A 144,179-nucleotide genomic window follows, 5' to 3' on the forward strand; every position below is an offset into this window, starting at 1 on the left:
CCCAGTGTAAGATGTGAGCTCTCAGCTGCTGCTCCAGTCACTGTGCCTGCCTGCCTGTCGCTGTGCTTCCCGGCAGTGATGGTGATGAACGCCTATCCCTCTGGAACCATAAGCCCAAGCAAATGCTTCCTTCTTTCTGTAAGTTATCTTGGTCATGGTGTTTTGATTACCGCAATAGAAAAGTAACTCACACACTATCTTTTTCTTACACACACACACACACACTCACAAACATATGCACACGCACACACACACATCCACGCACACGCACATGCACATGGAGAGGGGCAGAAAGGGAGACAGACACAAAGCAGCACCATGTTCTTGCTCAGAGCCTCCTCTACAGTACAGAAGGCTGAACAGCAACTTAAGACGGCCTGCCTGCCGCTTGCATGAGTACCTAACAAAGGAGAAGCCAGTGGAAGGGGAAGTGTGCCAAGAACAGGAGTCTTTGGGCACATGCCCACCAGGGACTAGGCCCAGCAGCAGGAAATGAAAGAGCCCACTGGGGAATCATCACAGCACACAGGCTGCAAAAGCAGGGGACCCACAGAGTAAAGGAGGTAGTGGGGCGGCCAGGACAATGCATCGCCTTCCTGGAAAAAGCCAACAGGTTGCTCCCAACAAAGCAGAAGGTCCAGGGGGGAAATGGATCCCAGAGGGACACATGTGCTTAGGTGGGATAACTTGAAGCCTTTGAGCAGGAGTCAGAGGAACAAAGAGAGAAGAGCGCAGGGGCTTCTGATACAGGGGGAGGCAGCTGCATCCGGGGAGTCCCAGGCCACTGAGTGCCAAGAGCGGGGACTGCTTGTGTTGAATACTGCGTGACAAAGGAGCCTCTCCACATCAAGCTGCTATCAGTGGTAGCAGAGCAGAGGGACAGGAGGCGTGAGGCCCAGAGCACCAGGAGGAGAAGTTAGCATTCCTCACTCTGCAACCCGCTTCTTCTCCTTGGCCTGCTCTAAAGGGAGACTTCAGTGGATATGAAAGGAGAGGAGAAGAGCAGGTCTGGGGCCCACAGGGAAGTCTAGTGGTGCAGAGCAGGAGTGGAGAGGAGGTCGGGAGATGCAGAGGCGCTGGAAGGAGGACGCACAGCAGCTCAGCATCAGGGCCAGCCTGGGAGCCTGGTCTCTGGACTCTTAGTCTGGTTTTTCCTCTGCGAGCATATCTATTCCTACTTTTCTCTGCCGACAAATCCCTAAGCTCAACTGGGTTTTCTGGTTCATGTGGCACCAAGGTGTGCTGGGCAGATCCCCAGCCTCTAATTCCATACACAGAAGCCAGAGAGAGTCTAGGACTGTGGTGGATTCCTCATCAGTGGCCTCTCTCTCTCTCTCTCCATTCACTTCCTGGCCCTTTGCGGCCTTCCCTGATTCATAGGCTTATCTAAATTGGGAGAAACAGAGTACTCTGGTATCTTCAAGGATAGCTTCTAGAACTCCTGCATTCCTGTAGAAACGGTGTGGTCTTTGCATAGAATCTGCTTGCCTCCACTATATTTTATATGTGGTGTGTGTGTGTGTGTGTGTGTGTGTGTGTGTGTGTGCGTGTGTGGCACAAATACAGGTGTGCACATGCCATAGCTTACATATGGAGGTCAGAGGACAACCTCAGGTGTCACACCCCCCCCTTTTATCGTGTTTGAGACAGGGTCTCTCGTTTGCAGAAGAGAATGCCAGGCTAGCTGGCCCAGGAACTTTCAGGAATTTCTCTGTTTCTGCCTCCTATCTCACCACAGGAGTCCTGAGCTTACAGATGGGTACACTACTGAGTGGCTTTTTCACGAATTCTAAAGATCTGCCTATCATTTATCTATCGTCTATTCGCCTACCTATCTACCTTCAAACCTCTATTTGTCATATGACTTCCTATCATTGTTCTACCTACCATCTATCGTTTATCTGTCTCTGTCATTGGTTCTTCACGATTGTGCATGTGAGGGGATGGGTAGCAAGCTTGGCGACATCTCCCAAAGTCCCTGGAGTTCACTCCCCCCTGACTATGGCTCCCGCACTTGTGGGGTGAACCTACCATGAGTAAAAGTCATTTGGAAATAATGCAGCTAGTAAAGAATTTGTTCAGATTTTTTCTTGTCACTATACCCATTTACACAGCATTCTTATTTCATTAGGTACAATAGGCAATGCAGAGATGATTAACCACTGAGCCACCTTCCTGGCTCCTCTTCCAGGTACTTGTGACATCACTGAGAGGTAGACTTACACAGCAGTGGAGGCGGGCCCTGGCCAGGCCTCTGCTGTTCATGTAAGATATACCTTCCATCACAGCCCTTAGGAGCAGGCGTACATGCCCTTCTCCACCTCCCCCCAAGAAAAGCACTACCGACTCTCCACCCTTGCCTCATGTCCAGCCCTGCTCCCAGGAGGCCTGTGACCACCAGCAGAGGGACATGATGTCTCCATGAATCAGCCCTTTGGTCCCTGCCTCCCCAGGCCTCTGCTACTGCTGTGGCTGCTGCAGTCATAACAAAGATAAGGCCAGAGGAGGAGCCTTGCTGTTAGACTGCTGAGTGCCGCTTCCAAGGCGGTTTCTAAACATCATCTCATGTGGCCAACACTTCAAAACCCCCAGCCCTCCCCCAATCACTCCAGCCCTTGATCCTGGTTTAAATGAGCCTTCTGGTGCCAAGACCTTGTTAGACATCTGGTTTCACTTGGCTTGGGTGGGGGGAGTTGGGGGCTAGGAAGGGTGGGAATGAAACTACCTCAACTCAAACCAAACCCTCCAACTCAGAAACACACATCAAATCCGACCCCATGCAAGTGTGTTTCAAAACAGTAGGCTAAAAGCAGACAACGGAGATGGAGAGAGTCACCAGGGGGACCATCAGTAGAGAGCTGGGCCTCTTCCTCCTGCCCAGCAGGTGGCCCTGCGCCTGCCTTCCTTCCAACCACCCACCTGCTGCACCCAGAGGTGGCCGGGCCTGAAACTTGAAGTCACCAGTACCACTCACTATCAGTCTCTCTTGGTTCTTTATTTCCCTGGTCATCAGTCACGGGGTTCCTGGTTCTTCCTCATACATGTCAATTGCATGAACTTTTCCTGGGGAGATACGAACAAAGGACTAGTCACTCTAGATAAGGCACCGAGAAAATCAACCAAAGTAACAATTCTACTGAAGTACAACTTGGTGGTCCAATTAGTTTTTGGGGGGAGGGGTCACTTTAAGGGGGTGTAAGTGAAGGGTTACTTACAGGAGCATGTGTAAGCTCAAAACAGTTACATCACCACAAAGTACTACCCCGTTATGGATAATGACCTCAAAGAAGCTGCTCCAGGGGGTCCCCCATTCAGCTAACCTTCCACCTCCTATATACACTAGCATCTCCCAAGATCACTTGCAGCTAGGTGAGGAAGCAACAGGACTCATGGCTGCAATCCCAGAGTCCTTTAGCCTTCCTCTGTTCTACCTACTAAAGAGTGTTAAGGGTTCCACTACCATCTCCATAGGCCAGGCTATCACTGGGGTGTTCTGCTCAATTAGCAGTCATGGCTACCAGGCCACAGTAATCTCTGATTGAAGATGGCAATTGAATGAACATGTTATCCCTGGAGGAAAAACAGTATTCTATAATAACAGCTCTCTAATCCATCCCATCCACCATGTCCATCACCTCCAGCTCACCCAAGTTGTTCTTATCTCCCTCCCTCTGGGCTCACAAAGAGCCTTCCTGATAGATCCTCCCATGCTAACACTTCTCTCTTCTAAGAAGCTCACAACACAACACTCTGGGCTCTTGGAAACATACATGTGTTTAAAACCACACAATGAGGTCAAGATAGAGCCCCAAGGCACCAGTGGATCCTTCAATACTCATCTCTCTGTCCCTTGTCTACAGCTCCAGCTTCAGCATCTATGATCATCCCCCGCCAGTCTCTGGGCCTCTGCTCATATAGGGCAGTCTGTGTGCTGCCCTTCACCTGGTACCCTCACCTAGCTTCAGTGTGAGCTCATCTCTGCTGTTACCCTTCATCCTGGTGGGAGCCTCACTCCTACACACACACACACACACACACACACAAAAAAAAAAAAAAAAAAAAAAAAAAAAAAAAAAAAAAAAAAAAAAAAGCTCCATACTCCCTTCTCTGCACCCTCCTCCCCTGGCTAGCAGACCTCGTTGTTTCAAGCCCCAGTAGATCTGTAGGCCTCTCTGACCAACACTCGCCTCTCTAGCTACTGTGGGGCAATCTCCGTGTGATGCTTACCTTGTGAGAGCAAGGGTCGTGGCTCGCTGCTCTGCCTGGATAAAAGGTAAAAACGGAATGAGGCTTCTCACTGGCACCTGCTGGGTCCCCGTGTTGGCTCTGAAGATGTGAATGATGACTGAATGTCCATCTTATATAATATTCAGATGGTTGGATTGCCTGTCTAGGAACGTGAATGCTAGGCTTATACATTTAGCAGGCTTGGGATGCTGCCATTTTCTTGTTGTTTTTTATTTTCTGCGGGACTTTGATGTGGGGAGAAAAGAGAAGCGGGGAGTGGTGGGGAGGGAGAGGAGGAGATCCGGGGGACATGCTGCCAGCTGGCCTTGCATTTGGCCATACCTGGTAGAGCATGTCCCTTGCTCTTCCACAGCATCTGCCAGGTCCTACAGGCATTTCCCCATCTGTGACTCCAGCCCTAGATGAGCCGCTAACTCCAGAAGTCTGGCAAGAAAGTTCTAGAAAACGTTTTGTGTTGACAACATGGTAGTTGGAGTGGGAGGCACTCCCATCTGTCACAGCTCCTCTTGTTTACCTTCTACCTGTTAATAAGTCTACTTATGTGGCCATTTTCCATCCTCCTCTGCAGCAAGTCCTCTAGACTCAAACACCCACGATTTCTGACCCAGGATTCTCTGTGACCCAGGATGGCTGGTCTTCACAAGTCAGGGTCTCACCTACCTGTTCACCACACCTAACATTTCACAGTGGAAGTTTGTCTGGAGTTATGTCCTGAATTTCTCTTCCTCAAACTTTCTGGGTTCCTGAGCCTGTCCCTCGTCTGATGGAATGAAAGTCTGGCTTGCAGACCACAAGTGGAGATATGCCTTGGTTCCTGTGGCTTTATCAGCTGTCCCACCCCCACCCCTTCCCTGGCTCCAGTGTCTCAGCAGTCTTTGGGACCCAGGCCTCTGCAGCTCAGCCATGGAGACATTATGCCTAAACATTTTGCTGCTGCATGAAAGAGGGAAGGCTGGCCTGTGTATAAAGGCACATAATTACATCTCTTCTCTGTGTACCCACCAATGGCAAAAATGCCTATTCCCAGCTTGTGGCTCTACAAATGTCTTCCAGCATCAAGTTCAGCCTCCTGGAAAGAGCCTGTCCTGAATCAGCCCTCTTCCTAATCTAGTGAGTGACAAATACCCTCTTGGGGAAGGGGGACACCATCTTATTATTAAATCCTCTTGGATTCTGAAGAGTCACCTAGGAGACAAGCTTCTGTCGATGTCTATATGGGAGTTTCCAGACTAAGTTAATTGATATAAGAGGCCCATCCTGAATGTGGATAGCATCATTCTACAGGCTGGGAACTTAACTGAATGAAAAGGAGAAAGCAAGCTGCTCAGAAAAGCTTAATATGGGGGCCCAAGTCAGACATCTCAGGGCCAAAGCACCACTTAGTTCTGAGGCTCATAGGAACACAGGGGGTAACCATAGAGAGGGGTGCTTGCAGGTAATGTGGAACCCTGAGATCTTGGACTCACTCTAGAAATACAATCTTTCCACAGGCAAACTAAAGGAAAAGCAAGAAAATGGAAACACAGCCCCAGTCTATTCAGTGGACAAGTATGAGCATCTCCATGGCAGGCCACGGCAGGCTCCTGCACCACTACATGGAAAGACCAGCAGGGCCTTGGTAATGTGGCTTTGTGGGCAACTGAGGAAGGCAACGTCACATTGCTGTCTGCTGAGGTAGAAGCAAAGAAGAGAAAGATTATGATTGTTTGCATTATTTTATCTTAATTATATGTATGTGTGTGGGAATGTACATGTGAGTGCACAAGCTCTCAGAGCCCAGAAGAGGGCATCAGATCTCCTGGAGATGGAGTTACAGGCAGTTGTGGCCACCCATCGCAAGTGTTGGGAACTGAATTCAAGTCCTTTGCAAGAACAACAAGTGCTCTCCACCACTGGACCTCCTCTCCAATCATGATATTAGATGTTCCAAGACCCTTTCTCTCCAGTGAAGGCCTGGCCTGGATCTAGCCTGCAAGGGAAGTGCCCTTTAAGGGAACTGTGGGGTCGCAGCCCCTTCCCTGTACCCTTTTGCTCCTGGCTATGAGGTGTTGCGGAACAAATTTCTCCATATTGAGACAGTCCATCTAGGAGGACAGTCCAAGGTTCAGGAAACAAACAAAGGTCACATGTCAGAGAAAGCTGAATTTAGAAGGATCTCGAGGCCCCTCCCCAAAGATACAGAAGCAGTTAACAAGTCCAGGACAGGAGACCTAAGCAGCAGAGTTGCTGTGAGATCACGTGACTGTGGAACAGCCTCCAAGGTGTGCAGAGAACTCCAGGGATGTAGCTCTCCTGAGTCATCACTTCTGTTGGGGTAGACTTTTCAGTGATGTAGCCCCTCCAAGTCATCCCTGATGCTATAAGCATCCCTAATAAACTCGTTGGTTCATGTTGAACTTTGGTTTTGTTCTTTTGGTTTTGTTACTTTGGTCTGTTGTGGATTCCCTGTCTGGGGTGAATAGTTTTGTGTACGTTTATGGTCCAAATTCTCAGTTTTTTGAGACTAAGAACCTGGATAAATAAAAACAGTGAAAATGTACCTGTCTAGCCCTCACCAATGCTGTGCACGTGTGTGTGTGTGTGTGTGTGTGTGTGTGTGTGTGTGTGTGTGTCTGCACTTACACACACCACCAAGAGAAAATATCTTCTCTCCCATGGCACATTGACAAAGTAGAGTATTTGGTCAAAAATACCTTTCCACCAGGGAACAGATTCCCATGTCTAGGAACCCGTATGATTACCTGAGTAACATTGCAGGTATTAAACTTTATAGCTGACCATGGATAGGCAGACCCATGAGTAACAAATGGCACCACTTATTGAAGCTAGCAATTGTGAGACTCTCACATCTTCCTGGTTAAGGCATTAGGAAAGTTTTAAAAAGGAAAACGAAAGTATTGGGCTAGAGAAATAAATGAGTGTTTGCTGTGCCAGCAAGAAGACCTGAATTCATCCCTTGGAGCCCATGTAAGAAATGGAAAATCAAGAAAGAGGGTGTGTACTTATAATCCCAGAATTAGGGAGATGGCTACAGTGGATCACTGATGCTCACTGACCAGCCAGCCTATCTAACCTACTTAGTGAGTTCCAGGCCAGTGAGAGACCCCGTCTCAAAAACCAAGACAAACAAAAACCAAGATGAATAGCAACTGAGGAATAAAGACACCTGAGGTTGACCTCTAGCCTCTACACATGTGCACACATACAAGTGTGTGTGCACTCACACATGCACACTATAAAATGAAGACTTCGAGAAGGTCAGCTCGTGAGATAGCTCAGGGAGCAAGAGCACTTGCCGCCAAACCTGACCCCCTGCAGTTGCTTCATGGAACCCACATGATGGAAAGAGAGAATCCGGTCCTGCAAATTGTCCTCTGATCTCCACATGCGCCACCCTCCACACACAAATAAATAAACAAACAAGTAAAATGTAACTAAGATTAAGGCTTGGACACCCTCCTTCCATGGAGCAAAATGGAATCCCTCCGTCCCATTAGATTTCCCAAGAGTCTGCCACTCTCGGGTACAGATTCTACAGCCCCGGCGGGCAGGAGGAGAATGTCCGTTCGTAGTCCTGTTGCTCCTCAGATCGACTGTGTGGAAGACTGGGCCTTCGTGAGTTCCAGACCCAGAACATTCATGAATCTTCCCTCCTGAGTGTCGGGTTGTCTTCTCTCCTGAATTCAGAAGGAGAGAATCCCTGTAAGATAAATAGATGCTCCCCCCTCTGCACAATATTTTCTACAGGTACATGGTTTGGAAAATTAGGTCAAAGGAGGGAGGGAAAATGGTGATTCATTACCAGGGCTCAGAGGCAGGATTACCTCATCAGATATTCAAAGGTAATCAGTTTCTTCCCAATTGTCATGGTAATGAATCACCATTGTTAATAAATTGGGAAGTCAGTTACACCTTTGAGTAGCTGGATAAACCTGGGCTGCCTGGCATCTGTCTTCATTAGAAAGAAGCCTATGGCGTGGCCGGCGGAGACTTGGGTGCAGGACAGTGAGCCGACTCCTTCACCTGGAGATGAGGGAATGAGGGAATTCCATCTTTTGTTTGACTTGATCCTCAAAGCCATCCAAGCCAGAGAACCCAAGTGTGACTTTAAACGGAGTTAGCTGTCAGAAACCTGTCCGTGTTCCCCAGGGAGGAATCAAAGACAGCAGTAATTTGTCTATTGACAGCAGCAATGATGGTTCGGAATAATCTCTGAACATCACTTGGCTCAGGAGAGGTCTTCATTAGAACAGATTTTTCTTCTCCCTAAACAAATAGAAACGAGGAGTGGAGAATGAGTCAATCATGCCCCCCCCCCACCACTACCTCTCAGAATCTCCAGTGTTTGACCAAAGAGATTCTCACATCAGAAAATTGAGGCCCCCTAAACTGAGTGTAGTGGTCCACCAGAAATCCCATCATACAGGCGGTGGAGCCAGAACGATCCGAAATACAAGGTCAACCTCAGCTACAGAGTAAGATTGAGGACAGCCTGAAGCACGCGAGACCTGGTCTCTGCAGAGGCTGGGGCATGGCTCAGTCAGTAAAACCCTTGCCATAGAACTATGAGAACCTGAGTTCAGAGACCCAGAACCCACATGGGGCTGGATGGAGTGGCACACACCTCTAACCCCAGCTATCCTACACGATCAGAGGCAGAGGCAGGAGATTGCTGGAAGCCTAGTGCGCTAGCCTGGTATACACAGTGGTAAATAACAAGTAACCCTGCCTCAAAAAAGGCAACCCAAGATTGTGCTCTGATCACCACATGCAATCATACATGAACACTCACACACACACACACACACACACACACACACACACACACACACACAGGCATGCATATACACACACATCACTTATCAACTACACAAACATACATCACACACATGCATTATACACACATACACATCACACACACAAACACACATCTTACACATACATTCATTATACACACAAACACACACACATCAATTACGAACATCATACACACACATATACACATATTTTTAAATAGTATTTTACAGGAAAGAAAACTGGTGCACAATGGCTGGAACACAGTGATCAGAGCCAGAACCCACTGTGGCAGTTTATGACTCAATGAGCAGCCGTCAGGCCTCAAGCTCCAGGGGATAAATCAGCTCAAACTCCATCCGCCTTCAGGACAGACAAATCTTTGGTCATGGAACCGTCAACGATCCAAAGATAACTTGGAATGCAGTTATAACTCTTTATTACTTTTAGGACCACCAAAAAAAAAGTGAAAAAAAAAAAAAAACCTGAGACGAATTCTGATCTGTGTGATATGGTAATGACATCTGACAAGTTCCTATTTATTCAAGGGTGGGGGATAAAAAAAAACTGTGTCTGATCATTGTGTCAGAATCCTGCAAGTCATTTTCGTTTCTCTCTCTTGGGCGAGATTTAAAAGCAAATCCCCGTGTGCTGTGTCATGTGATCCTGGTGCTGAGCGTGGAGACATTCAACAGTAATTTAATACAGAGGCTTGAGGGGCGTGTGTGAGAGAGAGACAGAGACAGATGAGGGTAAGTGAAAGGAGAGAAGAGAGGAAAGAATTAGACAGAGAGAGTGGGAGAGAGAGGAAAGTAAGAGAGATACAAGAGGAGAAACGGAATTCATGAAGAGGAGATCATCTTCGAGAAAGTACAGAGTTAGAGAAGAGAGAAAGAGAGAGGGAGAAAGAAAAGGGAGAGAGAAAAGAATTTGAAAGAAAGTCAGAGACGAGAGCCACAGAAAAGGGTGGGGGAGGAGAGGAGGGAGAATCAGAGAACCAGACAGAGATGCAGAGAAATGAGAGGAGAAAATTAGACAATCAGGGATGGGAGACGAGAGCAGGAAAGAGGAAATGAGAAATAGAGATGAGCAGGAAGGTGAAGAGGTGGAGAATTAGAGAGAGAGAGACAGAGAGAGAGAGGAGAGGGGAAAGACAAGCAGAAGAGAGGAGAGAGTAAAAAGATGCACAGAGAGATGAGAACAAGAGAAAATTAGAAAGACAGACAGAAAGGAAAGGAGAGAGAGAGAGAGAGAGAGAGAGAGAGAGAGAGAGAGAGAGAGAGAGAGAGAGAGAGAGGAGAGAGAGAGAGAGGAGGCAGAGAAACGGGAAGGAGGGAGGGAGACAGGAGACAGATGACTAGCAAGTCTGTTACTGCTCAGTATCTCATTTCCCTCAGGAGAGCTGTGTCTGATATCTTCCACAGCCTCCTGGGGAAACCCCTGGGCAGATGAGAGGAGGCCCGCCCCACGATGGAATGAAGGGCCTGTGTGCTGCTGTCCCCACCACACACTGCACAGATGGGCCCTTACCCAGCAACTCTGCTGAGATGTTCAAGACAGGATCATCACTTAGGCAAATGTCAACCCTCAGCCAGCCAGAGAGCAGCAAATTCAGATCTCCCTGGTCGCTTCAGTTCTAACCCTCACCTCTAACCTATCCTGTACAAAGAGGTGCATGCACACACATACATATGCACACATGCATGCACACACACACACACACACACACACACACACACACACACACACACAAGAATCAGCCACCTTTTAACTATTTCCCACCATTCTTCACATCTAAAATTGCACCATTTGGGGATAGGGCTCAACAGTTAAAGGGCTTTCTGTACGAACAGCAAGTGGGAGAGCAGGAGTTCCAATTCCCAGAAGCCAAGTAAACGCAGGGTAGGCATGGCGACCTGCCTGTAATTCTAGAGCTCAGAAGGCAAAGACGGAGTATCCCCAGAGCAAGTTGTCTGGCAAGACCAGTTAGTACTGGCAAGCTCTGGGTTCAATGAATAAGACAGAGAGAAATCCAGGAAGACGCCCAACTTCAGCCTTGAGCCTCTACACACATGCACACACAAGTATATACACACACCTGTGCGCGCATGTGTGCACACACACACACACACACAACACAGGTCCCCACATATATGCAAACACACATACACATGTACATACACATCGCACACACATACACATGAAAACAATATTAAATGAACAAATAAATGTATATTTTGCCATTACCTAACCTAACTCACCTTTCCATTTACCCTTATTTTGCCTCTGGTGAAAAGACATGACCCTACATTTTTCAAAAAAGTATTAGGTGATTGCCAGTTATTTTGACCTATAGGATGCTCTGGGAAAAAATACTGGGTCTCACTGCTAGAGGGCAGGCTCAGGGCCCTGGCACCCTGTATATGACAAGGGTCACCTTTTCCTTCCCTCAGTTCTTCTTTTGCTTGTTGTTGTTATTGTTGTTGTTGTTGTTTGAGCTAGTGTTGTGCCCAGATCGTGACCCCCAGAGACCACCAAAGACGAGCATGCCGGAATGCAAAAGCAAGGTTTAATTCTGGATATCCAAAAGCAATACAAGCCTAGGCAGGGACTTCGTCCAATACATCCAACGCAGTGGAGGCTGGAGGAAGCGCCCACCTGTCTGCAAGCTCAGTTTTTAAAGGGAAAAGTCACAAGGTTACATCATTTAGGGGTGCTAGTACAGGTACAATTCTGATTGGCTCGCTTCTAGGGACTTCTAGAAATTACTTCTAAGGGAGTGGTTGCCCACGACCATTTCTCATTGGCTGCCCTCAGGTGGGGCATTTCTGTGGCCAGTTACCCTGGAAACCAGGGAGAGGACATTCCATAGTCTGGCAGGCATTACCTCATGACTATCTTGTGACTCTGTACTTTTACACTTCCTGGTTTCTGGAATCTGAACTGACTGGTTTCAGTAACTAAAGGCCTATTCCCAAAAGGAGAAATCTTAGGCCTTAGTTTTAGGGTGAAAGCATTTTGGTCTTATTTCTAAGATGGCTCATTTTGGTCTCACATTTCCCCCTTCTCATGTGCCTAATGGAACCCAATCATGGGTTTTGGACAGTTAGCTCCTAAGTATCCCTCTCTAATAATGGCCATGTATAGTTAGCCATCTTGTCTCTATGCCAGGGAGTTTCATTTTGACCCAGCATTTCAGCCTTTTCTGAACAGGGAATATGGGTGATGTATTCTCTTCTGGAACTGCTTCGAGCTGGCATTGGGCGCCGATATCAGGGGCCCCAAAAGGCTGAAAAGCTAGTCAAAGACTGGGCAAGGGGGCATTTTTCAGAAGCATGTAGCTGCCTGACCCCATAGGGACAGGGAAGAACCATGTTAGCTGGGCTGGTCCACGTCAGCTTTTAGCAAGTCTGGAGCTCATAGTTGTCTGGAGCAGTGGAGTCAGCAACTGAAACCTGGAGGTGACTGCCAGTCAAATGGAAATCTGTTGAGACAAATTTAAACTAGGAACAGAAGTTAAAATTTATGAACTTATTTGGAACCCTTAGGTCCATACCCTTACTAATGGGAAAATCAGTAGCCTCAAGACCAGGAGAGAGGAAAAATACCATCTTTAGGAATACTTATCTGGGGTCCTTTCAACCTCTGTGAAGTGGGTCTAGGTTTTTATGGCTCTTTTGATCCTTTGAGGCCTACTTACAAAATGACATAAAGGTTTTAGATACATTAGTATTACCAATCTGTACTGAAATCCATATTGTAGACAAAGCAGGTAATGGGTATCTTGTAAAACCCAGAAGTGGACTCATACCTTTGAGTCCCAACAAGTTACATTTAAATATGACATCTAAAACAAATCCAAAATATTGAGCTTGTGACTGAACAGTAAGTAGTCATTGCTCTACCAGCTCATCAGGACTCCTAAATGTTAAGCTCTGAACCATAGAACAGGAGAGTAATCTGAAACTTATCTCATTTTGGACTCATATCTGAACCTCTATGACTTACTTAAACTTTTATATCTTAGAACATTTTTCTAAAAGTAAGCTAACAAGAAAGCTATAGCCTTGCATGAGGATCTGGTTGATGCTGCCATGCTGACAAAGTTAGAGCTAGCCTGGCCATCAGTACTGTCAGAGATCTGAGAAGGATAAACTATATCTGAGTGCAGACCAAGAAGCTTCCAATCCTATAAATTACAGGGACCAAACCCTACCCAGGTCTCCACAGCGTTGGAGGCACCAGTCAGAACAGCATCAATCTTCTTCCGCCATCAGGTCCATAAGGCAGAGTATTTTTCCTGTGGAATAGGGACATGGAAGACTGACCTTGGTCATGCAAAAGGGTGCAATCAATTCCAGTGTCCTACTGCTTGTCCACAGTCTGGGCTGGGTCCTGGCGGCAGGCGTTGCACTGGGGCATCTTGCCCTGTGGTCAGCGTTGTCATATTTCAGGCAGAGACGTTGTGGTGCCTCGTACGTAATCTTCTTTGGAGACCTTGGGTCACTGCTAGGATCTGGAAGCCTGTCTGATATAGTAAGCTTTTAGATCAACATTTAAATGCCATATTCTGCAGATCTCTGAAGTATGAGGGCTGTCCAGGTATATCTGAATAGACAAACTTTGTTTCTAATTACTTGTTTCAAGCTCAATCCCAAAAACATATGCAAGAGACTGAGTAAATGAGTAAACTTACATCAGTACTTACTTACCCTGACTACAATTAAAAAACTTGATTACTTATGACTGACTATTTATGTTCTCTAACAGTCTACAAAAGTAGCCTAAAAACAATGCTTTTAAGTTGAAGCTCTTCTAGCAACAAATACAGGTTCAGTAAAGAAACCAAAACAAAATATCATTATACAACATTCTTAAGCCTGAATGTACCTTGGGTAAGAAGAAACATTTTTTTAAGCCATTGGTTTTTAACTATAAAAACTGTTCTTAAAAGACTGAGATCTCTCAAATGTCTTCCACCACTGCAACTAGACTCTTTTTGGAACTCTAGTCCTGCCATACATTTGCAAACCTCAGCTGTTTCCTATGATTCCTTTATGTTGCAAAGTTTGGCTACCAGAGCAAGGTATATTCCTGTGAATAAAAGCATTGATGTGCAGCTTTAATATTAATCAAATACCTTATTTATTAAACATATGTTGCCATCTATTTAAATTCTCTAGAAACTTGCTGTTGAACACTTGGTAAAGACATAAGTATTAGGTGTTAACCCGAGTAGATCTTTATAACCTTAGTAAAAGATGGCTGCCAGCCACATGGCTGCCCATGAGATCACCAGCCAAGATGGAGGGAGCCACGTGGTTGCTATTTAAAGCTCGTTTTTCTAAACAGTAATTACTTGCACACATACATACAGTTGGATCCAAGTTACATACATACATACATACATACAGTTAAAGCTTGCTTACATTTTCAAGTCACATACCTGTATACATACACACATAAGCAGTTTGCAGAATCATTAGCCATTTTAAGATGAAAACCAACAAGAATTAACTTTCAAATTCAGTATTTGCAGGTATAAGAAACTATAACAAACAGTTTACATCACATCCCCTCTGACCTTCTACAACCTTCCATGTACCCTCAGTCCGTTCCCATTCCTTTGATCCCTCAGACATTTACTCCAGACAGATTCCGCTTTTTTTTCCTTTAAAACAGAAACTCTTACCAAAGTCTTTCTTGTGATTTCCCTCAGTACTCTAGAATATATTGTAAAGTTACAATATCTTAAACAAGAACAGAAATACACGCATATACCATAACAAGAATAACTCGCAATTTGCATCAGCACTGTACCGCAGACAAGAAACTGTTGGTGACATTCCATTCTTGGAGCCAGACCTTGATCAAGTTTTAGCCCCAGGGCAGGTCTTGGGAGCCCACCCAACAGCATGGAAGAGAACGGGAAGGCGGGGGGAAAAGCATGCACCATGGAGACAAAAGATGACTCCACGCCCTGGCTGGGCCCACAGACCTGTAGGCCACTCCTCAGCTGTGACCCTGGAGGGGCAGTTAGTTCTCCACCAGGCCCCACACTGAGCTCCTTGAGGCTCCTGCTGGCTCCCGCCAGCTCTGCCCCATGTCCACACAGGAGCCCAGCCAGAACCTGCCGGCCATATCTGGGCCCCACAGTGCTCACAGCCCACTCTAGCACAAAGCCATGCCTAGTTCCCATGCAGCCAAGCCTCTACTCCACAGCTTTTTGAGCGAGCTGGGGCCCGAACCCGCTGCATCTAGGCCCCGTGATGCTCACGGGCCGCCTAGCCCTCTCAGCGGCCCCTGGGTCCCCGAAGTAGCAGCTGTGCAGCCGCAAGCTTTCTGCTGCCTGCTGCCTGTGCTCTGGTCAGAGAGAGCAAGGAAGCAATGTTAGGTTAGTCTGTGCCAGTTCAACCACCGAAGGGGCCTCCATCCCTTCGGCTGGCAATCGGCCCACAAGTCCCAATGCATACACAAGCTCAGGCATAAAACACTCACACATGTGGCCACAGTTCTCACACATTTATACATTTATGAAGGTATAACAAATAACACTGACGAACAAGATAGGCAGACAAAAAGGAAGAACAAGGGCCCTACAGATGGTCCAGGCAGACAGACGAGAGTCCGGAGAGGGAGCCTCGATAATGCCAAAGACCTACAGATGGGACAGGGACAACAGAGTCTCCCGATCCCCAGATGGATCCAAACAGACGGACCCCTCATGGGCATCTCCCGATCCCCAGACGGATCCAAACAGACGGACCCCTCACGGGCATCCTAACAGACGGACCCCTCTCGGGCGTCCTATGACGGGGGGACCCGTGGGGACCCCCGCGTCCTGATGAGGGGTTGGAACGTCTTCCAACTCCTCCAGCGTCACCTTACAGGCGCGTCCGCCAAGGTGAGCCTGTCAGATTCAACCGCCGGCTTCAGATAAGAAAAGAAAAGCAAAGACAAGAAAACGGAGCGCTCTTACCAATCGGTTGCAGATGGACCTCCGGAGCTCTTAGGGGTCCCGGCGGGGGGTCTCTGGGGATCCCGGACGGGCCCCCAAATGTTGTGGCCAGATCGTGACCCCCAGAGAGACCACCAAAGACGAGCATGCCGGAATGCAAAAGCAAGGTTTAATTCTGGATATCCAAAAGCAATACAAGCCTAGGCAGGGACTTCGTCCAATACATCCAACGCAGTGGAGGCTGGAGGAAGCGCCCACCTGTCTGCAAGCTCAGTTTTTAAAGGGAAAAGTCACAAGGTTACATCATTTAGGGGTGCTAGTACAGGTACAATTCTGATTGGCTCGCTTCTAGGGACTTCTAGAAATTACTTCTAAGGGAGTGGTTGCCCACGACCATTTCTCATTGGCTGCCCTCAGGTGGGGGCATTTCTGTGGCCAGTTACCCTGGAAACCAGGGAGAGGACATTCCATAGTCTGGCAGGCATTACCTCATGACTATCTTGTGACTCTGTACTTTTACACTTCCTGGTTTCTGGAATCTGAACTGACTGGTTTCAGTAACTAAAGGCCTATTCCCAAAAGGAGAAATCTTAGGCCTTAGTTTTAGGGTGAAAGCATTTTGGTCTTATTTCTAAGATGGCTCATTTTGGTCTCACACTAGAACCTCATGTACCCCAGTCTGGCCTCCAACTCCATATGTCACTGAGGATTGACCCTGACACCCTTCCTGCCTCCACCTCCCACACAGCGAGATTACAGGTGTGTATCACCACACCTGGCATATGTGGTGCTGGGGTGACCTCCAGGTCTTTGTGCATGCCAGGCAAGTTCTCTATCAGTTGAGCCCATCCTGGCCCCCATTTTCTTTTCTCTGAGTTCCTCCGATATTGAACAGCACAGTTTGTTTGGGGACTGTGTTGGACTCTCCCATATACATTCCTTAAGGGTTCCCCCACTTTTCTCAGGGATCATCCTTCACGGGATGCCAGTTTGGAATCGTGAGCATCCAAGAAAGGAACACAGGAGCAGCACATAAGTGGATGGATGTCCTCCTTGGCTGTGATGACTGATGCAGCCACTGAGGGGGAAGTCCAGAAAAGGTAAGGGCAGGACACTCAGGTGAGAGTCAACAAGCTCAGTTGAATTTCCAGAAACAGAGGTCATTTGACTCAGAGGGTCAGTCTTCTAAGATTCCAACCTGAACACACTTCCTGGGTCTCTGATGTCTGCTGCCCTAAAGAGGCTCCCTGAGAGACTAAGGATAGAGCTCAGTGGGGTAGAGTTCTTGCTTAGCATGCATAAAGCCCCGGGTTCCATCACTAGCACCACACAACTGGGTGTGGTACTGCCTGTGACCCATCCCTCGGGGGCTGGAGACAAAAGAATGAGAAGCTCAAGGTCATTCTTAACTACATAGCAAGTTCCCTGAGCTGGTCCAGGAAGTGTTGCTGCCTTCCAGAGCTCCCAGCACACCTGACTCCTGCGCCCCATCTGCCCTGCAGATAGTGAGATGTCCTCATTCTCCCTATATTCCCCTTGTCTGGAATGATCCCCCAACAGTTTCATAAGCCCATTAAACACTCTATATTAGTAAGATGCCCAAAGTAAGAAAGTAGTAGGGACTGCAAGGCCAAGGGATCTTGGCCAGATTTTGTAAAAATTTGGCAGAGTAATCTGTTGATAACTAAGGATAACTCTGTAGTAACTTAGCAGTCACTTTAGGTTGAAGTCTAGTGTGTCCATACAGCAACAGAGCCAACACTTTCCATGAAAGTCTTGGCAGAAAGTCGAAGTGGTGAAAATCATCTTGTTCCTTTTGTTTTCTGCAAATGAAACCAAGAATAGTTGTTACTGGATGTGAGTGTTTCAACGCCTTGGTTAAACTTGGGAAAACTCAGGATTCTGCAGATGCATGGTCGTGAAACCCCAGCCTAGAATACAATGAGAGATCAACAGACCACCAAAATATAAATATTACAGAAGATGAAAATTTAAGTGAGAAAGGAAAATCTCAGAATGATGTACATACAATTTAGCACAACATTCATGGGGCAAATAATCCACTTAGCATCAGGCTTTTCATTAATCTGTTTACACTTCCTGGTGCTCCTATTCTCCTCCAAATTTTTTTCCCTTACTCAACTTGCTCCTTTTCATTATAGATCTGCATAAGACCAGCCACTAATAACCACTTAACACAGTCAATGCTAGGTTGTTTGGAAATGTCCTCTGACAAAGCTATTAATCTATAACTCTTCACTTTAGTCTCAGGCAGATTTGGACAAGGGCAAAAAGCAGCCACGTTATTCACCAAAATGTCACAAGAATGATCTCTAGGCCACATATTACTATTCTTCTCCTCAGAAACATCTTGAGCTGACCTCCACAGTTCAAGTCACCCTCACCACTACTGTCATCCACGAAGCGACTATCATGGTGCACAAAGGCCCACTTAAGTGTCCGATTGTTTTTCTAGTCCAAAGTCCCGAAGTGTTATATATATTCCTCTGAACAAACACATGATTAGGCCTATCACGGTGGTACCCCACTCCTGGTACCAATTTCTGCCTTATTTAGAGTTTCTATTATTGTGAAGAGATACTATGACCATGGCAACTCTTATAAAGAAAAACATTTAACTGGGGATGGCTTACAGTTCAGAGGTTTAGTCCATTGTCATCACCAAGGGAAGCATGTCAGCAGGCAGACATGGTGCTGGAGAGGTAGCTGAGAGTTCTACATCTGGATCAGCAGACAGCAGGAAGAGAGAGTGACACTGGGCCTGGCTTGAGCTTCTGGAACCTCAAGGACCAACCTCAGTGACACACTTCCTCTAACAAGGCCACACCTACTCCAACAAGGCCACTTGCCCAATGCCACTCCCTGTGAGCCTACAAGGGCCATTTTCCTTGAGACTACCTCAGGGTCCAAGCGCTGCCAGTGAGCTACCAGGGAGTCACTGCCTCATCAGCACTGAAGTACAAGCACTGACTGCCATGCCCAGCCCTTTTGTGTGGGTTCTGGGGATCTAATTCAGTTCCCAGTTCATTGTTCTTGCACAACAAGCAATTTACTGACTGAGGCATTAGCTCTTGGGTCCTCTCTTTCTCTGGTGTTGAGGAAAGCCCAGTGGCAGCCTACCCTACCTCACCCAGACAGATGAAAAGGACAGAAGGGGCCTATGCTAAGTGGGTTGTGAGCAGATACTCTGAGTGAGACGACTGCAATGTCACCTTGGTAGGGAGCAAATACATTCAGAGAAAAACCTTCAGAATGCATAGTCCTTTGGCCCAAGTGGACCTAAGTTTGTCTGCCTGCCCTGTGGCTCGGGCCTGAGAGAAGAGACAGACTAGAGAGGAAGTTCTGATGATCAGGGCCTGGATAACTGGGAGTGCAGATGGATGTGAAGTTGACTTTCGCTGAAGGAATCCAATAATACCATCCTTGGGAATGTCCATGGAGCTCCAGTTGCTGTCTTTTGGTTTAGATTAAACCCTAAACTAGCTTGCCAAGTCTGAAACCCACCCGACCCTCACTCGGTGTATGTTCTGAGCTCAACTTGAACTTTATGAGGTGCAAGTTAATTTGCATTTGGCAAAATGCAATTTCCTGTTTCTAAGAAAAAGGGACTTTAAAGATTTATTTAAGAGACTCAAATGGCTTCCTGGACATCAAATAGCTCTTACAAAGCAATATTTTAATACGTTAAGTGTAAATGAATTGAAAACACATGAATCTGATTTCCCTTGAACTGCAGATGGGTTTTTACAAATAGAGAGGTGGGGGGTGGCTTGGCACTGGGGTTGGGGGATTTTCTCTTTCCAAAAAGTTTAAGAAAGTAGATCAAGATGTTAGACAAGCCCCTCCACACTCCAGGGTTCCCTAGCTCGGATTGTGTATCTCGAAGACTCTTGTTCGTAAACAAAGGGAGGGTTCCAAACCCACTCTTACCCACTCGGCTTTCTGCCTCTTCTGTGCCAAGTCGTCTTCCCCCTCCTTCTCTCAGAAATTCCAAGGCTCCAGTTTCCTTGTGCCTTCCTCACAGCTTCCAGCTTGGGCACCATTGCTCACACATACACACACACACACACACACACACACACACACACACACACACACACACACGATGGCAGACCCAGTGGTAGGTCTTTCTCCAGGCTCAGCCTCCTTCCCAGGACCTCACCCCAATCTCACAAACCAAAAGGACTCCTGCCCATCGCCCTCCACTGGTACCTGCAATTCTGCCCTCTTGCTCCTTTACTGAAGGCCTGAAGCTGACTACCGGGATAAACACACACACACACACACACACACACACACACACACACACACACACACACCCCACCTTTCTCTATTGGATGGGTGTGCTTAAGACAGCATGGATGGCTGCAGCGGATATGACACTGTGCTCTGTAAGCTGGGAATGCCGAGAAAGGCTATTTGGGGGAAATGGCATCTACTCACTGTGAAGGACTGGGAGCTGAACATTGGAAATGTCTTGTTAATTTGACTTAAATGCTTTTAAACATTCACACTTTTGGACCCAGTGAGTCCAGGCTGGAGAATTTTAATTACAGCTTCACCTGAAATTCAGGGACAGAAGTATTATAGACAAAGATTTACATCTAGATAGCTATACACACATATGAACAGATGTGGGTGCGTCTATGAGGAGAGCAGCATGAAGAGAAAGCTTCAGGGAAAGCAAAGATCTGGAGGTTTTGATTGTTTGGTTTGGGGGGTTTTGTTGTTTTGTGGCTTCTTTGTTTTGTTTTTTGTTTTCGTTTGGTGGTGGTGGTGGTGATGGTGGTGGTAGTGGTGGTGGTGGATTTCTTGTTTTGGGGGGCATTTCTTTAAATTGTTTCAATTGGGTCCAAGAAAAGCACTTGCTGTGCAAGTGTGAGGACCTGAGTTCAAGTCCTCAGAACCCACATAAAAGCCAGATGCAGTGGTTCACATCTGTAATCTCAGCACTCACACAGTAAGATGGCAAACAGAGACAGGAGAACCCCTGGAAACTCTTAGGCCAGCTCACCTGGAGTGTGCAACAGCAAAGCAACAAGGAGACTCTGTCAGACAAGGCAGGAGGTGAGGACCCACAACCAAGGCTGTCCTCTGACCCCACAATGTGCACACCTGCAACAAGGAGGCTCTGTCAGACAAGGCAGGAGGTGAGGACCCACAACCAAGGTTGTCCTCTGACCCCACTGCTGCAGGATGTTCTGTATGTTAAATGTGTTGCTCTGATTGGTTAATAAATAAAACACTGATTGGCCAGTAGCCAAGCAGGAAGTATAGGCAGGACAAGGAGAGAAGAGAATTCTGGGAAGCAGAAGGCTGAGGCAGAAAGACACTGCCAGCCGCCGCCATGACAAGCAAGATGCAAGGTACTGGTAAGCCACGAGCCACATGGCAACTTATAGACCAGTAGATATGGGTTAAGATAGAAGATCTAGATAACAAGAAGCCTGCCATGGCCATACAGTTTGTAAGAAATATAAGTCTCTGTGTGTTTACTTGGTTGGGTCTGGGTAGCTGCAGGACTGGCGGGTGAGAGAGATTTGTCCTGACCGTGGGCCAGGCAGGAAAACTCTAGCTACACCCCACACATATGAATGCCTGCATTCACACACATGAACATATAGGGGAGAAAGAAAGATTGCTTGGGAGGTGGAAAGATAGCTCAGTGGTTAAGAAGTCTTACTTCTCTTGCAGAGGACCTGCATTTGGTTCCTAGCACCCATAGGGTGGCTGACAATCACCTGTAATTCCAGTTCCAGGGGATCTGCTGCCCTCTTCTGGCCTCCATGGGCTCCTTCATACATATGGTGCACACAAACTCAAGGCTCACAACATCCACATAAATAAATGGATGCTTTGTGTTTAGAAATACACAGCATGAAATTTACCACTCCAACCATTTGAAATGTATGGCTCGTTGCTAATAGATATATTTACATTGCTGTACAACTATCCCTACTGTCCATTTCCAGAACTTTCTCTCAAACTAGTAGAGCCCATCCGTGTGTGACTGGCCTTCTAACATCACAACACACTACTGTCATCTACAAAGTTCACATTCCAAACCACAAAACTCTCATGATAGTTTAAGTAAGTTGATAACTTGTGTGGGGTGGGCTGCATTCATGGCTATTCTGGGCCATGCATGGCCTATGGGCTGCAGGTTGAACACATTGCATCATGTTCCCAACCTTTCCTCCCCTCCCAGCACCTGGAAAACACCAGTGTATGTTTTTGTTCCCATGAATGTGTTGGCTAGTGATGCCTTATCACTGTGGAGTCACACATTAGCTGCCCTGTCTTGTGACTGGTTATGTCCATAGCATGGATCTCCTCAGGCTCCTGTGCTGTCACACATGTCAGATTTCTCCTCCTTTCTACGGTGTGTCTGTGCCACACTTTCTTTACCCATTCATCTATCTGTGAACAACTGGGTTGTTTTCATGTGTTTGGTTATTATAAATAAACTGCCAAGAACGTGGATTACAAAGGTCTGTTCAGCCCTCTGCTTTGGATTCTTTTGGATACACTCTCAAAGATGAAATTGTTGAATCATGTTAGCGTTATTTAGATTTTTCCACTTTCAAGGTATTGCAGTATGCATGTGTGTGTGTGTGTGCATTTCTGCGTGTGTGTGAAGGCACATATGGAAGAGTTGTGAATATGGATACATGTACATGTGAAGACTGAGGCTGATGTCGGGAGTCATCCTCAACAGCACTTTCACCCCATTCATTGAGGCAGGGTCTCTCAATCAAACCCGGAGCTCATGATATGGCAAGTCTTGCTATCAGCTTGATCTGGATAGTCCCTTTCTCTGCCTTCTGAGGCTAGAATTACAGGCAGGCTGCCATACCCCCTGGGCATTAATGAGAATTTCTAGAGATCTACACTCAGGTCCTTGTCGTTATGTGGTGAACACTTTAACAGTTTGCCCGTCTCCCCAACCACTATTTTAATTTTTAAATGAACCACCACTGTTTTCTACAGCAGTTACACCATATTCTGTTTCTACCAGCCATGCATGAGCATTCCAATTCTTCCACATCTGTAAACATCAGTTGTTTTCTGTTTTTGTTTGTTCATTTTGTTTTTGTTTTTGTTTATTTGTTTGTTTTAATGACAGCCATCCTGATGAGTGTGACGCTGTATCTCTCAGTAGGTTGAATTCGAATGCCCCTGTTGACCAGTGAGATCTTTCATGTGCTTGCTGGCCATGGAGCTGTATATCCAGTTTGAAGACTCTATGGCAGTAGTAGACTACCCTAACAAAAAGCACCTTTCCAAAGAAGGGGTTTGTTTTAGTTTACAGTCCAAAGGGATAGAGACCGCCGTGGTGGGAAAGACACGGATGGCTGAAGGATCACAAGGTCAGCCTAGCAGTCAGGAAGCAGAGAGGTCACATTTCTCCCACCCACTGGAGGAGAACAGGAAGTGGAAGCCCTGAAACCCACTCCCAGTGACCGTACTTCCTCCAGCTCAGCTCTGCCTCCTAAAGGTCCCATTACCTTCCTAAACAGCACAAGGCTGGTACCAAGTGTTGAGACACAAGAGCCTATGGGGGACATTTCACATCTCTCTCCCTCTGTGTGTGTGTGTGTGTGTGTGTGTGTGTGTGTGTGTGTGTGTGTGTGCCTATGTGTCTGTGTGTCTGTGTGTCTGTCTGTGTCTATGTCTTTCCTTTCTTCTGTGTATGCATATGTACACAGAAGGCCAGGGGCCAACGTCAAGTGTCTTCCTTAGCTGCTCTGCCCCTTCTTCTGAGACAGGTTCAAACACCAACTCAACTCTACACTGGCTGACCAGTGAGCCCCGGGGCCTGCCTGCACCTGCCTCCCCAGAGCTGAGATCAGCAGTGTGTGCCAGCATGCCAGGCTTTTTCTCCATGGTTCTAAGAGATCAAACTTAGGACCTCATGCCAGCACAGCAGGCCCTTTACGGGCTGAGCCATCTCCCCCGCTCCCGTTGCCCATCCTTTGATTGGATTGTCTGTTTCCTATTACTGTTGACGGCAGACACTTAACATTTTCTAGATATCCATCCTTTATCCAAGAGCTGATTTTTGAATCTGTTTTGTCATCTTGTATCTTGCCTGTTCATTCTGCTTAGTGTCCTTTGGTGTCTCATAACTGTGTGCATGCCAAAGTTCTCACAACAAATGTGCACACTAGCCATCACCAACTCACAGTGATTCTCTCTCACCTAGCACTTTTTAACACACTTTCATTGTCCAGATTGAAGTTCACAGTTAGATTTCTAAAGCTCACAAGGATTGAAAACTGCTACTCAGTCCTTTGCGTAAAATAATGTGTATAGGCTGGAGACATGGCTTAGCCACTAGGAACATGCACAGTGCTTGCAAAGGATCAGAGTTCAGATCCTCGTGTTGGGTAGCCCACAACTCCGGTTCCAAGGAATCCAGTGCTCTACACACACACACACACACACACACACACACACACACACACACACACACGAGCGCGCACGCACACGCACGCACGCACACGCATATGCACACACACCTAAATAAAAGCAAAATAAAAACATTTTTTGTGTGTTTTTGAAACAGTGGGGTTTTTTTGTTTGTTTGTTTGTTTTCTGTGTAACACTGGCTGTCCTGAAACTGGCTCTGTAGATCAGACTGGCCTTGAACTCAGAGATCCACCTGCCTCTTCCTCCTGAGTGCTGGCCCAGCAAATACACACACACACACACACACACACACACACATGAATTCTTAAAAGAATTTGTAGATAAGGCACGTTCTCTTTAATGAATACTTACATTAGTTTATCTCAGTCCGGTGACTCAGTTGCTATGCTGGGAGCTCCGCTATAACTCATTCTTCTCAAGAACAATAAACAGATCTGCCCTCTCCACTCCATTCTCCCTCCTAGGCAGCTCTATGCTGCCCGTGTCTTCATAGCCAAGACCGACACAGTGCTCCACGTGCTGGGAGATTATTTCCGGACTCATTCCCAGGTTCTGGACTGGATTTGATGCCTAAGCTGTAAGCCTCCTGGAGAAGCATTGTTTTAAAGGCAGGGTCTCGTGTAGCCCAGGCTGGCCCCAGACTTCTATGCAGCAGAGAATGACTTTGAGCTTCTGGTCCTCCCGCATCTAGCTACCAAGTACTAGGATTACAGATAGAGTCGGGTGTTCGTGCACAAAGCTAGCGTTCCACCAACCAAGCTGTATTCACAGCCTGGAGCACTAGTTTTAAAACTGGAAGGAAGGATTACAGTTCTGAGGCTGTGCCACCACCTGGCCCTGTGGTTCTGAGAAAGTCGTTTCAATTATCTGAGGCTGAAATTTCAGAGAAGAGTCCAGGAACGCCAGTTTGTCCTTCCCTTAAGAGCCAAACAGTGTTTCTCACAGTGGCCAGTCTGCCCTGCACCAAAGCAGCCCTTTTCTGTTTCCCATTTCTGGACCATTCCACGGCTCTTCACAGTACCCACTGATTCCTGGACATATCAGTCACTTTACTCCTTGTGACAAGATGCCCAGCAAAAGCAGCTCGGAGAAGCAAGGGGTTATTCTGGCTCACAGTTCGAGGGTGCGCAGTCCATCACAGTGGGGAGTCACGGCAGCAGCAGTGTAGGCAGCTTGCTCACAATGTTCCCGCTGTCAGGAAGCAGAGAGAGGGCCGCTGGTGCTCAGCTCTGTCCCTTATTATTCAGTCCAAGACCCCAGCCCACAAAGTGGTGCTGCCCACACTTAGGGTAAGTTTTCCCACCTCAATTAAACCAACCTAGGAAACCTCTAATCTACATGCCCCAAGGCTTGTCTCTTTGGTGATGCTAGACCCGTCAAGTTGACAGTCAAGATTAACCATCATGCTCATTGGAAACCACCTAGTTACTATTGGCTTAGTTATTCTGTTCTGTACCCCTGCCTAAAACATAATTTCAATATTGACAGGACTTTGTTTCTTATATGCTTCCCAGAGTGCCTGGACCATGAAAGGTATTCCATCAGCAGTTTGCATGGATGAATGAATTGATCAGTCATTCAACAGAGCAGTCAGTGCAGTGACTCCCCCATAAAGTTTGACTGAGGATAATGATTCGGACATGGAGTTCTCAAACAATCCAGCTACACCTTATGTTGAGGATTATACAAGGCTGCTGGACGGACTAGAACTTCTACGATCATGAAGAGCCAGAACAATGCAGGTCCAGAGCCAAATCACACCCAGCTATCCTAGACTCCATAACAGCCATTCCATGCCCATGATAGCCATCCATGGCCATTCGTAGTGTGACCTAACATCCTTGTAACTATTAGGTAAATCCTATTGCAGCGTACTAACAAGATTACTACCCTCCACCAACCTAAACGTGGAGAATGCCGTCAGATAACTACTGAGACCTGCAATAGATTTCTCTGCTTTCTTGGGACCGCCTACCTAACATCCACATCTCTTCATTTAAAAAAAAAATTAACTTATTATTTTCTCTGTTCTGTTACTATTACAATTTAATTTTTAAATCTATTTGTCTATGTGGGTGCCTGTATGAGTGAAGGTACCCATGGAGGCCAGCAGAGGGGTTTGGATTTCCTGGAGCTGGACTTACAGGTTATTGTAATTTCCCCAATAGGGCTAGCTGGTAACCAAACCTAGGTCTTCCACAAGAACAGTAATCAGAACCCTCGACTGCTGAGCTATCTCTCCAGCCCCTGTTCCATTTTTATTAATACATACATACATACATATAACAAAGAACCCTCCATGAAACTGTTACCATGTTAGAACAGAATTAATTGAGAATAACCCAGATCTAGGTTCTTAGGTCATGGTCACTCATGTTTGAATCCAGAATAAACTCCTCCCTCTTGTTCCTTTTGAGATCAGAGCCGAGTTTTACTAACATGAGTTTATTTTTGCAACCTTTAAAGTTCTATATGGCTTTTAATTATTGATTTTGTATCACTCATTGTCTAACTCACATATACAGTTGGTGCTTAATAAGTTGGGTGACCCATAACGTAGCTAGAGTCCCTCGGCTCCCGATCATCTATCTTAGTAAGTGGGAAGTGGGCAACAGATAATTAGAAGCAGAATCTAGTCTATAAACACCCACCGTTGGCTGGGACACATCCTGTGCGTTCATAGCTTCATTCAAACCACCGCCATGGCAGGTGACAAGCCCGCAGCTGCTCAGGTGAGGTTGGCATTTGCTGGCACACCCCTCGGACACTTTGAATCCCCTCAGCTGTGTGGCCCAACAAATGCATTGATTCCCTGCTGTCCTCTGAATCGTGGCCTTCCTTGACTGCCTCCATTCTCTCCCTGCAGCTCTGATTCACAGGGCTTCTTCTGAGGGCCCCAGCATCCACCAGTGGCCAGAGCCAGGCTTAGGCTACAAGCATCACATCACCCTGCTGGAAAAGAGGGACCACACAGAAGGAGATGGGAGGCTGAGCCTAGCATAGCAAGATGGTGGCATTTCCCCAGAACCTCCAAGGCCTCTTGCCAGCCAGATGGCCTGAAACCCTTCCTTGCTTCCTTCTGTAATTTGTTGTGAGATAGACCCCTATTATTTATTTTAAAAGATATCGTGTGTGTGGACACATGTGTGGTGTGTGTGCACATGCGGGTATGTTTATATACAGAGGTCAGAGGTCACCCTCGGTGTCATTCTTCAGACACCATCTACCTTCTTTTTTGAAACAGGGTCTCCCTGGCCTGGTGTTCACTGACTTGGATAGATTGGCTGGCCAGCCCCAGGAATTTACTTGTCTTGGTCTCCCCAGCACTGCGATTACAAGTATATCCCTCCACCAAGTGAGTTCAGGTGATTGAACTCAGACCCTCAAACTTGCAAGGCAAGCACTTAATCAGAGGCCATTTCCCTGGCCCGCTAGACCCGGAAATCTTGAGGGTTTAAAACACTAATCTTTAAGTCATCTCTGTCAGGTGCTACAGTCACGACAATGCAAAAATAACTCAAGCTGTGCTCTTGTAGGAAGAGGAGGGGACAGAAATCTTTCTGCACAGAGTCACACATACCAAGCAGTTGGCCATGTAACAGCATAGCCAAGAAGCCGCTACCTGTCAACCAAGAAAATAAAACAAGAGTCCTCTGTCTCCAGGACTCAACCACACAGATACCCCAGTCTCAAACTTGAATTGCGGCATCCAGAGCTGTGAGGAAATGTTTCTGCTGTTTAAATCATCCAGACCACGACATTCTGTGACAGTGATCCACGCACACCAAGAAAATCTGTCTCTTGAACCAGTGCACACTTGGTTTCTTGCGTTTAAAAACATACTGATATGGGAATCCACAGATTCACCCTGTTCCCAGGGAGTCCCAGAGCACACCAAGTTTGATAATGCATCTCATGGAATCTTTTGGATCATGATAATAACAAAGAGATGGTTCAGCAGGTAACAATACTGGCCCCTCTAGATGGAAGACCTGAGTTCAATCTCCAGGACCCGCATCCTGGAGAAGAGAACTGAGTCCTGTGGGTCAGTCTCTGGCCTCCACACATCCTCAGTGAGGGGTGCTGGTACTCAGCTCGACGTCTCTCTTGTATCAAGGTCTATGGAACAGTGCTGCTGCTCACAGTCAGGGTGGGTCTTCCCACATCAGTGGGTCCAATCCAGAAGCTCCCTCACAGGCATTCCTAGACCTTTGTCTCTTTGGTGATTCTAGTCTTGTTGAGATTCAGTATTAACCAACCATCACACCAAGGGCCAGAGCCTACCGAGACTGCCAGGTGACCAGAGTGCACCTGGGGACGGAGGTGGCGGCTTAGCAGAACAGGTGGGGACTCACTTTTATAGTCGGCAGCCTTTCATCTCTAAAACATTTTCAAAAGCTACTAGTGAGTCTAGCCAACATAAATGAAACAGCAGAATTAGCAGTAATTAATCTCAATTAACTCCAGACAGAGGATCCGGGCACACCCAACATTATAGCTGGCTGAAATGGGTCAAGGGAGGAAGGCCTCTGAAGGTTACATTTATGTATATCCTAATCTTCCATGATGTGAAGAGTTGTCCCCACACTTTCCTGCTACAATGAACTCAGCTGTCCCCATGTGCCTTCTCTGGCATGCATGATGAACTAACACACACACACACACACACACACACACACACACACACACACCTCCCTTCCTGAAGCTCACAGTTGCCTGAGGTCTTCCCTTCCTGAGATCAGACTGTCAAACCAATTCTACCAGAATACACACACTGAGCTATGCAAGTTGGGGAGTCAAAGACAGAATTCTGGAGGCATATACCTCGCTGACTGCTTCCCTCCAGCCAGAGGACATTAAGGAAGTAAACATCAAAAGCATTGGTAGACACAGGGACTAAGGACATGTCACCTCCTCGTCCTTGAGGAGAGACATTTGAGAGCCTCCTTCTGGCAAAGGGAATTACTAATGTACACCACTATGCTGAGGATCGAACCCAGGACTTCTGGTGTACTAAGCAAGCACTCTACCAACTGAGCTACACCCCTGGCCCTTGAAAGTGTTCTTAAGGAAAAAAAATTAACTCTGCACACATTGAGTTGCAGACTATCCTTTGACTTTGAAAGCGTGGCTGAGGACGCAGGTCAGTAGGTAGAGCACTTGCCTGGCACACGAGACATCAGGCACCAGCACCGGCAGGATGCTCAGCAGGTGAAGTGAAATACCTTTGCTTGCATGACAAGGCTGATGACGTGAGTTCGATACCTAGGACCCGACTCCGCTTTGCCCTCTGACCTCCACGTGCACACATGGACATGCATGCCTGCACACATATTTTTTTTTCCCTTTCTCTTAAAGGGATTCTTGAGAATTTATTTAGAACAGATGGAACATTCTTCGGTGTATGACAATTCCGAGATAAGATGTAGAAGTAAATATTCTTCATTCATTATATTCATTCCCATCTCAACTAAGTCCCATGAAAGGATCAAGGTGAATCTAGTATATAATTGTCTTATTTTTTTAAATTCTGTCTAGACAATCTGATACCAGTATCAATGTATCTATTCACTAGTAAATAAAAGCCCAGGTGACTTGGGTAGCCATGATATTTATAGCCAAGTAAGTTTTAATGACCAAACCCTCCAAAGTTTGTGTTTATGAATCTTATTAATATGAAAGTTCACCTTGGACATTATATCATATAGATTATGAGTAATAGTTACTAGGACAAATACTCACCTAATGAGTACCTTTTCATCTAGGTGTTTTCAGACATCAGTCTCACACTGATTAGTACACGGCTGTTGCGCCTCTCAGCAGTCACAGTCTGCAGGGGAGTGGAAGATGATGGTGCAGGAATTGGAAGGGAAGAGACTCTTCAGGGGATGTTTGCTGAGCACTGAGACCTCAGAGTGGCCTTGTAGAACACAAACACCCTGAGCTTTGCCTCCCTGTCTCGGCTCCAAGTCCTTACTGGGCTTTTCTTATCTTTTTTTTCCTTTTCTTTTTTAATAAAATTTATTTATTCTATGTGTTTTTCACATCATGTATCTTGATCCCGTTTATTCCCCATCCCTTCGTATCCACCCTCCACCCCTGCGTCCCCCCTCAAATAAAACAAATTCAAGAGAAGAAAATAAAAAAAAATGAGAGAAATGAAAAAAAGGAAAGAATTTTAAAAATCTTGTCATGGAAGCTTCAGTGCAACCCAACAAGTCACGTCATATACCCGTTGTCCACACATCTCTACTTGTTAGTGTTCGTTGCAGAGTCATTGGTCTGATTCAAGGCCCCTGGTCCCCAATATGCATTCAATCCTGGGCTCCCACTGGGACTCTTCCCGGACATCCGGCTTTGGGTCTGTGGATCAGGCCCCTTCACGTGCTCCAGCAGATCAAAGGTGGGGTGGATGTTGAGGCAGGCCAAGTCATAACCCTGGGTCTGAGCCTGGGCAGCTGTAGGGTTGGTCCGCCAGATGGGAAATGGGGACAGCTGTCTCATGCTCATGATTTTGGGGCTGGCTCACTCACACCTGGGCTAACAGAGTTAGCTCTATTGTGCCTATCTGTCGAGGTGCAGGGCCTACTCTCCCAGGCCACACACATACTTCATATGCACACATCCAATGATAGATAGATAGATAGATAGATAGATAGATAGATAGATAGATAGATAGATAGATAGATAGATTTAAGGCAGAAAATAGCCTTACATGTTCCTCCCATTCCCCTCAGCCCTGTGTCTCCTGCCTAAACTTTGGATATTGAGCATGAAGAATCTCTCATTCAGAAAAACGCTGTCATAATTATTCCCCCTCTTTTTAAAGGTGTGTGTGTGTGTGTGTGTGTGCCTTCATGAGTTTAAGTGTGCAGGTACCCAGAGAGGCCAACAGAGGATGTTAGATCCTCTTTTGGAAATGAAGTAACAGGAGATTGTGAGCTAGCTGACATGGGTGCTGGGAACCCTGGCTGTCTGCAAGAGCAGCATGCACCTGGAACGTCTGAGTCATCCCCATCCAGTGTCACAACTGGAGTCAGACTTACCAAGACACATTGAGATTTGGAGAAGGGTGTCCAAAGGCCCACGTGTGGAGGAATGGTTGCCAGACTGTGACACTACTGGAGCGTGGAGGTAGAACCATTAGGAGCTAGAGCCTAGTGGGAAGAGCCTAATTCAGATGTGCAGCTGCATGAATACTGAAGGAAGGAGGAGATAAGTCCTTGTGAGTGCGGTCTTGCCTGCCTAGATTCAGGACTGAAAGCCGGTCATCAAGGGACATCTGCATATCTTGTTATCTTCCTCTGAAGACAACTGAGATAGAACAGGAAACTTAGGACAGATACACACAGTTGGAAACGACATGCTGAGACCCTACTATTGCAGAGTAGAAACATTAACAGCAGCACAGAAAGAAAGTGGTTTTAAGATTCACCTCTTCTCCTTCCTGCTTCTCCAGATGAACTTTCCAAGGAAAAAGGGAAGTCTCCCTGCAAAGTAGCTGTGGCTTTATCTACAGAAAAGGAAAGAGACCTTGTGCATACTCTCAGGACTGTGCAGTGAAAGGGATGGATCAGGTAAGCAACTAGCACAATGGCTAGACAATGAGCTTCAGTGTCTACACGGTCAGGAGTTACAGAACTGGGATGGTTAAGCTTGATGTCAATTTGACAGAATCTAGAATCACATAGAAGATTCTGTAAGAGATTTTCAGACTAGGTTCATCACCATGAATATGGGTGATGTTATGCCATGTACTGGGCTCCTGGACTAAATAAAAAGGAGTAAATGAGCTGAGGACCAGTATTCATCTCCTGCTTCCTGACTGTGGATGCCCTGTGACCTGCTGCCTCGTGCTCCCGCCACTATGCCTTTCCGCCATGATGAACTGTGTGATGGTCAATTTTAATTGTCAGCCTGACATGATCCAGATACATCTGAGAAGAGAGTGTCAATGAGGAACTGTCTAGATCAGGTTGACCTGTGAGCATGTCTGTGAGGGATTGTTTAGATGTGCAAAGACTGTCTGTAATTTGGGGCCACCATTCTTTGGTTATGGGACCTGGGCTGTACAAGAGTTGAGAAAGCTAAGAACTAGCTTGCATGCATTCGCTTCTCTCTGCTCTTGACTGTGGATGTGCTGTGACTGACTGCTTCAAGTCCCAGCCGTCTTGACTTCCCTGCTGTGATGGACCATAGCCTGGAAGTGTGAGCTGAAATGAGCATTCTCTTCCCTGAGTTGCTTTTGTTGGGTTAGTGAATCACAGCAGCAGAAATAAGACTGTGCCCTCAAGCTGTGAGCCAAACAACCCTCTGCATCCTTAAGCCTCTTGGGTTGTGTGTTTTGTCATAGCAAGGAGTGACACTAAGTCAGAACCAGGAGGGAATGAACAAAGAGGCAGACACATTCATTCTCAGGTAGCTTGTGAAGCCCCCTTCAGAACATGCCCTTTTTTTTGGGGGGGGGTGTTTCGAGACAGGGTTTCCTCTGTGTAGCTTTGCGCCTTTCCTGGAACTCACTTGGTAGCCCAGGCTGGCCTCGAACTCACAGAGATCCACCTGGCTCTGCCTCCCGAGTGCTGGGATTAAAGGCGTGTGCCACCACCGCCCGGCAGAACATGCCCTTCTTAATTGCACAAAGCTGAGTTCATCTTATTATTTTTCTAGTTAACTGGGGAAAAAAAAATCCAATTTAAGCAAACTCTCCTTCAGCCACATGCTGCATCCTGTGCAAACGTTTCCTTAATTAAAAGATTTTAATCACAGCGCAGCGTCTCCCGCAGAGCCTTCCAAAAGGAGGCAGGATCTGCCTGCAAGCATCCAAGTGAGAGAGGCCCCCGTGTCTGCAGGTGCCTGGCCAAGGAGACTGACTGAGCATCCTCCTCTTGGTTGAAACCCCCCCCCTCGCCAGAACCGTCCTCTTCCCAACCACTGTGACTTTGAGACGAGTTGCCCTTTCTTGGTCCTTGTCCTGACACTCAGAATGTGGCATCTGTAATTCCTTTGATATTTTTTCATGTGTCTGTGTATGTGTCATGCATCCATACATGTATGCGTGTTTATGTGTGTGTGCGCCTGTGTGATCACGCCTATGGAGGCCCAATCTTGATGTTGGGAATCTTTCTCAATTGCTCTTTCTATTATTCACTGAGGCACTTTCCGTCAAACCCAGAGCTTGTCAGCATGGCTGCTTTTTAGCCAGTTTACCCCGAGATCCCATCTCCTCCTTCTGAGCCTGGTGTTACAAGTGAATCAACACACCCACCAGTGTTTTTACACAGGTCCCGGGGATCCGAACTCCTCACGCTTATGCAGCAAACGCTTCAACTGCTAAGTGGTTTCCCCGGCTAGGGGGTTGTGGTCCTAATCCTAAACCATCCACACTTCTGTGCTTCCCTCATCTCTTACTCTTCCAGTAGATTCCATGTGAGGCTAGTAACAGATTCTGCTTCCTCTGTGTTTGGAGTCAGTGACTTTGAAGTTCCCTTGACAAAGCAACCAACTACTTGGCTGGTATATGAATTCCTTTTCCCATTGCAGTGACAAAATACCTGACATGATTTGACTTAAAGAAAGGTTTCTTGTGTCTCATGGTTTTAAGGCGTGGCCCTTCAGAGTGGGAAGGCAGGGTGGCTGGAGTGGGAGGCAGCTCTTCCAGAAAGTTCTGTTCTCAGAATCTATGTTGCACAGTTCACAACCACCTGTAACTCTGGCTCCAGGGCATCCAACGGCTTCTTCTGTCCCCCACAAGACCTTGCACACATAGGACATACATTCACACCCACACCCACACATACAAATAATTAAATGAAAAATAAAATCTTCAAGAGAGAGTTGCTTTTCACAGGGCTGCATTTGAACACAATTTTTAGTACAACTCCATGTGACACACTTTGGGTTCAAAACCTGGCCTGATCACAGCTTCCAAAGGATGTCCAAGGATGCATGGATGGAGCAACTACCTGGGGGAGTCTGAGGCCAGCACCAAGGATACAGTCAGAAAGCTGGCTGTGGGGCTCTGCAGGTAGGAGAATCCTGGACCACCTCTGGAAGGCCGGTTAGTCTTCAGACCCCTCTGCTGGACTGCTGTGGATGCTGGATGGGCCTCCAGGGAGCATGGACCTGACAGAGTTTGGGAGAGGAAGACAATGTTCTGAACTTGAAAAGGACTACCAAAAAGATGTCCTTCTCCAGTATCTTCATGGATTTTTTTTTTTTTTTTTGAGCCACAGAATCTACTTCAAACAAAATATTAGGCTAAAACTCCAGGCTGTTATCTAATTTAATTCAGCCTTAAATACAAAGAGACATTGCCTAACTTATATAAATCATTACTGTTTGCCTAGCTTATGTAAATCATTATTGTGTTGGTCAAGAATCAGAGAATGCTGGCAGCTGCATGTAGTTGAAGCAAAGAGAAATGCTTCAAGACATGTTTCTGTCCCTTTTCCTTAGCATGGGAGGTTTGTCACTGCTCTTATGTTAAATCTAAGGACAAATGTTCCTGATAGAACATTCCAGATGTGTAGCAGATTCAGTCCCTATCTTTGCATGAGCAAGCCAACTTCCGGCTTTGCCTGCAGGGTGTTTTTCAGGTCATTATGAGAACTCAACAGAAGGATAGAACTCAGAGGCTCTGGAAGGAACAGCAACAGATGCTCTGAGAATCCTCATTCTCCCAGAGATAAACAGGAGAAAGGTATGTTCATGTACATGTGATTTTTTTCTTCCATATGGAATCATTTTCAAAAGGTGCATTCTGTGCACATGAATGCTTATAACCCTGGGAGTGTCTCTCCATATACAAAGATGAAAGGAAGACTAGTCATGTGACTCGGTTGATAGGGTGTTTGCCTAGCATGCAAAGCCCTGGGTTCCATCCTCAGCACTGCATGAACTGCGCGTGCTGGCTTGCACCTGTAATCTCAGCACTTGGAAGGTGGAGGCAGGAAGGATCAAGAGACCAAGGTCATCCTTGGCTACACAGTGAGTTGAGGCCAGCCTGGGCTACATGAGTCCAGGTTCAAAATTTAAATTTAATAAAGAAGTTGATTAAGTAGTTAATTAAGAAGATGAGAGAGAAAGGTCATGAGCACATGTGTCTAGTCACCAGGGAATTCAGAGTCTTAGCTTGAGGCAGCTGGATCTAGGAGCTCCGAGACTGTGCCCAGGACACACTCACTGGCCTGCTCTGCACTACTGTGCTGTGTTTCAACTGAAATGCTTTTCAGAAAAGTTATTAGAGTGTAAGTGTCCCCTTAAGTCCCCAGGCCCACATTATCCCTGCAAATGGCAACTTCAGAATAATGGCCGATTGATCGAATAAATAATCCAGGAGAGCTGTGGAGATGACTCAGACAGTAAAGAACTTACCTCACAAGCATGAGTGTCTGAGTCCCAGAATCCACAGGAAAAGCCAAAGCAAGGTAGCATGTGCTTGTTATCCCAGTGCTTAGGATCTGGAGGGAGACAGATCCTTAGGGCTCCTGACCACTAACCTACCCTACTTGGCACACACACACACACACACACACACACACACACACACACACACACACACCATGCAAGGTCCAGCTGGATTCATATGACAGGCTCTAAACTAATCTTCTCTGTGGTCAAGACTGGCCATAGGCCCACGTCAGGCAGGAAGGAAGGATGTGTACCTAAGAATTGCAGGTGGGTCTCTCAGGGTAAACGTGCTGAGGCCAAAGTCTGTGTCTGCTACAGTTTGGGCAGAAACTGAAATAGTTTACTAGTTGGTACCCTATGGGCAAACTTACCCTATAGTCACATTTTGTGGGGCTCACACGGAAGGGTCAAGACAGATAGTAACTAACCAGGTCTAACATTGCTGTGGGGACGTCAATTATCACTAAAAGGCAGCATGACAATATCACAATTAGAAATGTTAGGACTGTCACCCAGGGATTCCCCTTCCAGGAATTTTTCCTACAAATATCCTCACCCACGTGGAATTCTGGGAAGTGACTGGAGAGTCAGTTATTTGCTGGAGCACAGTTTGCAAGAGCCAAAGACTGGAAACCATCTAAATGTCCATCCTAGAGGTCAAGTTCTAGAAAGCATAGTCCACTGGTGGTTAAAAAGAGTTCTAGATTCAATAAAAAAGAAAATAAATAAATCCTAATGAACCAGTAGGGAGAAATTTTACAAAACAGTTTTGTGTAACAAAATGGTTGAATTTTTTAAAGAAAGAAAGAAAAAACGGTAGAATGTAACATAGGGCACACGCCATGACCTTGTTTGTCTGCCCTGGGTAAATCCCTGTGACGGCACACTGGTGTCTCTGTGTCTAGGTGAAACTAATCACTGGTCATCGATGGGGCAGAACACAGGGAGGGTATCTCTGGAGTCTCCAATGGAGGGTGGGCTTCCACTGAATTCTATATTGGACCAGTTTCTTTTTGCTTTCTATTTTGAGCTATGAAAATAAATTATCTGTTTAAAAATAAAAACAGAGCTGGGGAAATGGCTTAATAGGGAAAGCACGTGCCGTGAAAGCATGATGGCTTGAGTCCAGAATACCAGCATCCCTGTAAACACTGAATAGCAGCTCATCTGTAAATCTCGCAGTCAGAAGACACAGACAGGGGATCCCAGAACAAGCTTGCTAGCTAGACTACGTGAATCAGCTCTGAGTTTTCAGGTATGAGACTGTGCCTCAACATAAATGTGGACAGCAGTCTAGGAAGACACTTGCCATCAACCCCTGGGCCTCCACAGATACATACAAACCTGCACATACAGGAGTATGTATACATCCAAGCAAGCACACACCACATACACATACATACACCCAAATAGACATGGCAATCCATACTTGTGAAGCCAGCTCTGAGGGGTGGAGACAGGAGGATCCTTGGACAGCCTAGACAAATCAGTGAGTTCATGTAAAAGTGAGAGACCCTGTCTCAAAACAAGGCAAACAACAGTTGAAGAAGACACTTGAGGTTGACTTTCTGGCCTCTGCACACAGGGGAACATACATGCATGTTCACTCAAGCACACACATGTGACTACAGGCACACACACATGCAAAATTTATGATAGAAATATTATTTTAAGCATAGGCTCACAATTAGAAGAAATGAGATTTTATTTGAGGTATCATACACAATTTGGAAAAAATGTATTGGCACATTTATTGCTTAGCTCTTCCTTGTCCATGCTAATTCTAAGTGGCTTTGGGAGAGGTTGGAGAGACAGACTGGGAGGGTGGGCCAGGCTGCAGGCCAGCTGAGGTCAGGTCACAGAGCATGCAGCTCAGACGTCGCCTCATAAGGAGGACCGATAGGTTGGCTGGTTTTGAGTTTGGCAGCATTGGGATGCTGCGTTCAGAACAGGTTTTAGGAAGCCTAGCCAAACCACAGCCCAGAGTCTAATGACAAGGCTCGACACCTGGGGCCCCAAGACGCCCTCTTTTTTTGGTGGCTTTATCTCCAGCCAGCCAGGGTTTGTGGCCATCTAGTTATAGCCTTCTGCCTCAAAAAGGAAACTGTCCTGAGGAAGAAGCCAATTACCCTGCCTCTCTGGGTAATTTACCCTCCTCCTTCCACGTCCTGGTCTGCAGTGGGCAGGAGCTGGTACCACCCCACCTCAGGCAGGAGCCAGGCCCGCCCTCTGCCCTTTGTGGTTTCCCGCAATTGTGTGGCCAACCTGGGAAGAGGCCAGGTCCGCTGGAAGAAGTCCCCAGGCCACCTCGGGCTCAGTCGTGGCTCGGGGTCTCCTGCACAGCCTTGCAGGCCTCTTTGCTCCTAGTGGCTCTGTTTTCCCAGACCCATTAGGAATTGCTGGGACCACAAGTGTAGCAACAAGCAGTGTGCCTCACAGGGACTGTGTCTCCCCGACATAATGCCTGGGCGGAGCAGAGAGTTCCTTCCCCTGTAGGCCGGAAGTGGACGTCCCTCCAAGTAGAAGTGGTCGCACTGGAAGTCCCTCTGAACTCTAAGTTTCTGGGCACGCCAGGCTTATCAAAAAATGGCATAGGCATGCTGGGTTTGGTGGCGCACGCCTTTAATCCCAGCACTTGGGCGTCAGAGATAGGTGGATCGCTGTGAGTGTGAGGCGAGTCTCGTCTACAAAGTGAGTTCCAGGACAGGCAAGGCTAAACAGAAACCCTGTCTCAAAACAGCAACAAAAAGGCATAAGCCACACTGGGTAGCATCACATGACTGTCCAGCCTAAGAAAACGGAGGGGTCTAGGGAACAGTGCCCGTGGAAAGAATGGCTAGCACTTGGTGTTCTATTCCCAGCTTAATAATAATAATAATAATAATAATAATAATAATAATAATAATAATAAAATAAAAATAAGGACCTCAAGACCCATGAAGTCTCTACCTCACACTGCTTTTGTGGGGATTTTTGTTGTTCTTCAGACTCGATTGAAAAAGAGCACTTTATAAAACATATTAATGCCTTTTCACTTTGATTATATAGCACAGGATGACCTCGAACTTTTGATATCCCTGCCTCCACCTGCTGGAATCACAGGTGTGTACCATCATACCCAGTTCACACCATGCTGAGAATGGAGCCCAGGCCCCCATGCAGGCTAGACAATTGACTCACATTCCCAGCCCTGATTACCTTTTCTCAAAGATCTATTTTTTTTATTTGTTTTCTTTGTATTTACTTGTGTGTGTGAAGTGTGTGAGAGAGGATGTGAGTGTGTGTGTGTGTGTGTGTGTGAATGTGTGTGTGGTGTGAGTGTGTAGTATGAGTGTGTGAGAAACACTGTACCTGTATATATGTATGTATATATGACTGTGTGGTGTGTGTATGAAAGAGAACGTGAGGGTGTGACTTTATGTGTGTGAGAGTATATGAGTGTGTGAGTGTGTGTGTGTGTGTGTTACATATATGCAGGTGCCCTCAGAGGCCAGAAAAGGGCATTGGATCTCCTGAAGCTAGGGTTATAAGCAGTTGTACTAGGATCTAAGCTAAACTCAGGTCCTCTGTAAGAGCAGCCAGTGCACTTTACCACTTTTTAAAAACTTATAAGTAATCTATATCAACTATCTCTTTAAAATCAGAATAGAGAAATAAGCAAAAGAGAAAGAATATATAATAACACTTAATTTGGGTATCCTAAAGTAATTTTTTTTCTTTTTACTTAATTTGTGTGTGTGTTGCTTGTTTGTTTGGGGTGTGTGTGTGTGTGTGTGTGTGTGTGTGTGTGTGCTCAAAAGTGCTAGTGTCAGAGGACAATTTAAATGAGTTGGCTTTCTCCTTCCACCATGGGAATCCAGGTATTGAACCCACTTCCCACGGCTTGGCGACAAGTACTTTTACTGGCTGAGCCATCTCCCTGGGGTGTTTATTATGTTAGCCGTGTGGTGGTCTGAATGGGAAATGTCCCCACAGTCACAGGTATTTTAACATTCATTTGGTCTGCAGTTGCTATCTCTGGCTGTCGTGGGATGTTTAGGCGCTGCAGCCTTCCTGGAGGAAGTACCTCCCAGACTGAGGACTTTCAGATGGCAAAGCCTCTTCCACCCCCGGCTGGCATTCTCTGCTTAGGCTTCAGGACGTGACCTGTTGGCTCGCTGCTCCTGCAGCCATGCCTGCGGCTTGCTGCTGTACCTCTGTCCCACCATCATGGACTCTTAACCCATGGGAGCTAGAAGCCAAAATAAATGTTCCCTTAAGTTGCCTTTGGTCATGGTGTTTTATCACAGCAACAGAAAAGTGGCTAATACAGTAAACATTCCTGAGTCGCTCCCCACCCCCCATCTTTCCACAACATTAGGTGATCTGCTAACATCACCTTCAAGGCACAGACAGGATGCCACAATTTAGATATACCACACAGTGACCAAACAGTGGTCCCCTCACTCTCTATTTTTCACTCACTCCAAGTCTCTACTCTGCGTACAGTACTCCTGGGAACATCCTTACATGCACAAGTGTTTTTACGCTTGCCCAGATACTCTCTCTCTCTCTCTCTCTCTCTCTCTCTCTCTCTCTGTGTGTGTGTGTGTGTGTGTATACATGTATGTGTGCTCAGATGCACATATAAATGCATGTGGAGGCCAGAGGCTGGTGCTGGCTGTCTTCTTCAATTGTTCTTTACACTTTTTTTGGCAGGGTCTCGGTGTACCTGGAGTTCATCCATTTGGCTAGACTGGCTGACTACTGAGCTCCAGGGATCCTACTGCCTCCTCCTCCCCAACTCTAGAACTATAGGCACATGACACCATGCCCAGCGTCTTATGTGGTTTCGAAGAATCCAAGCTAATGTCTTCATACTTATCCAGCAAGTGCTTTACCTGGTGAGCATCTCCCAAGCCCCAGTTATTTTCTTTCTGAGAAACTTCTAGAAGAAAACTGATTTAAAAGGATGTGCTATAGTAGGCATCCATTGTTCTGCCAGATGCTGAAAAACAGATACTATTTTCCCACAGAATTTAACTTCATCCTACTTTCTTGGCAAACGTGTGGCTGACTCCCCAGCAGTGACTTCACTTATCCTGGAAGTGAAACAAATAAAACCAGGGTCCCTGTACCAGCCAAGGAGTCTCTGGGATGGAATGAACATGACCTAGCTTCAAGGGAATGCAGAGAACTCAAGGTGTCCAGGAGTAAGTGGCCGGGCACTCTTACTTGGATCAACCCATTGTGTGGTAGCAAGTGGTGGCTTTACTTGTTACCGCTATGACCGTGCGTTACAACATTGACTCCCTTGGCACTGTAGCCCAGTTGGTAGGGTACTTGCCTAGCATGCACACAGCCCTGGGTTCCATTCCCAGTACCGTATAAACCAAGAGTGCTGGCATGTGTCTGTAATCCTGGCCCTCTGGAAGTGGAGGCAGGAAGGGCAGAAGTTCAAAGTCATTCTCAGCTACACATATGAGGGTACAGGAGACCAAGTCTCAAGAAAAGAAAGTGGTGAAGTGAAATTTAAAACATCACCCTCAGTTCTCACAGTAAACCCCTGCTGGGGTTTAGATTTGAAATGCAGCTCCCCTCTGCCCAGCTCGTGCGTGGAAAGCTTAGTCCCCCGTACAGCCATGTTCAGAGGAGGGGCCTGTTGGAAGTGTCTGACTCGTGAGAACTCTGACCTCATCTGTGCCTTGTGGGCTTAACAGGCTACTGGGAAGCTGCATATATTTTAGGAGGTGGGACCTGATTGGAAGAAATGGGTCACTGAATACATGCCCATGAGGGGGTATTTTATCCTCAATGTCAGTCTCTCTCTGTCTCTCTCTGTCTCTCTCTCTCTGACTCTGTCTCTCTCTCTCCCTTTTGCCTCTTCTCTCTCTCCTGCCTCTCCCTGCTTCCTTCTCTCTGATCACCTCTCTCACTTTCCCTCTCTCCTCCACCTCTCTCTTCCTCCAGTCACTTGCCCTCCCTCTCTTTCCCCTTTCTCTGCTTCCTGGCCACCATGGGGTGAGCAACTTTGTTCCACCACACTCTCCCTGCTGTGACATTTTTGCCTCACCACAGCCCAGAAATGATAGAGCTTTGTAAATCTTTAGAGAGACCTCTGAAACCATGAGCCAAGATCAATCCTCCTTTCGTTTTCTCAGGGATTTTTGTCACGGCAACAGGAAGCTAACTAACACGGTCCTTGTGAAGGTTGCATCTCTGTGTCCTAGCGAGGAAAGCAGAGCTCCTGATAGGTTAGGATTCTTGCACAGACAGGGAAGGAGATAGTTCCAAACAGAACCATTTAAGAACCTCCTCATTTTCTATCTGATCCTGTGGTAAACACCTTGACCAAAATCAACCTGAGGAGGAAAGGGTTTATTTGGCTTGCATGTCCTAATCACAGTGGACCTTTAAGAGGGGTCAGAGCAGGGATCAAGCTGAAGCTGAGGCAGAAAACATGAGGAAATGCTGCCTGCTGGCTTGCTTCCAGATTCATGAACAGCTACTCTTCTTCTACCTCCCAGGACCACCTACCTGCCCAGGGCTGGCACTGCCCACACTGCCTTATACATCAATAGACACTCAAGAAAAATGCCAAACAGATATGTCTACAGGGCAATCTGATGGAAGGATTTCCTTGATTGAAGTTCTCTCCTCCCAGATGACTCTAATTTGTGTCAAGTGGATGACACTAACCAGCACAGGCTCGAAGACTAATCCCCATCCCGCCCAACACCACCTCTACAGAAGAGGTGAGTACAGACGTTGGTCCATCTCGGGTTCTTTGAAGAGCACTGGATCAGGTCCCTCCTTGTCCCTCCCTGATACTTCTTCCCAAGCAACTATTCTAAATACAGGTCACTCCCATGCAAGGACAAGAGTAGAGGCAACGTTATTTAGCCTGCTTCTCTGGGGAAAGTCGGTTTGAAATACTTGAATTCAGATCCAAACCATCTCCTTGCAGTTGGAGTGGGAGAAGGTGCTAACATCAGGGACATGTGTGTCCTGAGTGTCTGTTATACACTAAGGACGTGTTTTGGAAAGTGGATAGATGGCTAAGCAGTTAAGAACACCTGTCCTTGCAGAAGATCCCAGTCCCCTGCACTCACATGGTAGCTTACAACCATCCATAGCTACAGCCCTAGGAAATCTGATACCTTCTTCTGACCTTCACGGGTACCAACATGCACATGGTACACATACATGAATGTAGGGAAAACACTCATAAAATACGGCAAATATTTTTAATGTAAAAAGAGAATGTGACTTGGTTCAAACAAGAGAACAGAGGAAGACCCTCCAGGCTGAAGGAACTTCCAGGCAGAAGCTTCCAGCAAGCACTAGAAGACCTGGAGCTCTGTGTGCTTTTTTTTTTTTTAACCACTTACACATGCATCCATGTTATGTTGGGCATGCTAAGAACCAACTAATAAAAACTAGTGAGTTTTGGAGATGACTCACAAGCCACTCAAGCAAGAGGACCTAGGTTTAGATCCTCAGAATCTGTGTAAAGTTCACAGTAGTTTGCATCTGTAATCCCAGCACTTCTATGGAGGTGGAGACAAGAGAATCCTCAGACATCCACAGACAAGCTAGAAATGAACAACAGGATAACCTGACTCAAACAAGATAGACGATAAGGACTGACACTTGATGCTGTCCTATGACCTCCACAGTTGAGTTATGGTACATATGTGTCTACACACACAGACACGCATACGTACACACGCAAGTCCGGGCATGTTTGATTTTTTTTAAACTGGCACATACACAGCCCAGCCAACCTTTCCCTGCTGCTCCGGTTCCCTTTCTGTTGTTTTGATAGGACATGCTGACCAAAAGCAACTTACTAGAGGAAAGGATTTATATGGCTCACACTTCCAGATCAGAGTTCATCACTGAGGAAAGTCGGGGCAGAAATTTGAAGCAAAAACCATGGAGGAAGGCTGCTTGGTGGCATGCTCACAGGATCATGCCTTATCTAGCATCCTTATATAGCCCAGGACCACCTGCCTGCCTGTGGAATGATGCTCTTCACAGTTGCCTGGGCCCATCTACATGAGCTAACAATCAAGACAACCCCCCACAGACAAACCTGATGGAGACAAATCCTCAATGGAGACTTTCTTTCCCCGTAATTTTAGACTGTCAAGTCGGCAGTCAATGTTAACCAGAATACCTGCCTTTCTCCTGCTTTGGAGTGCCTTGCAAAGCTGACCTCTATGTAGACACATATGTTCAATTATTGAGCAATCATTCCTCTGAGATGTAGCTTCCAAGCCAGTTCACACTGCAAGCCAAATGCGCACTTTGCCTGAGAAATATTCTTGTCACATAAGAGCCCCTATTAATCAAAAATCACATTATGGCTCCTGGAATGAAGTTTCCTTTACTACTTTTTCATAATAATCCCAGATAAGATAAAATTGGTAATTGCACGTTCTCTTCTGATGGGAGATAATACAAAAGTGGTATAGAAATTTGACTTAAAAGAGTATATTCACTTGGCTAATAGGGTTCCATTATGCAGCCTTTACTTATTCATTCAGTACAATTTTGCCACATATTGAAAAGTTTAATTAGAAGTTACATGTTACATTGTTCCTTGGTGTTAGCCACAGAGGAAAGTTTTCAACGGTCAAAGAAGGAAGGAGGCAGTGGAAGCCCAGGGCTTTAGACAGTGAAGGCTGCCTACATAGACTACCTATGCCAGCCTCCAGGAAGGCTGGCTCCCGGACAGGTCACCTTCAGATCACAGATTAAGGACCAATTTCATATCGACAAAGCTCACTTTTTACAGTGGCAAAAAAGGGTGATCTGTGGGTTCCAAGGAATATGTTAATGGTGTCATTTATTTTCTTTATAACTCACACTGCAAAGGGGCACTGACTCCCCAGAAGCAAGGGCACCCTTCCATCAATAGGCTAATAACAACGGGCCGGTTTTGTGAGATTTTTTTTACCCAGCTAACAGATAATACCTTAATTACGAGTCATCCATGCCTATTAATCAATTAAATAATAATTGCATTGCCGACATCAGCAAGCCAAGCCCAAGCAGCACTTCCACAATGGAATATTCCTGATCAAGACACAAAGCCCATAAATACCTACCTATCATGTCATTGGAGCAGAACCTTATAAGGCCATGATTCAGCTTCCTAGGGATTGAAGAGTCACACCAGCTGTGATGCGGGTCTAGGTATTTCACTAGGACCCTGCGTGGGGGAAGGCCTGAGGCCCAAGAAGGACAAAAAACATCTTTGTGGATTGTGCTCCTTCTGGGCCTTCCTCACACTGCAGTGCAGAGGCACCTGTGTAGTCTGAGTCCTAGGCTGAAGTGAGAACATATTCGTATACATTTGAAAAGTATGTGGTGGTTACTACTCCTTTCTGGAAACATCATCACAGACACACCCAGAGGTCTGTTTTACTAGTTTGTTAATGTAGCTAGTCAACTTCGTAACTAGTAACTAGTTACTAGTAACTTTACTAGTTACATTACAGTAGAGCTGCAGCTCTCCAAGACAGGTTAGCTGCAGGGTGTCATTATCACCATCACTATCACCCTATTGTCATCATTACCTCATCACTACCACCATCACCACCATCTTCATCATTGGTGTCTTCGTTAGGGGTTCTATTGCTGAGATGAAACACCATGACCAAAAAGCAAGTTGGGGAGGAAAGGGTTTATTTTGCTTACACTTCCATATTCTTGTTCATCACTAAAGAAAATCGGGACAGGAACTCAAACAGGGCAGGATCCCAGAAATAGGAGTTGATGCAGAGGCCATGAAGGAGTGTTGCTTATTGGCTTGCTTCCCCTGGCTTGGTCAGCCTGCTTTCTTATAGAACCCAGGACCACTAACCCAGGGATAGCAATACCCACCACGGCACAACTAACTGAGAAAATGCCTTACAGCTGGATCTTATAGAGTCATTCCCTCCACTGAGGCTCCTTCCTTTCTGATGACTCTAGCTTGGGTCAAGTTGACACACAATTGACACAGTTGGTACAATTACCATTATTACAGCCGTCATCTTCATCACCATCATCACTGTCCTCTCAGAGATACCACTGGGAAGAGTTAGTCCCTCCCCCAACCCCCCCCCATAGCCTGGCTCAGCTGGCCAGTCATCAATGGCACATGTCAGGAGCTTGGCATTCCAACTTCTCATTCTCTACAACATAGTTGCCAACTACCCCAAAAGGGATAGAGGTCCCTCCCCAGACAAGCAAGGAGCCCATATGGGGCAGAGCAGAAATTATTTATGAACCAACTCTATTAGTCAGGTTTTTGAGTCACTGCAACCAAACACCCATGGGGGGGAACCATTAAAGAAAGAAATGTTTGTTGTGTCTCATTGTTTCAATCTATCACAACAGGGAAGGGTCAGAAGAGGAGGGCTCACATCATGAAGGGGCAGGAAGCAGAGAAAAGGGGATACAGGAAATGGGCAAGACAAATACACCCTCCAAGGATAAGCGCCCAGTGACCTACTTCTTCCAAGCAGGCCCCACCTCTGACCTTTCACCACCTCCCAATAATGCCATCATATTATGAATCCATCAGGAGGTTAAGCCACTCATTAGCTCAGACTCCCCACGATCTGCTACTCATCACTGGAAACATCATCACAGACACACCCAGCGGTGTGCTTTACTAGTTCATTAATCCAATCTAGCTAACCATCACACCAACTACTTACTCTTGATTTAGCTTGTCCTTAGGCACAAAGTGTATTTATAGAGCTTGGATCTTCTTCAGAGAAGAGCCTTGTGAGAAAGCATTCCTCTGGCCCAGCTTGAATTCAAGCACTCCCTGCCTCATAGGGATGGGCAGAACTGGAGAGCAGCTGCCCCTGGGTAAACCAGGGTGGTTCAATTCCTTTCTCTCCTCCCACATCACTATCATGAGTGAATGGCACACACACCAATGGTAGTACCGAATCTTACTGGCTAGTGAGAGCTACATCGGAATAGAGACCACCTCCCACTGAGCATGCAGCACAATTCACAGGAATGTGTACTGAAGAACCTGGTTCAAAGCAGGTGAGGAAGGACACACTATGGAAGGAGAGGGAGGCCAACATGGCCCTGCAAGAACTCCTAGGACACTCAGGTCTCTGTCACTTATCCATTCGAAAAAGAGTATTGAACATGGCCCACATGTCAATCAAAGAAACCAGTGAGTGACCTGAAAGAAGTCATGGACCAGAGCCGAGGGTAGGTGGGGTGCTGTGTGACACTATTCCTTGGGATACATGAACAAACTTTTACTCACCCCAAATAGGGAACTAATAACAGACCAAAGTAACAATCCCAACAAAATACAACTTGGTGAATCAATGCTCTGGAGTCTTGTGAGAGCTGAAATTAGCCCAACCTAGGCAAGGAAAGGAATGAAGAAGGGCAGTGTGTGTCCATTTCCATGAGGTAAAAAGCAGAGAAGAAAAGGGATGGATGTGGGGATGGGAGCCTGGATAGAGAAAATTTCTGACATCCCTTTTCCCAGATCCTAGCTAGGCTGCAGGAATGGGATCCTTGCAGGGTGAGGCTGCTATTTGAGATGTATGTGTATTAGTCAGGCTTCTCCAAAGGAACAAACCAATAAAATGGATGCATATTAAAAGGGACTTTATTCAAATGGCTTACACAATAAAGGCCAAATAGTCCCACGATGCCTGTCTTCACACTGTAGAGAGTGAGAGCACATAGCTGCTCAGTCCATCAAGCTGCATGCCTCAGCCATCCCAACCTGGTACCAAAGGCATGGAGGATTCTTGTATACTCACTGGTCTTCAATCCAGGTTAGAAGTCCAAAGAAACTTTGTTCTGATGCCGGGGGAAGACAGTGGTGATGGCAACAGCCACAGCAGCACTCACCAGAATGAGACGAAGACAAGAAGGCAAAAAACAAAAGCTTTCCCCTGGGACTCTACCTCCAGAAAAGTGCCATGAAGACCTATTGTGGCTCTTCCCACTTTAACCAACCTAATCAAGAAAGCCCCTCCCAGGCAAGCCTGGAGACTAATCTAGATAAGCTCTCACTGTTGTACCCAGAGGCTCATGGGTGATTCTAGATGGTGCCAAGCTGAAAATTGAGATTAACCATCACCTTATGCATACACCATTTAAGGACAGGTTGTGGATGTTATGATACAGTACCCCAATCTAGTCACGTTTACCCACCTCAGTCTGTCTTGTCTTTTACCTGGATTTGCCTGCAGGTGGCAGAAAACTCACTGTTTATTAAGCACCTGCTTGGGTAGCAGGCATGAGCATTGAGTACCTGCTTGGGTAGCAGGCATGGATATTGAGCACCTGCTTGGGTAGCAGGCATGGATATTGAGCACCTGCTTGGGTAGCAGGCATGGGTATTGAGTACCTGCTTGGGTAGCAGGCATGGGTATTGAGCACCTGCTTGGGGAGCAGGCATAGAGCCAGTGCACTGTCTCCAGTGTTTTTTGATCATTTCAATCATCCTGTAAAATCCCCTGGTCTTTGACGATGAGGAAACTGAGGCTCAGGGAAAAAATTTCCAATCTGCACAGGAGGAGGGAAGCAGAGAGGCAATGATGGGACTGGTCAGTTACAGACACCAGAGCAGTTTCCCCGACACAACCCACCACTTTCACGAATACGGTAGGGAATCCCCACCCAGAGGAAAGAGGCAGAGCTCCAATGATGGAGCGCTTACCCGGCATGCACAAAGCCATGCAATCCGTCCACTGGATGAGCTGAGCACAGTGGTGGACCCCTCTTGTCCTGACACTTCAGAAGCAAAGGCATGAGCATCAGAAGTTCGCCTGTATAATGGGTTCAAAGTCAGTCTGGGCTGCATGAGACCCTGTCTCAAACAGAAATTGAGACATAACGGGAGGAATTGAAGACATAAAAGCAAAACCACAATGTGTACTACGACATAACCTTAAACCTTGAAGCAGGAGTCATGTGACTGTGGGAGCTTCCCAATGGGGTTTTATGTAAATATGGGGAAAAGAGGACAAAGATTCCAGGGGAACATTCCAGCTTGGATTTTTGTGGCTCCTTGCCAGCAAACCCAGGGTGAAGGTGAAAAGTAGAGGACCTTAGCTATGTTCAACACAAAAGCAGGCCAAATCCTGGAAAGTCCTATTTCCCATCCTTCTGCCTCTGAACACAGAGACGTGAATTTTTAAAGAGTATTTCACTGATTTATTTTGGGGTTTAGGGGCCCATGCCATGCATCATGTGTGGAGGTCAAAGGATGACTTTTCAGGAGTAGCTTTTCCTTCTGCTTTGTTTTTGAGGCAGGGTCTCTCTCTACTTCTGCCTCTGCACTGTGTATCCAGGCTATCTCTGATTCCATCTCACCCTGAGTGGGAGGCAGGGCTTCGAGATGCCAACCATTGGCTCCAGGTTCTAAGATGGAATCTGGGTCCTTGAGTTGTGCAGCAAGTACTTTTGTCCAGTGAATTAGCTCAGCCTGCCAGCAACACTGATTTGAAAAGCTACCTACTATCTTCCTGGCTCTCTCCTGAGGTCCATGTTGGCCCTTACATGCTGCCTTCTATCTAATTTATATCTTTCCTACTGTACTCCAGCATCCCTCTCCCACCTCTCATCCTCTAGAAAATAGCTTCAAGGATTTGCTTAATGGAAACATCCGGAACCCAAGGAATTTCCTCCCTTACTTGAAAACGAATGACTTCCTCCTCTTAGGCTGCTAGGAGAGGCTGGCACCTGAGTTGTGGTAACTTCAAAGGCTGCACACATTTCAGCTCCAGAGGCCAGAGATGGCTAGGGCTCCTCCTGCTGCCTCTGCCTGTGCTCAAACCCATCCCACAACTACCTGGGGGAAGGGCCCTGCGCACATGTTCTAATAAGCATAAGTATCTGAGTTCACAGCTGTCCACATTAGTTGTATCTAGGAATAAGCATGGATATCCAAAAGATACAATGCTTTCAGCTTCCTTAAGATTGGCCTCGGGCAGCCGGGCAGGGGTGGCACACACCTTTAATCCCAGCACTCGGGAAGCAGAGGCAGGTGGATCTCTGTGAGTCTGAGGCCAGCCTGGTTTACAGAGCTAGTTCCAGGACAGCCAAAGCCACACAAAGAAACCCTGTCTCAAAAATCAAAAGCAGAAAGATCGGCTTTGGGGTGGGGGAGTTGCTTGTTGCCAAGCCTGATGATCTGAGTATCATTCACAGAATCTGCACTGTGGAAGGAAACAACCAATTCCTTCAAGTTTTCTGTGACCTCACATATATGTGCACAGTGGCTTGTTCCTGCATGTGAACACACACAACATTATGTAAGTAATAATAAGTAAACAAATCAATGCCTTGGAAGGCGGAGTCAGGAAGGCAAATCTACATTCAGAGAAGGTCTTGTGTCCCTGGCTTTGGTTGGTAATAAACATTTATGACTGAGTAACAAGTCACCCCAAAAGTAGATTTTGCTAGAGCCCTGGCTACCCAACACTGTGCTGATCACAGGCCTCTGCTGGCCTTTCTAAGATAACCCTTATGTTCACATTTTAAACACTCTGTGGAGATTCTTTTCTTCCTTAAAAAAAAAAGAGAAGAAAAGGCCTGGAAGCAGCTGTTTTCTATATGCAGCTGGATTCTGCCACACAACTGTTTCACCTTTAGCGACTTTGTCAAGCTTAATTTGAGAGTAATCTGACTGCAGGTGTCAGGTAAGAATGGGACACTTCCAAGGATCAGGAACCCCACGGAGGGGTCAGTTCAGGTGTCCAGGATGGAAGAGAAGCCTTGGTCAGAACACAGGAAGCCAAAGGGCGACAGGCTGGCTGTGGAATACCAAGCTCATCCCACGATTCCAACACAGACTCTGGGAGATGATGCCTACGGGCAGAAGGGATGGGATTTTCATTGCCAGGTCCCCAGTAACATAAAATCTCAAAAACAACCTCTGTAAATCATGCCGTGACAGCTACCGGGCTTGTCCAACGCTAAACATAAGCGGACTCTTCTTTTAAGTGGAGCTGTAGTCGCAGGCGGCACCATCACCAGCCTTCCAACATCTGTAGTTCATCTTATCGTTTGAAGAAATATATGAGTTTCACTGTCTTTTTTTTTTCTTTTAAGCCTTTTGCAGCTTCTGCTCCTTGACTTGTTTGAACAGCATCTGCTATGTATAAAATTGGGGGTGGGGGACGCTACGGAAAAAGAACATTTGGGAGATCTGTGGGTCGAGAGAAAATGCGAGCGCTGGAACGTTTCTGCGGACATCAGAGGCCAGGCACTTGCCTTTCTCAGCACCAGCCCTTCATGGGTATTGAACTTGGGGTGCTGCCCTTGGCTTAGTCTAGAGCTCACTCTGGGTTTTGAGGGGTTTAATTATGTATTTATGGGTGCGTATGTATGTATGTGGTGTATCTATGTGGAGTGTGTATGTGTGGGTTATATGTATGCGGGTGTGTGAATGCAGGGGCCAGGGAAGGAAAACTATAGAGTGATCTGCTCTATACCCACCTTATGTCCCTGTGACAGAGAATCTCAAAAAACTTAGGCTGGCAGCCAGCCAGCCCCAGTGATCCCCACGTCTCTATCTGTCACAGATCTGAGGTTACAGGCACATGCGTAGCCACACCCAACTCTTCACATACATGCTGGGGATATGAACTCAGGTCCTCACGCTTGCACAGCTTGGGCTCTTACCCACTGAGCCATCCTGGAAGCCCCCTCATTCTGGTTCGGTCTTGTGCTGATTAATTCCCTGCTAAATAGGCTTTTGAGAGCCCTTAGTGACGGGTGATTCTGGGGGTCCTTCAAGACATGGAAGCCCACCTCGGGATTGATCAAACTCCTCCAAAATATCTGGAGAGGGGCTCGGGGCTAAAATGTGGCCCTTGGGAGCTAGCAGTACAGCAGGATGCTCACTTAACGTGAGGAAGGCTAGCAGAGGGAGCCTATGTCATAGCATAAAGTCACCACAGGGTGGTACAAGCTGCAGTGCACTCTCCCCTGGGCTTGTGTCTCCCAGTAGCTGAGGGACAGAAGCTGAGGGACAGAGCGCAGACAACTCAGCAGGAAATGAGGGCAGCATGGGGGCGGGGGGCGGGGGCGAAGGGGGGGCTCCTTGCTCTTTCTGCCTGAGCAAAGGTGTACAAACTGAAGCGCGCAGTATACAGGCGCCAGATGTTTAAACATTTGACCCCTAAATTAATCACCACCTCTTTGCACCCTTGGCCATGCCTGGCCCAGTCGCCTCAGCCCTAACATGGACCAGGCAACACACATAGCTCAGATTCCAGGAAGCCCCACTCTATTGGCCAGGAAATCAATTTAAATGATGTTTTTTAATGACCAGAGTGCCATTCTGGATGAGCTAAGCCAACAGTGAAGACAGATTTTTTTTTTTCATTTTTTATTTTTTTATTTTTTGCCACATGCAGCCTGTTGATCAAAGAACTAACTGTTCACAGAACTCAAGGATTCCCACGGCTAGTGTTAACGTTCCCACCAAAGGAAGGTCCAAACACTAAGAAAACCGATTAAAGGGTGGGGAAGCTGTCTTAACCAGTGAAGTGCTGGCCAAGCAGCCATTGAAGACTTGAGTTCTGCCCCTCAGAACCTGTGCAGAAAGGGGCTGGGCAGTGCCAGGGGCTTGTAATCTCAGCACACAGGAGGTGGAGGCAGGTGGGCAGGTGGGATCCCGGGGGCCAGCCAGCTTAACCTACCTGACTGAGCTCCAGGACTGAGATACTCCAGCTCAAAAAAACAAACAAAAAAAGCGGATACCCAAAAGTGTCTTCTGGACTCCACACAGATATACACATGTTCACATGTACCTACACACGTGAGGAAACACATAGGTGACACACACCAACTGCAGGACTAAGGGTACAGCCCAGTGGTAAAACACTTGCCTGACAGGGATAAGACTCTGAGCATTGCAAAAATGTTTGTAACTGACTAAAAATGCTCAGTAGTCTCATTAGCTTCAGCAGCATTCCTGGTTTTATTACCATAATTGACACAGAGGCTGTGTGACTCTCTGACTTCGTTCTTAGCGAGTTCTCTTCTTTTATTCCTTCCACTAGACTCCTGCAGAGAGCTGCATTAAAGGTTCAGGTGATGCCATGTGCCACGGTTCTCAGGTTTTTAATCTACTTTATGTTTAACTATGTGTATGGGTGTAGGTATGTACAAGTGAGTGTGGGCGCCTTCAGAGACTGAAAGAGGTTATCAGATCATGGGGAGCTAAAGTTACAGGCAGTTGCAAGCCATCCAGTGTGGGTGCTGGGAACTGAACTTGGGTTCCTGGCCTATGTCACCAGCTCCCTTGAGCTGCAGTTTTTAAAACATTTTAAGGAACAAAGCCCTGAAATGATACATAAAGAAACCACTAGATCTTGTGGGTTGGTTTGGTGATTGGGGATCTGATCCAGAACCCTGGGCATGCTAAGCAGTTAGTTGCTCTTCCACTGAGCTGCACACCAGCATACAGTGTTTGCTTTTTAATATGAGGCTGATTCGTCCAGGTTCCAGCTGTGCAGGGCACCCCACCTGAGTCTGACTTAACCATGAGGTTTTTGCCTACTCTGGGAACGCAAAGAGGAGCCACACTGGCCCCTTTCATGTTAACAAAGATCTGTCACTGTCACTGTCTCCCTCTCGTCGGTCCCAGCTTTCCTCCTATCAAACTTGGTGGAAGACTCTAGGCAGGTAGAGATCCTTTGAGTACAAATTTACCCAACCACGCCCATGCAATGGCTATATTTTGATGAGATAAAGAAATTTTATCCTGAAGGGCACAGGGGAGAGATCCTGTCTGCTGTGGGATGTTCTGTATGTCCTGTGGGAGCCCATTCTTGGGTTCCTCGTGGCTTTACCCAGCAGGTCCGCATAGAGGATGATTAGGACCATGGGCCTGAGTGCAGGTGTCTGAGATGGTCTGCACTTGGCTGTGCTGGGGGGATGGTCTGTATGTCAAGTTGCTCTGATTGGTCAATAAATAAAACCTGATTGGCCATGGCTAGGCAGGAAGTATAGGCGGGACTAACAGAGAGGAGAAATAAAAGAACAGGAAGGCAGAAGGAATCACTGCCAGCCACTGCCAGGACAAGCAGCATGTAAAGTGCCGGTAAGCCACGAGCCGCGTGGCAGGGTATAGATTTGTGGAAATGGATTAATTAAGCTATAAGAACAGTTAGCAAGAAGCCTGCCATGGCCATACAGTTTGAAGCAATATAAGTCTCTGTGTTTACTTGGTTGGGTCTGAGCGGTTGTGGGACTGGTGGGTAACAAAGATTTGTCCTGACTGTGGGCAAGGAAGGAAAACTCAAGTAACACATGTCAATCAAGTGTGTGTGTATGTGCGTGCGTGCGCGCGTGCTCAAGTGTGTATGCTGGTGTATGCAAACTTGGAGGCTAGAGGTCAACTGCAAATGTTCTTCTCTGGGCCTATCCATCTTATTTTTTGAGACAGGTCTCTCACTATCCTGGAACTTACCATTTTGGCTAGACTGGCTAGCCATTGAATCCCAGGGAATCCACCCATCTCTGCCTCCTCAATTGCTGGGATCACAAACATACTCCACCACTCCTCAATTTTTGTTTGTTTGTTTATAATGTGGGTTCTTAGGAATGAACTCAGGTTCACACTCACATGGCAAGCACTTAACTGGCTGGGCCATTTCTCCGGCTCTCAGTCGCTCTTAAACGTTGAGAAAATGAGCCAGGCGTGGTGCTGAAGGCACACACCTTTAATCCCAGAAGGCAGAAGCAGTCAAATCTCCGTGAGTTCAAGGCCAGAGTGGAATACATAGCAAGTTCCAGACCCATCAGGAAGAAGAACTGAGAGCTGAAGTTGCAGTTTTTGCTGCTCGGCAGAGAAAAACCCTTAGCAGAGCTCATTCCGTCTTAAGGGTGGAGGGGCACAGGCAGGTCACCGTGAGACCCCCTCTCCATAGGGACATCACTTTCCCCTGAGCTGCCCGTGAGCTGCTCCAGGGTGATGGTCAGGCTCTGCCTGTGAACTTTCATGCACAGGCTTCCACATCTGCTGAGCTCTGTGACACCGTGCCACCTCTCTGACGACTGCACATATCTGAGATGAACTACCTCCCGCCTGAGGAACGGTGTCACTAGGAGCCCCAGAAGGTGTTCTGAACACTGTTTAAGAAGACAACTGTCTTAAAGCAGTTTCAACGTCTCACTCGTCTATGTATAAGCCTTGCTGGATGGGTTTGGGGGATCTTGGGCTATTTTAAGGGGACCATTTTTACATCCATTTATTTTGTCTATGTATGTTGTGCATGAATGTGTGTGTCTGTGGAGGCCAGAGGCCCATGCTGGTGTCCTCTTTACCATTCTCCTCCACCGTTTGGGCAGGGGTGGGGTGGAGGCAGGGACTCTCACTGAAGCTAGGACTCTCATTGAAGCTAGCCATTCAGATAAACTAGCTGGATAGCAAGGCCCAGGGATCTTCCTGTCTCTGCCTCCCAGCACTGGTCCATGTAAGCACATCATGCCTCTCTGCCTCTCTCTCTCTCTCTCTCTCTCTCTCTCTCTCTCTCTCTCTCTCTCTCTCTCTCACACACACACACACACACACACACACACACAGTGAGAGAGAGAGAGAGAGAGAGAGAGTGTGTGTGTGTGTGTGTGTGTGTGTGTGTGTGTGTGCACGCGCTGGGAATCTGAACTCAGGTCCTCATGCTAGTGAGGGCAGGCACTTTCATTAACTGAACCGTCTCCCCAGCCTTACATTCATTTATTTTAACCACTGAAATCTCCCACCCTTGGTTTTTGTTCCCCTGCCTGAGCCGACCTGCCCAACCCACCTTCTAACACTTTGCTGTCTTTTCTAAATCAAGCACAGGGCAGAGGGGTCTGTAAGTCAAGGCTGGAGCAGCAAGGAAGGCAGGACTTACTCCGGGTCTTAGGTGCTTGGGTTAAGTCAAGGTTCATGGGTGAAGAGACAGTGGAGACTCCTGGGCCAGACTCCCTCGGATCTCGTAACTCACCACACTGTCAGCTTCTTCAACAGCAGTGCTCCTGGGTGCCTGCTGGGACTTTGGCAGGAGTCTGGGACTGTGGGTGAAAAGCTGGGCCCGAGACCACCCCTTGGAAGGCCATTCTCACCCAGCCTGGTGCAGACTAATGTTATTCTTGGGTCATTTAACTTCACTCTCAGGGAAAAATCAAGAATGGTGTTAAGTCGTAAATCACTCCCCTCTGGAATGGATTTGAGCCAGAACGATCGGTCTGAGCATTCCTGCCTTGCTTGACCATGGTAAAGAGATTATGGTATGTAAAATTCGGCTAAACATAGCTTGTTTCCCTTTCCTACTGTCCTGGTTGTCTGTCTCGCTATGAAAAGTTAAGACCTAGGAGGGGAAAGTCATCCTCGACATGGACTGACTCTCACCCCAGGACATCCTATTCAGAGGTCATCCTTATAAGGCCATTGTGGGAGACTCGTGGGCCCATCAGAGAGAGATTCATAAATTTGGCTTTTGGGTGGTTTCAATTGGCCCATCTGACAAAGCAGGAGAAAACAGAAGGTACTGAACAGCAGAAGCCTGCCTTTGTGGTCCCAGCCCAGAAAGCTCAGCTCCCTCATGCACTGGTTCACATGGTGGAAACTGACTTTCCTTTTTGCTGATGTTAACTGAGTACCTAATTGTACTGTAATTATCTTAGCAGGTCTACTTGCCCTACAGTAAACAGTTCCTGATATTCCTTATGGAAGGCTCCCCCAAGTTGTAGTTTCTTGAGATTCACTCTTATAGTCCAAATATTCAAGGTTAAGAAAATAAATAAAGTGTGGGGAGGAGAAATGACTCTGGAGTAAAGATGGCTGCCTCCAAGCCTACCAGATGGAGCTGGATTTCAGGGAGCTGCAAGCAGAGAACCAGTTCCTGCAAAATGGCCTCTGACCTCCACACATGCGTCCTGGCACGTGAGCTCTCTGCCCCCGATACACATGTACTCACATAAAATAAAAATACAGACATTTCTTGAAAGGGTTGGGCCAGCACGATCGATAAGCAGGTAAGGATACCTGCCTTCAAACCTGATCACGTGACTTCAACCCCCTCCCTAGACACAAATGGTGCAAGGAGAGAACTGACGACCCCAGGTTGTGCTTTGACCTCCACGTGTACATTGTGCCATGGGGGCACACACAAGCACTAAATAAATAAATAAATAAATAAATAAATAAATAAATAAATGTCGTTAAAACATTTCAAATACTGAGCTTCAGAGACAGCTCAGTCAAAAACAAAACAAAGAAAAAGCTGGGACCTGTGTTTGATCCCTAGAACTTACATGAAAAATCCAGATGCAGTGGTATGTGCATGTTCTCCCAGCATTAGAGAGGCAGAGACAAATGGATCCCTGGAAGTCACTTGCCAGCCAGCCTAGCCTACTTGGCCGGCTCCAGGCCAGTGAGAGACCCTGTCTCACAACACAAGTGGACAACACTTGAGAAATGATGCCCAAGGTTGTTCACACACATACACATAAACACATGAACATGAACACACAGGCACAGGCCTGTGCACACATATACACACAAGCACAAATACCTGCATTGGTCTTGCCCATTTGATCGCTTAAGTTCCCCAGACCATGGAAAGTAGTTGACTTGGAGAAGCACACAGTATCATCTCCATTGTCTTCAAGCCACTGGGACTTAGACTGCTTGCTGCAATGTAAGTCTGAAGCACACATAACGAAGCTGCTTCCCTGAACAGACACCATGGATGGGAGATGGTTCAGGGAACTAAATCAGCCAAAGTGCCGGACAGCGAGTCCTAAGCTCCACCCATGCACACAGGCAGATGGGGACTGCCATGGTCAATGTGAGCAAAAATGTCTGCAAATGACAAATCCCAGCTTCCAGGCCAGACCGTGCATTTGTCTTGTTGTGTGAGATAGAACCAGGAGGTAACCTTGATTAGTATTCAACTTAGCTGTTTATTATAGGAAATTGTACGACGGCAGTGGAAGCTGTGATTTTCACACAGCTATCCCTGGGAGAAAGGAGATTTCACATCAAGAAGTAGATGTATCAAGAGATGAGATCCCTGGTGCTTAGTCAGAGGATAAAGGGCCTTGGCAAAAGGTGTTTTATATTTTCAAGTTCAAGAAACAAACCATGGTCTGGGAAGGTGGCTCAGCTGGTAGACTGCTTGCTTAGCATGCACAAAGCCCTGGGTCCAATCCCCAGCACTGCACGGCAGTGCACGCCTGCAAACCCAGCATTCGGGGAGTGGAGGCAGAAGCAGAAGTTCGAGGTCATCCATAGCTACATAGTGACTTCCGGGTCAGCCTGGACTATAGGAAACCTGACTCAGACTATAAGAAAGGATGAAGGAACAGGGGAGGGAGGGAGGGAGGGAGGAAAACAGAGACAACCATCACTTGTCTTTTTTCTATAATAAATGGGTGTTCAGCCAGTTCCTCCTCTCAAAGGTGAACCCCTAATTAACATTCCCTTCATGTAAAAATGTAGAAGAAACACTTGAATTGGAAGGTTTACTAAGAGTTGTGGAATTGTTATTAAAAATTATTCTCCATAGTATTGTAAAATAAAAAAAAATTATTCTCCATAAAAACAGCAGATCAGGATCAAGATGAGTCTCCTGAATGTCATTTATAGAGACTTAGAAATAGGCACACAAACACATGTATACATATTTTGAAATTTAGCATGTATTTCATTTTCTTTTTTTTTTTTTTGTTTGTTTTGATTGGTTGTGAAACAGGGTTTCATGTAGCCCAGGCTAGCTTCACACTCTTTATGTAGCCAAGAATGACATTGAACTTCTGATCTTTATACCTTACCTCCTGAGTGCCAGGAATACTGGCCTGCATCACCAAGCCATTTTTATGTGGTACTGGGGATGGAACCAGGAACTCTACCAGCCAAGCTACATCCACAGCCCCAGACATTTCCTTTTCCTCCTCTGTTCACACTGTCATAGATACAGCATTCTCTCGGTGATTTGAGCAATGGTGTCTGCGTCTTTGTGAACTTCCTGGAAGCTGTAAAGAGGATAAGAAGTGTTCAAGCACGACCTCTTTAGGAAAGTAGTGCTCTGAGGGCTGGGGAGACAGCACCATCAATAAAGTGGTTGCTGTGCAAGCTTGAGGACCTGGGTTCAGATCCCCAGAACCCACATAAAAGGTCAGGCGTGGTGATGCACACTTGCAATCTTGTGCTGGGAAGGCAGAGACACGTGGGCTTACTGGCACCCAAAGTTGTTCTCTCACCTCCACGTTCATTCTGAACTTTACCTGAGCTGTGGCAAGCTGGCCTTTGCCCTCATTGGCCCTTTCTCTCTGGTCAGGAGGCAAGTCTGAAGGCCCACAACAAATCACAGGGCAGGGCAGGGTGAAAGCTTGGTCAGGTCCCGTCTCCAGAGCATCTTCTGAATTACACTGAGGCAGACCACCATGCAGCTGTCACAGGAGGAAATGCCTGCATAGAACCTACAAGGCAGAAAGCGAGTTGTTGTCAACCATTGTGGGAATACCAACTGACTGCCTAGAGAGACCTATTTTGGGTTTCCAGAACACCCTGCAGGCAGAAATTAAGACAGAGCACCCTATACTCTGCACACCTGGCTACAGCCTGAAAATTTCAGTATGTATGCCACCAAGTGGCATAATACTGCTAACTCCTTCACTATTTAAAAATATCTGCATCAGGCTGAGGAGATGGCTCAGTGGGTCACATATTTGTCACAAAACCCTGAGGACCAAAAGTCCAGCCTCAACTATGCACGTTTGTAATGTCAAAGCTGAGGAGATGGAGACAGGATTTCTGTGGCTCACAGGCAAGCCACTAGGCAAGCCTAGTTGGTGGGTTTTGCCTCAGTACCAGAAGGTGGAGGGCCAGAAAGATGGCCCCACAGCTGAAAGCACAGCCTACCAATGCCAATTTCATCCCTGAAACCCATGAGAAGGTGGACGGTAAGAGTCAACTCTACAAAATTATCCTCTGACCTTCACATGCTTGCACATATATCATGAACACAGATACACAGAATAATAATGATGATAGATAATTTAAAAAAAAACAAATTGGAGACACCTGAGGTTGACCTCTGATCTATACACACACACACACACACACACACACACACACACACACACACACACACACGAGACAGGGCACCCTGACAAAAAGCAACTCGGGGGAGAAAGGGTTTTTTCTGGCTGGCAGTTTCAGAGAACACACAGTCCATCACAGTGGAGAAGGCATAGAAGCAGGACCGTGACAGCCAGGAAGTAGACTGATCACATTCCATCCACACACAAGAATCACAGAGAAAGAACAGGAAGGGTGATCAAGCTAATAACCCCCAAAACCTGCCCCACAGTGATATCCTTTCTCCATCAAGATTCCACCTCCTAAAGGTTCTGTAATCTCCCAAAATCAGAACCCTCAGCCGAGTAACAAGTGTCCAAACACATGAGCCTACGGAGGACATTTAACTTCCTTTGCTATTTAATATCATGTAGATGGAATGTCCAGTATCACTGCACTTTGACACTGACTGAACATGTTAAAAACTCCTAAAGGACAAAACACAGTGCTGTAAAGATCTCTTTCCACATGTTCACCACTTCCAGCAGGAGAAACTGACCCTCTGTTTCAGCTGATCTGATGAGCAGAGTCCTCAATATCTTTATAGCCACAGCAACCTAGAGTCCTTTGGAAACTTTCAGAAGCATGTCATCTTCTCTGTTTTTCCCCTAGATTTTCCATCCAATGACATCAAACTTAGAACTCATCCCAGCCGGTGAGCCAGAGTTCCCTGCAGCGCTGGGCCCACAGTGGGCATTCTCTAAGTCCTGCATGAGGAATGAGGGAAATGAGTTTTTCGAAGGAGTAGCAGCTTTCAAAGCCCCGTGCTCTGGGCTTGATGTACCCTGTGTAGTTGGGGTTGGAGGCAGCTGCCTCCTTGAGCCTGGAGATTTCTCACTGGGAGATGAAATTCTATATGGATTCACCATCAGCTGCCTATGTCCTGACACATTTGCCTTCTAAATCTTGCCTCTTGTTTGGTATGGCTGTATGGGCCTTGCTTCAGCCCTGACCCAAAGGGAAGATGCTCTGCATTACACAGCCAAAGACATCTCTTTACTACACACATCTGCTAAGACTCTGCAGTGACTTCCCACTGCAGCCAGGATCAAGGTGAAGGGCCTGGGAAATGGCCCTTCAGTGAAGTGCCTTGCGAGGACCTGAGTTTGATCCCCAGAACCCACATTCAAACCCCAGCTGTGATACATGCCTATAATCACACCATGATGGTGGTGGAGACAAGGGGATCCTTGGGGTTTTCTGGCTTCAAGTCTAGCTTATTTGGCAAGTTCTAGGCCAGCGAGAGAGCTTGTCTTTATAAAAAAGGTAGATGGAGTCTCAGGAATGACACCCGCTATTACCCTGTGGCCTCCATACATGCACACCCACATACACAAGAATCACGATCAAGTTAAGCCTGGTGTCCTAAACATGTCACCATAACTGTTCGGGAGGATGAGATGGGAAAAGTCACATGTTCAAGTCTAGCCTGGGCTACTTAGTGAGACCCTCCCCAAAATGAGAAGTAGGACGAGCACTAGGTCGTAGCACTGTGCTTGATCCCCAAATGATACTGGGTTCAATTCTCAGTACTGGGGGTGAGGGAGCAAGGATAAACTTTACTGGAACCTTCTATGTCTCTTTGCTACTTTGGATGGAAACCTTGTTCTTGCATTAGCTTGGAGCCTTCACATATCCTGTCTCCATTCCTCAGGCATACACCCTTCTCCACACCCCACCTGCACACTCACCTGGTGGGCTATGCTAGGCCCCTGTTCTCAGCTCCAATACATGCCCTTTGGAAGGAAGATCTTATCCACATCTCTGCCTTCTGTCTCCCACAGGCGTCCCTAGGGTGCCCTTCCAAGCATTGCTGAATTGAAATCAATTGGTTTTTAGGGCTTCACTCAATAGACTGCAAGCACCAGGAGAGGAGGGCCCTGTGGGTTCTGTTCACTCTCTTCATACCTGGTGTCTGTCACAGTGCCTGAAGATCTTGGCTTCAGCAAGTAGATGGTCAATAAAAATGGGGTGAACAAAGTAACTACCAGTGAACTGAAAGTCAGGGAGAAGGAGGGTGGAAAAGAAGGAAGAATGGAAGGAGAGGAAAGCAGATGGGGGGAAGAAAGGAGGAAGGAAAGAGCAAAGGGCTTGGGGAAGAAAGGATGGCCAGAGAGCTGTAACAGTCCATTCCAACACTGAATTCTTCACCGTCTCTAAGCACAAATCTCTGATTCCCGTACACATCACCTCCTTTGTCCTTGTATGGCTTTAGTCTTAAATATCACTACGTTTTTCTTTATTCCTTTTGTGCATGTGCACACACGCACATGTCTGAATCACAGTGTGCACGTGGAGGTAAAGGACTACTCGTGGAAGCCAGTTCTCTTCTTCCACTGTGCGGATCCCAGGGATTGAACTCAGGTCGTCAGGCTTGGTGGCAGCCCCCCTTCGCCCACGGAGCTGTCTTGCCAGCCCTCTGCGTGTTTTTAAATGATGTAAGGATGCCGTAGGATGGAAACATAGAAGAAATGTCTGGAGACGCTGACCCCTCTTTGAGTGTGAGTCCATTTATTCATTTCACAAACAGCTCTGTGCTCAGCGCTGGGGAGGAACATGGGGGAAGCAGGGCCCCACTGGACAGCAGCTGGCGGATCCCAGCTGATCCCAACCTTTATGATCCTCAATACTCACTTTCCATTCTGATCCTCCATTTTTCTTCTCTGTGAAGCAAGATGGTTAGATGACTCTTACTGATCACTCCATAGTTAATATTCTGTCTCCCTAACTGGAGAATAATGAGAAGAAAAAGAAAAAAAAAAACATGATTGATTAACTGAACACTCTGGTCAGGCATCCATGATGTTTCTTTATACTATCTTACTGAATTCTCAAGTATTCTATGCAGTTGTCCATAGTGAGGGAAACTGAGGCAGAAGACAATCAATGGTCAACAAGCAAGGTAATGATGGAGTTGAAGTGTGTGCATGCACTGACTGCTGATCCTGCTTTCTACGTGATCTCAGATCTGATGCTGTGCCTGTGGTGGTGGGGTTTGCAGGATCAGATGCTGAAAGGGACGGTGGGAGAGGTGGAGGTTCATTCTCTGGACAATGGACACCTAATTCTGATCTTTGAGATACGACACCTGTGGGAAGAATCATATATGTGGAGCGAGTGTTAGTGTGTGTACATGTGTGTGGGCATGTGTATGAGTGTGTGTGTGTGTGTGTGTGTGTGTGTGTGAGAGAGAGAGAGAGAGAGAGAGAGAGAGAGAGAGAGAGAGAGAGAGAGAGAGAGAGAGGTCTTGATGTCTGGTGTCTTCTTCAGTTGCTCTCCACTGTATTTTTTGAGACAGAGTCTCTCACTGAACCTGGTATCTACTGACTTAATTAGACTGACTGGCCAATGACCTCCATGATCCTCCTGCCTCCACCTTCCTCCAATGCTGGGGTTATACACACAAGCATGTCCATGGCACTATCACTCTACATTCCCCAATACTGACCTCTCTAAGCATTTGAGTCTGACTGTCTCAGAACCAATCAAGGTCTTATGGAATAGTTAATCTTTTTTTTTTTTTGTCAACTTGATAGGGTTTAGAATCCCCATGGAAACAAGTCCTTGGGCACTTGCGAGGAAGTTTCTAGATTAGGTTAACTGAGGAGGGTAAGACCCACCCTACATGGGGCAGCACCATCCCACAAGCTGGGGTTCCTGATCTAACAAAAATAGAAGAAAACAAGATGAGTGCCATCATTTTTGTCTCTCTGCAACCTAAATGCAGATGCAGTGTGACCAGATGCTCCAAGCCTGTCCCCACCGCTGTAACTTCTCAACCATGATGGGCTGTACCCTCAAACTGTGAGCCAAAGAAGCCCTTCCTTCCTTAAGTTGCTTTGGTCATTGTGATGGTTTGAATGAAAATGTCCTCCACTGATTCACATTTCTGAACACTTGGTCCCCAGTTGGAGGAGCTGTTGAGGAGGCTTAGATGGTGTAGACTTGTTGGAGGATGTATATTACTGGGACAGGATTTGAGAGCTTTAAGCTCTCAGTTTTCCATTTGAAGTCCTCAAAAGCCATGTCCAGTTGCTCGCTCTGCTTCATGCTTGCTGTTAATGATGTAAGCCACATCGTTTCCTGCTCCATCTGCCATTTCTCCCTTCTGCCAGCAGAGACTCTTAGTCCTCCAGACTGTAACCCCAAATAAGCCCTTTCTTCTAAAAGTTGCCTTGATCACAGTCTTTCATCACAATAATAGAAAAGTAACTAGTATAGTCAGATATTTTGTCACAGCAGTGAGAAAAGGAATATACTTGGAGTGATTTGTTTTTTATCCAAATATACCACTGAAGTATATATAGCTAGTGCTGCTGTCTCCTCAGAGATGATAAAACTGAGGGACAGGAGGTCAGTCTGCCCCTCTAACAAGAACAAGAAAGTAGCAGAGTCAGAGCCTAGATGACTAAGCATCATGGGATGCTCACCAAATATCCCAGTTGGTAAAGTATCAGCAGGTATACCTGTTTCACCCACCAGGCTGTGTGGTGCTGTTCAGATCTGTGCACACGGCACCTGGCTGTCACTCGTCACCTAGAAATGCTCAAATGTTGGCTGCATGATTGTCGGCTGCAGACATGGGCAGAGCAGAGCTGTCCAAAACTGTCCCTGGCCTTGACCTTGAGCTGAGGGAACACCACAGGGGTGGGAAGAACTGTTCCTCAACTACCCTACCCACCCGAGTCCCACTCATGGGGCTAGAGCCGGGAGTTCTCACAGACGACACAGCCCACCCAAGTCCCACTCATGGGGCTAGAGCCGGGAGTTCTCACAGACGACACAGCCACCAATCCCACCTGCCAGAGTTCCACAACACAATCCCCAGTCCACTCATGGGGCTAGAGCCGGGAGTTCTCACAGACGACACAGCCCACTCAAATCCCGCACACGGAGCTGCAGCCAGGAGTTCTCACAGACGCCACTGCAGGGCAAGAGCCTGAGACTTGGCCAAAGCTTCAGTTTCTGTGATAGGATCTCCTAAGCTTTCTCAGGTACATCTCGATTTCGGAATCTCTATTTGGCTTCCAAACAACAAGTCATCTCTTGCATGGAAAACTGCAGAACTTGTATCTGTTTATCTAAAGCAATCTCTGGAAGGTATGTTTATAACTTTATGGGAATGTCCTACACATCTGTTAAACACCGTCTACTCTTGTATGAACACTTTAAGAGATGAGGGCTTTTGATGTTTTGGTGGTTTTTTTTTTTTTTTTTTTTTTTCCTAACAACCATCTAGGGAGGTATTTTTAATATACTAAATTTATTTATTATTTATTTGCATTCATTTTTCTGTGAATGTCCAACTCCCAACTTGGCTTTGGAGTGGACATGGGGGAAGAGGACTAGGGAAAAGGTGTGGCCTGCTGCCAAAATGGCTGGCAAGGCTTCCAGTGTTCAAAGCTGACAGGAATGGGAACCACACCTGAATCCTTGCTCCATCCCTTTGTGTCAAGGGCCTTTGACTCTGAGCCCCAGTGTGCTGTACAGGAAGGGAACCTACACCTGGGTAGCGTAAGGGGGGTTGCTCTTTACTGCTTTCTCTAACAGTGGCACCTTGCTGTGGGGCTTCCACTACCCCTAACTGCTCTCTAGCTTCTGTGGGAGCTCAGGCCACAGGCCTTTGGGTACTCCAGTCTTCTTGTCCTGTTAAAATGAAATGTCCTGTCTGGGCATTTTATTTTAATGAATGGAATTTTCTTACCAATTTCAGAAAAAGACTGAATGGAAAAATACAAAAGGTTGGCAGGTACCCCTTCAGAGAGACACTAATTTTCCCTGATTTTGACCAGTATGGTATATTTGTTAGTTAGTAAGCCAAGCCTGTTACATATTATTAATGAAAATCCAGTTTATGTCAAGATTTATTCTTTATGTTTTACCATATATAAGCTTCTAAAAAAGATATGTGTATGAAATAGTTACATGCATACAAGCATATTCACCATATGCATACCTGTTGGATCTTCCAGAACTGGGGTTATGAATGGTCATGAGCCACCATGTGGGTGATGGAATCAAACCCAGGTCCTCTGAGAAAGCAACACATGCTCTTAACCACTGAGCCATCTCTCCAGCCCCAGCCACATACCAACTCTGTAGCTTTTTAATAACATTTTTATTTAACTATTGTGTAGGAGGGGTGAGTATGCATGTGGAGGTCAGAGGGCAACTTGGAGGAGTCAGGGATGGAACTCTGGTAGTCAGGCTTGGCACAAGGTACCTTCACCCAAAAATATGCCTTGAACACTAGATGTTGCCAAGGATGACTTTGTACCTTTGACCCTCTTGCCTCCACCTGTCCAGTGTTGGGATTGCAGGCATGCACCACCATGCCCATCTTCTCCTAGGCTAGTGATGGAACCCAGGGCTTGGTATTTGTGGGGCCAGCCCTCTACCTCCATCCCTCAGCTTCTTATTCACTTGTTATGCCAGTTCCCCTATTGGCTCCTAGCCTATTGGAGACAGAAACAGAGCCTCATCTTTGGGGTCCCTCATAAGCCCTTCCTGAGCCTGCCAGGAAAAGGCAACTTAAATTAGAGTGTTCAAAAAGGTACTGGTTGGGAGCAACGTCTCTGTGGCAGCCGCAAGAGCCTGCGATCTCCGTCCCTTTTTGAAGCTGGGTAACTGGGGAACAGTGCCAACCCTGCACACAGTCTCATTTTCTCCTTGAGTTAGTTTGAGAGCTTTTCTTCCCATTTCTGCTTCCAGAGCCGGAGGCCGAATCTGGAAGCCTGACATTTGGTTTAAGTATCATTTTCTAATTTGCAATAAAAATGCAGACGGGCTCGCTCTTACCTTGACTAGAGGCCTAATGTGGATGGAGCCACAACAGTGGAGTCTTGTGAAAGCATGCATTTAGCCACAACTCTTTCCCGTTACCTTCTTATCAGGGCAATTCACAAAATCTGACCCATGCTCTTGTTAAGTTCCTCATTGCCCAAAACGTACCTGAGCTAATGGCTACTGGAAACACATGACAGATAAAGAATGGTCTGGAATTACAGACCATTGTTAACTGCCCTGTGTGTGCTGGGAATCAAACCTGGGTCCTCTGGAAGAGGAGCTGGCACTCTAAACAGCTGAGCAATCTCTCCAGCCTCCAAGCCAGATCATTAGGGCCTGGAGGTCTGGCTCAGCAGCTGAGACAGCCTGCACTCCTGCAGAGGATGGAGTTTGGGTCCCAGCCCCCCAGTCAACTCACAACCCCAGTCCCAAAGGCTCTGCCATCGCCACAAGCTCCCACGCTCACATGGCCGCACACATACACCTAATGCAAAGCACAGAGTGAGTCTTTAAAAGAGAAACTATAGTGACTAGGAAACACTGAGAACACATCCGACTTTACAATGGCAGTTATTGGGGCCATAGGAAAATAGAACACAAATCTTCACTGTAGGGCTGCTGTTACTGGTTTTCATCTCTTCTGTGATTGTCCTCAGTGGGGATAGGAGATCGCACAGGAGCAGAAAGTGCATGGTATGTAGAGCTGGGGGCACAATGACTCCCTTAGCAAGAACCGCTTTGATCTATCCCAACTCAAAAACAACACAGGAAGCTGGCATGCTGCACAGGCCTGTAATCCTAGTACTCGGGAGACTGAGACAGGAGGACATCCACAAGTTTAAGGCCAGTATCAGTTACTTAATAAGATCCTGTTTCAAAACAACAACCTAAAAAAAAAAAATGATGTAGGAATACAAAGAAAAATCAGGATGAATTTTCAAATAGGATCTTGAAGAGCAGTCAGATATGTCTCTAGCCCAGATGTTGGCATAAAGAAGAAAGGGTAGAGGCTAGAGTAGTGGCTCAGCAGGTAAGAGCACTGGCTGCTCTTCCAGAGGACGCAGGTTCAATCCCCAGCACCCACCTGGCAGCTCACAACTGTTTGGAATGCCAGTTCTAGGGGATCTGGCACCCTCTTCTGGCCTCTGGTAGCACTGCACACTCAAGTGCATACATGCAGCCAAAACACCCATACACACAAAATAATTAAATTAAAGAACAGGAACAGTGGTTCCCCAAGCACTGCTTTAAAAGAAATTGTGGAACTAAATTTGGTTTTCTAGTGAAGAGCTCTGTAATCCATTAATGATGTCTGTCCTGGGCACAAATAACAGTCATAGAATGCGTGTCATGGATTTGCCATCCTTGCATTCCAGTTGAAAGATTTTGTAAAGTGCTTGTTAAGCTAATCATAACTCAGAGATTAATGATCAAACACACTACTCTGCGATGATATTGTGTTCCCCAATATATTGTGCACCCTCACAAACTTATCTGGGGGTCAGAGAACAGAACAGCCACTGTATTAAACATAGGTTTAGGCAGTGGTAGCACACACCTTTAATCCTAGCATGCAGGAGGCAGAGATCTGTCTGGATCTCTGTGAGTTCAAAGCCACACTGGAAACAGCCAGGCATGGTGACTCACGCCTTTAATCCCAGGAAGTGATAGAAGGAAGCAGAAAGGTATATAAGGCATGAGGACCAGGAACTAGAGTTTTGTTAAGCTTTTAGGCTTTTAGCAGCAGGTCAGGTGAGATCCATTCAGATGAGGACTCAGAGGCTTCCAGTCTGAGGAAACAAGATCAGCTGAGGAATTGGCGAGGTGAGGTTACCTGTGGCTTGTTCTGCTTCTCTGATCTTTCAGCGTTTATCCCAATGCCTGGCTCCCAGGTTTGTTTTTATTAAGACCCTTTAAAATTCATGCTACACTACCCCTTTTATCCATACACAGACTGATGTCTGAACCCACAAATGTCATTGTTTCTTATTCTTCATTTCTCTTTCCTTTCTCTTTTTTTCTCCCATCCATTCTTCTATCCTCCTCCCTCCCTTCTTCTTTTCTTTCTTTTGTATTTTTATGTTTTATTTTTTATCTGCATATGCGTGCATGTATATGTGTGTACATACTTGCAAGAATCAGCCCTTTCCTTCTACCATGTGTGTTCCAGGGATCAAATTCAGGTCGTCAGGCTGGAGCCTAAGCGCCTTTCTCCACAGAGCTGTCTTTCCAGTCCCGATGCTTTTTTTTTTTTTTTTTTAATTGTTATTGTTGTTTGTTATTTCTCCTATCTGGACTCATTGAAGTTTCTTCTAGCTTTCATTTCCACTATTACCAAATTCCTTGCTATGTGATATCTCTGTGTTAACTGCTCTGTTGTCCCCTGTCCTCAGCACTTATCCATTTAGTAGTAACATCACCCTGACATTTAACATGGTGTGGGATAACCTTCACCCAAAATACATGTTAGTAATTAAAATATTTTTGCATGAAATCCCAAACCACAAGCCTGAGTCATCTAACTATAGTGAGGGTGTCATCAACAGACATGAGCTCTTCAGTCAGGGCCCTGGAGTTAGCCCTGTCTTTCTTACTTTTCAGCTGTTCTGACAAAATATCTCAACGAAAGCAACTTAAGGGGGAAAGGCCTTATGTTGGCTTACAGCTCCAAAGAGACGGTCCGCCATTGCAGGGGAGTCACGGCGGTGGCAACAGGAAGGTGTCTGGTTGTACTGAATCTGTACTTGGGCGGCACAGAGTGAGAAGGAAGTAGGACTGAGCAATGTAGTGTCAAGGTCCACCCAAAATGACTGACTTCCTGTAGGAAGGTTCCACTTCCTAAAGGTCTCACAACCTTCCCAGGCAGCAGGGTGAGCTGGGAATGAAGTGTTCGATGATTGGAACCTTGGGGGACATTTTACAGTTAAGCCACAGCAAGCCCCCACTTGGATTTGAAGTCTCCATCCAGTCCCACTCTTGCCCTAACTTCTGGGTGATGTGAGATGATTCCCTGTTTCTGAGTGTCGGCTCTCCACTCTGGGAGATGGGGTTTTAGATCAATGTTTGGACGAGCTCTCCCAGATAGCTTCAACTTGACCGAACCTGGAACCACCTGAAAGGGAGTCTCAATTGAGAGACTTACCAGAATCAGGTTGTCCTGGGGCCTGTCTACAGGGGGTTATCTTGACTGCTAATTGATGGTAGGTGGTACATCCCAAGGCACGTGGTCCAGGGCTGTATAAGAAAGCTAGCTAAGCCTACACCTGGGAGTGAGCCAGCAAGCAGAATCCCTCTGTGGTGTCTGCCTCAAGTTCCTGCTTGAGTTCCTGCCCCGACTTCCTTCAGTGATGGACTGTGACCTGGAAGAACAACAAATCAAACAAATCTTCTCTTCCTCTAAGTTGCTTTTGGTCAGAGTGTTTCATCACAGCCACTGAAAGGAGACTAGAACAGGAAGGGATGCCCAACTTCTAGTCCCACTAAAGCTGGGAGTCTTAGGAAATGAGAGTCCAAGGCCAAAGCATGGCAGGCCTGAGCCTTGAGCCAGCAGCCTCATGTTCTCACATCACAGTCATCTGGAGGGCCTCAGATTGCTTTCCCATCCCCAGAGCTGCCCCTTCCTGTGTATTAGTTACTTTTCTTGTTAGTATAACCAAAAGGCCTGACCTAAACAACCTAAGGAAGGACAGTTTGAAGGGACAGTGCATCATGGTGGGTGTGATAGTAGGAACGTTATAAGAATACACTATTTTAGAATATGATGGGTCTCCTAGCAATCTGGTGTGATATGAATAAGCCTGTGATGACTAGGGTAACAGACCCATTCCTGCTGGGTTTCCCTGTTCTCCCTCACTAGCTGAAGATGCCCCAAAAAGTCAGAAGTGGGAAACAATCTTAGTAAAGCAAATCCCAGGACCTCACCACAAACAGAGCAAGTGGCTACAGCCACCAAGCCTGATATTCCCATATTTATAGATGAGAGCAGCAACTTATGTTAAGCAACTTATCCATAGTCTCACAGTAGAGTCAGAATTTAACCCAACAAGGAAAGCCAGCCCCTTGGAAATGGTCAAGTAGAGTCAACTACTTGCCCCTGCCTGAGTCAAATTAATATAGTTGTGTCCTTGTGACCTCCGAGGTCTCCTGGGCTTTGGTTCTTGAAGAAATCAGGCATCAGGAACAAACCTGTCCATATATTTTGGCAAGTTTAGTTCTTCACGGCTCTGGCTTCATTTCCTAGTGTTTTGCAAGTGTAATAGCGTAATCAAGTCTTCATAATGAAGCCCCCCGCCTTACTGAGGCTTCACAGAAGTCACTGAGAAATGGGGAGAAAGTGGCAGCTATTTTTCCTTTTTATTTCTTTCTTTTTTTATTTAAAAATTTCTGTGTGTGTATGAGAGAGGGGGTTCTTCTCTCTCTCTCTCTCTCTCTCTCTCTCTCTCTCTCTCTCTCTCTCTCTCTAATGAGCATGTCCTGTTTAGAGGTCATCACTCCCATTACATCCATCTATTGTATATTTGGTTATTTCCAAGCTGAGTTTCTTTTCTTCTTTGGTGTGTTTTTGTTTTTTTTTTCCAGGACAATGGCTGAGCAGAGGCTCCTCCATATCCACTCAGTGTGGATTTCTAAGCAGCTCCTCTGAGTGGCTGATTCTATACAGAATGCTGACTGGGGATCAGAAGAGGAGGAGCCGGGAGAGAGGGGTTGGAGGTGGTGCAGGAGCAGGAGATTCACGCACATGGAAGGGTCAGGGTGCACATGCTCCTCCCATGACACACTGCAGTGACGGAGACCTACAACCAGAGACAGAAGTCTCTGAAACTATACCACAAAATAAACCTCTGGTCTTGAGAAGTAGATTGTCAGGGGCGATTTGTCACAGTAACAGAGAACCATTTAACAGTACATTAAGAATATACCTGCTAAAATAAAGACTGATATGGTTCCTATTGTGTGTGCTAATTTGCACACATACATACACATATGTGCATGTATGTAGAGGCCAGAGCACCACCAAAGTGTCATTCCTCAGGCACTGCCCACCAGGTGGGTTAGTTGAGCAGTCCAGCAAGTGCCGGGGATCTACTGCCTCAGTAAAAGGATTACAAATACACAGCACCATGGCCTGTTTTGTTTTGTTTTGTTTTGTTTTTCCCCCACCATGGGTTCTAGAGAACAAACTGATGTCATCATGTTTCAAGACAAACGCTGCCAACTGAACCGTCTTCCCAGCCCCATATTCCTATTTCCATAAATGAGGAAAAGTCAGAGAGGTTGGGCAATTTTCCCATGATCCCACAGTAGAGTCAGAATTGAAGGCCCCATCACTGGCTCCAATGCCCATCCCTCCCCAGGCTGCCAAGGTCTCCTGAAAACACAGGGCTCCACTCAGTAGGAGACATTTAGAGAAAAGCTCTCAATGACAAAGAAAACAACCATCACCCCAAAAGATGGAGGTTCAATGTTGAAGGTTGAAAGCCAGCTTGGCTGCTTTGACTACAGACCGAGTATGAACTCTGGAAAGAGACTGCAGTCAAAGCTCACGGGAGATTCCATGCGTGCAGGAGAGCTCGGCTTCACCCATTGTGTCTGTTTCCTAGAGGTGTCAGACTGTCTCAAAACAAAACAAAAGACACAACAAAATCCAGTGAACTGGAAGCTGGAGAGCTGGTTCAGCATAAAGAGCACTTGCTGCTCTTGCAGAGGACCTAAGTTCAGTTCCTACTACCCACATAGGGCAGCTCACAACTTCCTGTAACCCTGGCTTTATAGACCTTGAAACCTTTCTCTGGCCTCTGAAAGCATACACACACACACACACACACACACACACACACACACACACACACACACACACACACACACGCACACACACACAAACACAAATAAATAAATAAATAAATAAAAATTAATCTTTTTTTAAGTGAACTGTATTTGATTATCTCAGTGACTTAGCATCAGACTCACAAAGTAATTTAAAAGGGATCAGGGGCCTCCTGGTGGAGGGTAGGACATAAGGCAACTTCCTCTGTCCCTCCCTCCATCCCTTGAGAATTGTGACCTTTAGGGTCTATGTTTCTCCTTTCTTCCATCCTCTGTAATGTGTTTATGCGTACATACACACATGCACGTGAGGGGTGTGGGAGTGTGTGTGTGTGTGTGTGTGTGTGTGTGTGTATGTGTGTGTTAGTGGCAAGTGCTCTTAATGAGCCTCCAATTTACTTTTTGTTTTGTTTTCTTTTTCTTTTTTTTTTTTTTTTTTTTTTTGAGTTGAGGGGACAGTCTCAAATAGCCCAGGCTGGCCTTGAACTTGCTATGTAGCTAAAGATGACTTTAAACTCCCGATTCTCCTATCTCTACCTTCCAAGTGCTGAAACCATAGGTGTGCACTTAGGACAGGGGGTATATATGTGTGAGTGTGCATGTGGAGGCTGAAGACCAACATCAGGTGTCTTCCTCAACTTTTCTTCATCTCAGCTGGATCTCCTGTCTCTGCCTCCTCAGGCCGGGGTGATGGGTGTGCTCAGCTTTTTACACAAGTGCTGAGATGCAAACTCCTCCTCCTTTTGCCCAGCAGGTGCCTTACCAACCAGGCTATCCCCCAGCCCCAGATGCACACTTTTAAGACATTGTAGTAGAGCATAAAAGAAATGAGTGTCAAACCCGGATGGCCTGAGTTCAAACCCCATTTCTACCACTATGATCTCCCTGTTCTGACCTTGGCTTCTCTGTCTACAGTGTGGAGAAATCGTGGCTCTTCTTCCACCAGGGTGTCCTACGGTTGACCAGATGACATGCTCATGCTTCAGCCTGGCTCCTGGAGCAATCTGCTTCCGGGATATGCAATATGCAATATGGCCAGCTACCTCGGCCTCTTCTCAGTGCCCCTTCCCTGCTGTGATGAACTGTACCCACAGACTGGGATCCCAAATAAACCCTTTCTCCCTTAAATTTCTTTTGCCAGGGAAATTGTCACAACAAAGAGAAAACAGGAGGCAATTATGTTGTGAGGGTAGAACCCTCAAGAATGGGGTTAGTAAACCCAACATTGTGCTGTACCTGTAACCCCAGCACTGGAGAGGTGACAGCAAGCAGACGGTTAGTTAAGGTCACCAGGGTGACACAGTCACACTGTCCCAAAAGAAGGAAGGAGTAGTACCCTTTAATAAGAGTCCCAAGAGATCTGCCACATACGGTCCATCATGTGAGGTCACAGTAAAAAGGAGTCACCCATGACCCTCACAGACACGGGATCTGTCCCTGTCTTGGTACTGGGCTTCTCAGGCTGCAGGACTGTGAAAACTAAGTGTGAGGGTTTTGTTTGTGTCTTGAGACAAGGTCTCACACAGTTTAGACTGGACTGGAACTTGCTATGTGGCCAAGGATGACCTTCAACTCCTGATCCTCCTGCTTCCACGTCCCAAGCACTAGGATTACAGGGGTGTGCAACCTCAGCTGGGTTTCCAGTGCTAAGGTTGGAACTAGGGCTTTGTGCTTGCCAGGCAAGCACTCTACCAACTGAACTCCATCCTTAATCCAAAGGCGTGGTGTTCACAAGCCAGGGTCCATGCTGGCTGTCATAGCAACTCAGAGGGGCAAGAAAGAGTGTGACTCCCCCTCACGGATTTCTTCCTGCTCAAACCACAGTTACACCCACCCTCTCTCATCATCACCAATCTCTCTCTCTCTCTCTCTCTCTCTCTCTCTCTCTCTCTCTCTCTCTCTCTCTCTCTGTTATCGTATCTCTACAGTAAATCTTGAAATAAGATTCTGGGAGTCCTCCATCTTTGCTGTTGGTCTTCAGAACTGACTTGGCTAATGGCAGCCCTTGGCTAGTCTACTTTTTTTTAATTAATTAATTTTTTTTATTAATTAGGGTCTCTCTATGTAGCACTGGCTAGCCTGGAACTCACAAAGATCTGAATGTCTCTCCCTCCTAGGTGCTGGGATTAAAGGCATATGCCAACTTATCTTGCCACTATTCCAGAAGAAGTTTACAATCAGCATGGTTGGTTTACACACACACACACACACACACACACACACACACACACACACACACACACACAATTTCGCTTATAATATTTTGGACAATTTTCAGTCTTTCCTCTTTATCCAGACTAAGCAAGAACCAGGCCCCTCAGCCCCTCACTTTCCATCTGCTTTAGCACTTGCTTTAGTTTGGGGTCCCTAGTCAGAAGCAAGGTTAACCTCTTCTCATGTCCTCAGTCATTGAATCTGATGGACTGCGGCTGTAAAATATCTCCCAGTTTATTCTTGGGGGTGCAGCCCTCATTGCCCAGGCCACACCCTCACTGGCTGACACTCCATTTTTCTTCCCTCACCTGGCATCTCCTCATCCCCACCACCCCCTTCTACTACCTCAGCTCAAAGCCAAAGGCCCTTTCAATTTACATGCATATTTATTCGCATGCAAGCCGCTCAGCTTCACCCATTCCCCTCCTCCCCACAGCTGACCCCTGCCCAGCCAGCTCAACGCCCTGCCCCAATACACAAAGCCACAGACACTCCCTCATCCTAGAAAGAGATGCCCGTGTCCTTCCGTTCCCCAGCCTCAGAGTTGCTGGCTTCTGCAGATGGGGAAATAGAAGGTGTGAGGCCCCAGAAAGTTCATAAACTTTTATGCAGATTGGTTTTAGTCTGGTTTAAATTAGGCAACAAAATAGAATTTCCAGATGTTCTATTTGGAATTAACTTGGCTACAGAGAAAAGGCTACTAGAAGGAGGAGGTGGTAACGGCTTAGTTTTACATTCCGGGAGGTGGTCACCCAAGGCATATGGACTTGATTAGAGAAAAGAACCTGCTGCTTGGCACATTAAGAATGCTGCCTTCTTTATTCTGGCCGAGGATGCTCAAAGGCTTGATGAGACATTCTCAAGCCACTGGAAAGATAAATGCCCAGGGCATCTTGTTTTGTCCCTGTGGTCAGCTCAGAACAGCAAACATTTTGGTCAGATCCAAGGGAACCTGAGAATCACTCCAGAGATCCCCAAACATGAACACGTGTGCAAGCCCTCAGGGAATCTTGCTAGAGGGTGTAGTGTGCCCGGTGCTGAGGCTGTGCTGCCAGCCCACAAGATACATGTTGCACAGAGGCTGGGGTGATGGATGGCTCAGCTGGTAATGTGCTCACTGTGCAGGCATGAGGACCTGAGTTTGATCCCCAGAACCCACATTAAAAAATCGGGGGAAGGAGGGATGGCATGTCCTTGGAATGATAGCCCAGGGGATGCAGAGGCAAGAAAATTCTGGTGCTCACTAATCTGCCAGTCTAGCAGAGTCAGTGAGCTCCAGGTTTAATGGACCGACCTCAACTCCAAAATCAGGATGGTTCTAGGCATTGTGATGCACACTTTTAATCCCAGCACTCTGGAGGCAGAGAATCTCTGAACTGAAGGCCAGCCTGATCTACATAGTGAATTCCAGGCCAGCCAGGCCTACGTAGAAAGACTTTGACTCAAAATGTAACTCATTATATTTTTGGATGGTTTTTTTTGTTTGTTTGTTTGTTTTGTTTTGTTTTTTTGTCTCATAATGCTTAGTCTGGGCATTTTTTTTACCTTACTAGTCTTTTGATTATAAATTATGGTTTCTGATTTTAAGTTTTTATGGGTTTTCTGTGTGTGTCTCTTAATGTGTATGTGCTTCTCGTGCTTTTTTCTTTGGGGGTTTTTCCCCCTCTGTTTTGTTCTATTTGACGTTGGGATTTTGGGGGGGGGGGGTTATTTTTGTTTTGGGTTTTTTTTGCCTGTTTGTTTTCTAAACAAAGAAAAAGAAACCACAGAGTGAGATGGGTGGGGAGGATCTGAGAGGAGATGAGGGTGGAGGAACCATGATCAGAATATATTGTATGAAAAATATTTATTTTCAATTAAAAAGGAAATAACAAAAAAATTATTGAGAAAGACATCCATGTCAACCTCTAGCTTCTTCATACATGCATACATGTACACAAACACATATGAATATGTATACATAAGTAAACGAATAAGGCCAAGAAGATGGTTCAGAGGGTAAAGGCCTACCACCAAGCCTGATGACCTGAATTCAGTCCCTGGGACCCGCATAATGGAAGAAGAGAACCAATCTCTGTAAGCTGCCCTTTGACCTCCACACAAGTGGCATAAGTGCACACACCCACACACAAATAAGTAAACTGCAATTGAAAATAAATAGGAGAGAGAGAGAGAGAAGTGGATAGATACATACATAGATGATAGATATATAGATGATAATAGATAGATAGATGATAGGTATAGATAGATAGATAGATAGATAGATAGATAGATAGATAGATAGATAGATAGATAGATAGATAGCCAAGGAAAAGGCACAAAGGGTCCCATAAGGAACAGTGCAGGTAAACACAAGAGGCAGAGGCAGGAGGATGAATGGAGCCGTATCTATATGGAGGGAACTTTCACTTTAGGGTGAGGGACTTTGGGCTCATCAAAACCTCAGGCAGAAGAACAGGATGTAAGAGCACCTGGCAGTGGAGGCAGAGAGCTGCTTTCTGACCAGACCCTCAACAGGAAGGAAACTTGGAGTGGACACTTCAGGGACTTGTTTCCTGTGGCTGCACAAGTCTAGGAAAGCTCCTGGAAGGATGATACAGTTCCTTATGCCTGCACAGTGTAACAGGTGACTGGGCCAGGAATGGGGGCTTCTTTGAATGGAGACATGGGTATTGGGACCCCAAGGTCTCTTCATGAAAGGGTGGAAAACTTGGAGTCAGACCAGTGCTGCAAGGGTCCTCATCAATTAGACATGATGAACAAGCGTCCTTCTCTACGCCACACACTGTGCTATGTTCTCATGGAAAACTAAAATGCCACTAGTCGCCTCCACCCCAGCCTCTGCATCCTCCTATGACACCTAATGCTTTCCTGGAGCTGAACACCCAAGGGAGTTAGAGCCAGCCCTCAGCCCTCTCTCTAGTCTGTACTCCTGGACATAGCACACCTGATTGGCTGGGATACCTGTCAAACAGGTCAGGTGGGAATCAGGGCCCTAGCGGCTTGAGGGGGAAATGCACTGGAACCGGTACATCCCTTAGAATCTTCACCTTGGACGTTTTAAAGTGAGGGACCTGAGGCTTGAGAAGATCAGCTTCTCCAGCCAGTGGGACACACAGACAGGCTGCGACCAGAGTGTGCTGACGGGCACAGGCTCTGGGCCGGAGCACCTATTCCATACCAGACCCCTCCACTAAACAGGTTTACTAGACGACGGCACCACAGCAGTCAGCATCACTGGGGACCACTGATCACAGGCCTGGAACCAGACACCCGTGATCAGACTGGATCTTCACAGGGACCCTCAGAGGAAGCCATTTTCCCAGCACTACCTGAGGACAGTGATGTCAATGGACCACAGCAAAGCATCCTGGTCCCACACCTGGAAGTCACCTCAAAGACACAGACTGAACTCCCAACCTTTGAAGTACAAATCCATGACCCATGGCCCTCACTGAGACGGGGTGGGAAGGCAGGGGGAATCGTGAGGACATGAGAAGAGGAAAGGAACCACTCACCCAGGCATCTGGTGGGAGCTTCCCACCTGCTGGTACAGAAACAAGAATCCCAGCACAATTAATAACCGCTTAACGCGTCTCTCCTTTCTCAGCCATAGCCTGCACATCCCTAGGACTCCCAACATGAATCTCATTTACAGAAAGAAAATGTTCTAAGCCCCTTATACAGCCCTAGTGGCTTCCAGTTTTACCTATCGTATTATTATCTCATCCGAAGTGTCTCTGGGGTCACCCTATAAAGAGGGAGACAGAGTGAGGGACCAAAGCTTTCTTAGCAACCTCTTGAAATGTACCCTGAGAGCCACCAAAATGCTATGGCAAATGCTAAGGCCAGACTGTAGCCCTCCCTGGGCAGCTTGCATCATCCTTGAGTGTGTCTTGCTCTGTGAGTCTCTTGAGGAATCCCACACCCATGTTCTCAGGTGTGCCTGCCTTTCTTCTGAGCACCTCTCTTCCTCCTAAGCCTCGAGCTTAAGCCCGTATTAAAATACCGTTAAGGAAGTCTCCAACTCGGCTTCACAAGCTGACTAGTCCTGAAGTCCTCTTCCGTATTAAAGCTACCACTTCTGGTTTGGCCCAAGCCAGGGTCTGGAACGGTCTGGAGGAACTCCTAGGGCTGCTGAGAGTGACCATGGCGTAGAGTCCTCACAGCTGACACCCTGGCTCGGCAGGTTAGTTCTCGTCACTCTTCTTCATGTACACATGGGGTGCATGTGTACATACAAGTTAGAGCACGTGTATGTGGAGGTCTGTGGGCATCCGGGTGCATATTCATGTAGCAGCCTGGGGTTGACATCTGGAATCATCCCCAGTCACTCTTCTGCTCCATTCGTTGAGGTGGTGTCTCGCGATGAAACCCAGAGCTTGCTGACACAGCCAGTCTCAAGTGAGCTTGCTTACATCAGTAGAGCCAGTGCCCTGAGCATCCCGGCTCCCCAAAAAAGGGAAGAGAGGTGTTCAGATGTGGGATATCATCCCACGCCATCTTGGTTGTCCCAGGTGCCAACTGGTCAGCACAGTACCCACCTTCGCAAATCTGGTAGGAAGCTTGTTGAGAGCCAACTGTGCTGTTCTTGTGTTTGGCCGAATTGTCTGGAATGTTGAAATGCAGATGAGGACAGAGAAGCCAAATGGCACTTGAGAATAGTTTCCCCTAACTGGCTAGACCACTACTCCTCTGGGGTACTCAGAATCTCATCTCTTTCTAGCTTCTTGCAAACAGCCTCAGAGTGCTTGACCATGGTACTGAAGGTATCCTCTAGGATGCACACACATGTACGCTCTCATATGCAAACATTTCGACCACTTGGATATTTGTGTCCAAGTCATGTGTAATAGTTAGTTTTAACTGTCAACTTGATACAACCAAGAATCACCTGAGAAGAGAGTCTTAATAAGAAGTTATCTAGCTTATGGTGCCCTTCAGGCATGTATCTGAGGAACTGTCTTGGTTGTTAATTGGTGTAGAAAGACCCAGGCCACTATGGGCAACACCATTCTCTAGGCAGTAAATTAGAAATTCTGGACTGTACACAAAAAGAAAAAGTGAGCTGAGACCAAGTAGGCAAACAAAGATCCATGCATGCATTTACGTTTATCCTCACTCTGCTTTTGACTGTGAGTGTGACTATCTGTTTTGAATCCCTGCCTTAACTTCCCCCTCAAAGATGCACTTTGACCTGAAAGTGTAAGCCAAATAAATCCTCTCCTCACCTGAGCTGCTTTTTCAAAGTATTTTACCACAGAAATGAAACTAGAGCATCATGTCTCATCCATTCCGGCTTCTGTGTTTCTGTCTCAGCCAGCAATTCCTCCTTCCCCTTCCTCGTCTCTGATGGCCTATTCATTCTCCAAGACTCGCCCACCTTAAGCACCTCACTCCTAGACACCACCTCTATCACTCCTCTTTGGCAACAAACTATTCTCTCAAATCTCCCAGAAACCGCACTCACACTTCGTTGTCAATTTCCCCTGGGGCCTGGCACCCATTTTCAGGAATCTAGCTCATTTGTCCTGGTTTAAGGAGAAAAGATGAGACAGATCATCGCAGCAGCTTTCCTGTGCCAGGCGCTGTTCCAGCAGACAGTGGCAGCTTATTAATGTTTGCCGAGTTTGAATCACCGTGTATTCAGAATGTGTACTCACTGGCTGCCCAGATGCACCCCACACAGCTCAAAGATGGAGTGTTGCCAGCTCAGACAGAGAGACTGGGCAGCAGATCCCCGAGCCACAGTGCGACACACCCTGGGAGGGAGTCCTTCGCTTGCATGTAAGTAGTGATGGGTTAGTAAATGTTTGGCAGCTGGGTCTCCAGGAAAAAGCTAGCCCTGGTTCATAGCATTGGCTCATTTATACAGTGTAAATGGAACCATGCTCACTGATTCCAAGATACCAAGTGACACCACTGCGTGTATTTGGGGGAAGAAATCCTGACAGGCTCTATGAGTGGAAGAGAGGTAGCTCCCACAGACAGTGAGCAGATGTGTCCAACCTGTGCCCTACAGACTATGTATGGTCACATGTGACAGAAGATAGCTATAAATGTGGCCCAACACAAAATCACAAGCTTGCTTAAAATATTATGAGATTTGGGGAATATCTGTGTGTGTGTGTAGTATGCATGTATTTGTGTTCATGTGTCTGCAGGTGCACAGGTATGTGAGGGTGCCCATGAACGTGTGTCGAGGCCAAACAACAATCCTGAGTGTCAATCCTCAGGCACCGTCTTAGTTAGGGTTTCTGTTGCTGCAATGAAACACCATGACCAAAGCAAATTGGGGAAGAAAGGCTCACACTTCCACACTGTAGTCATTGTTGAAGAAGTCAGGGCAGGAACTCAAACAGGGCAGGAACCTGGAGGCAGGAGCTGATGCAGAGGCCATGGAGAGGTGCTCCTTACTGGCTTGCTCCTCATGGCTTGCTCAGCCTGCTTTCTTATAGAACCCAGGACCACCAGTCCAGAGGTACCCCCTACAATGGACTGGGCCTTCCCCGACTGATCACTAATTTTTAAAAAGCCCTACAGGTTTGCCCATAACCCCATCTCATGGAGGCATTTTCTTAATTGAGAGTCCCTCCTCTCAGATGACTTTAGCTTGGTCACACTGACATAAAAGTATCCCGCACAGGTGCCATCCACCTTGTCTTGTGAGACAGGATCTCTCGTTGTCCTAAAGCTCTACAAATAGGCGAGGTTGGATTCCCATTGAGCCCTGGGGATCTGCCTGTCTCTGCCTCCCAGTGCTAGGATTACAACAACACACTACCATGCCTTGATATGTGGATTCTTGAGATACAAACTAGGGTCCTCATGCTTATAAGGCAAGTACTTTTGGCTGAGCTGTCTCTCCAGTCTGTGATCAGTTGTTGTTTTTTTTTTTTTAATTTGATCACATCATTTCTCTAGCATAAATTTTATAATTACACCACCATAGGGTCAAATGGTTGGATGTATCTGAAAGGCATTCAACCCTGCTAATGTCTCTACATGGATGATATTTCTAATCATGATACTGAGTATCCGGGCTGTCTTAACACGCATCTCTTTCTCCCATCTGTGACTGCAGGGTCTTACTCTAAATTACGGACATCAAAGTGTGCATTCTCTCAATAGTCCCTGCCTCCCCTGACACGTACTGTTCTTGTTCTGTTCCCCACCACATGCCAGCCACAGTAACTGCTAAACGGGCAATCACCTGTCCCTCAATGGATACAGTGGCTGGTGGGGCTCGGGTGAAGGAGGGCTTCATCTGGAAAGTGTTTGCTGTGAGGATATGAATTCAGATCCTCAAAACCCATTTTAATAAAATAATAATAAAGTCAAGGGTGGTACTGAACAATTGTGGGGAAGTAGAGACAGGTGGATCCCCAAGGCTGAGCAGCCAACCAGCCCAGTCAAGGCAGCAAGTTCCAAGCCAAGTGAAAGATTATGTTTCAAAAAACAAGATGGACCACACCAGAGGAATGATGTCCAAAGTTGACCCATAGTCTACACACACACACACACACACACACACACACACACACACACACACACACACACACACACTTGGTGCCTTTCTCATTGATTAGCATAAGGCTAACCCATGGCCCAACCAGTCCCTGCCCTAAAGGTTCAGCTCCTGGCTCAGTCACACTGCCCTTCTTTGGGTTTTTGGCTTTTGTTTGGGGTTTGTTTTTGTTTTGGTGTGCCAAGATTCTCTGTGATGCCAGAGTCCCACACCCTCCCCTTTGCCTGCATCAACCTCAGTCTTCAAGCCTCGGCTCAGCTCTCTTCCTTAAAGCGTCCATGCAGCATCACAGTTACCATCCATCCTCCACAATAGGAATTCCTTTTTCGTTGCAACGGAATACATGACCAAAACAAATGAAGGAAGCGTTTGCTTTGGCTCAGGGTCCGAGGGGACAATTTGTCGAGATTGTGAAGGTCCAGCAGCATGCACACAGCCCTGGATTTGGTCCCCAGCACTGCATGAACTGGATGTGGTAGCACATACACACACAATCCTAACAGTCTGGGGATGAGGCAAGAGGATGAGAAGAGCATCAAACGTTCAAGATCTTACTTGGCTACATAATGAGTCTGAGGCCAGCCTGAGCTACATAGGCCTAGCTCTGAAAAAAAAGGGAGGGAGGGAGGGAGGGAGGGAAGGAGGGAGGGAGGGAGGGAGGGAGGGGGGAAGGAACAGTGAGCTTTCTTACAGCAAATTTTTGTTTGTTTGTTTTGTCTTTTAAGTAACTGATTTTTTAAGGTAAATTCCACATTTTTCTTTTACAAAAATGCATGTTCTGTACCTGAGGATTTTCTATGGTGAAACTGGCTGGCTGTTATAATACAAGAGTTGCATAGTCTTAATTTGTAAAAATATATTTCCCTTCCAGGTAGAAGTGATAATCTAACAGTGGGCAACCAACAGTTTTGCCAGACTATGGTGTGCTGTGAATATACTGAGCACACAGATGTATGGACATGTCCCCATGACTAACCACACAGTTCTGTCTGCTGAATACTACATATCACACCTTTAGACACAGCTCTAACACTTGCATGCTTTCCAAACTTGGAAACAACTTCGAACCTATTTAAACATTTTCCAGAGAAAGAGCTCAGGGGCTCTCAGACCCACTTGTTAAAGTATGTCTTTTGATTAGTTTATACAAATTGACATTAAGGGAGATGGAAACCGACTAGCTGACTAGATGAATTTCAGTAAAAACCTGAGCATAATTGCTGAATTTTTTTTATGAGCATCTTGATTTAGTAAGCACAGCCAACATGGTATGTCTTCCATTTGGGTCGGTGAGCTTGCAAAGATTCTTTTCTTGGCTCCGAATTCATTAAAGCAAAGTATTTTTAAAGCTGAATTTAGAACTAGAACTTTGAATTTAATGTTCTATTACAAAAATTTAAACTAATGTTGAAATGTATTCAAGATTGCTCTGAAACTAATAAAACACATGAGTGTGCAGTGTGCATGCTTACATGTGTGCTCACTTGTGTAAGTTTTGGGTACACGTGTGTCATAGCATAAAGGTGAAGATCAGAGACACGGGTGCTGGTCTGTCATAGTTGTTTGGGACAGTGTCTCTGTCGTTTCTCTGCTTCGTACACCAGGCTGGCTGGCCCACAAGCTTCCCGGATTCTCCTGTCTTGGCTTTGCATCTCTCCAAAGGAGAATTGCAGAATTACAGATGCTTGCTCTCTTTGCTTCCAGGTTGTACGTGGGTCCTGGGATTCTAATCCTCATACTTACACAGCAAACACTTTGGCCTGCTGAGCCATCTCCCCAGCCCTGAAATTAATGTTTTTGAGTGAGATAAAATGTTTTCTTTTAACAAATACTTAAATCTTTTATTTCATTTACCTTTTTTACACATCTTTAGTTTCTTCAATACACAGCCTCCTTTACATTTCACTGATAGGGTGTGCTTGTTTGTTGGGTTCTGGGTTTTTGATTTATGTTATTTTTTCCTTATATGTATGTATATATGTCTGTGTGTGTGGACAAGTACATGAAGATGCCCATGAAGACCAGAAGGGGCCATAGGATCCCCTGGAGCTAAACTACCAGATGTGAGTGCTGGGAACAGAACTCGAGTCCTCTGAAAGACCAAGAAGCACTGTTAACCACTGAGCCATATCTTCAGCCACCGTTGTGGGTTTTGAGATAGGATTACACTGTCCAGATCTGGCTTGCCCGGAACTCAGCATGGAGACCAGCCCGGCCTCACACTCTGGCACTCTTGGCCTCTGCCTCCTGAGTGTGAGCCACCAGACCTCCTACCCTTCCCTCCTCACCTCTGCCCCCTGAGTGTGAGCCACCAGACCTCCTGCCCTTCCCTCCTCACCTCTGGCCCCTGAGTGTGAACCACCAGACCTCCTACCCTTCCCTCCTCACCTCTGCCTCCTGAGTGTGAGCCACCAGACCTCCTGCCCTTCCCTCCTCACCTCTGGCCCCTGAGTGTGAACCACCAGACCTCCTACCCTTCCCTCCTCACCTCTGCCTCCTGAGTGTGAGCCACCAGGCCTCCTACCCTTCCCTCCTCACCTCTGCCCCCTGAGTGTGAACCACCAGACCTCCTGCCCTTCCCTCCTCACCTCTGCCTCCTGAGTGTGAGCCACCAGACCTCCTGCCCTTCCCTCCTCACCTCTGCCTCCTGAGTGTGAGCCACCAGACCTCCTACCCTTCCCTCCTCACCTCTGCCCCTGAGTGTGAGCCACCAGACCTCCTACCCTTCCCTCCTCACCTCTGCCTCCTGAGTGTGAGCCACCAGACCTCCTGCCCTTCCCTCCTCACCTCTGCCTCCTGAGTGTGAGCCACCAGACCTCCTACCCTTCCCTCCTCACCTCTGCCCCCTGAGTGTGAGCCACCAGACTGACTACTCTTTCTTGGTTTCTTGTATTCTGTTGACACAGTCAGAACTACTTTTCTCTGCCTTCAACTTGGCTTCATTTCTTGTGTGTGTGTGTGTCTGTGTGAGTATGTGTGTGTGCAAATATATTTCAAAGATATTATGTCTTTAGTTTCGGACCTCTAAAATAAGCCAAAGATTACTATTTGACCCACATATGTTTGCCTCCTTTGTATACAGGAGTTGTATTTATACTATATTGTGATATGGCAAGCTTGCAAAATTTTATGTCTGAAGGGGAGAAAAAAGAAACACCGTATGAAGTTTAACTCGAAACTATTTTATTTTATTTTTTCACTTATTTTTTTACTTTATTTATAGTGGACATAATTCAGTTGGTCACGTGCTTGTCTACCAAGCATGAGGACCTGAACTCTACCCCCAGAGCCTGTGCTAAGGGCTCCAGGCATGGTAGCAGGTGTGTGTAATCTCAGCAGGGAGGAGGCAAATAGGAGACTCCCTAGGTCTCTGTAACCACCCAGTCTAGACTACTTCACAAGCTCCAGAGCAATGAGAAAGCCTGTCTCAGAGGAGGTAGACTGTGTACCTAAAGATGGCACCAGACCTTGTCCTCTGGCCTCTATACACTTGCATACTGTGTGTGTACCCTCCTACACACATATACACATACATACACATGGTGATACCCATGGAATAACACACACACACACACACACACACACACACACACACACACACACTTCCTTAGAGGTTTCCAAGTCCAAGACTGAGGCTCCTTCCTCATTTCCTCAAGTGAAGGAAAAGTCTTTCCAGTTTTGAATGCTACCTGGACATCACAGGGAGACCAGCAGCTTCATATGCTGTTGTTGTTGACGTTGTTGTTGTTGTTGTTGTTACAGAGGCCTCATTCTGTAGTCCTGGCTGGCCTGGAACTCGCTGTGCAGACCAGGCTGACCTCGGACTCAGTGGAGATCTCCCTGCCTCTGCCTCCCAAGCGGTGGGATTAAAGCTGAGCTCCACCAAGTCCGCCTCCATTTTTCTTTTCTTTTTTTTTTTAAAAAATCTTTTTTGCTTAAATACAGCAAGCTCTGTTTTAGTGTCAACCATGCCAGACAAGAAAAAAACTCTGTCCATGAATCCCTTGAGTTCTTGAATAAAAGAAACAAGTTGTTTTGTTTTAACTCAAAATGTCAGTGCCAGCCACAAACACTGGAGCTCGAACCGGAGTTGTCTTGCGAGAGTGTGGAGTTATATGTGAGGAATGAAGGGGGCCCTGAGCTTTGCATCTAGAACTTTCTACCCACACTTAGCAAAGCTGCTGCAGAGAGTCAGCTGACTCACCCCGTCTGTCCCCCGAGGGAAGGGTGGAAACAAACGCCACCCTTTTTGTACGTGGGTACCTTGCTGGTGATGTTCATTGGACAAACACAGTGGACTCCGCCTCCTATTGGGAGGGTGCACACAGTGAAAGCGATCCTCCATCAAGCCACACTGGGTGGTGAGAGACAGAAAAGACACCAAGCAGAGCAGAGGAGTGAAGCACTTCTGAGAGCTAGAACTCAGTCTCTTAGCACAACTTTCTATCAACGCCCCTCTTCCCCCTCCACTCCCACCGCCAATTTGTTTGGTTTTATTTGTGTGTGTGTGTGTGTGTGTGTGTGTGTGTGTGTGTGTAGGGGGTCAGACGACAATCTCAGGTGTCATTCCTCAGGTGCTGTCTACTTTATTTTATTTTATTGAGACAAGGCCTCTTGTTGACCTAGAACTCTCCAAGAGGACTAGACTGACGGTCCAAAAGCTCAAAGTCTGACTGCTCGGCTCCCGCAAGCACGGCAAGTTTCCCTTTGCTCCTAAGGGCTTGGAACCCAGCTCAGGTCCTCACAGCAGCAAAGCAAACACTTTACTAACTGAACAGTCGCTCCAGATTCCCAAATTCATTCTTTCTTTCTTTCTTTCTTTCTTTCTTTCTTTCTTTCTTTCTTTCTTTCTTTCTTTCTTTCTTTCTTCTTTCTTTCATTTGTGTGTGTGTGTGTGTGTGTGTGTGTGTGTGTGTGTGTGTGTCTGTGTATGTCTGCGTTTGTGTGCGCACGCATGTAAGACAGAGAGAACACTCCAGGAGAGAACACTGTGTGTCCCACTCCATCTCTCTCTACCTTATTTCCTTGACACAGGGTCTCCTCACTGAACTTGGAGCTGGGCTGCAAGCTCCAGTAATTCTCTGTCCCCACCCCCCCTCCCCAACACGGAGGTTACAGACAATCATTCAGCCACATCTAACTCTTTGCATGGGTGCTGAGGATTCGAACTCAGGTCTTCATGCTTATATGGCAAGCACTCTTACCCAGTGAAATATTTCCCAGCCCCCAGTGCGCTTATTTTTATTAAATTAGTGAGATAACTTTACTATGGTGCCAGAGACAGCACCCACAGCTTTGCACGTGGGATGCGGCTCTGACTCACATCCCAGGCCCCTAGCCCCTAGTTTCTAATCTCATGCCGTGTGTCAGGTCCTTAATGGCTCTAAAGCACTGTCACTGTCCGGTGACACAGAGTGTGAGGCTCCCACAGCCTGTGGCTTAGATGATACGATGTCCCATCGAGTCCTTGTGAGGCCAGCTCTTAGCAGAGCAAGGAAAAAAGCCAGAACCACTTCACCCCCACCTAAGCAGACAGGCAGCCTAGCTGGACACCTAGCACAAGTCACTCCACTTCTAGGGGACACGGGCTCATCTAGGAACACACCGGAAGAGCAAGGTCCTTCCTGCTACTAAAATGTCTCAAGGGTCTTCTAGGCCAAACACGGCTCAAACGTATTATGCCAGCATCAAACATCAAGGCAGAGACTATTCAGAGGGCAGCTGGAGAGACAGCTCAGCGGCCCAAGCATTCGCTGTTCTGGCGGAGGACCTGGGTGTGGTTCCCAGCACCCATGCAAAAAGCAGCTGGGTGACTCTAGCTCCGGGAGTCTGACATCCTCTGGCCTCTGCAGACACCTATACACGCCCACACACAGACATACATGAACATACACAGTTATTAATACTAAAAATAAATCTTTTAGAAATTTATTCAGAAGGCCAGCTGTGGTCGTGCATGCTTACAATCCTAGCACTCAGGAGGCTGAGACAGGAAGATCAAGAGGGAGGGAGGGAGAGAGACATGCAAATACACACACACACACACACACACACACACACACACACACACACACACGAATCATCTTTGGGACAGGTGTCGTAGAACAATTGTAATCCCAGCACTTGGAGGGATGAGGTGAGAGACTCTCAAGTTCAAGGACAACCTGAGCTATAACAAGGAGATCCTGTCTCAAAAAGTAAATAAATCCCTTTGGGACTTTAAGCACAATCCTGCACCGCCTCCCACTCAGCTGCTCTGTGAAGTATTCCCATGCCACTTTCCACTGAAACTGACTCTGTTGTTTGTTTGTTTGTTTGTTTGTTTGTGTATGTGCGTGAGTGTTCATGTTCTTGTGCATGTGCGAACATGTGCTATGGAGGTCAGACATCAACCTTTTTTTTTTCTTTTTGAGATAGGGTCTGGCTCTCCTCTCACTCACCAAGTGTGCTTGGGTGGTTGGCCAGTGAGCCCAGGATATCGAACTGTCTCCACATCACAGTGTTGTACATCTAACCAAGTGCTGTCATACCACACCAGGCTTCCCTTTCTGGGCATGAAACCCTGGCCCTCATGCTTCACTGACTGAGAGCTGTCTCCCCAAGCCCTGGCTTCATTCTTTTTTTTTTTTTTAACGAGAATTTTGTTCTAAATCAGGCGCTGTCTAGAGGAGCCAGCCAGCCTGTGTTAACCGTCCTGTGTGGGGAGGCAGGGGCTGGGCAGTGGAGCTGAGTCTGTCCTGGAGGCAGACAGAAGGAGCCATGCAACTGTCGAGCCATGTCAAATCTGGGAGTGTATATGAGACCCCCAACAAATGCCCTTGTGTCTTTTGCAAGCCCTCAGACATTCCAGGCCACCAGGCCGATCAAACCAATTTAACGGGGCTAGGGGTGAGGGTGAGCTCAGATTTGCCTGCCGTTAGGCTGTGTCTGGCTTGCAGAGTAGCGCATTTCTCAGTGACACCACCACAGTGAAGGGAGAATTAGGAAGAATGCAAGCTGAAGACTACATTCGTTTGCTTCTGCTATACGATCCTGGCAGGCTCTTCCTGTTCCCGTCTGGATGCCCTCAATCTCTACTCTCCCAGACCCTGTTAAAATGAGAGGGCTATTCTTTGGCTCACTGTGTCCCTACCGACGCCAGATATGTGCAGCAGACACAGAGACTTAACCTTGGCCCAAGGAGAAACTCATAGACCTCTGAGGGCGGACAGACATGGAAACACACCCTAAAAGGCTCAAGGTGTCCCTCTGCAGTCTGAGTGAGGGAGTCCTCGAGGACTGTGTCATGACCCCGTGACAAAGTTGGCCACGTCAGTTTGCCGTAGACCTCACCGCCCTCTATTGTCTCTGGGCAAGATCCATCCTTCACAGTTCAAACCCTGTTCTCTCACCTGCTTGCTGCTCCTTTGGATCACATCTAGATCCAGTGAAGCACTGCACTGTCCCAGGACAAACAGACTGTCATGAATGCACATTAGCTTTCCATGGACTGGAAAGAAAAAGAAAAATAGGTACATTGTAAGCATGTCCAAATTTTTGACTTTGCAAGCACAAAATTGTTATCTGCAAAGTTTAGACTGGAGAGCCAGCCAGGTAGCTCAGCAGGATGACCACCTGAGTTCAATCCTGACTCTCACATGGTGGAAGGGGAGAACCAGTTCCTGAAGTTGTCTTCTTACCTCTTTCACACACACACACACACACACACACACACACACACACACCCGACAAAACAACAACAATAACAATAAAATGTACCAGAAATTTTAAGTTCTCACCAAAAGTTATGAAAATGGGGTGAGACATTAAAAAAAAAAAACCCTCAATGTTTTGAATAAGTTTACAGTTTGGTGTTGAGCCAAATTCATAGCCATCCTAAGTCACATGTGGCATGCAGTTCCTGGGATGCAGGTCCTTCCACGCTTCAGAAACACTCTTGAACCCACTTTTCCTCCATCCCACATGGTGGCTCAGTGTTATCTATGTCACAGATGCATTGTGATAATGACCCCTCAGAACACTGACCAACAAAACTCACTATGTTTCCAATCAGAAGTAAAGATCTGGTCCAGAAGGACATCTTAATGTGTAAGCAGTCGTGGGGAACTGGGCTTGAGCCTCGGCCTCCATGCTAAAAGCTGGTGTGGTAGAGTGTGCTTGTAATTCCGGCACTGGGAGGCAGACACAGGCAGATCCCTGGGGCTAGCTGACCAGCCAACCTTGCCCTATGGTGAGCTCCAGATTCTGTGAGACCCTTTTTAAAATATCAGAGTGTAGGAAAAGTAAGATGACTTAGCTACAATAAAGGTTCCCGCCACCAAGTCTAATGACCTGAGTTCAGTCCTTGAGACCCACGTGGAGGAAGAAGACAGTCAGCAACTCCAAGTTGTCCTCTGATGTCCGTGGGCATGCTGTGGTGCACGTGAACACATAAAAATGAACATAATTCAAGCCGGGCAGTGGTGGCACACACCTTTAATCCCAGCACTCCGGAGACAGAAGCAGGTGGATCTCTGCAAGTTTGAGGCCAGTCTGGTCTACAGAGAGAGTTCCAGGACAAGGTCCAAAGTTACACAGGAAAAAAAAAAAATTAAAATGATTCAAAAACTGTTAGAAGGAAGGAAGGAAAAAAGGAAGTAAGGTTGGTTTAAAAAAAAAATCAAACAGTTGAGTGGTGGCACTCACCTTTAAATCCCAGCACTCAGGAGGAGAGGCAGGCAGATCTCTGTGAGCTTGGGGCCAGCCTGGTCTACAAAGCAAGTTCCAGGACAGCGAGAGCTACACAGAGAAACCCTGTCTAACAAAACAAAAACCAAGGCTGCCACCTCCTGAGAAACACCCAAGGGTGATCTCTGACCACCACATGTTCACACACACACACACACACACACACACACACACACACACACACACACCTGTACATGTACACACAGAGACACAAATATAAAATCATTTGAAGGCAGATCCTTCTCTCAGTATCCCACCCCAAAGAAATCAGCTAAGCTGTAGACAGAAACGGTCCTTAGATTCACAAATAGTCACAGGGCATTGTGTCTCAAGGCCTGAGAAGGGATGGCTGAGCCTCAAGTGTCTACAGTCCAAGGACAGAAGAAAAGGCCTCCGGAAATAGCTGTAACAAAAGGAGCATCTGATGGCCTTTTGGAAAGAGTGCCTAGAAGGTAGGCTTGAACTAAATTCAGCTGCATACAGTTCTTGAGAAAAGCCTGGGAGGTGGTCATGAGCCGTTAGGTCGTAGGAGTTACAGTGGTCAGCAGCACCCTGGCACCTTCCTCAGAGGGCTCACATTTTATCCTGGAGAGGTCAAAACTACCCCACCTCAGAAGCTCTCCGCCTTGCTTATCCCTATGTGTGCCCAATAATGACTGGATCAAGGTGTGACTCTGGGTGGACCACCTTGTGCCAGCACTCCCTCTCCACCGTATCATCTCGTAGTGGCCCCCATCCTGAGCCTGGCCACTTTCTCAGGCCTCCCAGGACAACAGTCTAGAAACCGCTGAGACTGAATCACCTGCTGGCTCTTGCTGTGCTCCTCAGCTTCCATTTGCTGGAGGCAGGGAGGCACAAAGAAGCCAAGGAATGAAGCTACTTCAGGTAGGCTCCCTGCCTTTTGCATGCTAATGGGGCCTGTGGTTCAGTAAGTAAGGATGCTCTCTGCCACATCTGACAAGCTGAGTTCCACCCTGACAACCCCGTGTACACGCATGCACACATGCACGCACGCAAACACAAAGTGGAGAGGGTGGTTTAAAAAAAAAAAAAAAAAAAAAAAAAAAAAAAAAAAAAAAACAACTTGTAGCTGGGGTATGTGATTGTTACTAAGATCCTATGATTAGGAGAGAAGATGTCAAGTGGTGAGCATACAGTGTCAGCTGTACCGTAGCCATCTATCCTTGCACAGACCCAAGCATCTCCCCAGAAATACCAAACAGCATCTGCTAAAACTACAAGCCCCCCTCCCAAAACCTGTTAAGTTCGGTGCCTGCTCAGGCAACATCGTACATACCAAAACGCAAGTCTGCTGTAGGTCCTTGGCCCCTTCAGCAGGCCTGCCTCAGCTAGCCAGGCCCTGTCCTACCTGTCCAATGTATATCAAGCATCTTACTAGAGAACCAAAAGCCCCAAAGAAAAGAAAAGGGCAGAGTGTTTGCCTAGCATGCATAAAACTTGATTCTATCCGGGGGGGGGGGGGGCAGCACTGCGTAGACCAGGACCAGTGCTACAAGCCTGTAATCCCAGCATTCAGGAGGTGGGAGCAGATGGCTCAGGAGTTCAAGGTCATCCTCCATTATGTAATGAGTTTGAGGCCAGCCTGGGATGCCTGAGATGTTGAGGGGCTGGGCAGAGTGTGTTTTTCACCAAGTAAGATTGCAGCTCGGTAACCCAGAGCTTCCCTTCTTTGGACTAGGTGAGAAGTGTTTGAAGGGCACCACTCCTGATTTTTCTTAAAAAGTTGCATTAATCAGTTGAATTGATCTAGACAGACTAAACTGACGTATCTCTGGTTTGCCTATTTGGGGGGGGGGGGGAGACAGCGAGAGCCCAGACTTCCCAGAGCTTGCAGTAATTGTTTTGGTAACAGAAAATCCGAGTGAGGAATTATGCTTCCCCCAAACCAAGTTCATATAATTTTATAAATTTTGAGCCAAGCCCTTAGGCAGACTTTGGTCTCAGATGATTGTTCTGCTACAAGTCGGGGTCTAGACTGAGAAACTGTACAGGAAGGACAAGAGGATCCCCTTTTGCTAATGCTGGATCTTCCCACCATCCGGAAATCCCTTCCGAGCTGTAAGTAGCCGAGAAACCAGCCTCCACTCTTAAATTCCAGGCAAAAAAGACCTCTCGCTTCTCTTGATGAACCTGATACTTGCATGCTCTGGGCAGTTTGTGTGATATGTAACACGTATCGGACCTCTAATCCTAAATGTAACAGGCATCTGGAAAGGGTAATTCTTCGCTAATCTTTTTACATTATTGCCTCTGCTGTCTGGGAGTACTCAATTCTAACAAATCCAGTTCAAGCCTTTAAATCGCCCATTTACATTGTTCATGAATCTTACAATATTATCAGTGGAATCCAGTTATTTATTTGATGAAGAACAGATTTTATCTGGCCAGACGTCTATGCTTCCATGCAAAAATGTATCTTAGAACTTGTTCCTAAGCTTTCTGTACATCAAACCGAAAGTTCTTGAGTTTTTTGATCCAGTGTTAGAGTGTGTGTTGAGTGCTGGGTGGATGAGGCAGGTTGGAAATCTGCTAGATTGTCATATGGAGAAATAACTGTATAAATTTTAATTATCTATCTTCAAGTAATAATAAATGTTTGATGAGATAGTAATGAGACATGGTGGGGGAGATGTTAATGAATGTGTGTGGCAAGGAGAGTTTAAATAAAGGAAGCAGAGGGATCGCTCAGTGGATGCTGCCGCTATCCACATATTTGCTACGGCATTTCAGAAGTGAACCGGAAGATATTTCATGGCTCATACCATAGTAGGAATAATATTGTGTTAGTCTGTAATGGGGACAAAGATCTTTGCATGATTTTCCCCTGACAAAAGTATTACCAAAATGACTCTTGGATACCCTGTGGGTCTGGATTCTTATGCTTGAGATGGTTTGGGGTTTTTGTGTCTCTGGGAACTGGTTTCTGTTTTTCTATTGTTACTGATAGGAGGGTTCAGACACAGGAACAAGGGCAGCATGGGATGTCCGGTCACTGACGTCATCAACTGGGGTTGGCCCTAACTTACTCTGACAAAAATTAATGTTGTTTTCCTTTTTCAGTTGGGTTGTTTACTTGGAAAAATACTATATAATTAAAACCATTTCAAGAGTTATAAGCCCAGAAAAGATGACTTGAGCTCCACCATCCATTGCTGGGGGTGAGTCTTTTGTTCAAGGCAAGAACGTGTTGTCTGCAGAAGACATTTGTACAGAGCTGTCACCACCCGCCCCCAGCGGCCCCCATAGACTTGAGGAGGTCTTAACTCTAGGCAGGACTTGAGGAAACTATTCAAAAGGAAAGACAGAACTCAGAAAAAAGAGAAGTCGGAGGGAACCTTAGAGACACCCAAAACCACAGATCTTATACACCTGAGCCAGGCCTCAGCAAACATCAATGCCTTCAGTAAGAAAAATGTATTGGGCTAGAGGACCATGCAGAAGAGCTTTAAACAGAGAGCTGAATTTTCCTCTTGCTGTCCTGAAAGTACCGAAGGGACTCTTTCTTGACCAGGGATAATGACATCCTGCCGGAGCAAGGTCCAGTCCTAAGAGAGTCACCTGTCAGCAGCTGCTTCCAGGCTCTGCACACAAAGCACTCTGCAGAGATTATCACACCTAATCCGACAGCCTGCGGGAGTTATTTTCACCCTTATTTTGCAGATTAAATAACCCCAGCCGGAAGAATGAAAATTTGCCGCAAATCACAACTTCAGTTGTGGTAGGACCAGAGTCAAATTCCAGACTTCTCCCAATACCTGTGGCTCCTTCCCTCCCCCACTTTAGGGGTAACATTCCTTGCTACCAAGCAGAACAGAGATGGAACAGCTGGGGAGTCCTGAGTCCTTACTCATCCCCTGAACATCTGCTGGACAGAGGCCCCCTGAGCCTCAGATGGAGAGTTGAGGAAGCAGGCACACCGTTTCTCTAACTCGGTTAAGGTTAGGGTTGGGGTTTGGAAACCAAGGCCTGAGTGACAGGGAAAGAGGAATGTTCTCTTTGCTCAATGCCGGTTTTAAGATTTCATTGGTTCATTTTGTTGGTGGTCCATTCGCTTTGTGGCCAACTGTATGAGGTGGACAACCTCCAGATGAAGGGTGCGTGGAGGTTCAATGGGAGCAGAAAGATGGGAGAAGGGAGAGGAACAAAGAAAAAGGGGACGACAGAAAAACACAACCGTGCACACACAGAAGCGAGCGAGGCAGGAGAGCCACTCGGGCTGCCCGTCACAGGCTCAGTATCTCGGAGGGCACAAGCCGAGGTTCTCACAAAACCAGGCGACTCAAAATACACCATTGAGACTTCATATAGCCACTATGTAATTTGTACTTAGCAGACAGCTATGTGGGTCCCTTCCCCGCCCCTCTGATCCCCACTTCAAAGTTGAGCTCCTGTCTCTGAGGTAGGCCTCACAGTGACCTTTTTTTTTTCCTCCCAATCTTCTGGTATCAGCAGTTGGTCCGCTGCACAAGGATTGACATAGACCTTCCAGCTTGAACTGTGTCTAAAGCAGATAGGGCCTAAGCTGCCAGAAGTCACGGCCCGAGGCCTAGGCTGCCGCAAGACTGAAGTCTGGGTCCTGAAAGTGAGCTGAGAGGCCCATTCCCCTCCAGGTCTGCTTAATTCTGTTCCCAAAATGCATCTGCTGGCCCTGTAGCCAGGCTTCCCCCGGCTCTGAAAACACAAGCTGGGTGGTGGGTGGGGAGGTCCTAATTTAAAACTGTTGCCTAGTGTCCTCTCCTAAGCCATGCCCTACTCTAAAAGAGAAGAAGAAGAAAGAAGAAGGGAGGAAAAAAAAAAAAAAAACCTCTCACCATTCAGGCAACAGCTGGAAGGCTTGGCTGAATGGCGCACTTCAATGTGGAAGGTCACAGGGTACTGATCTAAACACTGTGGGCTTGCTCATCCAACTGTTGACACTCTGTAAACGGGACAGGCGGGGCTGGTGTGGGCATCTGAGGAAGGAAGTCCCCAACCCCACCCCCAGCCAGAGAAAGAATAGGAAGCAACTTCTATTCAAAACTCACAGGGGTGCCCCAGGGGCCCCCTCCACCCCGGCTAAAGCCACCAGGCCTGTTCCCTGCCTCCAAGTTACCTTGTATTATAACAGGATTAAAGTATATTTAGCTCGTCCATTAGCATATTTGAGCCCCCATTTTGGTCTACTTAAGGCTTCCGGTAGCCTTTGATCAGGTCTGCGTTCTGCTGGTCAACAGAAGAACCCCTGCATGCCTTGTCGGGGGGCGGGGGGGGGGGACGAGGGGGGGAGACAGTCGGACTGTGAAATTCCCGGAATGCTCCAATATTCTATTGTTTTCCTTAAACGGCCCAGTTTACACCCAGAGTTGGGGGGGGGGGGGGAGGGTGGCGAGAACCAATAATAATTAGGTCTTAGTCGGAAGAGGAGAGAAAGGATTTGTGCTCTCCTAAGAAAAGGCGGGAGGGGGAAACCCTATAATTTCTACAGTGTCTGCCTTTTTATTGCTTTCATTTGCATATAAATTAAATCCATATTGTAGCTTTAAGGCAAGCGGGGCTTAGAATTCCACACAGCCTGGGGTCCTATTGTCTTACAGCCAGTTCTAGGCGGTGGGAGCAAAATGAAAGGGAAGGGCCAGGCGCAGGAAAGAGAAAGTCAGTTCTGTAACGTTTTTAATTGCTTGTTTGTTTTCTCCGCCAATTACAGGCAAATTAATATTTAAACTTTGGGAGGCTGCAAGGAAAATGCTTACAATGTTAAGTTGGATTCCAAGGGTATGTGTGTGTGTTTGGGGGGCGGGGGTAGAGGGTTGGTACTGGTTTTCCTGCATCTGAGATTTTGCTGTAGTAAAATGAAGGGGAAAAAAAAATTTTTTTTTAAAGATCATCGTAGATCTTGTTTTCCTTTCTTCTCTCAACAGCACACTGAGACTCAATCGCACTTCCCCGATGACATGGGGATAGTGAGGTGTTGATTGCCTGGTAGGGTCCCGGCTAGGCTTGGTTGATACCATGCTTGGCTCTGTTGACCACACACCTGCACCTAAGCGGCAGACCGCTGCATGTGTGCTAAGCTGCCCCGCCAAAGATATAGGAAAAGTGGCCCTAGCCTGATACTGAAGAGCTTGGCCCAGGAGCCTTCAGATTCCTGGTGAAGCTTGCTTCAAGCGCACGCGAAGGAGGAACACAAACATTGAAATGTAAGCACCTGGCTTGGGAAGGGCCACTTCTTTATAGTTCTAGCCTGATCCACTCATAGAATATAGATAACCTCCAGATAAAAAAGTAATGCAGCAGCTGATGAGGCAGCCCAGTGTATAAAGAAAGGCACTTGCAGCCAAGCCTGACACCTTAAGTTCCATCCCCAGGCCCCAACATGTTAATAAAAAAAAAAAAAAAAAATTCTAGAACCAGCCGTTGCTCTCCGTACATGTACTGTGGCACATGCACACAGACACAGACACAGACACAGACACACACACACACACACACACACACACACACACACACACATACACACACAAACACACACACATAAATGTAAATAAAAGATTTTTTAAATAATGTTTTATTGAATTCTAATCAAATGTCAAGGCAGCAGGAGCCCGCATCTAAGTCTGGTACCCTCTTCTGCTACTTTTCCTTTTGTTTTATTTGCTCATTTCTTTTGAGACAGGGTCCCATGTATTACAGACTGACCTGAATCTCTCTACATAGTGGACGGCCATAGACTTTAATTCTCCTGTCTTCACCTCCCAAGTGCTGGGATTACAGGTGGGTACCATCAGTACCAGGTTTCTGTGGTGCTGAGGATGGAACCCCAGGGTTTCTTGCATCCCAGACAAGACCTCTACAGACTGAACTGTAGGGCATCCCCAGCTCCGGCTGGCTTTTTTAAAATAAGCACGCCTACAGACTGTCATGTCTGAGCTGCTCACCTCCTCACCCTTTCATAGGCAGAGTGTCACTGTATCACCTCATGTGGGAAGAGGAATGCTGTGGTGAGTTACTACCAAATTCCTTTGGTCACCTCCACAACCAGTACCTGGTTCCCCCATCCTTGACTTTAGAATTCTTTTGCCCCTGCTAAGACCCCTCAGATCCTGACTCTCCATCCTCTGCTGCTGTGCATCCTCTTCTACTGGCTCTGACTGTCTTTTGTCCTAACTTCCTTTTTATACTTCATTATGTTACCGCCCAAGAAATACAGCCACAGTGCTCTACAGCTTCCTTAGCATGGCCTCTCCTTTTCTTTGCACCTCGTATCTTGGAAAATTCTGCAGTTTCCCTTGTGGTGGGAACATTGCCTCCCCTTTCACTGAAGTCTTCTATACTTAATTTTCATTATCCTCTTGGGTTACTCCAAACACTCCATGTTCCTTAATGACCTAAACAGGTTCTCTGTGCTGTGTGTGTGTGTGTGTGTGTGTGTGTGTGTGTGTGTGTGTGTGTGTGTGTATAAAGGCCAGATATCAATGCCAAACATCTTCCTCAATCTCTCTCCACCTTATCTTTTGAGACAGGATCTCTCACTGAACCTGGAGCTCACTGTTTCTGCTAGACTGGCCAGCCAACAAGTCCCGGAGATGTACCTATGTCTGTCTTCCCAGGGACCTGACACAGCCTCTGGATCTGGGATTCAAACCCAGATCTTTATGCTTACACTGCAAATGCTCTGCTGGCTGAGCACTCCCTGGCCCCTCCAACAGGGTTTTCTTCAAAACAAGCTCTAGGGAATCCCCCCTAATGAGGTCCCTCATAGTTAATAGCCAGATGAGAAAGAGTTTCCTGTAAGAACGTGATGGCCTAACTGGGTGTGTCTTGTCTATTTCTGGGATCCATAGGTCCAGAAAGCTCAAGTCTCCACAGTGCAAGTGACAATTCCAACATCTCTTTTTGTTGTGTGATATTTTGTTTGTGTTCTGGCAAATAAAGCTTGCTTGGAGTCAGAGGGCAGAGCTAGCCACTAGTTAACCATAGAGGTCTGGAGGTCTGTACAGAGAGGAGACAGGGAGTGGTAAGGCGGGGCGGAGGGAGGATCTAGGCCTTTCTGGTGGGAGGAACCAGAGAGGTAGGAAGCGACTGTGGCTGCTCCCCAGCTTCTATAATCTTTCAGGTTTTTACCCCAATACCTGACTCCTGGCTTTTATTGATAAGATTGATTAGATTTACCTGCCGTCTCCTTTTTGACAAAGGTGTGTCAAAACCTTTGTGGTCAACCTATAGCCTAACTCACTGAAGATCAGCAGATGGCTGGCTACCTGTTCAAGTATTTCAAGAAAATGATAAGAACAGTAGGTTGGGAGACAGATTGTGTCACACACATGAGGACTTGAGTTAGATCTCCAGAACCCAAATTAAGGGGAAAAAAAAAAAAAAAAAAAGCTGAGTGTGACTGGCAAGATGGCTCAGCAGATAAGGATAGCAAGCCTGACCATCTTAAATTTGACCCCCAGAAACTCCTATGGTAGAAAGAGAGAACCAATCCCTGCGAATTATCCTCTGACCTATGAATGAAAAGAAAGAAAGAAATTAAAAGGAAAGGAAAGGACATGACTGCTCTTAGGTATGGTGGAAGAGAAAGTTTATTGCAGATAAAAGGGAGAGCATAGGCAGAGTCAGAGACATCTGGGAGAGTCCAGAACAGACATAACCAGACTGATCAGGGCCATGGGGGAGAGGGGAGAAGAAAAGAAAAGAAAAGGAGAGAGGGGAACCAGGCACAGCCAGGAGGGCAAAGGCACACAGGGGCGGGTGACCAACATGGCTGGGTTATATAGGGAAGAGCCTAGGGGAAGGGCAGCCCAGTCCCTGGGCTGGAGAGTTCTGAGTAGAAGGTGGAGTATGCCAGCCATAGCCTGGAACAGGTAGGGACTGAGGGATGCTGGGAGAACCTGGCGGCCAGGTCCACTCTGATATACTAAATAGGCACCTCAGCCATTTGTCCCAGGTTTGAAATCTAACAACCTACACACACATAGATAGATAGATAGATAGATAGATAGATAGATAGATAGATAGATAGATAGATAGATAGACAATAGATAGGTGATAGATGATAGATAGGTGGATACATGATAGATAGACAGATAGATAGAAGATATACAGATAGATGATAGATAGATAGAAGATATACAGATAGATGATAGATAGATAGATAGATAGATAGATAGATAGATAGATAGATAGATAGATAGATAGATAAAAATTAACTAATGATTGAACTGGGTGTGATGGTACCCACCTATGACCCCAGTGCTGGGGAGACAGAGACAGGAGAATCTTTGGGGTTTGCTAACCACCCAGTCTACTCTACTCAGTGAGCTCCAGGCCAACAAGAGGCCCTGCCTTACAAAACAAGATGATAAAGGTTGACCTCCAACCCCAATAAATGCCCACACACACATGGAGCTATACATGCATGAACATCCACTCACAGGCACAGACACACAGACAGACACAACGGCAGCTAATATTATCACTCTCTCCCAGTCAGGCTCAGTGCCAAATGCTTTGTGGCATCATTACTTCTATCTCATTTTTAGCCCTCACGGTTTGACTGAGCTCTTGACTACAATTAACCCACTTTCGCTGGTTATATAACACAGAGAAGTAGAGAAAATTATCCTAAGTCCCACAGTCTATAATTTGCCCAGCTGGGATTCAAACTCAGGCTACCTGCCCAGAGTCCATGAATTAATTTAAACATCTGCTGTAGCGGTTGTGACACCACAGTGCACCAGGCTCTGAGGGGGGCATGTAGGAAAGGTTGTCATTGGCCCTGCAAGCTGGATCTATCTCCAGTGGGCTCATCAGAAACCAGCAAGCTGAAGTCCTCACATGACTCTGAATGCTATCCCACCTGCTCCAACCTCAGAAAGGCCAGGTTGCTCCAGCCCCACCTGCTGGGAAGAGCTGCAGCTCACAACACCATTTGGGACCTGGTCAAGAGATTTTATAAAGCGCAAAGTGTCCTCCCAGGCCTCAGAGATTGCATGTTAGGGACTGGGGCCCGGAGGGACTGGGAAGGGAATGGGGAATCAGGCGAACAGATTCTTGGAAATGAGCTTTGGGTCTGTCCAGTTTCAAAACTCTTGGTGCTTTTAAACTCTGTCTTATTTACATTGTGTTTGGGGAGGGGCACCTTCGACACCTCTGAGTGCTCTGCCCCCTCCACACTCACCAGTGTTCTGTGGCCCTCAGCTAAGCCTGCTGGGCTCCTTCTCAGGCCTCTACTCCATGGCTGCCAGCCTCCCTGGGAAGCACACCCAGGCTCACTTTCAGAGAGTGACACCGGATCCTAGTCACCTTCACTAGTGTTTGCCTTTTTCTCATCCTTACTCCTTATTATATGCGGCTGGGTTCATGTCACGGCGTATGCAGAAGACAGCTGGCAGGAGCCCATCCTTTCCTTCCTCCGAGTGGGTCTGGGGGACCAAAGGTCAGGTCATCGGACTCGCATGACGAGCCTCTTTACCCCTGAGCCATCTCGAAAGCCCTGTAACAACTGGTCACTTAGCATTGTATGTTAGGGATTGTCCCACTCGAGCAAACAGCACGCTCACTCTTCCTGATGTCTGCATGGCGTCTACCCTGTGGCTGTCCACGCATACCTAACTCATGCTCCCAGAATTCTTGTGTCTTCATCCTTTGCTGTTCTCAGTCCTTTCGTGAGTATCCTGATGTGTGCCCATTTTGCGGGTACAGTTATAGAAAAAATTCCTAGGGGTAGAATAGATAGAGAATGGAGGATGTATTCCCCCCCACACACCTCTCTCTCTCTCTCTCTCTCTCTCTCTGTGTGTGTGTGTGTGTGTGTGTGTGTGTGTGTGTGTGTGTCATACACATAGAGGGCAGGAGACAACCTTGAAGGGTTCTGATTTTCACCTTGTTTGAAGGAAATCTGAATCAGCATTTAACGTCTACCTTCTATGTCCCAAACTCCTCAACAACTCTCCCCCTATAGGAGCCCGAGGCTCTGCCTCTGGAACCGCTGCTGAGAACTACATTGAATATTTTGAGAGATGAATCATAAAAAATACCAATAAGCACATAGACAGACACCTACTTTGGTGACTGGGGAGCTGGCTCACTGAGTAAAACACTTGCAATTCAAGTGTGAGGACCTGAGTTCATCACTAGCACCCATGTAAAGAAACGAGTGTTCAGTACTGGATCTCTGTGAGTTCGAGGCCAGCCTGGTCTACAGAGTGAGTTCTAGGACAGCCAGGGCTACACAGAGAAAATCTGTCTTGAAAACCAAACAACCAAACCAACAAAAACAAAGCTGCATGTGGCGGCACACACCTGTAATCAGCACCAGGGAGGCAGAGACAGGCGAACACCTGGAGGCTCACCCGTTTAACTACCTGGTGAGCTCTGTCTTAAAAACCAAGGTGGGGGGCCCAGGAGTTGGCCAGACTAGGAAGAGCACTTTTTCTAGCAAACCTGATGACCCGAGTTTGATCCCCAGAATCCACATTTAAAGAAAAGTCGGTGGCTTGCATCTATAGTTCCTTCACCCCTATGGCAAATGACCCAGAAGCTTGTAGGAAACATTGCATCAGAAACAAGAGCGACCTTGTCTCAAAACACAGTGGAAGGTGAGGACCACTTCACAAGTGTTCTGTGTCACTTGGGCGTGTGCATACGCACAGAGAAAAGTCTCTATAAATAAATAAATAGTGTGGAGACCAACAGAGGAGCAACAGCTGACATTGACCTCTGGCCTCCACACCCATGCATGTGCAAACACACACACACACACACACACACACACACACACACAAACACACAAATGTATATAGCCGGACATGGTGGCACAAGCATTTAATCCCAGTACTTGGGAGGAAGAGGCAGGTCCAGGGCTGTTACACTGAGAAACCCTGTCTTGAAAAACAAAACAAAAAAAGCAAAACAAAAAATACAAAAACAAACAAAAAATTCTGTGGCTGTTTTCAGGGCAGGTGATGTAGTTCAGTGATAAGGCATATGATTTTAATGTGAAGCCCTGGGTTCAACCCTCAGCTCCATAAATAAATAAATATGTAGAAGATAGATAGATGATAGATAGATAGATGGATAGATAGATAGATAGATAGATAGATAGATAGATAGATAGATAGATGATGGAGGGAGAAAGGAAGGAAGAGAGAGAGAGAAAAAAAGAAAGAAAGAAAGAAAGAAAGAAAGAAAGAAAGAAAGAAAGAAAGAGAGAAAGAAGATGGATGGACAGATAAATAAACAAACAGACAGATAATAAATTAGATTTTATCTACAATTAAATTGTATCTTCAATGTCCAGGGTAAAGCCTCCATGCTGAGAACAGACAGGTGGGCACTTGGTCATTGTACCCACCAACCTTTCCTGCACACTGGTTAGTCAGGTCTCCCTGGCCTTCCTACTGGGTAGAAGAGTTCTGTGTGACAGACTCGTGGATTTTCATCTTGGGAGACTAACCTTGAGAAGAGGAGCTATGTGTTGAAATGCACTTATGGCCTTTACAGCACTTCCTGTTTGCCCGTGAAGTCATTAGCGTAGACAAGAGAGAGAGGCCCGTCAAAGTGGATCAGGAGGAACAGGGGCAGCTGTGCTGTGCTTTCTGCAGACCTCAGAGCCCTCTGCCAAGGCCCTCTGGTCCAGCTCTACCCTCGGCTTTGGAGCACATATAGGAAGCCAAATGTCCAAGGAGGTTTTGAGGTACAGCAGCAGCACCCCCAGGCCTGACAAAGAGCCAGCAGGAACACCCGTGCTTCCGGGAAAACCTGCATTCTAGCAGCAGATCACACACTATGAATGAAGTCAAAACTAGTCAGCACTAACGTTGGGACCTGAAGCAAGTGACCGGGGTCTACTGTTGCCTGCCTCAGTTTCCCTCTAGTAAAATGGAGTCAATTATCCTACCTGCTTTATCTTTTCATATGAATGAGCGGCTTGTACCAGAGACTTCTCACATTCTAGATTTCACCAACAGTGCTGGCAGGTCACTACTGAGTAACTTAACTACCGTGGCTGTGCAGCTCTGTGCTTCTGTTCTCTAGTGGATGGGGCCTCATCTGCGTTGCTGGGTGTGTCTCTCTTGGTCCCTGCAATGCTCCTTAGTCCACAGTGGATGCCTCAGGGTCCTTCAGTCATGCCCTGGCTGCCTTCTAAAGACCTCCACACCCAAACAGAGCCTGCTCCTACATACAAGCTCTTGGAAGTCTTAGCAAAGAGGCTTCTTAGCTGAGTATCTCCACAGTGTGAGCCTGCTCGCCTGCCTGCCTCTTAGGGTAGGTAAGAGTTGGCTAGGACCTAGCTCACAGCAGCCCATGGTGGTTTTCCAAGCAGAGTGTCCCCACATCTTAGCAAGCCCATCCTCTGACAGAGGCTGATACCACCCCCATCAGGACAGGGAGGCAGATATCCCTACCACTGCCTCAGGCGACAGGAATGGGTAAAGTGGATGCCTAGGAAGATCCAAGAATAACCCCCCTGCCTCCCAGGTGAACTGTTCTTGGGCATTAGCTGTCGATGCTGAAACTCAAGATCCATTCCAGAATTTCAGAGTTGGGGGGCTGGGGAGATGGCATAAGAACCCGAATTTAGTCCCCAGAACCCATATAAAAACCAAGATGGCAGCATACACCATAATCCTTGTGCTGAGGAGGTAGGGACAGGCACATCCCTAGAACTCTCTGTCAAGCTGATTTGGCTAAATTAGTGAGATCCTGGTTCAAAAAGAGACCTAGAGTCAAAAACTAAAGTGGGGAGTGATTGAGAAAAACACCCAACGTCAGCCTCTGGCCTATATGTGCTCACAGACACACACACACACACACACACACACACACACACACACACACACACACACTTTTAAAAGTAGAACTTCAGAGCTGGGTAGTCAGTGTTGACACTGTCAAATCCAAGACCCTCACACCTGCCATCTCTGTGGTCTAGGCTAGAGGATGACCATGACCTTTCCTCACAGCAGTGGCCGGCTCACTGCCCCTGACTGGGGACTCACCATGCACAAGCGCTCCTCCCTAAGTCTTCTAACAGGTCCACCAGAAAGCTCTATGCTTTCCAGGTGTGGAAACTGAGGCACAGATGACTGTCTAAGAAACTTGAGATCTCAGAAATACGCAGAACTCAGCCACTGCTGTGCCTCGAGAGACTTAGACCCTCGTTGTAGCCCCTCCCCCATGTGACCTTGAGAAGTCACCCCGTCTCTCCAGGAAGAGACACCCTACCTGCTTTGCAGTGATAGCGATAGATACTACGGGTAGCACACCTGTCGTTGTGACGCTTGATAAATGACTGCTGTCAGTATTAATCCATTTGTTCTCCCCTGAGCCTCACAGGATCTGAGGAAAGCCCCACACCCACCCAACACTGTCCAATGAGGTTGTCTTCCTTCGTGTGTGTGTGTGTGTGTGTGTGTGTGTGTGTGTGTGTGTGCATGCCACTGTGCACGTGTGGAAGTTGAAGGACAACTTTTAGGAGTTAGTTCTCTCCTTCCCATCATGTGGGTCTCCAGGATGGGTCTCACTCAAGTCAGCAGGCTTGGCAGTAGGCACCTTCACCCGCTGAGCCATCTTGCCACCCCAGTCACCTCATCTTCTGTGTGACACCTTGTCTTTACTGAATGAGTGATCACCATGGTCCCCACACAATCACTCTTAACTGGAATTTGTTTCCTACTTGAGGTTTCTAGTCTTAAAATCAAAGTTAGTCCAAGCTCTCCTGAATAGACACAGGGTCTGCGGTGGTTTGAAAGAAAATGGCCCTCAAAGGGAGGGGCACTAATGGGAGATGTGGTCTTGCTGGAGGAAGTGTGTCACTGTGGAGGCGGGCTTTGAGGTCTCAGACATGCTCAAGCCACGCCCAGTGAGACAGACCACTTCCTGCTGACTATGGGTCAAGATGTAAGGACTCTCAGCTCCAGGACCATGTCTGCCTGCACGCTGCCATGTTTCCCACCATGATGGCAATGGGCTAAACCTCGGAAACTGTAAGCCAGTCCCTATTAAACGTTTGCCTTTGTAAGAGTTGCCGTGGTCAGCCTTAAATCCCAGCAATCGGGAGGCAGAGGCAGGTGGATTTTTGTGAGTTTGAGGCCAGCCTGGTCTTCAGAGTAAGTTCCAGGACAGGCTCCAAAGCTGCACAGCAAAACCCTGTATCAGGAAAAAAAAAAAAGAATTGCCAAGGTCATGGTGTCTCTTCCCAGCAATAAAAGCCCTAACTAAGACATGGCCTCTAGTAGGACTTCCTCAGAGTCACTTCCAGCCCCTTGTACCTATGATGCGCAGGTCCCTTTATGACAGCACGTGACTACAAGCATGTCCAGCCTAGCACATTTGTAACTGACAATGTAATATCACAGGGCCGAATGGTTGCACACCACCACTGAACACCTGTGTCTTTTTTCTTTTCTCAAGTCGGCCTTGAACTCCATATGGCCTTGAACCCAGTCTGTTGTCTCAGACTCCCAAGGGCCCACATGTGAGGTGCACTGTACCTGCTAAGGTCCACGCTTTCTTTCCATCCCTCGAGGCTGTCGGTGCTCCTGACGGGGCATCTCTGCAGCTCTGTCTTAACACCACCCCACTCTCTTCTGGGAACCAGATCATCTTAGGGGCTGTTGCTCTTTTCTGTGTTTCGGGGTTTTATAGTCTGAGTGTGTGGGGGCAGGGGGTATGTACAGTGTGTATGTGTTATACACGTGGGGTACATAGACAGGGATGTGCATGTCCCTGCATTACCAAAGGTCAGAGGAGAACATGGGGTAGCCTGCTCTATCACTCCCACCTTAGTCTCTTGAGACAGGGTCTCTCACTAAGCCTGAGGCTAAGGTGGAAGCTAGCAAGCCTCAGTACCTTCTGATTTTGTATCAGAGTCATGGGGGTCTGCAGGCAGGCCACATTCACAGTCCACCCAGAGTCATGAGGGTTTGCAGACAGGCCACATTCACAGTCTACCCAGAGTCATGGGAATCTGCAGGCAGGCCACATTCACAGTCCACCCAGAGTCATGGGGGTTTAGAGGCAGACCACATTCACAGTCCACCCAGAGTCATGAGGGTTTACAGGCAGGCCACATTCACAGTCCACCCAGAGTCATGGGGGTCTGCAGGCAGACCACATTCACAGTCTACCCAGAGTCATGGGAATCTGCAGGCAGGCCACATTCACAGTCCACCCAGAGTCATGGGGATTTGCAGGCAGGCCACATTCACAGTCCACCCAGCTTTTCACAGGAGAGCAGGAATTTGAACTCAGGTCCTCATGTGTGTGCACCTAACGCTCCCCAGGCCCCCATTCAGGGGCTCTTACATTTCATGTGAGACAGATCTCCCACAGAATGCTTCAAACAGATCATTCTGGGTTCTTCCGGTTTGAAGATTTGAGCAAGTCTAGCACACACCCATGGAATCTGGATTTTAGGAACCCCAGGGGAGTGTACCAGAAGTCAGGCCCTTGGGCCAGTTGTTCTTCCTGGTTCCCAGGGTGACCGTAGCATCACGCCAAGTGGAGGGCCCAACAATTATTCAGTCAGTTGCTAAGTTCTGCCTCTCTGTCTTCCAATTCCCCACTACTCTAGAATAAGGTGAGGAAAGGCTTGGAAAATGGAAGAAAAGATAGCCCTTCCAGAAAGGAGATGAGCTGCAACGAAAAGGGCCCTTTGGAATCTCATTATGAACCATGATAATAGTTACACTGTTGCTTAGGAGGGGCAGTGTTTCTGGCTGAGCTCAAGAGTGTCTCCAGCTGGGAAGAAAGGAGGCAAAGATGATTGGTTCACTTTAACGTCACCATCCGTGAGTTTTAGAGAAGACAGAAGCCCAGACAGCATCTTCAGGACATTGTTTATGACTATCAGGAGATGAGGGTCAGGGCTGGGGATGTAGATGGGTGCTTGCACAAGGTCCTGGGTTTGATTCCCAGTACCACATAAACCAGGTGTACTGGTGGCACAAGCTCTGAAGGCACAGGAGGTGGAGGCAGAGGACCCAATTTCAAGGTCATCCTTGGCTAGATAGCAAGCCTGAGGCCAGCCTGGGCTACATGAGACACTGTCTCAGAAAGCCCCAGAGAGAAGAAAAAGGAAGGAGAGGAGATAAATTGTGAGAGAGATAAACTAGAGAGAGATCCCTGACTTCCATATTAGAGGTCAAGTGTCCAGATGTCTCAATGGTTCAGATCTACCTCCAACACCCCCTCTCCCGAGAGTCTCCCTGTACTGAACCCTGCTGTCTTTCTTCCTGGCTCTGAATGGTTTTGGATGCATGTCTCTGAAGCTGATTGAACCATTAAATCAGCCGTGTAGAGCCGCACCTGCCAGCACACTTCCAGATGTTCTCTGTGCTTTCAGATCTAGTGTGCTCGCCGCATGGCATTCTCATCCACATCTCCTACAATCCCTCAGCCTCTGTGACGAAGTTCGGGTGAGAACTCAATCAGTGAGACAGGGATTCATGCTATTGCCCACAAATATATTCGACTCTGTGTTCTTCTGGATTTGGAGAGCCAAGTTCATATATACAATGGGTAACATACACGTAATAGTGTTATATGGGGACCTGAAGCTTGCCTGCAGCCTGGCCTGTGGCACAGGTCTGTAATCCTAGACCTCATGAGGCTGAGGTAAGGGACTCTTGGTTCAAGGCTTGAGTAACTTGGCAAGATACTGTCATCCACATATATGAGATGTCATCTTTAGAGTGCTTGCTTTGTCATTCAAGGACCCTGGTTTTCATCCTTAGCACTGCATAAACCAGGTGCATACTTGTAATCCCAGTATCGAATAGGATCAGAAGTTGGTGCCCATTCTCACCTACATAAAGTTTGGGACCAGCCTGGGCTACATGAGACACTATCTCAAAACAAAACAAAGCAAACAACAACAGCAAAGATCACTGGACTGGAGACATGGATCAGCAAAGAACCTAAGCTTCAGTTCCCAGCACTGACTTCAGGCCATTCACAGCCCCCTGCAATTCCAGCCCCAAGGGATCTGATACTCTCTTCTGACCTCTGCAGGCTCCTGCGCTCACGTGCACATACTATCATAACTTTAAAAATCATAATAAAATAAAAATATAAGAACATCTTCAAGCATTCAGAGGAGGCACAATTAGGAAGCCAATTATCTCAGTTAATCTCATACTAATTTCAAGAACTAAGTATGAGCACCCCATTTCACAGATGACAGTTTTGAGATTCAGGAGGTTTAGAGTTTTCCAACATCAGCAACAGACTTCTATCAAAATCCTGAAAACCATATGGGACACCACCCTCACAAGGTGACTCTCTGACACACCCTTAGAGTTCAAAGGTGCCCAGCCCTTAGCTAGCCACCTGCCCGGTGCCCAGGCCCCTCCGGCTCAAATGTGTCTAGATTCTTCTTCCTCTGCATTCCCCAGACCTAGCCCATCTCCAGACCCTTCAGTGACCAGATCTAGCATGAGGAAGGAACTGGGACACACAACCATGATGGGGAACCTGTCATGCCACGGGCACCCTCAATATGGGAGTATGACAGTGGCCACTCATGCTTTTGAGCACACGGAGACAATGCAGAGCATGATGCTCTAGGATCAAGGTCAGGGTAAACAGAAGTTCCAAGCCTGTATGGCATCTGCATTTTCAAGCCAGCAAACAGGACCCAGGAGAAGAAGAAGAGGCGTTGTCAGTTCAATGGCAATGTGGTTTGACTAACACTGTGGGTGATCTTTTTTAAATTAAATTTTAATGATTGCCTAACTGATAGTTTTTAATATCAAATATTGACGAAAAGGGGGCACTGGGGAAGGAGTTTGGTTGGCTATGTTCTTGCTGTACCAGCATCCTCCCGAGGTTGATCCCCAGCATCTGTATAAAGAAGTCAGGTAATGGTGGCTGCTTTTATCTCTGGTCGGTCAGTTAGTTGCCTGATTGGTGAGTTCCAGGTTCAGTGAGAGACCTTGTCACAAAAAAAAGAAGGTGGATAACTCCTGAGGAATGATATCAAAGGCCTCCATGGATGTGCACGTACACACACACATACACATGCACACACAGAGACACAGAGAGAGAGACAGAGAGAGAAAAATACTGTAAGAGAGAGAGAGAGAGGGAGAGAGGGAGGGAGAGGGAGAGGGAGAAGCAGGCAGACAGACAGACAGAGGAACACTGTACCGCAGAGTGGGGGGAGGGGGAGGGAAGGAAGACACACACAACAGAGGCAGAGGGGATAATCAAGCAGACTTCTGGGTTTTTCCTTGGTCTGACTGCTGTCTGTGAGGGAAAGTAAGGAAGCAGGCCTTAGCAGTTGTGGGCAGAGAGGAATCTGTAGCTGGAGGCCTGGAAGTGAAAAGGGGGCTTAGCACCTGCTGCCCAGCTGGAGTGGCTGGCGGAAGGTTAAACCTCTCCTAGCCTGACACCCCCAGGAGCTCAGCGCACTGTCAGTCCAGAGCCACCACTGCGACTGTCCCTCTTTCCTTCCTGTGCCTCCCCCAGCTGGGTGCAGCCCATTCCACCAAGCCTCGCTCTGTCACCCCAAGCCTCGCTCTTTCACCCCAAGCCTGCCTCCATCAAGGCATCACTCTACTCTCAGGGCCCCAGGACCCTGCCCAACTCATGTGGTAGCTAGAGCTTGCTTAGGAGCTAAAGAGAAGCCAGTAGAGGGACCAACCAGAAGTCACCATGAGTATTCCACACCTTTCACCCTGCCTTGGAAGCCAGGAGCCTGAAACCACACTTCCTGGGAGGACTTGGAAAGACAGAGAACACCCACTGTTTCTCCATCAATGAGGCAATGCTGCTGCTCTGGCTTGTGTTTCTGAAAACGTTGGCCAACCAGACTATCTATAATAATATCAGTGCTAATAATGACTCCCATTTACTGAAGACCAACAATATGCCTGGTATCTGATAAATGCTATTTACCTTATAAATATTCATTGCATAATAATAAATTCATTTTCCCATTTGTATTAATCAAAGATGCGTGGGACTGACAGCCAGATCTTCTATGCAGCATAAAGTGCTTATGGGCAGTCTGTTGCATCTCCACCCCAGGACAAGGAAACATCCTGGGGCTGGCCAGCGTGTCTTTGGTGAGGTGAGAACTGACGCTAAAACTCATCATGGAGTCTTTGATCCCCAGAACCAGGATCCCAATTACATTAGAGAATGCCCAGTCAACCCAATTTAGTAGACTCCTACCTAGAGATGGCAATAGTCCAACCCAAGGTCACAAAGCTGGAGATGGGACTGGACCCCAGCCTTCAGACCCCCATGTGATGATCCGTGCCTGTTTTCCTAGGCCTGGTGGTTAGGGTTGCCAGAAGTTGTCCCAGCAGATGTACCCTTCTTTGGTGATCAGTTTAAAATGTCAACTTGCTACAATCTAGAATTACCTGGAAAGTGTTTCGGTTGTGGGATTATTCAGATCAGGTTACCCTTATGGGCATGTCAGGGTGGGTATTAACTGATGAACGGAGACACAACTCACTGGGGGTGGCACCAGCCCTAGTCTGGGAATCCTAGGTTGCCTAGGACTGGAGGAAGCTAGGCAAAGCAGAAACCAGCAGGAAGCAAGGACATGTCTATTCTTTGTGCTTCACTGCAAATGTGCTGTGACTAGCGGTTTGACTTCCTGTCTTGACTTCCCCACAGATGGACTGTAACCTGGAGCTGAGAGCTGAGTAAACCTTTGCCTAGCTAAATCACTTCAGTTGGGGTGTTTTATCACAGCAAAGGTAAAATTTGTCCCAAACCTCACAAATAGCTCTCTTCATCTGTACTGTCAACTCCATGGACTCCCTTCTTTGAGAGCACTGAGCATCCATACCTAGCCCTTCTCTGAAACATTGTTTTCCCCAAAAAGATAATCTAGGGCCTGGGGGTAGAGCTCAGTGGTGGAGTGAGCACATACAAGGCACTGGGTTCTATTTCAAGCAGGCGGGGAGTGGGGAGCAGGGGGGAGGGGGTAGTACCTGCCTTCTAACTATAGCAGAGCCATATTAAGCACTGTACAGGGAAGAGAGCCACAAAACATAACTCAAAATAAAACAAAACTGACAGCAAAGCCAACAATGTGTGTAACGAGAAGTCCTAGTGAACTGTTTTTCCCATGTGATTCTGAAGAAAACTGACCCCCGCCCCGTGTGTGTGTGCATGTGTGTGTGTGTGTGTGTGTGTGTGTGTGTGTGTTCTCGAGCATTCATGTGCTCATGCATGTGTGCATACATGCATTTGCATGTACGTGTGACTTCAAATATCTTCCTCTATTGCTCTCCATCTTGCTTTTGAGATGGGTTTTTCACTGAACCTGGAGCTCTCCAGTTGCGTAGTCTGACTGGCTAGCTGGTCTCAGGGATCCTTCTGCCTCTCTCTTCCTTCCCAGTACTGGTCTTACAGGCACTCACCGCCACACTCTCACTTTCACGTGGGTGCTGGGGTGGGGGTGGGGGTCCAGACTCAGAGCAAGCACTTTACCAACTGGGCCGTCTCCCCGGCCCTAAACACCATCTTTCAAATGTCAAACGTCACACTTTTCTTCCCGAAATCGTCCCGGAGCTCCTGGTTTGCCCTTGCTCACTGAGGACTGCTGGGGAGTATTCTACTGCCCTCCTGACTGCCTCCTCCATCCAGAGTCCCCATTTGTCCTCGAGATGTGGATCGTTGGTAGAGTGCTTGCCAGTCCTGCACAGGCCCTGGGTTCCACCTCCGGAACAAAATAAACCAGGCATGGTGGTGCATGCCTGTGATCTCAGCACTAGGAGGGTCAGAGGTACAGTGTCATTCTCAACTGTGTGAGTTCCAGACAGCCTGGGCTGTGTGAAATGCTGTCTCAAGGGGGGCGGGGTAAGAAAAAAAAAGAGGAAAGACTTGGGTACAAAGCATAAAAAGCTATAAGCTTTTTTGGTTGGTTCCTTCATCTCTACCAGTCTTAAAAGGGAGGCTTCTTTTGAGTCCCATAAGCCTGCCCTACAGGCCTTGAGATTCAAACAGACATCCACTCCAAAGTGTTCAGCAGCTCACCAGCGCCCACTGGAGCTAGCTCTTGGGGTGGGTGGGATGGTGTGTGTCAGGTCTTGTGGCAATGTTTCCTGAATGCAACTTCCGCCCAAAACTCTCAGGCCCCAATGTTTTTTTGTCCCCTCCCAGTGAGACACCCTGGGAGTTGTAGGTTTATTTTCCTTCCTCTGCCCTGACCACTCCTTCACAACTCTCCTGGAAGCCTGTGAACCCTCTGAAAAGCCAGGATGACAGAGCAAGTTCCAGGATGCAAGCCTGGGAAAGAGCCGAAAGGTACTGAGCCAAGTATGATGAGTAAGGTGAATGGTCACAGGCTGGGAAATGGTGTTTTGAGCCAAAGTGAGGTTCAAACATAAAATAACAAGACCCTCTTCGTGTGTTCGAAGGAGGGCATGTGTGTGAACTCTATGGAGAGCATGTATGTGTGTGTGTGCTATATGTATTTGTTCATGTTAATGTGTGTGCACATATGTGTATGTGAAGGCCCAGAGGTCAAAGAAGTTTTTCTCAGTGACTCTCCACTTTATTTTTTTTTCTTCGAGACAGGCTCTCCAGTGGATGGCGGAGCTCATGGATTCAGCCTGAGAGGCTGGCCGGTGACTCTTCACTGACACCGTGCTCCCCATCACTGAGGGCGGGAGACCCCTGGTTTTACATGTGGGTCCTCATGCTTGAATGGCTAGAACTTCACACACTGAGCCCCAGCCTCTTTGTCAACTAACTCTTAAATAGTTTCGGGGGCAACAGGATAGCTCCACGCGTAAAGGCACAGGCCACCAAGCCTGAGGACCTGAGCTCGAGCCTCAGGACACTCGTGGTTGAGAGAGCCGACTCTTAATTTTCTACCTGTGTACCTTGGTGTGCACATGCGCAAGAGCACTCACACGCACAAATAAATAATAAGTAAATGTTAAAAAATAAAGGATGGTTATGCCGGGTGGTGGCTGCGGCGGCGGCGGCGGCGGCGGTGGCAGCGCATGCCTTTAATCCCAGCACTCAGGAGGCAGAGCCAATTCGAGGCCAGACTTGGTGTACAGAGCAAGTTCCAGGACAGGCTCCAAAACTACACGGGAAAACTCTGTCTCGAAAAAAACAAAACAAAACAAAACAAAAAAAGATTTTTAAAAGAAAGTCCATGCAATTTTAGTAGGCAGGAATAAGGGCTGCCATTGCTTGAGGAAGGGATAGAGGGATGGAGCTGGATACAAACCCAGGTGTGAACTTCTGAGTCCCACCTGGGGAGCACCAGGGGACATGGGAGTCTGTAGTCGACTCTGTCAGGGCTCTGCGAAGGTGTACGGCATCCCCTCTGATGGAAAAGTCTGGAAGCAGGCTTTAGGACACTGGGCGGCCCCTTCTCCAGGCCTGCCTGCTTGTGATACAGCTAATGAAGGCAAGTCCTGCTCCAGGTCTGAGCCGGAGCTGCTGAAAATGGAGGCTGGCTTGCCTTCAGTCCCAGCTTCCAGAACAATCGAGATTTCAGGGGGAACAGCTCATCTGTAAATAAAATAAAATATCCTCTGGACCGCAGCCAGGCCCGTGCCGCCTGCCGCCTTTGGCCTGAACATAATTAGCATGTTGGGCCTGGGCAGGTAGGGCAGAGGCAGCCTGAGGAGGGGGTCGGCCATCCTTGACGACCTCTGCCAAACGGTTTTGCTTAGGGTGATGTATTTCCAAGACGGTTTTCCTCCTTCCCCTCTACCTCCCTAGCCCCCAACTCCTCAAAACGAAGCCCATTTTGAAATGAAACCAAACGCAGGAAATTAGCTGCCTACCGCTCAAGGGCACAGAAGGGAATGTCTGCGGAGGGCACCAGGCTGGCCTTGGAGCCCAGTGAATCTTCCAAGGACGAGGCGGGGAAGGGCCCAAGGTGGGGGAAGGAAGGCAGGCTCCGGATTTTTGCCCCAGTTTTTATCAAAATCTCAAAGGTGTCACAAGCACACAGAGCACGGTAGCACTCAATTCTATAGTTACTGCTCATTTTGTAGAAAAGCAAACAGGCCAGGAGGAGCAAGAGAGAGGTGAGAAACCAGCTGCCTAAACTTTTAAAAAATGCAAAGCCCGTTCTTTGACCAAACTGGGCTTTTTCTTTTTTAATTTTACAACGTATTAGTTGAATATATTTAACTACTATTTTATTTCATTTCATGTTCTCTCTTCTCTCTCTCTCTCTCTCTCTCTCCTTCCTTCTTTGTGAGACATGATCTCATATGTCCTCAGGATGTCCTTGAAATCCCTAAGTAGCCGATGATAAACTTGAACTTCTGATCCTCCTGCCTCCATCTCACGAAGTTTACGATAGAACAGGGATGGAATCCAGGACTTTGTGCAAGCTGGACAAGCATTCTTTTGACTGAGCTGCTTCCCCTGGCTATTTGGTTTTTTTTTGTTTTTTTTTTTTTTTTTTTACTTTCTATGAGATTTTGTAAGGTAAGAGTGTTCCGGAAGCTCGATCAAACCCACACGTCCTGGAAAAGACTCCTCTTGTCTGGAGCCTGAGGCAAGAACCAAGGAGGTGGCAAACCTTTGCACGGGGACACTAAAAATAAGACAGCTACCTTTTTAATTTCTCAAAAATCTGAAACTCTTTAAAAGTAAAAATTTTATTATTATTAAAAATAGTGATGATACGGGCCAGCCAGATGGCTCAGTGGGTAAAGGTACTTGCCACTGAGCCTGACAGCCTGAACTCTACCCCCAGATCCACGTGTAGAAGGAAAGAATTGATTCCCGATAGCTATTCTCTGACACCCCCACACACATGCGCCATCTCTTCCCCTCCCCCCAAATTCTATCTGTAAATAATAATAATAATAATTGTAATAAGGAGCATCACTCTGATATAATGTCTGCCTACACGAACCGTCCATCATGTGGGACTGTGTTTTGTTTAGTCTCCCCAAATACCTTAGGTCTAAGCAGGCTGTATATTGCTGTCTGTTTTATTATGTTTCTCTGTTTTGTCTCAATACACATAGAGTGATGATATACCGTAAGTTATATCTGTGGCTTGAAAAGTTTCCTCACACCCAGCAACACTGGAAATGGCTCCTAGTATATCCAAACTTGTCTGTTCCATTAGTCCATGCCCCAGACACCTTCCCTTTCCTCGCCAGCGTTTCAGCATGTGGGGAAGGCATTAGCCAGGCCAGAATGCCTCATTTCCAGGTTGTGACTGGGGGGGGGGGGCAGCTGTACTTGTGAAAAAGCACTTGGCTGTGCAAAGTGAGGTCTTTCTCAGCAAACAGCTGGACTGCAGGGAGCCTGCCATTCCTTGACGTGTTGCAGACGTCCTAAACAGTCCAGTGTTCAATAATTTCCCCACACAAAACAAAACCTTCCCCCCAAACCCGGTTTTAACCTGTTTGAAAACCCCTACCAAGACACGCTCAACAAATCACCTCAACACGGGGAGTTCTGGGGCAGTCGCTGAGTAGACTAGGGTAGGGTTTAGAAAAATCTAAATCTGCACAGACATTTCTGTTGTCATCAAAAGGTTTCTAAGATGTGCCCAGAAAATGAACTTCCAATAATTGTCCTCACAGTATTAATGGGTACCTTCTGCTGGGGGAAACTCTGTAGCCTCATCAAGGAATAGCATTCGAATAAATTTTCATTGTCCTGCTGCACAAAGCTAGGCTTAAGTGAATCCTCATTTGTTATTCATTCTTCTTGTTTAATTCATAATTTGATGTTAAATGTGGTGGCACAGCCCAGCCCCGGATTCTGCTCCATCTGTCCTCACGTACATTTCCTCCAGCTCTCCAGCCTTACATTTTACACTAAAAACTAAACATGCCCATAAGTTTACAGATGTGCCAAATAAAGAGAAAGCAAGGGGTTTGGGTTTTGTTTGGTTGCTGTTGTTGTTGTTGTTGTTGTTGTTGTAAGCAGCACTAGTAATCATTACCCTCTAATCAAATTCCGAGTCACTTTTTCACTAGGTCTATTCCATCTAACTGGGCAGCTTTGAATTTTTCCAAACCCTTGTTTGAAGCAGAAAGTCCTGTCTGGGAAAATCCATTTAAACTAATGTTTGCCGTGACTGGTTAAGGGCCATAGAAGTTTAAAAAAAAAAAAAAAAGCTTTTGCAAAATATTCCACAACTTGATTTTAATTTACTGCATCACCAGCTACTTTTATGATAATATTTAATCTACTGAAACAAAACCAGCCTTAGGGGGAAAAAACAAACAGGAGTAAAGAGAAAGCAGTTTACATGTTAGCAGCTCCGGTCTGTGAAAGGACTCTGGGAAGGACCAGGACAAGCCTCGGAATGCTGTCTCCCTCTCCTTTCCCTTCTCCTGTCCTTCTTCCCCAGCTTTCCCCTTTCTCTTTTCTCCCTCTCTGTGTGTTTTGCCCATGGCGGCTGAGTTAATCAAGGTTCCTTAAACGCAGTTAACACTTCTCAATAAGCAAGAGGCACCCGAAAGATACGATCTACTCTGTCAAAACCTGTAGAAGTGAGGAGTGTAAGTACTCAGCCGTGGTCCAGATGAGCAAACGCTCGAGATGAAAAGGAATTCAGTGAACGCCCTATTCTGCGCCACCAGGTCAAGTTTAGAAATTTGGTTCAGACGCCCCTAAAGCCAGGTCATGCTGAGAGTGCCCGTTCTGAGCCATTGCTCCGGCTGGTCAGTAAACAGGAAAGAGGCTTTAGTGCCTTCTTCAGCTCAGGCACTTCAGAACTTCTGACTCCAGGCTTGTGTTTCACAAACTCAGATGTGAGCTTTGGCAAAGGGGTATTATTAGAGGAGGGTCTCTATTTTTGTTATTTTATTGTTTGCATCTATCTACCTCCCACTTCTGTGAAAACAGGTTCCCTGGGAGTTAAGCCCCTCCATTGAGAGACAGTAAGCCGATCACTGCACAGGAAAGCATTCCTGGGTGCTCTGTGTCCTACAGAGGCAAACTACGATGAAAATCGGAGAGTGAACCAGGCCAAGGACCACTTTTGTGAAAGGAGATCCAGGCCAAAGGTAAGTCCCATTCCCACCCCGCAATACACACAATACAATACACACTGGTGTTTATGCTCAGCCTTGGATGGGTTTCTGAAACCTTGCTGGCTTGGGCTGTTTCTACAGGGCAAGATGTTATTGGAAGTTTTACCAAGGCCTGTCTGTGTTTTTAAAAAAAAAAAAAAAAAAAAAAAAAAAAAAAAAAATGACCTTCTTGGGAGTGTCTGTGCCGGTGGCTGTGTCCTTAGCAAAGTAGACAATGTCTCCACGGTGACAGCAGCATGCACACACACTCTGGCCTCTGCCAAGCAGCTGCAAACACCTGCAAGGCCAGTCGCACTGGGTGAGGGAGACCTACAGACCCCAGAAGCTACTGCAGAAGGACACCGAAGAGAAAGAAGTTCACGGTTCACATTGCCCAGTGTTGGGACATCTCCCCTGGAAACGAGAAAGAAGTTTCCTAGAAACCTTGTAATGAGCCTGTTTGGAAGCTCTCCGATTTACCTCTCCACCCCATGAATTTTACATTATTCAACGCACAATAATGCACATAAAATTAAATAAACAATTTAATTAATTTAATTAAAATTAAATATTAAACATATTGTGCATAAGGAACCTGGGCCTTTCATTTAATTGGGCAGGAGTACCCAAAGCAGTTTGGGTAACAGCACAAAATAATTAAAAACAACAAGTACGTTAGCCTCTGGGTACAGGAAGAGTTGGGAGTCTCCTCTTGAGAAAGGGTTATTTAATTAAAATTAAACTAATCTTTGGAAAACATTTGATAAGCATTTCATAACACAAATCATAATCCGAAAAATGAGGCTCAGCCTCCCTCTCCACAATGCAGGAAAATCATGTTAAATAATTTATCTCTAGTAGCAGCCCCTTTCCCTGTGTGCACACACAAACACGCGCACAGAGAAATCCAACAGACAACAGGTTTGCTGCATTCCAATTCCAGGTAATCCTCAATCCATCTAGAAGCTAGGTGAATATTAGCAGAATGCTTTAAGCATCATACGTTGGTCGAAGGAATTTAGGAGAGTCTGTGTTTGAGTTTTGAACAGGCTGTGGGGTTTTGAGATCAGCACACCTCTATCAAAGAACATCACGGTGGATTTAGAATGAAAACACGGGTGTTTTAGCAAGGCAGTATCTTGATCAGGATTAATATAACCCAAAATACATAAAAGGCTGGGTCCACACGTGACCATAGACAGTTAATTCACAACTATCCCTGTTACTGTTTCTTGCAGAAGAAGACATTTCTCTTATATTTATATTCCTATTTGTTCCCTTCAGGTTGTGTGGTAGTGTCCTATATTGAACTGCAGAGCATTAGGTAAGATCAGACAGAGGCCACAAAGGAAGACAGCCACCAGGACCTGACTTGCCAGAACACCAGACAGCCTAGGTCTTTACCAAACCAGGATCCATTTTGACACTCGTGGCCCAAGGTGTATCACCAAAGCCAATAGTTTATGGTCTGGTTCTAAAGTTACAATGCATGTCTCCCAGATAGGAGCTCAGAGACAGAACTCAGAACCTAAAGCATAGAAAATCCAGTTGCCCACCTCTTAAAAACTCCATCCATACTCCTAAGCAGAACACTGAAGCTAGGTTATCTGTGGTCCCAAATAATACTCTTCATTTCTATTTCAACTTACACAGCATCTTGGTCTATCACCAGTGTTAACAAACAGTTATGTCCCAATGATTTTGATAGATAAAGCGACTGTATTCACTGCAATGATTTGCTGGGTACAAATCATAACGCATCTGTTTTGTTTTTATAACATCAGACTATTCCCTAACACCAAAGTCGCATATTTTACCACCGTAGGTTAAAATATGAAGAATTTGTGCCCACAGGTGTCAGGCATTCCAAACACTGAGTTGAAGCGTAGTCCTGCCTCTACCAAGGTTGTTTGGAGGTACCTGTTCCAGATAGAAAGCCACAACAATACACAGCATGCTGTTTTATAAGCAGTAATTCACAATGGCAGGTAATAATTATTCCTGCACTATCAAGCGTTCCTCTAAAAAAAATGCACCTAAGCTTTTAACTCTTTTTCTGGTTGGCTCAACTTTTCTTTGATCACAAGAACAAAGTACCTTTGGAGACTTCCAGTTGGGCCGAGAGACACAGCGATCCAAAAGGGTGGCCTGCCACTGCCAGACTTAAATTAATTTTTGAAAAAAAAAAAAAAATCTGTAGAGCTGGCAGAGCTAAGAAGCGTGTAAGCAAAAGATCCTGAAGTCACCTCCAGGTCCAGCTCCCTCTTTCACAGACTTACTGGAAAGGAGGTTTTGGCCCCTAGAAAACACCCAACAAATGGCCAGGCATAGCCCTGGCTTCTCCAGGCAGGACCACAGCTGTGTGGGGTTGGGGGGGGGGGGGGGCTGGCTCTGCCATCCGGGGCTTGTCAATGGTGCCCTTCATTTGCATATCAATTCTCTCTCGCATGATTAATATGTATTTATTGACCAGGAGGCCTTCCCAACCTAGGACAAAGAGAGACCGGCAGCTCTCTTTTTTAGAGGCCAGCCATACTTTGCTGGTTGGACTGACAGTTGTCCAGGAGCATAATTCTTTCCCCTCAGATGTGGGGCCAGAAAGGAGGGAAATGAAAACAGAACTGAGCACCAGAAGCTCAAGTCACCTCTCTCCTCCTTTCCTCATAAAATGGTCTGGGTTCATTTCCTGCCACCCCAACAGGTTCTTGAAGAACCGGAAGATGAGGACCCCTGTCCCCAAGCCTGGGAGTTTGGACCTCCTCCCAAGGCCAGGCCTGGTTGGAAATCCTGACATCTGAGCTGAGACACCTGCCTCCTTACATTCCCATCTAGGAACAGAATGGAGCTGCACCCCAAGCATCCTCCCATGCTACTCTCATGAATGTTTTATCCACTCAGGTGAACGTCACGTCTCCCAGTCTGACATGTGGAAGTTTTATTTATTAAACAGCAAACTCCGGCTTTAAAAAAAGATCAGCCTTAGGTCTCCAGATAAAGATTCCCAAAAACTCTTTACTTTTGCCTCCCATGACTCCCTAGAGGAATAAATAAGTGATAGATAGATAGATAGATAGATAGATAGATAGATAGATAGATAGATAGATAGATAGACAGAGCTTAGAATGGTCTGGTGGTGGCATAAACTTTTGTTTTCTTGGTATATGTGCATGTGTATTTGTGTGTGTGCATGAGTGTGTGTGCATGTGTGTTTGTGTGTGTTATGTCTTCATGTGTGTTGGTATATGTGCACATGTGTTTGTGTGTGTTGTGTTTGCATGTGTATTTGTGTGTATGCATGAGTGTGTGTGCACGTGTGTTTGTGTGTGTGTTCATGTACATGTGTAGGCTCGAAGTCAACATCAAGTGTCTTCCTTAATCCTGCCCCACTTATTTCTAAGACAGAACCTTGTGCTGAACCTGGAGCTTCCAATCTGGCTGGACTGGCTGGTCATAGAGTCCCAGGGGCTTTCCTGTCCCTGCTTCCCCAGCACTGGGATCACAGGTACTGTGGACCAAACTCCGGTCCTCATACATACACGGCAAGCACATTACCAGCTCAACAATCTCCCCAGGAACAGTGAATTCACTGTCTCTCTGGATGTCAGTGACAAAACCGTGAAACAGTTCAGAAATTGTGGGGAGGATTACAATAACTCGTGTTGGTCCTGGTGCCAAAGATACTGAGTCAAATAATCCAGGAATTGTTTTGTTGTTGTTGTTGTTGTTTATCATGAATCTAGCTGGTCCTGGGGCTTGCTCAGTTCAATGGTTGGGGTGTCTAGACTTCATGTGTGTGAAATTCTTGACCTCCAAAAGAGGCTTACATGTAGTTCATAGTCTCAGGTTCCTAAGTATGAAAAGCCAGGTCTCTTTGGTAAAACCCTTGGCTATAAAAAATAAGAAGAAAGGAACTATCCTTGAAGTTGAACTAATTCATTTTCAGCTTCTACTTAAGTACTGCAACCTCTGGATGAACAGATGGACACACACACACACACACACACACACACACACACACACACACATCATGGGCTTGGATTGAATACTGGCAAGACAGTTATTTTTCAGCTCAGAGGCAGCTCAGTTCTTCTTTAGGAAGTCTGTAACCATGGGTTGCATTCAGAGTGTTCACTGAGAACAAACTCACCCGAGTTCCAGTGTGTATGGGCACACGTGTATAGGAGCTGCCACTCTGTGGCAAACAGAGGACATCTCAAGTATTGTTTCTCAGCTGCCACCCACCTTGTTTCTTGCAACAGGGTCTCCTACTTTCCTGGAGCTAGCCCAGCAGACTAGGCTGGTGGGAAAGATCCTCAGGACTTCACCTACCTCTACTCCCCCAGCATTGGGATTATGAAACAAGAAAAAAAAACTACACCACACTGGGCTCTTTTTTTTTCTTTCTTTCTTCTTTTCTTTCTTTCTTTTATGTGGGTTCTGGGGATTGAATCCAGGTCTTTGTGTTTGCAAGGCAAGCACTTTATTGACTGCTCTATCTCCCCAGCTCCCACTTTGTTTTAAAAGAAAATTACAGAGTGGAGAACGTAGTTCAGTAGTAGAGCATTTGCCTCGCATAAAACAGGTAAGGATTCCAGCTACGGAATCAGAAGAACAAAATAAAAAGGAGTTAGAAGGGAGTCCTATCTCTTACCTACGGATTACCGTACTCGTGGACTTTGGTGGTACAGGGTCCACTGTATGCACTGGCCACCAGCTTGTTCGTGTCTACAGTCTGCTCTAAGGAAGAATGGGGGAGGGCAATCTCAACAGCCCCATGGCAGCTTGTGGGCCTTCCATATCACTGTGTTATTTTCTGTGAAACCAGTCAATGTATTTAGACTGCATAAAATAATCCTAGGAAGAGGCTCAGAATTCCAAGAACATAAATTTTATAAACTACAATGGCGAATTCACTACAAGTAATTAAGCAGAAAAATGGCCCGGTAGAATGTTATTTCAAATTTCTGCCCAGGTTGTGCTCATATAGAAATGTAATGCTTGTGATTTTATTCCTACTTTGCTTTGATTTGGTTTTTTTCAAGACAGGGTCTCACTAGTCAGCTCTGGCTCTCCTGGAACTCACTCCATAGACCAGGCTGGTCTTGGACTCAGAGATCTACCCGCCCCTGCCTCTTGGGTACTGGGATTAAAGGTGTGCGCCACTATGCCCAGCATGCTTATGATTTTTTAAAATGATATTTTCCTTAATAATAACTGAACAACAAAACCACATCCCAAGACAAATGCAGGACCAGAGTAAGTTCAATATTGCCCCTCTGGGTTTGTATCAATTCTATAAGATACCAGAACAAACAAGGCACTCTATAAACCATCCCTGAGTTCCCCATTCCAAAAGTCATATGTCTGAAATGATTGTTCCCTATCACCAGACTTCCCCGGAAAATACATACATCCGAAAGACAGGCACACATGTCAGAATCACCTGAGAACTGCCGAAGAAAATAAAGGAAGAAGAAGCCATCAAGGACAAGCAAAAGCCACCTTAAGTTCCAGGAATCCACAGTTCTCATTGATCAGCAGTTTGTGTACTGAGGAAACTGGGAAGAAAAGTCTCACTACCAAAGCAGCTAGTTAGTTAGTTAGTTAGCTAGCTAGCTAGCTAGCTAGTTAATTTGTTTGAAGATCTCAGGTAGCTCAGGCTGGCTTCAAACTTACTCTGTAGCTGAGGATGACTTTGAACTTCTAACATTCCTTCCCCTCCCCAGCAAGGGATTACAAGTGTGCACCAACATATCCTGTTCAGGAGGTGCTGGGGATTGAACCCAGGGCTTTGTACACACTAGGCAAGCACTCTAACTGAGCTGCAACCTGGCCCTTGAAACTTTTAATATCCTAAGGTAGATGTGCCAAAATCTCACTTTTCTTTTTCAGTTTAACAGATCTCAAATTCAACTATCTCGAACCCACAAAGGTCCCCTGGGGAGCAGCCCCTGACCTCATGGAAGTTAAGAGACAGGCTCTAGGACTATTGTGCTCAGGAGTCCAAACACCCAGACAGGGACCACACAAACGCATTAGGCTCATTTTAAACCATCTGAGATACTTCATACCCATGGTGGGCAAGCAATTGCCGAACTTGCCACGCTGATGCCGACCCAGATGCCACTCAGAAGCACTCTATTTAGATCATGTTGAGTGACTAAGGACGTGGAGAGGAACGGGGAGATTCTCTTTTGTTTGTTTGTCACCATTAGGGTCTGAACCTTGTTCTCTAAGTGGCTTGTTTTCAACTCACAGTCCAGCACCTCAGCACTGGACAGAGGGATACTCTCTGGGTTTGAAAGAAGTATCGACTGCCTCCTGATCCCCTCAACTCATCTAATTTTGCAGGCCATCAATCCAAAATGGCAGGAAAGTATTATTTTAATTTTATTACATGTTTATTCATTTATTTTTGTGTGTATGTGCATATGCATATGGCCATGAGTGTGCCATGGTTGACACTTCCAGAAGTCAGAGGACAGGCCTGGAGAATCTGGTCTCTCCTACCATGTGGGTCCTGGGATCAAACTAAAGTGGTCAAGCTTGGTGGCAACTGTCTTTTCCTGCTTTTGCACTGAAATTAGTGAGTAATTAATGAAAATGAGCAAGAATTCAGGAAGTTCACAAGATCTCCAACTCTACCCCTACCCTGATTCTTCCTTTCCCCATACAGTGCTGGGTATTCCCATGCATTTCATGTGAAACCCCCCAGGCTTTCCCTTATGGTGAGACCTCTCTGGACTCTGTAAGGGTCTTCTTACTCTCAAAGATTCTCTCTCTCTCTCTCTCTCTCTCTCTCTCTCTCTCTCTCTCTCTCTCTGTGGTGTGTGTGTGTGTGTGTGTGTGTGTGTGTGTGTACAGATGCATATGTGTGCCTGTGCTTGTGGAGGCCTAAAGATAACCTCAGCTATTGTTCATCAGACACTGTCCATCTTGTTACTTTGAGGCAGGGTCTCTCACTTGCCTAGGACCTGTCATGTAGTCTAAGCTGACTGACCAAAGGCTCTGCCTGTCTGGATCTCCCTAACACTGATGTTACAAGCATGTGCCATCACACCTGGCTTTGAAAAACAACAACAACAAACCTTGGACTCTGAAGATGGCACTTAGATCTTCATTTGCAAAAATATTTTAGATCACCCTGCTTGGCCACTCAGGACCTTTATAGTAAACTGTAAACATAATAGGTCAAATTTTCTGAAAGCTGTAGACAAATCACTGACTGTACAATTAGGGAAATGGTCAATGTCACCTTGGTCTGTGTTGACTTCCACACTCACTTCCGCAATACATCTTACCCCTCAGCAAACCCCTCACACCAAAGCACCTCTTCAGGCTTACTTACAACCTGCCAGCTGGGCAAAGTGACCAGAAGGATGGCTGCTTGTCATTCCGGCCACTTTCCCCAAAGGTATCTTTGTATTACAAGGGCTTCCAGGTGACTGGAATGTGGAGACGTCATTGCCTTGGAGTTAATAACACAGTGTCACAAAGGAATTTAAGGTTGAACTCCACTGGGGCTCCAACTTTTTCTGTTTCAAACCTCCCTGCTGTGTCTCAAAAGACTAAAACTTTTTAACTCCTGGAGGCTCCATCACTGCCTCTTTGAGAAATGGTCCTAGCAAGCTTTGCTATCCAGTTCACAGGTGAGCTTTGTACAGCAAAGGTTTGAAGGCTCCATAGGCAAAATAACGAAGCTTTTTCGGGAGGCGGGGAGGTCCCAGGCATGAAGGGTGGACTGTGTGAACTAGGAAGATGTCAAAGTTGGCCACAGAAGAAACCCTCCCTGTGGTTTCAGCCTTATGAGCAAGCAAGCATCAGGTCCAGGGGCTGGTGTGGGGTTTGAATAGGATGTTAATGGGTCAGAGGGTGGACCTGGGTCTCCTTGCCGTCTCTGTCTCTATGCAATATGTAGGAGGCTTCCTGGATTCCTCCACAAATAGGGAATGGTAAGGTGGGTTTGGAGTGAGACTCACTTAGTAGTCACACTCCCTCTCGGAGCAGTTAGTGACTGACTCTTAGGACTAGCTACCACCCGACCCACTCCTCGAGCCCCTGGTGTCAGACCCCTCAGCTCTCAGGCTGGTCTCAGCCGCTACACTGTGACTACAGCATACCGTCTCAGCCCTAGACTGCGTGGTTCCCTTCCAGGGGGAAGCCCGCTTTGCAAGCCTCTCCCTGCCCAGGGCATCTCACAGCCAAGTGAGCTTGTGAAGGCTGAGATGACTGAGGATCCACAAGGGGCTTGCACACGGGTGCTCCGTTTTCCTGGGCCGTGTTTGCCATTTGCGGGAATAAATGAAGCATTGGTAATCTCTATCAAAGCTTTCACGCTTCATTCTCTGAAACGAAGTTGAAGCTTAGACGGAAAGGAATGAGAGACTTTTAATTTAAAGTAATGATCATTGACCTGGCCTTAGAGGGTCTCTAGGAAAAAGGGAGTTCCTACTCCTTCCTGGGGAAGCTCAGAGGGTGGCCAGGCGCGCCTTGAGTTTCCCAGATGGGTGGACCACATCCAAAGACTCTTGCAGCTTGCCCTGGGAAAAACAAAGCAGTCAAGCTCTCAGGTCTCCAGCCCAGGAGGGAATGGAAGTGAGCCCATTCCTCTGAGGCCAGGGTTTGCCCACCCAATGTGGGGACAGCAGCAACCTTTTCCCTTCCTAAGGCAAAGGGCAAGGAACCCAGTTGCCAAGGAGTGCTTCTTCTGGCCCAAACCACCCTACTGCTGGCTACTTTTTCCTACAAGGTGATGGTTCTTTGGGGGGCCTGAACTGTCACTGTGGCTGTGGGGGAGTTCTATCCCCCATTCGGAAGTTCTGTCCGAGAAGCCCAGGCAACATTTGCCGTTTGGGGTTGAACTTGGCTCACTGGAGCAGATAGCTTTCTATTCTCGTTCCCTCAGCATTTTCTAGATATCTGGGATCTCTCACTCCAGGCTAGTCTCTGGAAAAAAACACCCAACTTCTTTACTTTGCAGCTGTCATCCCTGAAGAAATTCAGAGGCCTGAAGGGGTGGAGGGTTAGCGTCCATCTTCCTCTTAGATTTCGTAGCCTCTGCCAGCTGGGAAGACCCCAGAAGTGAGGAGGCCAAATGAAGAGCAGAGTTCAGTCCATCAGAGGGAAGCAAAGCATGGAAAGACGCATCCAGCCAAGCTCTGAAATCCACAGTAAAGGCAGTGCCCTTCTCTGTAGGACCTAGTGGGAAGGGGCAACTGCAGGGACAAATTGACTCCGTTGGGGGGGGGGGAATCTAGGTAAGCCCAGAACCTGCGGGGAAACTTCTACTGTGTATGGGAGCCCGTGTACCCGCCAGAGAACTAGACAGACACTTCCAGTGAAACACAAGACAGATTGAAGGTCTTCTCTGCCTAGCAAAGTTTTACTGGGACGGAAGGAGGCAAGCGTGGCAAGGGTGGTCTACCTCTTTCACTACCCCCCATTCTCCCGGCAAAAAAAAAAAAAAAAAAAAAAAAAAAAAAGAACAGGAAAGATTTTGGAAGCGCTCACCTAGTCTGAAGTGGATCAACAGCCCTTCCCCAGCCAAGCAGCGAGCAAGCACTCTCCTGAAGCGGGCCCAGCAGAGGTCGGGCAGAGGCTAAAACCAGGGGACCGAGCCGCCAGGGGTCTGGCTGTCGGGATTGTTGGGGAGAGTGTGGCGAGTCGTCCAGCCAGGACGTGTTGCAGCAACACCAATAAAGTCTAGTTTCCTGAGTCTTGAAGGCAACCCTCCCCCTGCCTCTTTTGACTCCAGGCCTGGCCGCGGTTCCCAGGCCCGTTTGTGTGCCGCGGGATCGCTAAGGTGATTCTCACTAGACTCGGGCAGGGCCCCAGGGGCTCCACTTGGAAACCACCACCACCCGGGTCAACTGAGGGTTGAGAGTGGCTGGGAAGCATAGCAGGTCAGCCTGACTGCACTGAGGGTCAGAGCCGTGTCCCCGCACGTTAACCAGGGAGTGGGAGGGAGACGACCGCAGAAGTGGACCTCCAGAGGAGCATCTTCGAGACTCAGACAGCTGAGCAAAATCAGGATCTGGGTCGAGTGACCCTTGGAGAGGGAGGGCTGGTGACCGAAGGAACTCTAGCGTGCTGCAGGTAGCGGAGCTGGAGGAAGCTCGAAGAAGCTGTCTGCAGGCAGGAGGGAGACCTCCGATGCAAAAGCAGAGACCTTGGACAGTGAGGGGACTAGAAGGGACAGACCCAAACTTACAAAAAGAAACCTCAGAGAGAAACTAGGCAACGGCAAACCAAAACCTACAAAGAAGAGTGGCCTGAAGAAGCCGGCAGGCTGGACTAGAGCCGGCCGCTGAGTGTCACTCCCAACCCGGAGGAGAGGTGGCGCGGGTGCCTTTCACAGTGTGTCCCCAGCAGAGTCAGGGCCCTTGCCGCGCGTGCTGAACTGACAGATCTAGGGCTCCCTGCGGAGCTAACGGCGCGCTCGGAGGCCTCAGTGGAGCCTCAGAGAGTTTTGATTTTCACCCACCCACTGGAGAGGAACTCCCGGCCTGTGACTAGTGCTGTGCCGACGAGAAATGCATGCGCGGCGCCCTCGATGACTGTGGGGCGCAGGCAGCTGTGGGAGACTGAAGGGGGCCAAAGGAGTAACACGCTGGGCTAGGACATGCTGTTTCAGCCGGCCTGGTCCGAGCTCTGGTGGAGAGAACGCTGATGGAAACGCTTACGGTAGAAAAGATGGATGGCAGGAAGCTAATGTGAGCCTTGGGTCTTGCATTCCTTACGATCTCGAGAAGGTATGGAGATGGGGGGTGGGGAGAGCGGAAGCCTTCTCGTACTTAAGATCGAAAGCCCCAGAAAAGCAGCCACGCCGCTCCTTATCAAATGCCAGGTTCTAGCTGTGCGGTAGCCCAGCAGTGTAAACTTGAATAAGACTGAGTGTGACCTCTTCTTATCTGTAAAATGGGCATGGTCAGATAGATAAATACACAGATACCGATCTCGAAGAAAATGTGTGGTTGGGGAACTGAATGCTGTCAGATGTATTCCATCACCCACCAGGAAGTAGTGAGTACACTGGCAATAATTTACAATGTTTGCTATGCCTCTCCTGAATGCGCTCTGCCAGATGTCCAGATGTAAAGGGAGTGGAAAGGGCCAGGAGAGGCCAGCTGGGAAGAAGTTAGTGGGTGGCTTTTCCTCTCCTTCACAGTGCTTTGCGTGAAAATCTGGCCGACACAGAAGATTCTAAGACCTGGAGAGCTCTGGCAGCCAGGGTCCCCAGGTTTCCTTAACTCCAAGGCCAAGGAGTCTCCTGTGGAAAAGCTTATGGACTGTTAGGAATCCTGGCCATTTTGCAACAAGGTAGCCCAGGAAGCCAAAACCTTGTGCTTTCTGAATCCTGGAGCTCCTCTTCTATGGAATTACAGACCATTGTTAACTGCCCTGTGTGTGCTGGGAATCAAACCTGGGTCCTCTGGAAGAGGAGCTGGCACTCTAAACAGCTGAGCAATCTCTCCAGCCTCCAAGCCAGATCATTAGGGCCTGGAGGTCTGGCTCAGCAGCTGAGACAGCCTGTGCTCCTGCAGAGGATGGAGTTTGGGTCCCAGCCCCCCAGTCAACTCACAACCCCAGTCCCAAAGGCTCTGCCATTGCCACAAGCTCCCACGCTCACATGTCTGCACACATACACCTAATGCAAAGCACAGAGCAAGTCTTTAAAAGAGAAACTATAGTGACTAGGAAACACTGAGAACACATCCGACTTGACAATGGTAGTTATTGGGGCCATAGGAAAATAGAACACAAATCTTCACTGTAGGGCTGCTGTTACTGGTTTTTCATCTCTTCTGTGATTGTCCTCAGTGGGGATGGGAGATCGCACAGGAGCAGAAAGTGCATGGTATGTAGAGCTGGGGGCAAAATGACTCCCTTAGCAAGAACCGCTTTGATCTATCCCAACTCAAAAACAACACAGGAAGCTGGCATGCTGCACAGGCCTGTAATCCTAGTAATCGGGAGACTGAGACATCCACAAGTTTAAGGCCAGTATCAGTTACTTAATAAGATCCTGTTTCAAAACAACAACCTAAAAAAAAAAATGATGTAGGAATACAAAGAAAAATCAGGATGAATTTTCAAATAGGATCTTGAAGAGCAGTCAGATACGTCTCTAGCCCAGATGCTGGCATAAAGAAAGGGTAGAGGCTAGAGTAGTGGCTCTGCAGTTAAGAGCACTGGCTGCTCTTCCAGAGGACACAGGTTCGATCCCCAGCACCCACCTGGCAGCTCACAACTGTTTGGAATGCCAGTTCTAGGGGATCTGGCACCCTCTTCTGGCCTCTGGTAGCACTGCACACTCAAGTGCACAAGCATACATGCAGCCGAAACACCCATACACGAAAGAACAGGAACAGTGGTTCCTCAAGCACTGCTTTAAAAGAAATTGTGGAGCTAAATTGGGTTTTCTAGTGAAGAGCTCTGTAATCCATTATGATGTCTGTCCTGGGCGCAAATAACAGTCATAGAATGCGTGTCATGGATTTGCCATCCTTGCATTCCAGTTGAATGATTTTGTAAAGTGCTTATTAAGCTAATCATAACTCAGAGATTAATGATCAAACACACTACTCTGTGGTGATAGTGTGTTCCCCAATATATTGTGCACACTAACAAACTTATCTGGGGATCAGAGAACAGAACAGCCACTGTATTAAACATAGGTTTAGGCAGTGGTAGCACACACCTTTAATCCTAGCATGCAGGAGGCAGAGATCTGTCTGGATCTCTGTGAGTTCAAAGCCACACTGGAAACAGCCAGGCATGGTGACTCACGCCTTTAATCCCAGGAAGTGATAGAAGGAAGCAGAAAGGTATATAAGGCATGAGGACCAGGAACTAGAGTTTTGTTAAGCTTTAAGGCTTTTAGCAGCAGGTCAGGTGAGATCCATTCAGATGAGGACTCAGAGGCTTCCAGTCTGAGGAAACAAGATCAGCTGAGGAATTGGCGGGTGAGGTTACCTGTGGCTTGTTCTGCTTCTCTGATCTTTCAGTGTTCATCCCAATGCCTGGCTCCCAGGTTTGTTTTTATTAATAAGACCCTTTAAAATTCATGCTACACTACCCCTTTTATCCACACAGACTGATGTCTGAACCACAAATGTCATTGTTTCTTATTCTTCATTTCTCTTTCCTTTCTCTTTTTTCTCCCATCCATTCTTCTATCCTTCCTCCCTCCTTCTTCTTTCTTTCTTTGTATTTTTATGTTTTATTTTTTATCTGCATATGCGTGCATGTATATATGTGTACATACTTGCAAGAATCAGCCCTTTCCTTCTACCATGTGTGTTCCAGGGATCAAATTCAGGTCGTCAGGCTGGAGCCTAAGCGCCTTTCTCCACAGAGCTGTCTTTCCAGTCCCGATGCTTTTTTTTTTTTTTTTTTAATTGTTATTGTTGTTTGTTTATTTCTCCTATCTGGACTCATTGAAGTTTCTTCTAGTTTTCATTTCCACTACTACCAAATTCCTTGCTCTGTGATATCTCTGTGTGAAATGCTCTGTTGTCCCCTGTCCTTAGCACTTATCCATTTAGTAGTAACATCACCCTGATGTTTAACATGGTGTGAGATAACCTTCACCCAAAATACATGTTAGTAATTAAAATATTTTTGCATGAAATCCCAAACCACAAGCCTGAGTCATCTAACTGTAGTGAGGGTGTCATCAACAGACATGAGCTCTACAGTCAGGGCCCTGGAGTTAGCCCTGCCTTTCTTACTTTTCAGCTGTTCTGACAAAATACCTCAACAAAAGCAACTTAAAGGGGAAAGGCCTTATGTTGGCTTACAGCTCCAAAGAGACGGTCCATCATTGCAGGGGAGTCATGGCGGTGGCAACAGGAAGGTGTCTGGTTGTACTGAATCTGTACTTGGCAGCACAGAGTAAGAAGGAAGTAGGACTGAGCAATGTAGTGTCAAGGTCCACCCAAAATGACTGACTTCCTGTAGGGAGGTTCCACTTCCTAAAGGTCTCACAACCTTCCCAGGCAGCAGGGTGAGCTGGGAATGAAGTGTTCGATGATTGGAACCTAGGGGGACATTTTACAGTTAAGCCACAGCAAGCCCCACTTGGATTTGAAGTCTCCATCCAGTTCCACTCTTGCCTTAACTTCTGGGTGATGTGAGATGATTCCCTGTTTCTGAGTGTTGGCTTCCACTCTGGGAGATGGGGTTTTAGATCAATGTTTGGACGAGCTCTCCCAGATAGCTTCAACTTGACCCAACCCGGAACCACCTGAAAGGGAGTCTCAACTGAGAGACTTACCAGAATCAGGTTGTCCTGGGCCTGTCTACAGGGGGTTATCTTGACTGTTAATTGATGGTAGGTGGTACATCCCAAGGCACGTGGTCCAGGCTGTATAAGAAAGCTAGCTAAGCCTACACCTGGGAGTGAGCCAGCAAGCAGAATCCCTCTGTGGTTTCTGCCTCAAGTTCCTGCTTGAGTTCCTGCCCCGACTTCCTTCAGTGATGGACTGTGACCTGGAAGAACAACAATCAAACAAATCTTCTCTTCCCCTAAGTTGCTTTTGGGTCAGAGTGTTTCATCACAGCAACAGAAAGGAGGCTAGAACAGGAAGGATGCCCAACTCCTAGTCCCACTGAAGCTGGGAGTCTTAGGAAATGAGAGTCCAAGGCCAAAGCATGGCAGGCCTGAGCCTTGAGCCAGCAAACAGCCTCATGTTCTCACATCACAGTCATCTGGAGGCCTCAGATTGCTTTCCCATCCCAGAGCTGCCCCTTCCCTGTGTATTGGTTACTTTTCTTGTTAGTATAACAAAAAGGCCTGACCTAAACAACCTAAGGAAGGATAGTTTGAAGGGACAGTGCATCATGGTGGGTGTGATAGTAGGAACGTGATAAGAATACACTATTTTAGAATATGATGGGTCTCCAAGCAATCTGGTGTGATATAAATAAGCCTGTGACAACTAGGGTAACAGACCCATTACTGCTGGGTTTCCCTGTTCTCCCTTGCTAGCTAAAGATGCCCCAAAAAGTCAGAAGTGGGAAACAATCTTAGTAAAGCAAATCCCAGGACCTCACCGCAAACAGAGCAAGTGGCTACAGCCACCAAGCCTGATATTCCCATATTTATAGACAAGAGCAGCAACTTATGTTAAGCAGCTTATCCATAGTCTCACAGTAGAGTCAGAATTTAACCCAACAAGGAGAGCCAGCCCCTTGGAAATGGTCAAGTAGAGTCAACTACTTGCCCCTGCCTGAGTCAAATTAATATAGCTGTGTCCTTGTGACCTCCAAGGTCTCCTGGGCTTCGGTTCTTGAAGAAATCAGGCATCAGGAACAAACCTGTCCATATGTTTTGGCAAGTTTAGTTCTTCACGGCTCTGGCTTCATTTCCTAGTGTTTAGCAAGTGTAATAGCGTAATCAAGTCTTCATAATGAAGACCCCCCTTACTGAGGCTTCACAGAAGTCACTGAGAAATGGGGAGAAAGTGGCAGCTATTTTTCCTTTTTATTTCTTTCTTTTTTTATTTAAAATTTTCTGTGTGTGTATGAGGGAGGGGGTTCCTCTCTCTCTCTCTCTCTCTCTCTCTCTTCTCTCTCTCTCTCTCTCTCTCTCCTCTCTAATGAGCATGTCCTGTTTAGAGGCATCACTCCCATTACATCTCATCTCTTGTATATTTGGTTATTTCCAAGCTGAGTTTCTTTTCTTCTTTGGTGTTTTTTTGTTTTTTTTTCCAGGACAATGGCTGGGCAGAGGCTCCTCCATATCCACTCAGTGTGGATTTCTAAGCAGCTCCTCTGAGTGGCTGATTCTATACTGAATGCTGACTGGGGATCAGAAGAGGAGGAGCCGGGACAGAGGGTTGGAGGTGGTGCAGGAGCAGGAGATTCATGCACATGGAAGGGTCAGGGTGCACATGCTCCTCCCATGACACACTGCAGTGACGGAGACCTGCAACCAGAGACAGAAGTCTCTGAAACTATACCACAAAATAAACCTCTGGTCTTGAGAAGTAGATTGTCAGGGGTGATTTGTCACAGTAACAGAGAGCCATTTAATAGTACATTAAGAATATACCTGCTGAAATAAAGACTGATATGGTTCCTATTGTGTGTGCTAATTTGCACACATACATACACATATGTGCATGTATGTAGATCCAGAGCACCACCAAAGTGTCATTCCTCAGGCACTGCCCACCAGGTTGGTTAGTTGAGCAGTCCAGCAAGTGCCGGGGATCAACTGCCTCAGTAAAAGGATTACAAATACACAGCACCATGGCCTGTTTTGTTTTGGTTTGTTTTGTTTTTCCCCCACCATGGGTTCTAGAGAGCAAAACTGATGTCATCGTGTTTCAAGACAAAACACTGCCAACTGAACCGTCTTCCCAGCCCCATATTCCTATTTCCATAAATGAGGAAAAGTCAGAGAGGTTGGGCAGTTTTCCCATGATCCCACAGTAGAGTCAGAATTGAAGGCCCCATCACTGGCTCCAATGCCCATCCCTCCCAGGCTGCCAAGGTCTCCTGAAAACACAGGGCTCCAATCAGTAGGAGGCATTTAGAGAAAAGCTCTCAATGGCAGAGAAACAACCATCACCCAAAAGATGAAGGTTCAATGTTGAAGGTTGAAAAGCCAGCTTGGCTGCTTTGACTGCAGTCTCTTTCCAGAGTTCATACTCAGTCTGTAGTCAAAGCTCACGGGAGATTCCATGCGTGCAGGAGAGCTCAGCTTCACCCATTGTGTCTGTTTCCTAGAGGTGTCAGACTGTCTCAAAACAAAACAAAAGAAAAGAAACAACAAAAACCAGTGAACTGGAAGCTGGAGAGCTGGTTCAGCATAAAGAGCACTTGCTGCTCTTGCAGAGGACCTGAGTTCAGTTCCTACTACCCACATAGGGCAGCTCACAACTTCCTGTAACCCTGGCTTTATAGACCTTGAAACCTTTCTCTGGCCTCTGAAAGCATGCGCGCGCGCACACACACACACAAATAAAAATTAATCTTTTTTAAGTGAATTGTATTTGATTATCTCAGTGACTTACAGAACATTAGCCTCACAAAGTAATTTAAAAGGGATCAGGGGCCTCCTGGTGGAGGGTAGGACATAAGGCAACTTCCTCTGTCCTTCCCTCCATCCCTTGAGAATTGTGACCTTTAGGGTCTATGTTTCTCCTTTCTTCCATCCTCTGTAATGTGTTTATGCATACATACACTCATGCATGTGTGGGGTGTGGGAATGTGTGTGTGTGTGTGTGTGTGTGTGTGTGTGTGTGTGTGTGTGTGAAGTGCTCTTAATCAATGAGCCATATCTCCAGCCTCCAATTTACCTTTTGGTTTGGTTTGGGTTTTTTTGTTTTTTGTTTTTTGTTTTTTGAGTTGGGGAGACCGTCTCAAATAGCCCAGGCTGGCCTTGAACTTGCTATGTAGCTAAAGATGACTTTGAACTCCCGATCCTCCTGTCTCTACCTTCCAAGTGCTGAAACCATAGGTGTGCACTTAGGACAGGGGGTATATATGTGTGAGTGTGCATGTGGAGGCTGAAGACCAACATCAGGTGTCTTCCTCAACTTTTCTTCATCTCAGCTGGGTCTCCTGTCTCTGCCTCCTCAGGCCGGGGTGATGGGTGTGCTCAGCTTTTTACACAAGGGCTGAGATGCAAACTCCACCTCCTTTTGCCCAGCAGGTGCCTTACCAACCAGGCTATCCCCCAGCCCCAGATGCACACTTTTGAGACATTGTAGTAGAGCATAAAAGAAATGAGTGTCAAACCTGGATGGCCTGAGTTCAAACCCATTTCTACCACTATGATCTCCCTGTTCTGACCTTGGCTTCTCTGTCTACAGTGTGGAGAAATCCTGGCTCTTCTTCCACCAGGGTGTCCTACAGTTGACCAGATGACATGCTCATGCTTCAGCCCGGCGCCTGGAGCAATCTGCTTCCGGGATATGCAATATGCAATATGGCCAGCTACCTCGGCCTCTTCTCAGTGCCCCTTCCCTGCTGTGATGAACTGTACCCACAGACTGGGATCCCAAATAAACCCTTTCTCCCTTAAGTTGCTTTTGCCAGGGAAATTGTCACAACAAAGAGAACAGGAAGTGATTATGTTGTGAGGGTAGAACCCTCAAGAATGGGGTTAGTAAACCCAGCATGGTGCTGTACCTGTAACCCCAACCCTGGAGAGGTGACAGCAAGCAGACGGTTAGTTAAGGTCACCAGGGTGACACAGTCACACTGTCCCAAAAGAAGGAAGGAGTAGTACCCTTTAATAAGAGTCCTGAGAGATCTGCCACATTCGGTCCATCATGTGAGGTCACAGTAAAAAGGAGTCACCCGTGACCCTCACAGACACGGGATCTGCCCATGTCTTGGTACTGGGCTTCTCAGTCTGCAGGACTGTGAAAACTAAGTGTGAGGGTTTTGTTTGTGTTTTGAGACAAGGTCTTACACAGTTTAGACGGGACTGGAACTTGCTATGTGGCCAAGGATGACCTTCAACTCCTGATCCTCCTGTTTCCATGTCCCAAGCACTAGGATTACAGGGGTGTGCAACCTCAGCTGGGTTTCCAGTGCTGAAGTTGGAACTAGGGCTTTGTGCTTTCCAGGCAAGCACTCTACCAACTGAACTTCATCCTTAATCCAAAGGTGTGGTGTTTACAAGCCAGGGTCCATGCTGGCTGTCAGAGCAACTCAGATGGGGTAAGAAAGAGTGTGACTCCCCCTCATGGATTTCTTCCTGCTCAAACCACAGTTACACCCACCCTCTCTCATCATCACCAATCTCTCTCTCTCTCTCTCTCTCTCTCTCTCTCTCTCTCTCTCTCTCTCTCTCTCAGTTATCGTATCTCTACAGTAAATCTTGAAATAAGATTCTGGGAGTCCTCCATCTTTGCTGTTGGTCTTCAGAACTGACTTGGCTAATGGCAGCCCTTGGCTAGTCTACTTTTTTTTAATTAATTAATTTTTTTTATTAATTAGGGTCTCTCTATGTAGCACTGGCTAGCCTGGAACTCACAAAGATCTGAATGTCTCTCCCTCCTAGGTGCTGGGATTAAAGGCATATGCCAACTTATCTTGCCACTATTCCAGAAGAAGTTTACAATCAGCATGGTTGGTTTACACACACACACACACACACACACACACACACACACACACACACACACACAATTTCGCTTATAATATTTTGGACAATTTTCAGTCTTTCCTCTTTATCCAGACTAAGCAAGAACCAGGCCCCTCAGCCCCTCACTTTCCATCTGCTTTAGCACTTGCTTTAGTTTGGGGTCCCTAGTCAGAAGCAAGGTTAACCTCTTCTCATGTCCTCAGTCATTGAATCTGATGGACTGCGGCTGTAAAATATCTCCCAGTTTATTCTTGGGGTGCAGCCCTCATTGCCCAGGCCACACCCTCACTGGCTGACACTCCATTTTTCTTCCCTCACCTGGCATCTCCTCATCCCCACCACCCGCTTCTACCACCTCAGCTCAAAGCCAAAGGCCCTTTCAATTTACATGCATATTTATTCATATGCAAGCCGCTCAGCTTCACCATTCCCCTCCTCCCACAGCTGACCCCTGCCCAGCCAGCTCAGCGCCCTGCCCCAATACACAAAGCCACAGACACTCCCTCGTCCTAGAAAGAGATGCCTATGTCCTTCCGTTCCCCAGCCTCAGAGTTGCTGGCTTCTGCAGATGGGGAAATAGAAGGTGTGAGGCCCCAGAAAGTTCATAAACTTTTATGCAGATTGGTTTTAGTCTGGTTTAAATTAGGCAACAAAATAGAATTTCCAGATGTTCTTTTTGGAATTAACTTGGCTACAGAGAAAAGGCTACTAGAAGGAGGAGGTGGTAACGGCTTAGTTTTACATTCCGGGAGGTGGTCACCCAAGGCATATGGACTTGATTAGAGAAAAGAACCTGCTGCTTGGCACATTAAGAATGCTGCCCTCCTTTATTCTGGCCGAGGATGCTCAAAGGCTTGATGAGACATTCTCAAGCCACTGGAAAGATAAATGCCCAGGGCATCTTGTTTTGTCCCCTCAGAACAGCAAACATTTTGGTCAGATCCAAGGGAACCTGAGAATCACTCCAGAGATCCCCAAACATGAACATGTGTGCAAGCCCTCAGGGAATCTTGCTAAAGGGTGTAGTGTGCCCGGTGCTGAGGCTGTGCTGCCAGCCCACAAGATACATGTTGCACAGAGGCTGGGGTGATGGATGGCTCAGCTGGTAATGTGCTCACTGTGCAGGCATGAGGACCTGAGTTTGATCCCCAGAGCCCACATTAAAAAAGCGGGGGAAGGAGGGATGGCATGTCCTTGGAATGATAGCCCAGGGGATGCAGAGGCACGAAAATTCTGGTGCTCACTAATCTGCCAGTCTAGCAGAGTCAGCTCCAGGTTTAATGGACCGACCTCAACTCCAAAATCAGGATGGTTCTAGGCATTGTGATGCACACTTTTAATCCCAGCACTCTGGAGGCAGAGAATCTCTGAACTGAAGGCCAGCCTGATCTACATAGTGAGTTCCAGGCCAGCCAGGCCTACGTAGAAAGACTTTGACTCAAAATGTAACTCATTATATTTTTGGATGGTTTTTTTTTGTTTGTTTGTTTTGTTTTGTTTTTTTGTCTCATAATGCTTAGTCTGGGCATTTTTTTTACCTTACTAGTCTTTTGATTATAAATTATGGTTTCTGATTTTAAGTTTTTATGGGTTTTCTGTGTGTGTCTCTTAATGTGTATGTGCTTCTCGTGCTTTTTCTTTGGGGTTTTTTTCCCCTCTGTTTTGTTCTATTTGACGTTGGGATTTTGGGGGGGGGGTTATTTTTGTTTTGGGTTTTTTTTGCCTGTTTGTTTTCTAAACAAAGAAAAAGAAACCACAGAGTGAGATGGGTGGGGAGGATCTGAGAGGAGATGAGGGTGGAGGAACCATGATCAGAATATATTGTATGAAAAATATTTATTTTCAATTAAAAAGGAAATAACAAAAAAATTATTGAGAAAGACATCCATGTCAACCTCTAGCTTCTTCATACATGCATACATGTACACAAACACATATGAATATGTATACATAAGTAAATGAATAAGGCCAAGAAGATGGTTCAGAGGGTAAAGGCATACCACCAAGCCTGACAACCTGAATTCAGTCCCTGGGACCCGCATAATGGAAGAAGAGAACCAATCTCTGTAAGCTGCCCTTTGACCTCCACACAAGTGGCATAAGTGCACACACCCACACACAAATAAGTAAACTGCAATTGAAAATAAATAGGAGAGAGAGAGAGAGAGAGAGAGAGAGAGAGAGAGAGAGAGAGTGGATAGATACATACATAGATGATAGATAGATAGATGATGATAGATAGATGATAGGTATAGATAGATAGATAGATAGATAGATAGATAGATAGATAGATAGATAGATAGATAGCCAAGGAAAAGGCACAAAGGGTCCCATAAGGAACAGTGCAGGTAAACACAAGAGGCAGAGGCAGGAGGATGAGTGGAGCCGTATCTATATGGAGGGAACTTTCACTTTAGGGTGAGGGACTTTGGGCTCATCAAAACCTCAGGCAGAAGAACAGGATGTAAGAGCACCTGGCAGTGGAGGCAGAGAGCTGCTTTCTGACCAGACCCTCAACAGGAAGGAAACTTGGAGTGGACACTTCAGAGCCAAGCCTGGGACTTGTTTCCTGTGGCTGCACAAGTCTAGGAAAGCTCCTGGAAGGATGATACAGGTGTAACAGGTGACTGGGCCAGGAGTCTGGGAATGGGGGCTTCTTTGAATGGAGACATGGGTATTGGGACCCCAAGGTCTCTTCATGAAAGGATGGAAAACTTGGAGTCAGACCTATTCCATACCAGGCCCCTCCACTAAACAGGTTTACTAGACGACGGCACCACAGCAGTCAGCATCACTGGGGACCACTGATCACAGGCCTGGAACCAGACACCCGTGATCAGACTGGATCTTCACAGGGACCCTCAGAGGAAGCCATTTTCCCAGCACTACCTGAGGACAGTGATGTCAATGGACCACAGCAAAGCATCCTGGTCCACACCTGGAAGTCACCTCAAAGACACAGACTGAACTCCAACCTTTGAAGTACAAATCCATGACCATGGCCCTCACTGAGGCGGGGTGGGAAGGCAGGGGGAATCGTGAGGACATGAGAAGAGGAAAGGAACCACTCACCCAGGCATCTGGTGGGAGCTTCCCACCTGCTGGTACAGAAGCAAGAATCCCAGCACAATTAATAACTGCTTAACGCGTCTCTCCTTTCTCAGCCATAGCCTGCACTTCCCTAGGACTCCCAACATGAATCTCATTTACAGAAAGAAAATGTTCTAAGCCCCTTATACAGCCCTAGTGGCTTCCAGTTTTACCTATCGTATTATTATCTCATCCGAAGTGTCTCTGGGGTCACCCTATAAAGAGGGAGACAGAGTGAGGGACCAAAGCTTTCTTAGCAACCTCTTGAAATGTACCCTGAGAGCCACCAAAATGCTATGGCAAATGCTAAGGCCAGACTGTAGCCCTCCCTGGGCAGCTTGCATCATCCTTGAGTGTGTCTTGCTCTGTGAGTCTCTTGAGGAATCCCACACCCATGTCCTCAGGTGTGCCTGCCTTTCTTCTGAGCACCTCTCTTCCTCCTAAGCCTCGAGCTTAAGCCCGTATTAAAATACCGTTAAGGAAGTCTCCACCTCGGCTTCACAAACTGACTAGTCCTGAAGTTCTCTTCCGTATTAAAGCTACCACTTCTGGTTTGGCCCAAGCCAGGGTCTGGAACAGTCTGGAGGAACTCCTAGGGCTGCTGAGAATGACCATGGTGTAGGGCCTCTGTCCCCTCACAGCTGACACCCTGGCACGGCAGGTTAGTTCTCAGCACTCTTCTTCATGTACACATGGGATGCATGTGTACATACAAGTTAGAGCACGTGTATGTGGAGGTCTGTGGGCACCCGGGTGCATATTCATGTAGCAGCCTGCGGTTGACATCTGGAATCATCCCCAGTCACTCTTCTGCTCCATTCGTTGAGGTGGTGTCTCGCGATGAAACCCAGAGCTTGCTGACACAGCCAGTCTCACAAGTGAGCTTGCTTGCATCAGTAGAGCCAGTGCCCTGAGCATCCCGGCTCCCCAAAAAAGGGAAGAGAGGTGTTCAGATGTGGGATATCATCCCACGCCATCTTGGTTGTCCCAGGTGCCAACTGGTCAGCACAGTACCCACCTTCGCAAATCTGGTAGGAAGCTTGTTGAGAGCCAACTGTGCTGTTCTTGTGTTTGGCCGAATTGTCTGGAATGTTGAAATGCAGATGGGGACAGAGAAGCCAAATGGCACTTGAGAATAGTTTCCCCTAACTGGCTAGACCACTACTCCTCTGGGGTACTCAGAATCTCATCTCTTTCTAGCTTCTTGCAAACAGCCTCAGAGTGCTTGACCATGGTACTGAAGGTATCCTCTAGGATGCACACACATGTACACTCTCATATGCAAACATTTCGACCACTTGGATATTTTGTGTCCAAGTCATGTGTAATAGTTAGTTTTAACTGTCAACTTGATACAACCAAGAATCACCTGAGAAGAGAGTCTTAATAAGAAGTTATCTAGCTTATGGTGCCCTTCAGGCATGTATCTGAGGAATTGTTTTGGTTGTTAATTGGTGTAGAAAGACCCAGGCCACTATGGGCAACACCATTCTCTAGGCAGTAAATTAGAAATTCTGGACTGTACACAAAAAGAAAAAGTGAGCTGAGACCAAGTAGGCAAACAAAGATCCATGCATGCATTTACGTTTATCCTCGCTCTGCTTTTGACTGTGAGTGTGACTATCTGTTTTGAATCCCTGCCTTAACTTCCCCCTCAAAGATGCCCTGTGACCTGAAAGTGTAAGCCAAATAAATCCTCTCCTCACCTGAGCTGCTTTTTCAAAGTATTTTACCACAGAAATGAAACTAGAGCATCATGTCTCATCCATTCCGGCTTCTGTGTTCTGTCTCAGCCAGCAATTCCTCCTTCCCCTTCCTCGTCTCTGATGGCCTATTCATTCTCCAAGACTCGCCCACCTTAAGCACCTCACTCCTAGACACCACCTCTATCACTCCTCTTTGGCAACAAACTATTCTCTCACATCTCCCAGAAACCGCACTCACACTTGGTTGTCAATTTCCCCTGGGGCCTGGCACCCATTTTCAGGAATCTAGCTCATTTGTCCTGGTTTAAGGAGAAAAGATGAGACAGATCATCGCAGCAGCTTTCCTGTGCCAGGCGCTGTTCCCAGCAGACAGTGGCAGCTTATTAATGTTTGCCGAGTTTGAATCACCGTGTATTCAGAATGTGTACTCACTGGCTGCCCAGATGCACCCCACACAGCTCAAAGATGGAGTGTTGCCAGCTCAGACAGAGAGACTGGGCAGCAGGTCCCCAAGCCACAGTGCGACACACCCTGGGAGGGAGTCCTTCGCTTGCATGTGAGTAGTGATGGGTTAGTAAATGTTTGGCAGCTGGGTCTCCAGGAAAAAGCTAGCCCTGGTTCATAGCATTGGCTCATTTATACAGTGTAAATGGAACCATGCTCACTGATTCCAAGATACCAAGTGACATCACTGCGTGTATTTGGGGGAAGAAATCCTGACAGGCTCTATGAGTGGAAGAGAGGTAGTTCCCACAGGCAATGAGCAGATGTGTCCAACCTGTGCTCTACAGGCTGTGTATGGTCACATGTGACAGAAGATAGCTATAAATGTGGCCCAACACAAAATCACAAGCTTACTTAAAATATTATGAGATTTGGGGAATATCTGTGTGTGTGTGTAGTATGCATGTATTTGTGTTCATGTGTCTGCAGGTGCACAAGTATGTGAGGGTGCCCATGAACATGTGTAGAGGCCAAACAACAATCCTGAGTGTCAATCCTCAGGCACCGTCTTAGTTAGGGTATCTGTTGCTGCAATGAAACACCATGACCAAAGCAACTTGGGGAAGAAAGGCTCACACTTCCACACTGTAGTCCATTGTTGAAGAAGTCAGGGCAGGAACTCAAACAGGGCAGGAACCTGGAGGCAGGAGCTGATGCAGAGGCCATGGAGAGGTGCGCCTTACTGGCTTGCTCCTCATGGCTTGCTCAGCCTGCTTTCTTATAGAACCCAGGACCACCAGTCCAGAGGTACCCCCCTACAATGGACTGGGCCTTCCCCGACTGATCACTAATTTTTAAAAAGCCCTACAGGTTTGCCCATAACCCCATCTCATGGAGGCATTTTCTTAATTGAGAGTCCCTCCTCTCAGATGACTTTAGCTTGGGTCACACTGACATAAAAGTATCCCACACAGGTGCCATCCACCTTGTCTTGTGAGACAGGATCTCTCGTTGTCCTAAAGCTCTACAAATAGGCGAGGTTGGATTCCCATTGAGCCCTGGGGATCTGCCTGTCTCTGCCTCCCAGTGCTAGGATTACAACAACACACTACCATGCCTTGATATGTGGATTCTTGAGATACAAACTAGGGTCCTCATGCTTATAAGGCAAGTACTTCTGGCTGAGCTGTCTCTCCAGTCTGTGATCAGTTTTTTTTAAATTTGATCACATCATTTCTCTAGCATAAATTTTATAATTACACCACCATAGGGTCAAATGGTTGGATGTATCTGAAAGGCATTCAACCCTGCTAATGTCTCTACATGGATGGATATTTCTAATCATGATACTGAGTATCCGGGCTGTCTTAACACTCATCTCTTTCTCCCATCTGTGACTGCAGGGTCTTACTCTAAATTACGGACATCAAAGTGTGCATTCTCTCAATAGTCCCTGCCTCCCCTGACACGTACTGTTCTTGTTCTGTTCCCCACCACATGCCAGCCACAGTAACTGCTAAACGGGCAATCACCTGTCCCTCAATGGATACAGTGGGCTGGTGGGGCTCGGGTGAAGGAGGGCTTCATCTGGAAAGTGTTTGCTGTGAGGATATGAATTCAGATCCTCAAAACCCATTTTAATAAAATAATAATAAAGTCAAGGGTGGTACTGAACAATTGTGGGGAAGTAGAGACAGGTGGATCCCCAAGGCTGAGCAGCCAACCAGCCCAGTCAAGGCAGCAAGTTCCAAGCCAAGTGAAAGATTATGTTTCAAAAAACAAGATGGACCACAC

This window comes from Peromyscus leucopus, chromosome 15 (assembly GCF_004664715.2).
Source record: "Peromyscus leucopus breed LL Stock chromosome 15, UCI_PerLeu_2.1, whole genome shotgun sequence".
Taxonomy (NCBI): Eukaryota; Metazoa; Chordata; class Mammalia; order Rodentia; family Cricetidae; genus Peromyscus; species Peromyscus leucopus.